This window comes from Chiloscyllium plagiosum, unplaced genomic scaffold (assembly GCF_037043375.1).
Source record: "Chiloscyllium plagiosum isolate Xiang-an unplaced genomic scaffold, Cpla_swu_hap1 HiC_scaffold_13, whole genome shotgun sequence".
Taxonomy (NCBI): Eukaryota; Metazoa; Chordata; class Chondrichthyes; order Orectolobiformes; family Hemiscylliidae; genus Chiloscyllium; species Chiloscyllium plagiosum.
In genome coordinates this window covers 12,651,235-12,795,413 of record NW_028270151.1, presented here as the reverse complement: position 1 = coordinate 12,795,413, position 144,179 = coordinate 12,651,235, and the positions used below count along the sequence as shown (strand labels likewise).

General features: G+C 44.3%; 2 protein-coding genes and 1 long non-coding RNA gene across 3 annotated transcripts; 1 reads left to right on the top strand and 2 right to left on the bottom strand.

Moving 5' to 3' along the window:
• Positions 1–30,385: 30,385 nt before the first annotated feature.
• On the bottom strand, positions 30,386–52,612 carry cpb1 (carboxypeptidase B1 (tissue)). The gene is made up of 11 exons (XM_043702692.2): positions 52,527–52,612; positions 52,339–52,414; positions 52,125–52,249; positions 51,926–52,028; positions 46,043–46,144; positions 44,248–44,352; positions 41,840–41,950; positions 37,052–37,142; positions 34,386–34,588; positions 32,181–32,265; positions 30,386–30,618 (listed from the first exon to the last, which is right to left on the bottom strand). Exons 1-11 carry the CDS (start codon positions 52,595–52,597, stop codon positions 30,431–30,433), a joined length of 1,260 nt encoding a protein of 419 aa, XP_043558627.2. The 5' UTR covers positions 52,598–52,612; the 3' UTR covers positions 30,386–30,430.
• Positions 52,613–61,773: 9,161 nt separating this feature from the next.
• On the bottom strand, positions 61,774–107,658 carry agtr1a (angiotensin II receptor, type 1a). The gene is made up of 2 exons (XM_043702693.2): positions 107,242–107,658; positions 61,774–64,989 (listed from the first exon to the last, which is right to left on the bottom strand). Exon 2 carries the CDS (start codon positions 64,978–64,980, stop codon positions 63,781–63,783), a length of 1,200 nt encoding a protein of 399 aa, XP_043558628.1. The 5' UTR covers positions 64,981–64,989; positions 107,242–107,658; the 3' UTR covers positions 61,774–63,780.
• LOC148148242 (uncharacterized) lies at positions 68,680–107,262 on the top strand. Its single transcript, XR_015759104.1, has 4 exons — positions 68,680–68,853; positions 82,278–82,381; positions 83,100–83,267; positions 107,110–107,262. It is a non-coding gene; the product is annotated as an uncharacterized LOC148148242 (long non-coding RNA).
• Positions 107,659–144,179: the final 36,521 nt, after the last annotated feature.

Here is a 144,179-nt window from a genome sequence, read left to right as displayed (position 1 = left end):
GGCCTGATAAAGGCAGGATGAAAAGTGCTCACAGTATGTCTCTTTCTTTCAGCATTCTGGTTCTCAATAATAGGGAGTTAGAATAGATGGAGGTTGATGGCAAAAGACAGAGACCATAACTCTCCTGATGCCCTTTCCTTTTCATTCATGGGGTGTGTGCATCACTGGCTGGGCCAGCATTTATTACTCATCCCTGTTCACGAAGCATCTGTGCTCTGCACGCATCAATCAACTTCCAGTCACCATCCATTTTAATTCCTCCTCCTGCTCCCCTGGCGACATGTCCACCTTTGGCCTCATCCAATGCCAGAGTGAGGCCAAACAGAAAGTGGAGGATCAACACCTTATATTTCACTTGGGGAGCTTACAGCCCCATGGCCTCAATATTGACTTCACCAGCTTCAAAGGCCCAACAATGTCTCTCCTTCCTCAGGCAGCTGAGAAAATTTGGAATGACGGCGAATACCCTTGCCAAATTTTATAGGTGTGCCATTCAGAGCATTCTGTCTGGATGTATCACTACCCGGTATGGCAACTGTACCATTCAAGATCGGAGACAGTCACAGAGAGTGGTGAACTCAGCCCTGACAATCACAAAGGCCAACCTCCATCTACCAGGCCCGCTGTCAAGGAAAGGCTGCCAGCATTCTCAAAGATCCATCCCACCCTGGCAATGTTTTTCTACAACCTCTACCATTGGGGAGAAGGTACAGAAGCCTGAACACATGCACCAGCCGGTTTTGTAACAGTTTCTACCCTACAGTTGTTAGAATACTGAATGGACTCACAAACTCTTAACATTCGCCTGCACCTGTGTTTTTGTTTTTGCTGCTATTTAACTATTATTTACTATCTATGCTACTGAACTCTGTTCTGCCTGTATTGCTCGCAAGACAAAGCTTTTCACTGTGCCTCAGTACGTGTGACAATAAATTCAATTCAATTCAATTCAAACTTCCTCCACCCCCTGCCTTATCCCATGTCCATCCCTCTCCGTCCCCCTCGCCTCCCTGACCGGACCTAACCTGACATCTTTCTACTCACCTACCACTCCATCCTTCCCATTGACCAATCACAATAACCCCATACCTGCATCCACCTATCACCATCCCATCCACCCTTTCCCCAGTCCTCTCCTCCTCCCTCTATTTACTTCTGGGCTCCCCTCCCCCTCCCCAGTCCTGATGAAGGGTTTCAGCCCAAAATGTTGACTTTCCTGCTCCTTGGATGCTCTCTGATCTGCTGTGCTTTTCCAACCTCACATCTATTCCAGCATCTGCAGTCCTTACCGTCTCCAAGTTACCCATCCCTAGTTGTTCTTGAGATGATGGCGGTGACCTGCATTATTTTGAGAATATTTTGGACCTCAATGCATTCGCTCCCAGTCAGAAAAAAACACACATTCTTTCGGGGTGAAAAATTTCCTGTGAACTGCCAGGTGAATGGGACTAGCTCAGGATGATCTAACTTGTTTTCTTCCAGTTTCAGCTGCTCTGCCAACCTATTTTTGGACGATATAATAGCAGAAGCTCCACTCCTGTGGGTCCTGTGTGTGTTGATGCATACACCTGGTGCTATACTTGACCTCGATTCATAGTTACGGTAAACACACAAATTCAGCCAGATTGCAATAATTGCTCTACTTGGTTGTTACCAGTAGAGGGTGCCAGAGGGCCAAATGCTGAACAGGACATGAGCAGGATGTTTGGATGGATTTGGAATGTTAATGCGTGAGAAACATAAATGTGATAGAAGTGGGGAAGCGGAAAAGTAAATTGTTCAATTCGCCTATTGTTACCTTCTCACACTCACTGAGATGACAGTGCGTGGATGACATAACGTATTGAGGTCTTTGTCATCATTGCCCAGTTATCACCTTCTGTTAAAGGGAGGTCTACCACAGTTTTGTTGTACTGTCAGTGCATTGTCTAGTATCTCAGGACAAGCTACATTATTGGTTCTTAGCAGTCCCAGTCAAAAGGTGTGTCACTGGAAAAGCACAGCCTGTCAGGCAGCATCCAAGGAGCAGGAGAATCAACGTTTTGACCAAAAGCTCTCGATAAACATTAGATTCTCTACAGTGTGGAAACAGGCCCCACGAGTCCACAGTGACCCTCTGAAGAGCAACCCACCCAGACTCATTGCCTTACATTCACCCCTGACTTATGCACCTAACACTACAGGCAATTTAGCATGGCAAATTCACCTGACCTGCGGGAGGAAACTGGAGCACCCGGAAGAAACCCGCACAGACACAGGGAGAACATGCAAACTCCACACAGGCAGTCGCCCAAAGCAGGAATTGAACCCGGGCCCCTGGCACTATGAGGCAGCAGTGCTAACCACTGAGCTACCATGCCACCCATTACACAGGCCTGTTCCTGTTGCTATTTCTTACTTTCTTATCAGTTTATGTTTTCTGGGCAGAAACTGTAGTCCTTACAAAGGATTTTTATGAACAAGAAACAAGAGCAAGCTTCTTAACCCCTCAAGCCCACTTAGCCTCAACTCCACATTCCTGCATATCCCCAATTAATCTTTCATCCCCTTGGCAATCAATAATTGAACACAGAATTTCTACAGTGTGGAAATAGGCCATTCGTCCCATCAAATCTACATTGACCCTCTGAAGAGCAACTCACCCATGCATTTCCCATGGCCAATCCACCGAACCTGCACATCTTCAACTGTGGGAGGGAAACGGAGCACCTGGAGGAAACCCGCACAGACAGAGGAAGTATGTGCAAACTCTACACTGGCAGATGCCCAAGGTGGGAATCGAACCTGAGTCCCTGATGCTGTGAGGCAGCAGTGCTAACCACTGAGCCATCGTGTTGCCCTTCTAGTTACCTAACTCTGCCTTGAAATTATTCAAAGATTATGCATCTTTTGCCATTTGAGGAACGGAATGACAATTTAAAAAATTCATCTTTGGGATTGTGGGCGTTGCTGGCTGGGCCATCATTTATTGCCCATCCCTCGATGCCCTCGAGAAGGTGGGGGTGAGCTGCCTTCTTGAACTGCTGCAGTCCACCTGCTGCGGGTTGACCCACAATGCCCTCAGGGAGGGAATTCCAGGATATTGACCCAGTGACAGTGAAGGAACGGCGATATATTTCCAAGTCGGGATGGTGTGTGGCTGGGAGGGGAACTTGAAGGGGTTGGTTGTATCTATTGCCCTAGATGAAAGTGATGTGGGTTTGGAAGGTGCTGTCTGAGGATCTCTGGTGAATTTCTGCAAGCGCATTGTGTAGATAGTACACACTGCTGAGCGTTGGTGGTGAAGGGAGTGGATGCTTGTGGATGTGGTGTCAATCAAATGGGCTGCTTTGTCCTGGATGGTGTCAATGTTCTTACGAACTTCTGAGAGAAAAAACATTTTCCTCATCTCTGTTTCAAATCAGTGACCTTTTATCTTTACCCCGTGACCTCTAGTTCTACATTCTCCCACAAGAGGAAACACCTTTTCCACATCCACCAGACTGAGACCCCTCAGGATTTTATATGCTTTTGTTAAGAGAGCTCCAACCTTTCTAAATGCCAGAGGCGACAGGCTTAACCTTTCCTCATAAGGCAATCTGCTCATTCCAGGCATCAGTCTAATAATTCTGGTCATCACTTTAAGGTAGTAACAGCAGGACATTTGGCAAGTCAAAATGCAATCCACCAGAGTCAGCTTTATGAAGAGTAAATCATGAGGAGAAAGTGAGGTCTGCAGATGCTGGAGTATAAGCTGAAAATGTGTTGCTGGAAAAGCGCAGCAGGTCAGGCAGCATCCAGGGAACAGGAGAATCGACGTTTCGGGCCTAAGCCCTTCTTCAGGAATGAGGAAAGTTTGTCCAGCAGGCTAAGATAAAAGGTAGGGAGGAGGACTTGGGGGAGGGGCGTCGGAAATGCGATAGGTGGAAAGAGGTCAAGGTGAGGGTGATAGGTCAGACTGAGGTGGGGGCGGAGAGGTCAGGAAGAAGATTGCAGGTTAGGAAGGCGGTGCTGAGTTCGATAGATTTGACTGAGACAAGGTGGGGGGAGGGGAAATGAGGAAACTGGTGAAATCCGAGTTCATCCCTTGTGGTTGGAGGGTTCCTAGGCGGAAGATGAGGCGTTCTTCCTCCAACCTGTGGTCTGGCGATGGAGGAGTCCAAAGACCTGCATATCCTTGGTGGAGTGGGAGGGGGAATTGAAATGTTGAGCCACAGGGTGGTTGGGTTGGTTAGTCCGGGTGTCCCAGAGGTGTTCTCTGAAACGCTCCGCAAGTAGGCGGCCTGCCTCCCCAATATAGAGGAGGCCACATCGGGTGGAGAGGATGCAATAGATGATGTGTGTGGAGGTGCAGGTGAATCTGTGGTGGATATGGAAGTTTCCTTTGGGGCCTTGGAGGGAGGTGAGGGGGGAGGTGTGGGCGCAAGTCTTGCACCTCCTGTGGTTGCAGGGGAAGGTGCTGGGAGTGAAGGTTGGGTTGTTGGGGGGTGTGGATCTGACGAGGGAGTCACGGAGGGAGTGGTCTTTACGGAATGCTGATAGGGGAGGGGAGAGAAATATATCCTTGGTGGTGGGGTCCGTTTGGAGGTAGCGGAAATGACGGTGGATGATGCGCTGTACATGGAGGTTGGTGGGGTGGTAGGTGAGGACCAGTGGGGTTCTGTCCTGGTGGCGGTTGGAGGGGCGGGGCTCAAGGGCAGGCAAGCGGGAAGTGGAAGAGATGCGGTGGAGGGCATTGTCGACCACGTCGGGGGGGAAATTGCGGTCCTTGAAGAAGGAGGCCATCTGGGTTGTACGGTTTTGGAACTGGTCCTCCTGGGAGCAGATGCGGCGGAGACTAAGGAATATGGGATGGCGTTTTTACAGGGGGCAGGGTGGGAGGAGGTGTAGTCCAGGTAGCTGTGGGAGTCGGTCGGTTTGTAGTAGATGTCCGTGTTGATTCGGTTGCCTGAGATAGAAATAGAAAGGTCGAGGAAGGGGAGGGAGGAATCTGAGACTGTCCAGGTGAATTTGAGGTCGGGGTGGAAGGTGTTGGTGAAGTGGATGAACTGTTCAACCTCCTCGTGGGAGCACGAGGCGGCGCCGATACAGTCATCGATGTAACAGAGGAAAAGGTGTGGGTTGGGGCCAGTGTAGTTGCGGAAGATGGACTGTTCCACATATCCTACGAAGCGGCAGGCATAGCTGGGGCCCATGCGGGTGCCCATGGCTACTCCTTTGGTTTGGAGGAAGTGGGAGGATTGGAAAGAGAAGTTGTTCAGGGTGAGGACCAGTTCAGTCAGTCGAAGGAGGGTGTCAGTGGAAGGGTACTGGTTGGTACGGCGGGAAAGGAAGAAGCGGAGGGTTTTGAGTCCTTCATGATGGGGGATGGAGGTGTACAGGGACTGGATGTCCATGGTGAAGATAAGGCATTTTTTGCTAGAGATCTTCAAAGATTTAACAAGCAGAGTGGATTCTGGAGATCCTGAGATAGTCATGCAGAGGAACCTCAATTATCCGAATGACACGGGGAGGGAGTATTTTTTTCAGATAGTCAAATGTTCGGATAATTGAATGTTCAGATAATCGAATGTTCGGATAATTGAATGTTCAGATAATCAAATGTTCAGATAATTGAATGCTGGACAGCACAGTTTAACCAAGCATCGGGATCTTGCGGTCTCATTCAGATAATCCAACATTTGGAGAATTGATGTTTAGATAATTGATGTTCCTCTGTATATCTGAACTTCCAGAAGGTTCTGCACAAAAGGCTAATACGCAAGGTAAGATCACATGGGGTTGGGGTAATTGCTTAGCCTGGAGAGAGGATTGGCCAACCAACAGAAAGCTAAGAATTGGGATCTTTTCCTGGTTGCTAAGATGGAACTACTGGGGTGCCACAGGATTCAGTCCTTGGGCCCCAAAAGTTTAGAATCCACATTAATGACTTGGATGCAGGGTGTACTAGAGCCAAACTTTTAGATTACATGAAAGCAAGTTGCAATGAAGGGACAAGAAATTTACAAATGGATATGGATAGGTTTAGTGAATGGGTCAAAATTTGGCAGGTGGAGTTCAATATGGATAAATATGACGTTATCCACTTAAGGAATAGAAAGACAACTTGTTATCTAAATGGAAGGAAACTTGAGAGCTTTGGTGCAAAGGGATCTGGGTGTCCTTGTGCTACTATACAACTACAGCAGGTAATAAGGAAGGCAAATTGAATTTAGATATTTATTGCTAAAGGAATGCAGTAGAAAGGTAGGGAAGTGTTGCTGCAACTGTATAAGGTATTGGTGAGATCACAGCTGGAGGAGTGCAGACAAGTTTAGTTCCCTTACACGAAAAAGGATGTAGTTACATTGGCAGAAGTTCAGAGGAGATTTACTGGACTGATTCCAGAGGAGAATGGCTTGTCCTTTGAAGAGAAATTGAGCATTTTAGGCTGATAAACCCTCAAGTTTAGAAGAACAAGAGGAGGTCTAACTGAAGTATATAAGATGCTGAAGGGGATCGACAAAGTTGACATCAAGTAGATATTTCCCCTTGTGGGGAAAACTAGAGAGGTCATCATTTTAAACTGGCCGATAAAGATATGGAGAAATTACTTCCCTCAAAAAGTTGTGTTAGCTCAGAGTACAGTGGAATAAATTTAAGGAGGAGATAGATTTTTAATTAGTTATGAGTCAGAGGTTTGTTGGTGAGTAGGCAGGAAAGTGGAGTTCTGGCTGAGATGAGATCAGCCATGATTATGTTGAATGTAGGAGAAGACTCGAGGGGCTGAATTGCCTAATTTTACTGCCAGTCCTTATGTTCTAAACTCTCTCTGAGCTGCTTCTAATGTGTTAACATCCTTCTGTAAGTACAGTGGTTAATACTTTATATGATATTCCAAACATGGCTGCACCAAAGCCCCGAATAAGTGAAACATAATCTCCATACTGTTGCATTTAACTTACCTCACATAAAACCTTTTAGAATCCCTACTGTGTGAAAACAGGCCCTTCAGCCCAACAGCCCTCTGAAGAGTATCCCACCCAGACCCATTCTCCTGCATTTCCCACGATGAACCTACATATCGCTGAACACCACGGGCAATTTAGTATGACCAATTCACCTAACCCGCACATCTTTGGTTTGCAGGAGGAAACCCACACAGACACAGGGAGAATGTGCAAACTGTACACAGACAGTTGTCCCAAGGTGGAATCAAACCCAGGTCCCTGGCACTGAGAGGCAGTAGTAACCACTGAGCCACTGTGCAACTTTCCTGATCACTCGCTGTACCTGCATTCTGACCTTCTGCCATTTTTTAGATATGTTTAGTCAATGTTCATGATGTGATCATTAGAAACAATATATATATTTAAGTTTAATTAGTATTTCATATTTTGTACAAAGTGGAAGGGACATAGTTGTAAACTTATTTTTCTTTTAGGGTTGTTTTTGTGGGCCTGGTGCCAAGGATTGTAGAGACCTGTTTGCGTGCATTTCAATGAGGTTTAGAGCAGTTGCAGTGAAAAAAATAAAGGTTAGCGCCTCAGTATATTAACAGAAGAGGTAGAGGGGAGAAAAAAGCCATGTTGTTGCTTATCAGCAGGGGTTCAGGGGCACACAGAGGGACTGAAATATTGAGAAGGCAGATGGTTACGAATTGCACACCAGAGAAAGACTCCTGTAGTCTTCAATTAGGGAATGGTATTCACTATAAAATGAAAATTAACCATAAGGTAGAGCATAGAACAAGACAGCCCACAGTGTTGTACTGAACATGACACCAAATTAAACTAATCTTTTTTGCTTGCTCTTGGCCCATATCCCTCCATTCCTTGCATATTCATGTGCTTATCTAGAAGACCCCGAAATGCCACTATCGTATTGCCTCCACCACCACCCAGGCCAATGCATTCTAGGCTCCAACACTCTGTGAGGTGCTGCATTTTGGGAAAGCAAATCTTAGCAGGACTTATACACTTAATGGTAAGGTCCTAGGGAGTGTTGCTGAACAAAGTGACCTTGGAGTGCAGGTTCATAGCTCCTTGAAAGTGGAGTCGCAGGTAGATAGGATAGTGAAGAAGGTGTTTGGTATGCTTTCTTTTATTGGTCAGAGTATTGAGTACAAGAGTTGGGAGGTCATATGGTGGCTGTACAGGACATTGGTTAGGCCACTGTTGGAATCTTGCATGCAATTCTGGTCTCCTTCCTATTGGAAAGATGTTGTGAAATATGAAAGGGTTCAGAAAAGATTTAAGGCCATAAGACCATAAGACATAGGAGCGGACGTAAGGCCATTCGGCCCATCGAGTCCACTCCGCCATTCAATCATGGCTGATGGGCATTTCAACTCCACTTACCCGCATTCTCCCCGTAGCCCTTAATTCCTTGTGACATCAAGAATTTATCAATTCCTGCCTTGAAGACATTTAGTGTTCCAGCCTCCACTGCACTCTGCGGCAATGAATTCCACAGGCTCACCACTCTCTGGCTGAAGAAATGTCTCTGCATTTCTGTTGTGAATTTACCCCCTCTAATTCTAAGGCTGTGTCCACGGGTCCCAGTCTCCTCGCCTAACGGAAACAATTTCCTAGCGTCCACCCTCTCCAAACCATGTATTATCTTGTAAGTTTCTATTAGATCTCCCCTTAATCTTCTAAACTCCAATGAGTACAATCCCAGGATTCTCAGCCGTTCCTCATATGTTAGACCTACTATTCCAGGGATCATCTGTGTGAATCTCCGCTGGACACGCTCCAGTGCCAGTATGTCCTTCCTGAGGTGTGGGGACCAAAACTGGACACAGTACTCCAAATGGGGCCTAACCAGAGCTTTATAAAGTTTCAGTAGCACAACGGTGCTTTTATATTCCAACCCTCTTGAGATAAATGACAACATTGCATTTGCTTTCTTAATCACGGACCCAACCTGCATGTTTACCTTTAGAGAATCCTCAACTAGCACTCCCAGATAACCTCTGTACTTTGGCTTTACAAATTTTCTCACCGTTTAGAAAGTAGTCCATGCTTGTATTCTTTTTTCCAAAGTGCAAGACCTCGCATTTGCTCACATTGAATTCCATCAGCCATTTCCTGGACCACTCCTCCAAACTGTCTAGATCCTTCTGCAGCCTCCCCACTTCCTTATACTACCTGCCTGTCCACCTAACTTCGTATCATCGGCAAACTTCGCTAGAATGCCCCCAGTCCCTTCATCCAGATCATTAATATATAATGTGAATAGCTGCGGCCCCAACACTGAACCCTGCGGGACACCGCTTGTCACTGGCTGCCATTCCGAAAAAGAACCTTTTATCCCAACTCTCTACTTTCTGTCAAACAGCCAATCCTCAATCCATACTAGTAGCTCACCTCGAACACCATGGCCCCTCACCTTGCTCAGCAGCCTCCCGTATGGCACCTTATCAAAGGCCTTTTGGAAGTCTAGGTAGACCACATCCACTGGGTTTCCCTGGTCTAACCTACTTGTCACCTCTTCAAAGAACTCCAACAGGTTTGTCAGGCACGACCTCCCCTTACTAAATCCAAGTTGACTTGTTCTAATCCGACCCTGCTCTTCCAAGAATTTAGAAACCTCATCCTTAATGATGGATTCTAGAATTTTACCAACAACCGAGGTTAGGCTAATTGGCCTATAATTTTCCATCTTTTGTCTTGATCCTTTCTTGAACAAGGGGGTTACAACAGCGATCTTCCAATCATCTGGGACTTTCCCTGACTCCAGTGACTTTTGAAAGATACCAACCAACGCCTCCGCTATTTCCTCAGCCACCTCTCTCAGAACTCTAGGATGTAACCCATCGGGGCCAGGAGATTTATCAATTTTAAGACCTTTTAGCTTTTCTAGCACTTTCTCTTTTGTAATGGCAACAATACTCAACTCAGCCCCCTGACTCCCTTTAATTGTTGGGATATTACTCATGTCTTCCACTGTGAAGACTGATGCAAAGTACTTAATAAGTTCTCCTGCTATTTCCTTATCTCCTATCACTAGGCTTCCAGCATCAGTTTGAAGTGGCCCAATGTCTACTTTTGCCTGTCGTTTGTTTCTTATGTATTGAAAGAAACTTTTACTATCATTTCTAATATTACTGGCTAGCCTACCTTCATATTTGATCCTCTCCTTCCTTATTTCTCTCTTTGTTATCCTCTGTTTGTTTTTGTAGCCTTCCCAATCTTCTGATTTCCCAGTGCTCTTGGCCACTTTATAGGATCTTTCTTTTTCTTTGATAGATTTCCTGACTTCCTTTGTCAGCCATGGCTGTCTAAGCCCTCCCTGGATAATCTTTCTCTTCTTGGGGATGAACCTCTGTACAGTGTCCTCAATTTTACCCACAAACCCCTGCCATTTTTGCTCTACTGTCTTCCCTGCTAGGCTCTGCTTCCAGTCTATTTTCGTCAGTTCCCCTCTCATGCCCTCATAATTACCTTTATTTAACTGTAACACCATTACATCCGATTTTGCCTTCTCTCTTTCAAACTGCAGACTGAACTCTACCATATTATGATCGCTGCTTCCTAAGTTTTCCCTTACTTTAAGATCTTTTATAAAGTCTGGTTCATTACATAGCATTAGGTCCAGAATAGCCTGCTCCCTTGTGGGCTCAATGACAAGCTGTTCCAAAAAGGATCATTTACAAGGATGTAGCCAGGGTTGGAGGATTTGACCTATAGGGAGAGGCTGAATAGGCTGGGGCTGTTTTCCCTGGAGCATCAGAGGCTGAGGGGTGACTTTATAGAGGTTTATGAAATTATGAAGGGCATGGATAGGATAAATAGACAAAGCCTTTTCCCTGGGGTCGGGGAGTCCAGAACTAGAGGGCATAGGTTCAGGGTGAGAGGGGAAAGATATAAAAGAGACCTAAGGGGCAACTTTTTTCACACAGAGGGTGATACGTGTATGGAAAGAGCTGCCAGAGGAAATGGTGGAGGCTGGTACAATTGCAACATTTAAAGGACATTTGGAAGGGTATATGATTAGGAAGGGTTTGGAGGGATATGGGCCGGATGCTGGCAGGTGGGACTAGCTTGGGTTGGGATATTTCGTTGGCATGGATGGATTGAACTGAAGGGTCTGTTTCTGTGCTCTAATTCTCAATGACTCTATGACTCTGTGTAAACATCTTGCACCTCACATCTCCTTTGAACTTTCCCCTCTCACCTTCAATGCATGCGTCCTAGCATTAGATGTTTCAACTCTGGGAAAAAGATTCTGACCATTAACCCTATCCATGCATCTGATAATTTGATGGACATTGATCAAGTCTTCCCTCAGCCTTCACCACTCCAGAGAAAACAATCCAAAATTTTCTAGCCACAGTTTGAAATTTGTTTTTGAAGTCCCAGGGAGAGATACCAGCTGAAGGAAAATATTGAGAACTTTCCCAGAAGGAAATTGCATACTCCAGACTGAGTAAAATATCTTGGTGGGGAGATGTCATTTTATTTGATGCCTGTAAGGATATTTCTGATATAAAGAGGAACTGTATGTACTTGAATCAGTCTCTGATATCTGTGATGAAATATTTCCAATATTTTTGCTTAGCGTAAGACAGCTCATATTTCTTCTTGTTTAATAAACATTCATAATAAACGTTGATAGTAAATTAGGAAACATTTTATTCTTTGTGTTAAAGTACACTGAGGACTCTTGTGAATGCGTTAACTAACTGAGCTCCCCATTTAATAAAAAGGCAAAGTTGGGATTTACCTTGGCGAAAGTGAGGACTGCAGATGCTGGAGATTAGAGTTGAGAGTGTGGTGCAGGAAAAGCAGAGCAGGTCAGGCAGCATCCGAGGAGCAGGAGAGTCAACATTTTGTGCAAAAGCCCTTCATCGGGGACTTACCATGCCAGATTTCACTTTGAGGTTGACTTGACCCATATTCAAATCAGCTCAGATCATAGATTGGAAGCAAGCAATGTGGCCCATCGAGTCCACGCTGACTCTCTGAGAAACATCCTACCCATCCTCATACCCCATCCCTGCATCCCTCATGGCTAACCTACTTAATCTGCACACCCCTGAATACTGTGGGCAATTTAGCATGGTCAATTCACCTAACCTGCACATCTTTGAACTGGGGGAGGAAACCGGAGCACCCGGAGGAAACTCATAGGGAGAAAGTGCAAAATCCATACAGGCAGTCGCTCAAGGCTGGAATCGAACCCAGGTCCCTGGCGCTGTGAGGCAGCAGTGCTAACCACTTACTTTATTTCTGTCTAGTTCAAAACTCATATGTTGTCCCATATTCTTAAATGTGGAAACTTACAGCACCGAAAATGTGTTGCTGGAAAAGCGCAGCAGGTCAGGCAGCATCCAAGGAACAGGAGAATCGACGTTTCGGGCATAAGCCCTTCTTCAGGAAATGCCCGAAACGACGATTCTCCTGTTCCTTGGATGCTGCCTGACCTGCTGCACTTCTCCAGCAACACATTTTCAGCTCTGATCTCCAGCACCTGCAGCCCTCACTTTCTCTCAAAAACTTACAGCACCATCTAGTATCGAAGTTTAGATTTGGATCAGTGCCCACTCAGTTAGAAACCAGGGTTCTGGGAATGTGTTTTCCTTCAGCATCAATCCTGCAGATGGACACGGTGGATAAAAAAAGGTGCTCTGTTTGTACAAAGCACTGTCCTGTTTTGCAAATGGACAGAATATATCCCTGTTTTGTAAAAGCAGAGTGTTGCGGGTTGTGGAATGGTGAAATATAATCAGAGAGTGCTGGAGTAACTCAGCTGGTCTGGCAGCATCAGTGAAGAGAGGATCGGAGTTAGTGTTTCGAGGTTAATATGACTCTTCCTCAAGGGTCTGAAACAAGATGCTTTTTTAAGGGAGGTTAGTAGGGTAGTGATAATGTCACTGGACAGTAATCCAGAAACTCAGCTTAAGGGTTCTGGGGACCTGAGTTTACAATCCAAACTTGGTAGGTGGTGAAATTATAATTCAATTTTAAAAAGAGTCTGGAATTAAAAATGGGAGCCCAATGATGACCATGTAGCTGCAGTCGATTATTGTGAGCACCCATCTGCCCATTAACAACTGTTAGGGAAGGAAACTTGCCATCCTGACCTGGTCTGGCCTCCAGACTCACACCAATGACTCTTAACTGCCCTACAATAGTCTAGTGAGCCACTCAGTCACCGGAGTGCCAAAGAGTTTGATTCGTAGGCCCCAGCTGTTTACAATCTCTAGTAATGGCTCGAATGCAGGGTTGAAAGGTTGGACAATAACCCCAAGGTGTAGGGGTACTGTCATTAGATTAGTAATCCTTGTAACTGTGGGGTAGTGTTCTGGGGACGTGGGCTCAACTCCCTCTATGGCAGAGTGCTGAAATTTAAATTGAATAACAATAAAAGTCACCTCATGGTGACTGTTGCAAGGACCTATCTGGTTATGAGGGAAACCTGCCTTATCCAGTCTCCAGACAATATTTGTGACTCCAGACAATATAACATTTAAGAGGTGGACAATAAGTGTTCCCAATAAGAGAAGGCCATAAGTCACTCGGCTATAGTCCATCAGGTTTGTTTGAAATCACAAGCTTTCGGAGAGCTGCTCTTTCGTCAGGTGAAGTCAGGAGCAGTGCTCTGAAGGCTTATGATTTCAAATAAACCTGTTGGCATAATGCCCGAAACGTTGACTCTCCTGCTCCTCGAATGCTGTCTGACCTGCTGTACTTTCTCCAGCGCCACACTTTATCACCTCTGACTCTCCAGCATCTGCAGTCCTCACTTTCTCTCTATAACCTGGTGTCGTGTGACCTCTGACCTTGTCCACCCCAGTCCAACACTGGCACCTCCACATCTCAGTAAGAGACACTCACATCTCATCTGCTGCTGCGGGACTCATTCCTCAGAAACTGCAGGTGCTAGTCATTCTCTGGTTGCAGGCGAAACATTTTATCCCTTTCGACAAAACTCAAATGTCAGCTTCAGCACTTGCTGGAGAAATTCCCACCTCTGTCAGTTTCGTGGCCAATTCAAAACAACAAGTTGCATTTATGTAGAACCCTTTTACCTAGTTGAATGATGCAAGGTGCTTCACAAGTAAGTAATTTCAAGACTAGGGACCCGTATCGTTAAGGTGAGAGGGGAAAGACTTCATCAAGAAGAGGGCAATTTCATCACACAGAGAGTGGGTCAGATGTGGAATGAACTTCCAGAGGATGAGGCTATAATTACAATATTCAAAATACATGTAAATAAATACATGAATAAGAAAGGTTGGGAGGGATATGGGTCAAGTGCAGGCAGGTGGGACTAGTTTAGTTTGGGATTACGGTCAGCATGGACTGGTTGGACCAAAAGGTTGGTTTCCACGCAGTATGACTCATTACGTGTATTCAGACAAAGATTAACATGGATCCAATGGAGAGTTTAAGACTGATGACTTTAGGTTTGGTTAAAAAGTTGGCTTTAAGAATATCCAAAAGGAGTAGGAAGAGATTTAAGAGTTGAAAGTTTTAAGGAGTAAATGTCAGAACTTCAGGATGAAACAGCCAAAGGCATGGTCATTAATAATGGGAGAAAACAAAATGCATAAAGAATTGGAAGAGGGCAGGCATTTTGTTGCATGGGTGAGGCTGAAGGAAGTTGCAGAAATAGGAAGGGGTACAGCAGGCTTTAAAATAAAGGACGAGAAAATTGTATAAATTCAGGGCTGTTCCTTACTCCGTGTGTTGACCAACTGTAGCTCCGACAGAAACAGCTGTAACCAAACCCAGAAATAAAAGTCCTTCTATTGCTTTCTTTGCACACCCAGTCAGGTCAGGCTAATTTACAGTCTATGCATTGTCTGCAACATGTGCAGTATAATGCGCTGGAATTTTTTTTCTTATATCTTTGGCACCATTTACTTGCTGAAAATGTGTTGCTGGAAAAGCGCAGCAGGTCAGGCAGCATCCAAGGAACAGGATGCTGCCTGAGCTGCTGCGCTTTTCCAGCAACACATTTTCAGCTCTGATCTCCAGCATCTGCAGTCCTCACTTTCTCCTCGACCATTTACTTGCTTTCAGATATGGATATTTCTGAAGAGTAACTTTCTTCTGGTGTATACCCCTGAACAGTGATGTTCTCATTAATACATAAATAAACTCAAAAAATATCTTGTGTCACAATTGTTATCTAATTTCTTATGAACTTTTTTTATGTGCAGCCTATCTTGGACTTCTTGCTGTAAGAGATCTTGCAATTCTCAGCAAGGTTTGTAAAAATAAAAATTAATTCACTGCCAGTTAAGCATGGGCTATGGGCAATGTGTACTGCAGATGTTTCCAAACTTGTAAGATAACTTGTTTCCTTGTTTAATGCTTCAAGCTGGTGCTGAATTAAAGGTAGTGGAAATCTGTTCCCATCAGCTTGGTGCATATTTTCCTATTTTCCTTTGTTCTAGTTTGCACATACTAAGTGTTGTAGCTCTTACCTCTGATTTTCTCTCTTCAGGGGAAACTTTTTTAATAACGTGTATGATTGAGGTAGCTCTGCAATTCCTTCCCGGACAGCATTGTGGGCCAACCTACAACATACAGTGTGTAGCGGTTAAAGCAGGCAGCTCACCACCTCTTTCTCAAGGGCTAGTAGGGCGGTATGGTGGCTCAGTGGTTAGCACTGCTGCCTCACAGCATCAGGACCTGGGTTCAATTCTACCCTAGGGTGACTGTCTGTGTGGGTTTCATCTGGATACTCTGCTTTCCTCCCATAGCCCAAAGAAGAGCAGCTTAGGTGGATTGATCATGATAAATTGTCCAGGGATGTGCAAGCCTGGTGGATTAGTTACAGGGATGAGGTGGGCCTGAGTCCGATACTCTTCAGAAGGTTGGTGTGGACTTGATGGACCAAATGGTCTGCTTCCACACTGTAGGGGACCCAGCCAGCGACATCCACATCCCATACGGGAATAAAAAAGGTGTGATATCACCTCTCAATCATCTTCACTGAAGGGAATTAAAAACCTGGACTGTGCAATTGGTCCTGAGAGAAATGGGTTAAACTTCAGCTAAAATTATTGTGATTTTGATCTTCTGTTTTGTAGCTGGAAAATTGGAGAAGTTTGGATTCGCCTGAGCGAGATGAAGCATTCCTTGATTTGATCTCCAAGGAGGGATATCTGCAGTGGTGCCATTTCAAGGGAAGAGTAGGGAAGGCTTACTGCAACTGTGTTTGGTCCTGGCGCATCTGCCAATGCAACAAATGATTACAGCATTCTGGCAACATGCTTTACATCAGGGGTTGAGGTTGTCAGCTATATCTTCAAATTAGGCCTTTCCTTAGAACATAAACCTTTAAATCAACGCATAAAAAGCAAAATACTGCAGCTGCTGGAAATCTGAAACAAACATAGAAAATACTGGAGAAACTCAGCAGGTCTGGCAGCACTTGTGGAGAGAGAAACAGAGTTAACATTTTGAATCTGGTATGACTCTTCTTCAGAACTGAAAGGGGTTCATTGCTTATACTAATCTGTGGTTGTCCAACACCCATACAGTAACATCACCTTGCAATATGGTCTTCATCTGGGCTGGTAGAAACTGAAAAATATGTTCAAATAGCAAATTATTTATTCCAGAATGATGGACATAGATCTAAGTTTCTAAACTACAATAATCAGCAGCAAGAAATGTTTTGTTATGAGAATTCAGTATCCAGTGATAATATGATCTTTTGTAACCCTTGTGCAAAGGAATATAGTTAGAAATGATAACTTTTAGCCTATTTTATGTGAGGACTGAGCATTTCAATTTAAAATTGTTTTATAATCTAAATGCTCATCTTCTCATCTTGTCACTCACTCTCTTTTATCTCCAAAAAAAAAATAAAAGTTTTGCATTTCCACAGGCTTTTCACAATTTCAGGACACTTCAAAGTGGTTCACAGCTAATGAAGTACATTATAGTATTGCATGATACAGTCAAATCACACACAGCAACACCCCACAAAAAGCAACCTGAAAAACTGCTGTTTGAAGAATAAATATCAGCCAGCTCACTGCGGAAAATACTCTTGCACTTCTTCCAAATAATATCTCAGGATTTTTATGTTTGTCAGCAGGACAACAAACAGAATCATAGTTTAATGTTATATTAAAAACGCGGCACATCTGACAATGCAGCACTCAGCCCTCACACCATTTGTACTAACCTCTTGATCTCTCTGCCTACACATTCTGTGCCTGTGAACATCCCTTCACTTTACCTGACAAAGGAGCAGCACGCCGAAAGCTTGTGATTTCCAACAAACCTGTTGGGCTGTTTCTTTTACTGTTAATATGCCTGTAGAAGACTTTGGGACACTCTTTTATGTTGGCTGCCAGTCTTTTCTCAAAACTCCCCTTTGCTTTATACTTTCCCCCTCTCCTCCGAAATGGGTGTATGACTATTGCTTCTCAATTGTTTTTTCTATCTGACAACTTTCATGAGCATAATTTTTCTTTGTCACCTTAATCTCTGTTTCCTTTGCCATTGAGGGAACTCTGAATTTCTTTGTCCTGCCTTTCCCTATACCTTGGATGTAAGTTTGCTCACAGAGCTGGAAGGTTTGTTTTCAGATGTTTCATCACCATACTAGGTAATATCATCAGTGAGCCTCCAGTGAAGCACTGGTGGCGTAGCCCACTTTCTATTTATGTGTTCAGATTTCCTTGGGTTGATGGTGTCATTTTCTGTGGTGATGTATTTAGATTAGATTCCCTAGAGTGTGGAAAAAGGCCCTTTGGCCCAACAATTTCATACCGACCCTCCAAAGAGTAACCCACCCAGACCCATTTCCCTCTGACTAATGCACCTAACACTATGGGCAATTTAGCATGCCCAATGCACCTGATCTGCACATCTTTGGATTATGGGAGGAAACCAGAGCACCGAGAGGAAGCCCATGTAGACATGTGGAGAATGTGCAAACTCCATACAGACGGACAGTCGCCCAAGGCTGGAATTGAACCCAGGTCCCTGGCGCTGTGCGACAGCATTGCTTACCACTAATCACCATGCCATCCCAACATTTCCTGTTTATTTTCTCAGAGGGTGGTAAATTGGGTCCAAGTCAATGTGTTTGTTGATAGAGTTCCGGTTGGAATGCTATGCTTCTACGAATTCCCATGCATGTCTATGGTTGGTTTATCGTAGGATGGATGTGTCATCCCAGTTGAAGTGGTGTCCTTCCTCATCTGTATGTAATGAGACTGTTTTAGTTAATGAACTTGAAAAACCACATACAGACAATAAGCAAAACCAATGTCATTTACAAAATACCGTGCAAGAACTGTAACAAACACCACATTGGACAAACAGGCAGAAAATCTAGCCACTGGGATACATGGCCATCAACTAGCCACAAAAAGACATGACCCTCTCTCACTGTTATCCTTACATACGGATGAGGAAGGACACCACTTTGACTGGGACAACACATCCATTCTAGGACAAGCCAAGCAGAGACATGCACGAGAATTCCTAGAAGCCTGGCATTCCAACTGAAACTCTTACCAACAAACAGATTGACTTGGATCGCATTTACCACCCTCTGAGAAAAAGAACAGGGAAATGACATCACTAACCAAAGGAAACCTAAGCACATAAATAGGAAGTGGGATACACCACTAGTACTCCACCGGAGGCTCACTGATGATGTTACCTAGTATGGTGAAGAAATTCTGAAAACGAACCTTTCAGCTCAGCAAACAAGCTTACATCCAGAACCTCAACCTGAGCTACAAATCTTCCCAAAACTCGCTAACATAATACCTCGATTGAACCTGAACTATCTTCTCTTTGAAAGTAGCTCATTGCTCAGTTATCTTTGTTGTCCTGCCGGTCTTTGTTATATCTGAAATGGTATGTAGCTGAACTTTAAATGTAGTCAAAGTCAAACTTCACGTGACACTGGGTTATAGTTCAACAGGTTTATTTAAAACCACAAGCCTTCGGAGTGCTGCTCCTGCCTCAGGCTGAGAAAGCTCGTACTTTCAAATAAACCTGTTGGGCTATAACCTGGTGTCATGTGATTTTTGACTTTGTCCACCCCAGTCCAACACCGGCACCTCCACGTCATGGCTACTATTGACATCTTTAAATGAGGTCCCAGATGCATGAATGCAAGAAGGTTGCTACAGATGTGAGTGTTTGTGCCTTTATACCATGAGGCCTCCCCAAGAAAAACACCCAAGAACCCAGTGTCGCAATTAATGAGGTGAAGCACAAGTTTGCCTGAAAAAAGTCAGTCAAACTCATGGTGGACCTGCCACCCCGATTCTTGTTGAGATTATAACGAGGTCAGCTAGATGGATCTCATAGAGTCCTTTGACTGGGGCTGTTAACCTGGCCCAGTCAGGGAACCCTGGCTGACAGATAGAAACAGGAGAGTCAGGGGTTCTGCTCACTCTAGGAGCCAGCTCGGAGCTGGCTGGGCCAGTGTAATGTACTCTGCACATGTAAATAAATGGCAACTTGGTGATGGGATACTGGCTTTTGTGGGGTTATTTCAAATCTCACGTGTTATGAAATGGAAGGCGTGTGCTGTACCTTTAAGAGAAAGTGAATGCTGTTCTGAACTGAGAGATTACAAGCATTTGTGTGTATGACTAGGTGGCAGTCACAGAGTGTATGGGAAAATTGAAAATATGTAACATTTGGCTGTGAAATGGATATCTGAGTTTTGGTTGTTGCATTGACAACAATTTGAATTTAACCAATCAGTTTAAATTATGCATCGAAGAGTGTGTTGCTGGAAAGGCACAGCCAGTCGGGCAGTATTCGAGGAGAGTCTCCTGCTCCTCTGACACTGCCTGACCTGCTGCGCTTTTCCAGCACCACACTCTTCGACTCTGATCTCCAGCATCTGGAGTCCTCACTTCCTCATTGATTAAATTGTGTCCCAGGATACAAAAACCCAACTGAGTTTGAATTTATTGATTTACTAACATTGAACTAATGAGATGATCCGATGGCGTGGGTGGGGGTGGGGAAGCGGGTATAAGATGCCGACCTTTTTAAATTGGACAGAGAGCGACTGTCCTTGAGGCAGAAATGCCTGGAGATCTAACATCTTGCTGCCCAAGAAATTCGGAAGAAGTCTACCAAATGTACCTTTTGATACGAAACATACTCACAGTAAAAAGAAAGAAGACTACCTAGGGAGATCCTTAGCTGGAGGAAGAAAGACATGGAAGATGACAGTGGCTATACGGTTTTGAAATTAAGTTGATGTAATTTTAATAAGTATCTTATTGGAACAGCATATTGTTATAGAGTTGAAGGCAGATAATAGGCAGTTAAGAGAAAGGGGGCTCAGAGTTGTGAATAGTTGTTTAATATTCACTTTTAGAGTTTAATAATAAATTGATCTTATTTTCTTTAAATAGTGGAATTTGGGAGTTCTGTATCACTCATACTTTAACAGATTACGAGATGAGGTGAGCTTTTCTGGGTGTTGGGTTTAATTAACAGAGGGGTTTACCTCACTGTAGTAAACTTGACAAAACAGTATAAATAAAAATGTGAATACTCTGTCCAACACTTCCTTTCGTCATCAGAAGTGATGACATTGCAAATGCAGTTGTGGAATTTCTTTGTTAGTTCAGTATTTCTAATGAAAGAATGAAACTTTCTGAAAAGATTAGAGTTATAAAACACTAGAATTCAGAAATAGATCAATCGTGTTTATATATGAATGTACAAGGTAGAATTAGAATGAGTTTTATTGTCACATGTGCTCACATGAGTACATTGAAAAGTTTACAAGACACCACTTACAATACCATCTTAGGTAGAGAGGTACCCAGGTGCAGATCCTTAAGGACAAATTCTTAGGGAAAGCAAAAATTAGAAAAATAAAGAGATTAAGAAGTCCAGCATTACAGATCATAGGAATAAATTTGAAAAATAAAGCAATGAAAAGTTCAGAATAACAATCCTTCCAACACAGTTTGCACTAACTAAACCTTGAGTCTGCACTGGGCATTGACTCCAGACTGCACCAAGAGTCAGGAAGAGTAGGTCCCTCCTACTTTACTATAGGACCATGGGTGATCTGTTTACTCCACATTCTTGTTTACTCCTGTTAATCTTTTAATCTTTCATGACCTTGCCATGGAGGTGGAAATGTGTTGCTGGAGAAGCGCAGCAGGTCAGGCAGCATCTAGGGACCAGGAGAATCGACGTTTCGGGCATTAGCCTTTCTTCAGGATTCCTGAAGAAGGGCTAATGCCCGAAACGTCGATTCTCCTGTTCCCTAGATGCTGCCTGACCTGCTGCGCTTCTCCAGCAACACATTTCCATCTCTGATCTCCAGCATCTGCAGACCTCATTTGTTCTTGCCATGGAGGTATGTAGCACACTGGCTGGACATCCCAATCTCATCTAGTCTCATTTGCCAGCCTTCCATTTCTGACTAAGGAATGTTCAAAGACTCTATTTCCAGTACATTGTGTGGAGAAGAATTCCAAATACTCAGGGTCCTTTGTGGAAAAAAAACCTTGTCTGCTCATTCCTGGTTGACCTCTTATTTTTGAATGTGATCCCATTCTCAGTTCTCCCAACACCTTTTCCACACTGAGCCTTGAAGATCCCTGAGGATGTTATGTTTCAATCAAGTTGTCTCTTCCTCCTCTAAATTCTACTGGATACAAGCCTAGACTGTCAGACCTTTTCGCATAATGCAAACTTCCCGTTCCACCATCTCACTGAAGAGCCTGTACCACTCTCTCACTGCCTTGTATTATGGTATAGATTCCAGACAAGACAGCTCTGTACCTTTAAGACCTTATGATGTGTGGCAAATGGAGGAAAGATACTTGTCTAGCTGTCTGTGTAATGGAGTTAGTAAAGACAGCCAGTTATTTATGTGTGATATATAGTAACAGATCACTGTTCATTCATGGGCACAGGGTCAAAATTCTGGAGCTCCCTCCATAATAGCTCTGTGAGTGTCCCTATGTAACTGCTGCAGTTCAATTTGGCAGCTCCCTGTGACCATCCCGAGGGACGTTAATAATTGCTGGCCTGCCAGAGATGCCCATATCTGGTGAACGAATTAAAAAGGAGTTTTTCTCATCTATTCTGTTGCCCAAAAGAAGTAGTCAACCTTTTCCCCAGTGTGACTGGGAACTGACATAGACTTTAATTAAACAAGCCCTTTTTTATTTTAACTCTTTAAGTACTGATATTCCACATGAAACATAAATCTGTTGCAACACTTACTTCTTGCTTCATCTAACATAGCTCCAACTTTGACTCACTTCATTTAACATCACTTCACCCGACTTTAACCCTAACTCTAACTTTGACTGGCAAGGTTTTGAGCTAGCACCACTTCGGCTGGGACAACACATCCAATCTAGGACAAGCCAAACAGAGACATGCACAAGAATTTCTAGAAGAATGGCATTCCAACCAGAGCTCTTTCAAGAAACACATCGACCTGGATCGCATTTACCACCCCCTGAGAAAAACAACAGGAAATGACATCACCACAGGAAACGAGGTCACCACGGGAAATGACATCACCAACCCAAGGAAACCCGAACAGATAAATAGAAAGTGAGCTACACCACTAGTGCTTCATTCGGAGGCTCACTGAAAATGTTACCTTCTGTGATGACGAGATGTCTGAAAATGATCCTTCCAGCTCAGCAAGCAAACCTACATTGAGAACATTTAACTTTAACTCTATTTGTTTGGCTTGAAATAAATACTACGGGTATTTGAGTAAAGTGGCCAACTTTGCTCTCTGTGTAGATCTTGCCTCATGGTTCTTTGTCTTCTCTGAAGGCAACTTCAGGGTTTGTGCTTCTCAAATGTTGGTCTTGAAGACTCCTACTGACGATCTTTCATTCTGCAAACTTTTGGCACAAGTGTGTTGCTTTCCAGAAACCTCTCTGGCACTCAACCAATGAATTAACCAAAATCTCAAAACTCCCAGATGCCCACACTGGTTTGTAAACAGCCACATACAATAGTCCATATAAGGGGTAATATGGTGCCCATATGTCCAGCAGACAACCACAACACCTCCCTTATTTGGTCAACACAGGACTCTGTAGGTCACAGTGTAGTGATTATAATGAGGTCAGCCAGGTGGAACTTATACAATACGAGTTCTCTGATTGGGGCTGTTAATCTAGTCCAATCTCGGAGCCCTGGCTGACAGATATAAACAGGCGTGTCAGAGGTTCTGCTCACTCTGAGAGCTGGCTCTGAGGGAGCTGGACCAGTGTCAAGGACTATCCACGTGTAAATAAAGAGTGACTTGGTGACTGGGTACCAGCCTCTGTGGAGGTACGTCAACAGTTTACAGAGACAGGTCACAACATGTAGCTGCAGCTTAGCTGAAGTCAGAGTTTAAACTAGCTTGGCCAAAATTGCTTGATTGTAGCGCTTAACCAGTCTCGTTGCCATTTCTTCTCCTGGCCACCTGACCACAATTCACACAAATGGATTATTTAATCTCTGAGTTGTGGTTTCACGGGAGTACTGACCAGCCCAGAGTAATGATTAGATTAGATTACTTACAGTGAGGAAACAGGCCCTTTGGACCAACAAGTCCACACTGACCCGCCGAAGCGCAACCACCCATACCCCTACATTTACCCCTTACCTAACACTACGGGCAATTTAGCATGGTCAATTCACCTGACCTGCACATCTTTGTGACCATGGGAGGAAACTGCAGCACCCGGAGGAAACCCACGCAGACACGGGGAGAATGTGCAAACTCCACACAGACAGTTGCCCGAGGCAGGAATTGAACCCGGGTCCCTGGCGCTATGAGGCAGCAGTGCTAACCACTGTGCCACCGTGCCGCCCCAATGGTTCACGTTTCTCCTCTTCACAGGCTGTGGGGCAGCCTTCAGCTAACAATCTCACTGGGAAGATGGGAGTGCGCTGGCAATTTTACTGGGCTAGTAGTTCAGGACCTTGGGCCGTGGGCCTGGCATGATTTCAAATCCCGCCATGGCAGATGGTGAAACTTGAATTCAATTAATGAATTAAAAGAAATAAATAACTGAGTCTAATGGTGACCATTGAACCACTCTCATAGGAGCACACCCTTCAGCCCACCATGCCTGTGCTGACCATGAGGCCATTCTAAATCAATCCAATCTGCCTGTACATGATCTGTATCTCTCTATTCCCTGCCTGTTCACCTGCCTGTCTAAATGCCGCTTCAATGTTTCTATTGTATCTGCTTCTGCCCACCTCCCCAGACGCTACCACCCTCTGTGCAAAAAAACCTGCCTCGTACATCTCCTTTAAACTTTCACCCTCTCACCTTAAACATATGTCCCCTAATATTTAACATTTGCACCCTGGGAGAAAGATTCTGAGCATCCACCCTATTCTTGTCCCTCATAATTTCATTTATTTCCATCATGTCACCCTCTTAGCCTCCGATGCTTTAGTAAAAACAATCCAAGTTTATAAGCCTCTCCCTATGGTTAATTTGTCTAATTCATGAATGCATTAGAGAAAGGTTTTGCACTGGAACTTTATTGTCTCACCTTCAAAATCTATTAGCTCCTTTAAATCTTCAAATATTGCCTCCAGTCTTCCTTCCTCGATCATCTCCTTTGTGAAAGACCTGAGGACATTTGCTGCATTAAAGATGCAGTAGTGTGAATATTGTGAGACCTCTCACCTCCACCCATCTTGCATGCCATTGGAGAATTACAGCATGGGGTCGATGATGCATTGCATGTGATTTTCTGTGCTTTGATTTTGTGATCTCTGATACCTGACAATGATGTCACATTAGTAGCATAGAGTTCTGTAAATATTACCAGCTCGGTGGATAGACCAACAATTCCTGCTCCTCGGATGCTGCCTGACCGGCTGTGTTTCCCAGCACCACACTGTTTGACTCTGACCACCAGCATCTGCAGTGCTCACTTTCTCCCAACAATGAATCCAACCAGCTCCTGAGCTATAGATCTTCAAAAAATACTTTAAATTACAATTATGTCAATGTAAACTGCTGTTGATTCCAAAAGCAATTTGCAATTATACAGCAGCTTTAATGTCACGAAGAACAAAATTTGATACCGAACCACACAAGAACATCACAACACAAAAACATGGAGCAGGAGTAGGCCATTCAGCCCCTCGGCATTGCTCCATTGTTTAATACAATCATGGCTGATCTCATCTCAGCCTCAACTTGACTTTCACATCTGCTCTCCATAACCTTTCCACTCATAACTAATTAAAATTCTATCTCCTCTTTAAATTTATTCAGCATCCCAGCATCCACTGAGCTCTGGGGTCATGAATTCCACAGATTCACAACATTTAGAGTCATAGACTCATAGAGATGTACAGCACAGAAATAGACCCTTCTGCCCAACCCGTCCGTGCCGACCAGATATTCCAAACAAATCTAGTCCCACCTGCCAGCAACCGGCCCATTTCCCTCCAAACCCTTCCTATTCATATACCCATCTCCAGATGTATTTTAAATGTTGCAATTGTACCAGCCTCCACCACTTCCTCTGGCAGCTCATTCCATACACGTACCACCCTCTGAGTGAAAATGTTGCCCCTTAGGTCTCTTTTATATCTGTCTCCTCTCAACCTATGCCCTCTAGTTCTGGACTCCCCTACCCCAGGGAAGAGATTTTGTCAATTTATCCTATCCATGCTCCTCATGATTTTATAAACCTCTATAAGGTCACCCTTCATCCTCCGACACTCCAGGGAAAACAGCCCCAGCCTGTTCAACCTCTCCCTGTAGCTCAAGTTCTCCAACCCTGGCAACATTCTTGTAAATCCTTTCTGAATTCTTCAAAGTTTCACAATATCTTTCTGATAGGAAGGAGACCAGAATTGCAGCCAATATTCCAAAAATAGCCTAACCAATGTCCTATACAGCCGCAACATGACCTCCCAACTCCTGTACTCAAAACTCTGACCAATAAAGGAAAGCATACCAAACGCCTTCTTCACTATCCTATCTACCTGCGACTCCACTTTCAAGGAACAATGAACCTGCACTCCAAGGTCTCTTTGTTCAGCAACACTCCCTAGGTCCTTGAGAGAAACAATTTCTCTTCATCTCTGTGATAAATCTATCCTAAAAGTATAACCTCTCAATCTAAACTGCCCCACAGGCGGAAACATCTGCTGTATATCTCCTTTGTCAATCCCCTATAGCATTGTACATATCTCAATTAGATCTCCTCACGCATGGTTCAAGATATTAACAGAAAGGATAGGTAGATAAACTATATCCATTGGTTAGAGATTCCAGAATCAAGGGAGACATTCTGAGAATTAGGGCCAGAACATTCAGAAGAGATGTTAGGAAGCATTTATGCACACAAAGGGCGGTAGATGTTTGGAACTCTGTTCCACAAATGGCAGTGGATGTGGGATTAGTTGTCAATTTTAAATCTGTGATGGATAAATGTTTGTTTAACAAAGACATAAGTGGAAATGGTCCAAAGGAGCCAGGCCACAGGTCAGCCATGATCTCACTGAATGATGGAATAGGATGGTGAGGCTGAATGGCCTACTCCTGTTCCTGTGTCCTAAACTCCAATGAATATAGGCCTGAACTGCACAATCTGTTCTGATAAGAGATACAAAGGGGGAGAAATCTGTAAAATGTAAGTAATACTTGGTAACGAACATGCTGGTTGCAATGGAGCACCAACTTGGAGTAGCAACATGAGCAGGAAGCTGTCTCATTCACAGGTTTAGCATGTTTTTAGTTCTGGAAAGGACCAGTTACCTAATAACTATGTCAATCAGATGGATTTTGAGGAGCAACATTATGGAAAAGTGATGGGTGGAGGGTGGGGAAGATTCATAAACAAATTCCCAAGGCTGGGGCCTAGGCAGATGAAGACACAACCAGCAACTGTGGGCCAAGACGTTAGGAAGTGCCCAAGATGCCATTGATGGAGGGGAGTAGAGATCATTTCAGGGTTAAGGAAGGAGGAGATTTCTGAGATGAGAGTGGGATGTGAATATGGATGAGGCACAATGTACATTTTAACATGCAGGTATGACTCTGGGCCAATGGGTGTCAGGGAACACATGGCGAATCTGATACGTAATGCAGAGAACTTTTAAACACTCAATGTGACGACCATGTACTTTCTTCATTTGTTGTAATTAGGCCTGATTGGAACGTCAGATCATTAACACTGAGATTTCTCAGCAGAGAGAGAAATAGAGTCATAGAGTCACGTAGATGTACAGCACACAGACCCTTCAGGCCAACTCATCCATGCTGACCAGACATCCCAATCTAATCTAGTTCCACTTGCCAGCACCCGGCCCATATCCCTCCAAACATTTCCTATTCATATACCCATGCTGGGCCCTCTACTTTTTGTCATTTACATAAATGATTTGGATGCGAGCATAAGAGGTACACTTAGTACGTTTGCAGATGACACCAAAATTGGAGATGTAGTGGACAGCGAAGAGAGTTACCTCAGATTACAACAGGATCTGGACCAGATGGTCCAATGGGCTGAGAAGTGGCAGATGGAGTTTAATTCAGATAAATGCGAGGTGCTGCATTTTGGGAAAGCAAATCTCAACAGGACTTATACACTTAATGGTAAGGTCCTAGGGAGTGTTGCTGAACAAATAGACCTTGGAGTGAAGGTTCATAGCTCCTTGAAAGTGGAGTCACAGGTCGATAGGATAGTGAAGAAGGCGTTTGGTATGCTTTCCTTTATTGGTCAGAGTATTGAGTACAGGAGTTGGGAGGTCATGTTGCGGCTGTACAGGACATTGATTAGGCCACTGTTGGAATATTGCGTGCAATTCTGGTCTCCTTCCTATCGGAAAGATGTTGTGAAACTTGAAAGGGTTCAGAAAATATTTACAAGGATGTTGCCAGGGTTGGAGGATTTGAGCGATAGGGAGAAGCTGAATAGGCTAGGGCTGTTTTCCCTGGAGCGTCAGAGGCTGAGGGGTGACCTTATAGAGGTTTGCAAAATTATGAGGGATATGGATAGGATAAATGGACAAAGCCTGGGGAGGGCATAGGTTTAGGCTGAGAGGGGAAAGATATAAAAGAGACCTAAGGGGCAACTTTTTCACACAGAGGGTGGTACGTGTATGGAATGAGCTGCCAGAAGATATGGTGGAGGCTGGTACAATTGCAACAATTAAGAGGCATTCGGATGGGTATATGAATAGGAAGAGTTTGGAGGGATATGGGCCGGGTGCTGGCAGGTGGGTTGGGATATCTGGTCGGCATGGACGGGTTGGACCGAAGGGTCTGTTTCCATGCTGTACATCTCTATGACTCTGTGACTCTAAGTATTGCAATTGTACTGGCCTCGACCACCTCCTTTGGCAGCTCATTCCAAACATATACCAACCTCTGTGTGAAAAAGTTGCTCCTTAGGTCTCTTCTATATCTTTCTCCTCTCACCCTAAACCTATGCCCTCTAGTTCTGGACTCCCCCACTCCAGGAAAAAGACTTTGTCTATTGATTCTATCCATGCCCCTCATGATTTTATAAGCTTCTATAAGGTCACCCCTCAGCCTCAGACACTCAAGGGAAAACAGCCCCAGCTTGTTCAACCTCGCCCTATAGCTCAAATCCTCCAATCCTGGCCACATCCTTATAAATATTTTCTGATCCCTTTCAGGTTTCACAACATCTTTCCGATAGGAAGGAGACCAGAATTACAAAGTTGAAGGAAATTAGTTGAGAAGGAGCTACTAATAATTTTTGTTTTGATTAGATTCCCTACAGTATGGAAACAGGCCCTTCGGCCCAACCAGTCCACACTGACCCTCCGAAGAGTAACCCACCCAGACCCATTTCCCTCTGACTAATGCACCTAACACTATGGGCAATTTAGCACGACCAATTCACCTGACCTGCACATCTTTGGACTGTGGGAGGAAACCGATGCAGGCATGGGGAGAATGTGCAAACTCCACACAGATAGTGGCCCGAGGCTGGAATCGAACCTGGGGCTGTGAGGTAACAGTGTTAACCATTGTGCCACCATGCCGCTAGTAGTAAATATTTAACATGTTCATGGGATGGCCATATGGCTGCTAAATTAACTAAAATGACTTTGCTTGTTTGCTTTGTCAAATACACACCAACATGCATACACTGATCGAGGGAGCTTGGGGTCAGTGTTGTATCGGTAATGCCGTGAATGGGGCTGAATGTGAAGAGAATAGAAGGAGCACTCATCTCTTTATCCCCTCTGCATTTGTCAAATTCTTTTTCATCTGTTACTCAGGACAATGGAAGCAGAGTATTGGTTCCTGCTTCCACTTGGAATGCTTCTCTCACCTGATCACCTTAAAAGATGAAAACTCGACAAATATTTAACATCTAACTTTCACGAGCTTCATTTAGTTTGAAAAGAAAATTCAAAAACTAGGAGGCAAGGGATAATTACCGAGAACGTTCATAAAAGTGACAAGGAAAATTTACTTATGTACATTGAGGGGTTATGATCTGGAATGCATTTCCTATGAGAATGGCGATTGCAGATTCATAGAATCCTTACAGTTTTGAAGCAGGCCATTCAGCCCATCAAGTCCACAGAGTATCCCACCCAGATCCACCTCATCCCCATAACCCTCCATTTTCCCATGGCTAATCCATCAAACCTACACATCCGTTTGCACAATGGGCAATTTTTCATGGCCAACTCACCTAACGTGCACATCTTTAGACAGTGTGAGGAAACCCATGCAGACACAGGGAGAATGTGCAAACCCCACACAGACAGTCATCCAAGGCTGGGGTCGAACCTGGGTCCCTAGCATTGTTGAGCACTGAGCCACTCTTGTCTGACTCAACTCTAGCTATCCAAAGGGAATTAGGCAGGTATTTGAAAGGAAAGGTTTATATCTTAGGATCATTCATTACAGAGGAGGCCATTTCGCCCACAAAGTCTGTACCACCAAAAAATACACTAGACCCACCTTCCCACACTAGACCTATAGTCTTGAATGTTATGACACTTCAAGTATTTATCCAAGTACTTTTTAAAGGTTGTGCGGTTTCCTGTTATAGGAAGTATTATCACTGGACTACCTTCCCAGGCAGTGCATTCCAGACCCCCACCATCCCTGGGTGAAAACATTTTTCCTCAACTCCTCTCCATACCTCCTGCCTTTCACAGACTGCCCCCTTGTACCTGACCCATCAACGAAGGTTGTGGGGAAAAGGTGGAAGATTTGGACAGATTGGATACCTCTTTAAAAAAAAACTGGGTCAGACATGGTGGACTCTGAGTTCTGTTTGAATATGTGATTGTATAATAACATTAGCATACTGTTAATATAATACCTAAGGCATTAAATGTTCCTAGTAAGGCAATATTCCTAAATGTGTTTAAGTTTCTGTAGAGTGTTCTAGGGCAGCCATAGTGAAATGCTGCTATAGCCCAACAAAGATCTCCTCAAAGTAAGAATACTGAACTGTCCAATTTCTTTATTTTAATGCATTCTTCAGGCCCATATTTCAATACAGATTGTTGATGACATAATCGGCCACGTATTTAATGGCCAACATGGTTTCTTCACACGTTGGTTGGATTTGAGATTCAGGTAACAGGAAGCCATATCGGCCAGTGTCACGGAGTTCAAAGGTGAAGGAGTATTTAATACCCAGATCGTAGGCCCAATCATCTGAACCTCCAGCTGCAAGATCTGTGCAAAGACAACATGCAAAATATTAGCAATGATAAAGCTTCAACTCAACAATTCCCACATCCTCTATGCAGATAAGAACCTCAAACTGTAAACAGTATACGTTCGAAATATAGGAGTATAGGCATTGGGAGGTCATTGGTCACAGGACATTGGTCAGGCCACTATTGGTCAGGCACGCAATTCTGGTATCCCTGCTATAGGAAGTATTATAACTGGACTACCTAATCCAGAAAAATCGACGTTTCAGGCAAAAGCCCTTCATCAGGAATCATTCCTGATGAAGGACTGTTGCCCGAAACGTCGATTTTCCTGCTCCTCGGATGCTGCCTGACCTGCTGTGCTTTTCCAGCACCACTCTAATCTTGGCTCTCATCTCCAGCATCTGCAGTCCTCACTTTCGCCTATCTAATCCAGAAACCCAGGTAATGTTCAGGAGCTGGGTTCAAATCCTGCCTTGGCAATTAGTGGAATTTGAATTCAATAAAAATCTGGAATTAAGTGCTTAATGATGACTTTGAATCAATTTGAGGAAAAGCCCATATGGTTCACTAATGTTTTTAAGGAAGGAAACTGCCACCTTTACCTGGTCTGACTTATATGCAACTCCAGACGCACAACAATTTGGTTAACTCTTAACTGCCCTCTGGGCAATTAGAGATGGGCAATAAACGTTGGACCAACCAGTGATGCCCTCATCCCATGAATTAATTTTTAAAAAATTTCATACTCTCTGCATCATTGACACCTTTACCTGATATGTTAGTTTTGAAGATATCAGCTTCCACCTCCTTGACATGAATTCTAGTAAAGAATTGCCCTTTAAAAGTTAATGTAGCTTTTCTATCTCAGAACACTGCATTTCCAATATCAGCAGGTAACAATGACTTGTGCTAATGAAACACCTTGAAAGTACATATCTGACTATGGTGTTTCATGGGGACAGAATTGGACAAAATATATTGCAAGACAAAGAAGGCTTTATCAGATGTTAGCAGTGTGTTCTATGAAGTATTTGAAATCAGGATAATTTGCATTAAGATTACTGACTCAATGAGCTGTGCTGTTTTCATGGATTCAGTCCTATGTCATTCTGTCTTTGTGGATCCTACCTCTGAAGAAATGTGGGCATTGAATGAAGACACTGGAGACTGAAGCCTGCTTGACTTAGCTAGCTTGTGCTACTCAGAGCCTGCTGCATCACTGCCTCCATGTTATCCAAGAGTAACTCTTCCCTGATGTTCAGAAGTTCATGTAATCCCTTTATTTGCATTCTAATGGGCAGAATACTGATGACAGCTCTCTAGTATGGTTCTTCCATTCCTCTCTCCTCAGTCTCAACAGCAATTGATGTCAAAGTTAAACGTACATCATCATCATTATCAACATATTCCTTTTCATTATACGCTCATATGAGAAGGGGCTTGGGGTAGAATTTTCAGCATTCATTTTATAATTTCATTTTACATTTTCTTCCCGCTATGCATTTTACAACGTTAAAATAATATTTCGTCTGCTTGTTTGTAATGGTGAACAAATCTAGAAAGAAACTAAAAGCTTACAAATGGTGGTAGCTGCTGGGCCGTAGGTATATTGTGTCCCATAGAGGCTGGCCAGCTTACGAATCGCTCCTTTAGCAATGTTATTCTGGAATGGCAAGAAACAATTATTTATGTTTGTTGTTTCAGAAAGTGATTAAGCACTTAACAAAGATGCTGTGTCTGTTTTATAAGGACCTCAATAAAAGCTAAGTTACAAATGGGGAACACCAGCACCAAGATTTCCTTATATAAATAAGAGACCTTTTTCTGCATTTCCAGATAATCTAAGCCAATTCAAGAGCACATGATTGTCAAACCATCTTGTGTGGGAGCACTTATAATCAGCTGAAGAGAAAAATGGGCCCTTGTGAGTTAATGAGCCTTCTGAAAGATGGTACCCTTGAGAGTGCAACACTTTATTGAAATCTCAGCCTGAATGATGTGCTCAAGTTCCTTCAGCATCTCTGAGTGAAAATCATGAAACTGCCCTCCTGATGGCACTACATCCAAAGAACTGCAGTGATTCAAGAAAGCAGCTCAATATGATTGTTCTCAATGGCAATTAGAGAAGGGGCAGTAAACTCTGACCTATTCAGCAACGTGCACTTCCCACAAATAAAGCAAATAAACAATCCCGGGATAGGGCAGTTATAGCTGATAGTTACCGCTGGTACTGGAACCTGTACTGAAAACTCTGAGCAAGTTCTGATTAAGAGTCTTCTTGACTTAGCCTTGCTCTCTATCCATAGCTGCTGCCTGACTCGCTGTGTTTTCCAGCGTTTTTTGTTTTCAATCATAGCTGACGGTCAGTGTCGATCTCAAAATGCATTTTCTAAAGATTTGCCTACTGCATCAGCTTCCCCTCATGCTTCCCCAGCCCTGTATTCCTCCCAAGTTCTGAAGGATTGTGACCCCAACCCTCATTTTGCTGCGTTGACCATATTGTGCAGCAAGAAAGCAAACTTCATGTTGGCTGTGATTGTAAGGGGATTGAAGTATCACCCCCTAAGAAAGGGCTTACTTAGATTTGAAATAGTTTGAAGAAGGTGGATTGATTTTTTGTGTGGCAGAGGTTGTAATATGATGGAAGTTTGAGCAGATTGCAGTTACACTCATTGGAATTTGGAAGACTAAGAACTGATTAAAATATTCACTGTCAGGTTGGCCACCTCCTTCTCCACCCGCAAACAGTTCCCTATATTTCAGGGAAGGTGGATAAAGTGTCTACTCAAGCATTCACCCTTACCTCACTGTGGGTGGCACGGTGACTCAGTGGTCAGCACCGCTGCCTCACAGCACCAGGGACCTGGGCTCAATCCCAGATTGGGTGACTTTCTGTGTGAAGTTTGCATATTTGCCCCATGTCTGTGTAGTTGTGCTCTGGTTTACTCCCACAGTCCAAAGATTAGGTGAATTAGCCATGCTAAATTACCTTTAGTGTTCAGGGATGTGTAGGCTTGGTGCATTAGTTAGGGGTGAATATAGGGTAGAGGGATGGGTCTGGCTGGGTCACTCTTTGGAGGGCTGGTGTGGACTGGTTGGGCTGAAGTGCCTGTTTCCACACTGTAGGGATTCTATACTAGTCAGTTCAAAATTGATTGAAGGCCTCAAGTGGCCAATTACTGCCTCTTTAAGGCCCTCATTTGCATTCTTTTCCTTGAAATACTGGGCAGTAGCAAACGCGTCAGAGAAGAAATGTAGACGGATGGGTGGCTTATCATTTGGCATTTGCCTAACGAAGGTGTGCATTGGGTTACCATTCACAAGATGATATTCTGCTTTGTCCTTCCTTGGCTATCCATACATTCCACACTCCCACTGTAGGGTGCCTGATTCTTTCCTATTTGGGGTTTTGGAGGGGGGCATTGTCGTTTGGGGAAGTTCATTCCCCTCTAATAACATCCCAACCCACGTAATTCATCATTTGACCAAGTACTTGCTCCTAGATAGTGCATAAACTAGCCCTAGATGGGTCAGCACTTAGTCTATCCTCCTTCCTTTTGGGGTCATGAGATGCCGGAACAGAGGTAGGCCATTCAGACCATCAGGGAATGAAGCATCTTTGCTCTTCTTGATGACCCAGCAGAAATACATCCTGAAAACCTGCACCCAGACTGACAGCAGAGCACACCACCATCTACTGGAGTCAGATACCTCTTAGAGACTATAAAGCTACGTGTCAAATTCTGCCACACATGGAACTGTCTGATGTGTTGAGATACATACCAGCTCATCGTGGTTTGCCGCTAAATCATAAGTGTAGGAATAAGGGAAAAGACACATCTGAGAGTACGAATGCATAGTGAGGTAAGCCTTAATGCTTTCTTTATGGAGACGGATGAAGTTTGCAACAGCCTGAACTTCCTTCTCGGATTCGACTTGCGGACCACAGTACGTCTCATCACAGGGATTTCTGGAAGCCCCGACAGCTGCAGGACACAATGGGACAATTAGCAGGACATCTGATGGTCTCACATTATCCCCACTCTGTTTCAACAGCTTGAAAACAACCAGAACAACACAGGTTGCTGAAGCAAGACAGATAGGCCAGCCTGTCGAACAGACTTTTCCCGATGATCAGGCTACATTTGAAACAATAAAATAAAACAAAGACCAGCGGATGTTGGAAATCTGAAACAGGCACATGTTGTTTGAGAGACTCAGCAGGTCTAACAGTGGAGAGAGAAATGGAAATGGTTTTTCCAAGTCTGGTAGCGCTCATGATGTCTGCTGAGTTTCTTTATGTTGTGGAGGTGCTGGTGTTGGACTGAGGTGGACAAAATTAAAAATCACACAACACGGGCTATACTCAAATAGACCTGTTGGACTATAATCTAGTGTTGTGTGAGTTTCTCCAGCAACTTCTGTTATTTGAAACAATAATCTTCCAGTTTCAAAACACGGCAGAGTGTAAAAGGCCTGTGGAAGGAGAATTACTGTCTGATATAATGCATGCATTAAGGTTTAGATTTTTTCACTGCACATTCCTTTCCGGTGTCTACATAACTCAAACGATTCTTTAAATCCCACAGTTATCAAGGAATGTATTGATACCTGCAGAGATCTCCGGTGTCTTCACATTGTTATTTGAGTGCTGGGATCACTATATTTACTTAATATATGGAATGACAGGGAGCTTTTTTTTAAAAAAAATCAGTCTTTCTTTATTTTTTCAAGAAAAAAAAGGATGCATTTCTGTAAGGAGACCTCTGTCTGGTGCCTGCTGTAATATTGGAAGAAGAGGGTCATAAACCTTAGAGAATCGTTCTTTCAACTATACGTGTGCATGTATTTAGAGCTGAACAATGTTAGGATGCAGGATGACCTTAATGACCAGGAAGTCCAGAATCAGGAGTCATTCATCCTTCCTAACTACAGATGAACAAATTTTAGCCATGTGTATCCTGGAAAAAAACAATTGTAGGGATAGGGATTGGTGATGATGTAGGTGGTGGGGAAGGAATGCTTGGTTTTGGTATTAGAGGAAGCTGCCCCTTGATTTGTTAAAAGAAGACTTCTGTGTAATTGTTTTACATCTGACAATTCTTAAAGTTTGTCCGTGGTGCAGTACGACACTCAAAATGTAATAATTTTTAAAAAATATGCAAAGGCATGCATAATAATTATGGCTCAGTGGTTAGCACTGCTGCCTCCCAGCACCAGGGAACCAGGTTCGTTCAGCCTCGGTCTGTGTGGAGTTTGCACATTCTCCCTGTGTATGATTTGGAGATGCCGGTGTTGGACTGAGGTGTAGGTTTCCTCCGGGTGCTCCGGTTTCCTCCCACAGTCCAAAGATGTGCAGGTTAGGTGAATCGGTTATGCCAAATTGCCCATAGTGTTCAGGGATGTGTAGGTTAGGTGCACTAGTCCAGGATAATTAAAGGGTAGGGGGAATGAGTCTGGGTGCGTTTCTCCTTGAAAGATCGGTGTGGACGTGTTGGGCCAAAGAGCGTGTCTCCACCCAGTAGAGATTCTATGGTGTGGGGTAGGCCATTTTGGGCTGAGATGAGGAGAGTTTTCTTTAGGCAAAGAGTGGTGAGCCCGTGGAGTTCTTTGCTACAGAATGTGATTGATACCAAAATATTGAATGTTTTCAAGAAGGTGTGAGATGCATAGCAAGCTTTTTACTAACCAGTATCTATAGGACTGGAGTCTGCCAGTTGATGGAATATTCTGGATATTCAAGAGATTGCGCTAACTGCAGTAAATCCTGACCAAATGAGGCTTTGAGACTTTTACATCCCTTAAAAGAATCTATGTAAAAATATCAATACACCTCCTAAAATCAATGTCAAATCACGCCTTAAGTCATAGAAATGTAACGCAGGGGAATACACATCACCATGATATTTTATTTACACTGTAGACTCTCGGACATCCCCAAAGATTGCAGGCATTTGAGGCATATAATTTTTGCCGGTTTCTCATGATTACCAGTTGATAAGATGATAGTTAAAATAAAGTTTGCTGTAGTTCTTGGGGTGGAGGGATCAATGGGTATGGGAGGCGAAGCAGGAACAAGCAGCCATGATCATATTGAATGGCAGTGGAGGGTCAAAGGGCTGAATGGCTTACTTCTGTTCTTATTTTCTATGTTTCTATCTACAAAGGGATAGAATATCCGTCTAGGTTGTGCAACCATATATGCATGATATTATCGAACACCAAGTTTAAGCTCCCTATCCCCTAGTTTCAGTTTCATGAATGAAATGAAGTGGGCTAAAGCAGATGGCCAAGATGACATTAAGGTTCGGCTTTAGATGAATATTGGTCGGATTATTCTTACTTCAATTTGTTATGAGAATGGAGGGGGACCAGGCCCCTGAATCTGTTTGAGAATAAATTCTCTCAGAAGCCTCCCCTGTAGCGAAAACATTGAGGAGGATACTCACTGCACCATCCAGCATCCCAGTTCCTGTTCGGGTCAACTCCTCTGCAATAACTTCCAGATGTTCTGGAGCGAGTTTTTCTCCACATGCGATTCTTCCGGTAAATAAACAACAAGTGAGGTTATGGTATAGACACGGCGGCCAACACTGCAAATGGAATCTCTAAAGTGGCACACAGAGCATACGTGGGTGAAGAGGGACACAATCTCACCCAGGCGCAGCAGAAAGCTGGGGGACAGTGTGAAGCTACAACTATATCAGTTATTTTGTGTTTTTCTGATTGGAAAGGTGAGCCAAGGTTTCACACGGTCAAGGGAAATGGGAGTGGGGTGTGAGTGGTGGGCATTGGGGGATGAGGGCGGAGGTGTTTGAGGGATGGGGAGATGCGACAGGTGGGTGTGTGAGGACAGTGTGAGGTGGAGAGTGTGAGGTGTGGTGGGTGCAAGAGGTGGAGGGGTGTGAGGGGTTGGAGGATGTGAGTTGTGGGGGGGTGTAAGGGATTGGAGGGTGTGAGGGGTTGGAGGGAGTGAGGTTTGGGGGCTGTGAGGAGGTATGAGGTGGGGGATGTGAGAGGTTGGAATTGAACCCAAGTCCCTGGTGCTGTGAGGTAGCAGTGCTAGCCACTGAGCCACCCTTGGTTAGAATAATACATTACAAATAACACAAGCCAAACTGAATGATTATTTGATGGTTTACATCAGACTCATAGAGTCAAATAGCACAGAAACAGACCCTTCAGTCCGACTTGTCTATACTGACAAAGTTTCCCAAACTAAACTAGCCCCATTTGCCTGCATTTGGTTCCTTTATCCCTAAACCTTTTCTATTCACCAGTCCAAATGTCTTTTAAATGTTGTAACTATACCTGCCTCTACCACTGCCTCTGGCATACGAACCACCTGCTGTGTGAAAAAATTGCTTCTCAGGTCCCTTTTAAATCATTCCCTTCTCACCTTAAACCTATGCCCTTTTGTTTTGAACTTCCCTCCCGTGGGGACGAGACCTTGACCATTAACCTTATCAGCCATCATGATTTTATAAACATCTGTAAGGTCTCCCTCATCTCCTTGGCTCCAGTGAAGAAGGGCCCAGCCTATCCAGACTCTCCTCAATACTCAAACCGTCTAGTCTCAGTAATGTCCTTGTCAACCTTTTCTGTAACCTTTACAATTTTATAATATCCTTCTTTAGAAAGGCAACCAGACATGTATGCAGTATTCCAAAAGTGGCCTCACCAATGTCCTGTATAGACACAACATGACATCCCAATTCCTCTACTCAATGTTCTGATCAATGAAGGCAAGCATGTCAAATACCTTCTTCACCACCCCAATATTTTTATCAGCTGACATTAATATAGTGAGAGATAGCAATCATTCATTGTACAGGTTGTAGAGAGAGAGAATTTGGATCTTTAATACACTTACTGCATATTCGCAGTGAGTGGGCACAGAAGGTAACAAGAGCTTATAAGAAGTACTGGTCATATGTCTGTGTGCCTGTGTGTGCATGTCTGCATGTTTGTCTGCATGTCTGTGTATATCTGTGTGCGTGTCTGTGTGTGTGTCTACGTGTGTGCCCATAAGTGAGTGTGTGTGTGTATATCTGTGTGCATGTGAAAGTGTTACTGTGTGTGGCTGTGTGTGTGTGTCTATGTGTATGTGTATGTGTGAGAGGGTTTGTGTGTCTCTGTGTGTGTTTGCCTATGTGTGTGTATTTGTGTGTTTCTGTCTTTCTGTGCGTGTACCAGTATGTGTGTGTCTATGTGTGTGTTTGTCTATGCATGTGTATCCATGTGTGTCATGTGTGTGTGTCGATATATGTGTGTGTCTGCGTGTGTCTCTGTTGATGTGTGTGTGTGTGTTGATGTATGTGTCTGTGTGTTGTTAATGTGTGTGTCTGTGTGTGTGTTTATTAATGTGTGTGTTTGTTAATGTATGTTTGTGTGTTTGTTAATGTGTGTGTGCCTGTGTATGTGTATTTGTTAATGTATGTGTGCGTCTGTGTGTGTTTTTGTTAATGTGTATGTGTCGATGTGAGTGTGTTTGTTAATATATGTGCGTGCATGTGTATGTTTGTTAGTGTGTGTGTGCATGACCTTTGAGAGTGGGGCCAGAACTCCCCGCTGTCTGAAACTAGATGACAGTTACAGAAATCCCAGGCGAATATACAAGTTTAGGCACTTGGGGCAACTGATCTCTGCCCTTCTTCCTAACCTTTGCTCTTGGGGAAATGAGAATGCATGAGAGATCATAGGTCAGGATCTACCCTGAGATTTCAAACTAAACCTGTTAAAGCATTTCGAATTTCAAAATTCTTTCGCTCCTCCCCACGTCTTCCCTTGGCTTGTGTGCTCAGGGAATCAATCAAAACAAGGGAAATGATTGGTGTTTTAGGGGAAAAGTTAATGGAATTATATAACAAATCTCCCCAAAGTTTAGTATGAATTCTGGAAAACCCTGGAATCAGAAGAAATGTGCATTGAATTGTTCAGTCATTACAAAACAATATAAGCAATTATGAATGGCCACAACACTGATAAAACCTTTATTCCCATGAATTGAGTAGAATTTGATTTATGCAATCCTTAAATTTCGAGGTTCTTCACGAAAATAATCAGCAAATTCATCTGTGATTGGATCCTAGTGATGCTAGGTCTTGCTGTAGTGATCCCCCATGATTATATTGAATGGGGGAGCAGGCTTGAAGAGCCAAATGGCTTACTCTTGCTTCTGCTTTGTACGTTTCTACAATCAATACACTGGAGGGAAAGTGGTGGAGGCTGGTACAAAAATGGTGGAGGCTGGTACAAAGTGGTGGAGGCTGGTACAAAAGTGATGGAGGCTGGCTCAATTACGACATTTAAAAGGCATCTGGGTGGATATATGAATGGGAAGGGTTTAGAGGGATATGGGCCACGTGCAGGCAAGTGGGAGTAGATTAATTTAGGGTATCTGGCCGGCATGAACAAGTTGGACCGAAGGGTCTGTTTCCATGCTGTACAATTCTATGACTGATCTGCTTCATAACTTTGTACTCTTTATCAGTACATCACAGTGGGCACAGTAAGTAATGCAGCTCCAGCCAAATTTAACAACCTCTCATTGTTAAATAATCTCTCATAACAAATTTACATGATGCGGAGATGCCGGTGTTGGACTGGGGTGGACAAAGTTAAAAATCACACAACCCCAGGTTATAGTCCAACAGGTTTAATTGGAAGCACACTAGCTTTCGGAACGACGCTCCTTCATCAGGTGATTGTGGAGGGCTCGATCGTAACACAGAATTTATAGCAAAAATTTGCAGTGTGATTAGATTAGATTACATTACAGTGTGGAAACAGGCCCTTCGGCCCAACAAGTCCACACCGACCCACCGAAGCGAAACCCACCCATACCCCTACATTTACCCTGGCCCTGCACATCTTTTGGACTGTGGGAGGAAACCGGAGCACCCGGAGGAAACCCACGCAGACACGGGGAGAATGTGCAAACTCCACACAGTCAGTCGCCTGAGGCGGGAATTGAACCCGGGTCTCAGGCGCTGTGAGGCAGCAGTGCTAACCACTGTGCCACCGTGCCGCCCACTGTGCCGCCGTGATGTAACTGAAATTATACATTGAAGAATTGATTGTCTGTTAAGCCTTTCATCTGTTAGAATACAGTGATAGTTTCACTTCTTTCATGTGTAAATCACATCCACCTTGGAGGATGGTCACCCGAAGGTCCGAGGCTGATTGTTCTGGACCACTGAAGTGTTCCCCAACTGGGAGGGAACCCTCCTGTCTGTTGATTGTTGTGCGTTGCCCATTCATCCGTTGTCGTAGCTACGGGTGACCATCCTTCAAGGTGGACTTCGGGACAGGCAGCAGAGGAAAGTGGCCAAGCAGAGGCTGATAGCTAAGTTCTGTACCCATAGGGAGGGCTTCAACCGGGACCTTGGGTTCATGTCACATTACAGGTGATCACCATTGCACTACACACACACACACAGATATTCCTACACACACACACTCTCACATATACACGGACACAGGTACACACAGACATGCACACAGACACTCACACACACCCTTATAGACACACACACTCCCTCACAAACTTAAGACACTCTGCACTCAGTAAACACACACACACGCACGCACACACACACACTTTCTCACACTCATAACCCCCACCCCAGACAGACACACGCACAGACAGACAAAGACCCACATGCACACATATATTTTGTGTGGTGAATTTTTTTGTACTTGCAGAGTTACATTGCCCTTTGCTCAAAAACTGCATACATTCATGTAGAACTTGGAGCTCAAAAACTGCATGAATTTATGTAAAACTCTGTGATCTCACTTTTTAGATTAGAATCAATCTGAACATCAGGTCATAGAACAGAGAAAACGGGGCTAACACCTTCAACATATTGTCTAGCTATCACCATTGTTAACAGCTAACCCGAGAATGCAACTTTAAAAAAAAAGGGTTTTGTGATTTACACATGAAAGAAGTGAAACTATCACTGTATTCTAACAGATGAAAGGCTTAACAGACAATCAATTCTTCAATGTATAATTTCAGTTACATCACACTGCAAATTTTTGCTATAAATTCTGTGTTACGATCGAGCCCTCCACAATCACCTGATGAAGGAGCTTCGCTCCGAAAGCTAGTGTGCTTCCAATTAAACCTGTTGGACTATAACCTGGTGTTGTGTGATTTTTAACAAATTTACACACACTCTCTCACACATACACATATACATAGATACTGTGAATATATTACCGCTTACATTAGACCAGGTGAAGGCATAACCATCAACATTAATGACGGGCACAACAAAGAAGTCCATGGTATCCAGAACTTTGGTCATGATGGGATCAGATCCATAGGTACTGGTAGCCTAGAGCAAAGAGAGCAGTTATCAAAAGGCAGCCCTCACGATAACTCTACTTCAGGAAAACAGAATCTGCAAACTTAGTTGTTTTTACATCAATAGAACCTTTGACTTTTCCCCTCATATATTATGATTTCATTGCAGCAACTAATTATCCCTATATAGTCGAGGAAAATATGAACAGTTGCATAGCTTAAGATGAAACATACTTTTGAATTAATAATATATGCATATTTGATAATGCTCTTCCACATTGTGCTTTCGGAGCCATTAATGGTAGGATTGACAGTATTGCGTTCAGACCCATGCATGGTAATCGATTAGTTTTAGTTGACCCATGCATGGTGATCAATTCATTTTAACAGACCAATGCGCAGTGATTAATTAGTTCTGACAGATCCATGCATGGTGATAATTTTAGCAGACCTATGCATCATGATCAATTCATTCCAGCAGACCTGTGGATGGTGATCGATTAGTTTTAGCAATCCATAAATAGTAAGATGAATGAGTCTGTCAGTAGAACTATGCGATAGTGACAGAAATAGCTTTTGTCAAATCCATGCATGGCAGTTTTGAACAGGCTGCATCTAGACTTGTGCTTGCATAATCTGAGAACTCATTCACTTAAACACAAAATTAAAAAAGATCTAACCGGAAGTGTTCAGCCTTTTGCAACTGGTGTGGTTGAAAGTTTATAACCATTTAATTTTTTTCAGAATGGAGTTATTTATCACTTAACATTTCGAAGTTGGCAGCATAGGTATGATCGCTTTTATATAGGATCACAGTCCAATATTGCATTGAAATAAGCCCTTTGATAAATAAGGAGAAAGTGAAATCTACAGATGCTGGAGCTCAGAGTCGAGAGCGTTGTGCTGGAAAAGCACAGCAGGTCAGGCAGTATTCGAGGAGCAGAGAATTGAAGGGCATAAGCCCTTCATCAGGAAACTGTTCCCTACATTCCTGATGAAAGGCTTATGTCCGAAACATCGATCCTCCTGCTCCTCAGATGCTGCCTGACCTGCTGTGCTTTTCCAGCACTACACTCTCGCCTATGATAAATATACCACATTACAAAGTAGCGATCACAGATTATGTTATATTAATCTGAGTATGGATTTGGTAGAGTGCCTAGTTAACAGCAATATCAAACAACATTGTGCCTAGTGAGGTTTGAGAAGATATGTAGCTCAGGTTGAGGTTCTGGATGTAAGTTTGCTCGCTGAGCTGGAAGGTTTGTTTTCAAACGTTTCGTCACTGTACTAGGTAACATCATCAGTGGGCCTCCGATGAAGCACTGGTGGTATGGCCCACTTTTTATTTATGTGTTTAGGTTTCCTTGGGTTTGGTGATGTCATTTCCTGTGGTGATGTTATTTCCTGTTCTTTTTCTCAGGGAGTGGTAAATGGGATATAAGTCAACAAAACATGACCCACTCTCACTTATCTTTATATGCAGATGAGGAAAGACACCACTTCGACAGGGACAACACATACATCCTAGGACAAGCCAAATAGAAACATATGCAAGCATTCCTAGAAGAGTAACATTCCAACCGGAACTCTGTCAACAAACACATTGACTTGGATCCCATTTACTACCCCCTAAGAAAAAGAACAGGAAATGACATCACCACAAAAAAATGACATCAGCAACCCAAGGAAACCTAAACACATAAATAAAAAGTGGGCCATACCACCAGTGCTTCACCAGAGGCTCACTGATAATGCTACCTAGTATGATGACGAAATGTCTGAAAATGAACCTTCCACTCAGCAAGCAAACCTGCATCCACAACATTGTGCCTTTTAATCTAATTTGATGATATAGTGAAATGGTTGAGGAGAAAGTGAGGTCTGCAGATGCTGGAGATCAGAGCTGGAAATGTGTTGCCGCAGCAGGTCAGGCAGCATCCAGGGAACAGGAGAATCGACGTTTCGGGCATAAGCCCTTCTTCAGGAAGGCTGCGCTTTTCCAGCAACACATTTCCAGATATAATGAAATGGCAAATTTATCAAAAACAAATCAGCGAGTCGTGAGTTCATGGAATGCCCTGCCAGTAGCAGTGGTGGACTCTCCCTCATTATGGGCATTTAAGCGGGCATTGGATAGGCATATGGAGGATAGTGGGCTAGTGTAGGTTAGGTGGGCTTGGATCGGCGCAACATCGAGGGCCGAAGGGCCTGTACTGCGCTGTATTCTTCTATGTTCTATGTTCTATGTTCTATATAGGAGTGGAAATTGTAACACTTTCTAAACAGCCTGTAATAAAAAGTGAGCACCTAATATTTTGCACTTACCTCTTTCACAAACCACTGGCAAAACGCTGGAGAAATCCACTCCCGAGCATGTATACCGCAGTCCATGAAGATTGCAGGTTTAGGTTGGTTTGTTTTCTTGCCAATCTTTAGCAACACAATAAAATAAAAAACTAGAAATCATTTACTTTCACACTACAGAAATGTAGCTAACTAAATAGCTATGTGTGAAAAACGGCCATTACCCAACCCACATCCCCTTCGCCTTACCAATTAGATTCACGTAACCGACCTGTTAAGATCAGTTTAACCTTCCTCTTCCTGAGCTTGTCAACTTCCAGTTACTCTATTTGTTTTTCTTAATCAATGCTTCTGTCAAAGTCACATTCACTATTCCCTAACTTGGCCACTGAAATTCTTCAAATCGCATGTAGTTCAAGATACCGTTTAATTCAATCAGGAATCCTAACTCCCCTTTTCTTGGTCAAGTGTACCGTGAGTGGATTAATTTTCTTCAAGACTTTCAATCGTTTTGATTACATCTTTTTCCATCTATGAGAGCAGATTCATAGAATCATAAAAGTCACGGAATCGTTGAGCTGTAGAAGGAAAACAGCCAGCCCATCATGTCTGTACTAGCTCTCCAACTGAGCATCATGATTTACTGCCATTTTCCTGCCCTTACCTGTAACTCTGCCATTTATTTCTATTTTATAATCACGTAATGCTCTCTAGAATGCTTCGACTGAACCTAAACCCACTGTAGTGTGTTTCAGTCTCAGGCATAAATGCATATACAGTAGACCACCCATACCTAGGGTGGGGGGTGTGGAATACGTTCCACGATCTACTGCGGAAACCCAAAACCGTGGATAGGAGCGAACCCATTCATTTCAATGGGAAATTTACCTTCCCAGCAGCTTCCTGCTCCATGATTCCAGAAGGTTCCCTGTAATATGTTCAGCATGCGGTAAAGTGCGGGTAATTGAAACTGCGGAAAATGATTCTGCGAATGGTGGGGGGGGGGGGGGGGGGGGGGTGGCCCTGTACGTTTTTCCTCACATTACCTTTACTTCTGTTGCAAACTAATCTACATCTGCGCCTTCTCCTTCTTGATTAATGAGAACCATTTTTCCCTGTCTCCCCTATACAGAGCACTCTCTGGGGTGGCACGCTGGCTCGGTGGTTAGCACTGTTACCTCACAGCAGCATGGTCTCAGGTTCAATTCCAGCCTTGGGCGACCATCTGTGTGGAGTTTGCACATTCTCCCTGTGTCTGCGTGGGTTTCCTTCAGGTGCTCCAGTTTCCTCCCACAGTCCAAAGATGTGCAGGTCAGGTGCATTGGCTATGCTAAATTACCCATAGTGTGAGCTGCACTAGTCAGAAGGAAATGGGTCTGGGTGGGTTACTCTTCAGAGGGTCAGCGTGGACTGGTTGGGCCGAAGGGCTTGTTTCCACACAGTAGGGAATCTAATCTCTCGATTTTGAAACCGTCAATCAAATCTTCACTTAGCTTTTCCTTTTCCATGGAAAACTGTTTTAAATTTTCCAAACTACCTTCATGACTGAAATTTCTCATTCCTGGAAACATTCTTGTAAAGTTCTGCTGCACTTTCTCCCATATGTTCACACCCCTCCTATAGTGTGGTACCCAGAACTCCACAGTGTATTCCAGCTGAGGTTAACATAGTGTCTTATGTAGGTTGAGCAGTACTTTATTCTTCTTGTTCTCTATGTCCCTATTAGTAGAATTGAGGATACTACAGGATTGAGCTCCCTTAACCTCTCGCATAAATTTTCATCTATGAAAATCCCTATTGATGTGATTCCAATTACCTTGATGACATAGATCGACCTTCCTTCATAGCTGGTTCCAATTTCCGTAAGCGACATTAGGTTTGAGTGCCTAGATACGGTACTTGTCATCCAAGCATTGATCTACTCAAGGTAAAAAAAAATCGTAAAATGTGAAGATACTGACGGTTTGGTAAGACAATCCTGACATCTCCTCTATCTAACGCTCCAAACATTCTTCAAAAATTAAGTTCCTCTGGAATTTTATTTTTAAAAAAACTAGCATCAGAAATGGTGGCCATGAAATTACCACAGGAGATGTGCCACATTACCGGATCAGACCTCCATGTGAATCCTGACCAAAGCAATATGGTTGACCCTTGATTGCCCTCTGAAATGTTTTGTTCAAGAAGAGAGTCCACACTGAACATTTTAAAGGGAAATCAGGAATGGGCAGAAAATGCTGGATTGTTGAAGTCTGTACTCTATGAATGAATGAAAAGAAATGTGTCCGGGTTGGTGAAGGTTGGTGCTCTTGCCTTGCAGCTGGGAGTTTAAGAGTTTCAGAGCCAATCAATAAATCCAGGTATTCTAGTCAGGAACACCAGTGCAGTCCTGCGAGAGTGCTACTGGTGGAGGGGATATCTTTCGAATGAGATATGAAACTGTGTTTCCTCACCTTTATAATGGCTAACGCTACTTCGAACACTGAGGTCTTCTCACACACTCTAGGGTATTAGGATAGCTGTGAGCTGCATGAAAGTATCGATGGATATGTCAGGTGGACAGAGCAAATGGAATTCATGGAAAAATGTATGTACAGAGACACCTCGATTATCCGAAGGTCATAGGTGGGGAGTATTTCATTCAGTTAATCAAATACCCGAGAATCAAATGCCAATAACATAGTTTAGCCAAGCATTGGGACCTTGAGATTTTGCCGGATAATCTGATATTCAGATAATCGAATGCCGGATAATTGAGGTTCCTCTGTATATGACTTTCTCAGGGGTATCAACAGCTTTTCTGTAAAAGGTTCAATCCACTGCTTGAAGAGCAGAGAGTGACATTTTGAACAAACTCTTGAAAGTTTTTCCTTTATAATTTCAGCTTTAGAAATTTAAGTGTCACTGGATCCAAAGCATTGACTTTGCTTTCTCTCTGCAAAGGTGCTGCCAGACCTGTTGAGTTTCTCCAGCAGGTTCTCTTTTCATTTCAGATATTTCCAGCATCTTCAGTTCTTGGTTTTATTTCAGTGTGTAGATTTAAGATTGTATGTAATTAACGCTTGCAGAAGTCTACCGGTCAGGTAAAGGAATCCTGTATTTTAAACAGTGACTTTATATATTACCTCTCATGTACAGAAGCTTCTCAATGCACTTCAGGGAACATAGTCAGCAATAAATGAACAAACACTTACTTAAAGGAGAGAATGCTGGGAAGATTTACCAGGAAATTGAGGAAAGTAAGTGGAAAAGGCATGGTGTGGAATTGCCTGCACTTGCTCAGTCAAAGATCCATGCAGGGGAGATTATGTCCTTGTGGTAATATTGCTGGGCTGTTCATCCAGAGAACAAGGTAATGTTTGGGGGACCTGGGTTCAAATCCTGCCATGGCAGATGGTGGAATTCAAATTTCATAAAAATCTGAAATGTGGGGTCGAATGAGGATCGTATGAAGATCGTATGAGGAAAGACTGAGACACTTGGGGCTGTTTTCATTAGAGAAAAGAAGGTTTAGGGGTGACTTGATTGAGGTGTACAAGATGATTAGGGGGTTAGATAGGGTTGACAGTGTGAACCTTTTCCCGCGTATGGAGTCGGGTATTACAAGGGGGCATAGCTTTAAATTAAGGGGGGGTAGATATAGGACTGAAGTTAGGGGTAGGTTCTTTACTCAGCGAGTCGTAAGTTCATGGAATGCCCTGCCAGTAGCAGTGGTGGACTCTCCCTCTTTATGGGCATTTAAGCGGGCATTGGATAGGTATATGGAGGATAGTGGGTTAGTATAGGTTAGGTGGGCTTGGATCGGCGCAACATCGAGGGCCAAAGGGCCTGTACTGCGCTGTATTCTTCTATGTTCTATGTTCTATGAATGATGACAATGAGTTGATTGTCAGGAAAAACCCATTTGGTTCACTAATGCCCTTGAAGGAATGAAGCTACTATCCTTACCTGGTCTAGTTCACATGTGCCTCCAGACCCACAGCAACATGGGTAGTTCTCAACTGCCCTTTGGACAATTAGGGATGGGCAATAAATGTTGGTCTATCCCATCAATGAATTTTAAAAGTATGATCCTTCCTGTGCAGATTCTCCCAAACAGGGGTGGCTGGATCTTACTCCGTTCAGGCAGTTTTGACAATCAAGGGGACGGGTCAGTGCTGCATGGGATGAGGTGAGACTTTTCTGGGAGTGTAGTGATGGGGGTGAGGAGGCGGGGTTTCTGTGGGTTTCAGCAGCCGATCGCTACCCAATGTCCATCGCCTTCATCGTACAAGATTTGGTAGGGATCAAGGGAGACCCTCACGCAGCAGTCAGCCTGCACTGAGGTGACCTACTCCATCTGCAGCTGTTATTGTAGCCCAGCCAGAAATAAGCCCTTCATTTGGGTCTCAAGCGGCCATTAATTGATCTTTAAAGGGTTCAGTTGATGGAGGAGGGAAAAAAAACATACATACTTGTTAGACTCATGTCCTTTCACCTCAAAATGGAAGCCTGGTATGAGTAATATGCTCATTTCCACTGACTTATATTAAGTCCTCACAACCACAACCCAATATGGGTCAAGATGGGAAGATAGTGGCCACCTTATCTGGTTAAGTTGTCTTTCTGCCTCCAGATCATTCCCATTTGAGCTGAAAGGCTCCACCCGTAGGTTGCAAATTTCAGAAATAGGTTTGAGTCAGTGGAAGGTGGGCTCCATGTTTTTTGAGGTGGGGGCAGGGTGGAGGTGGTGAGAATGTTGCACGGCAAACTGATTTTAAAGAACAAAGAGTTGAGAAAAGAGGTTCTGGGATTGTGAGGGCTATAGAGATGAAGCTGCAAAGAGCTTCAATACAAGGGGTGAACTGGTGATGCTGGGGAAAGGCAGCACATTGAGGTTAGTGAGAACAGGAGTGATCATATGGGTGCAACTTGGTGCAGAATAGATTCCATACAGCAGTGGGAACTAACTCATTTCCAATATCCGCCCTGATCCTCCTGGCTGAAAAGGAAACCATAAAATACACAAAAGAACCTACCCACATGTCTCCTCCTCTGGATTTGATTTCTCGGATAGGTCTGGCACTATCACACAATTATATCCTTCCTATAATTCGCCAACTAGGACTGAATGCAATATTCCAGTTGTGGCCTAACCAGTGTTTTATACACTTCCAGCAATTACTTCCCTGCTCTTGTATTCTATGTTTCGGCTAATAAAAGCAAATATTCCCAATGCCTTTCTTCACCACCTTCTCTACATGTGCTGTGACCTTTAGGGATCTGTGGATTATACACATCAAGGTGTCTGTGATCTTTCAGGGTCTTACCATTCACAGAGTGATCCCTTGACATGTTTGTCCTCCCCTCTCACATTTTCCCAGGTTTAATTCCGTTTTCCACTGCTCTGTCTGCCTGACCAGTTCTTTGATACCCTCCTGCAGTGTGCAGCTAACCTTCGTGCTGTTTACCACCTTGCTAGTGTTTGTGTTATCTGCAAACTTCTTGATCATAGCTCTCCAAATCACTAACGTAAACCGCAATGATCCCCAGCACTAAATTCTGCAGAATCCCATTGGAGACAGACGTCTGGTCACAGAAACATCTCCCTAATTTAATCACTGTACTTCGTCTGCTTCCTGCCTCTCAGCCGATTGCGAATCCAATCTATCACTTTGTCTTACATCACCATGAGCTCTTCCTTCACTGACCAGTCTGCATGTGTGGCATGAACAACAGTCTGGCCAAGGTTCATACAGGCCATATTAAATGAATTATCCTTATCCACACTACCCAAAGAATTTTAGAATTTCATGATTTCTGTTTTGTGTGGATATTTAGGAAAATACAGTTGCATTTAGTGCACTGGCTGGTTTGCTTGTAACTATGTGACCTCTACCTCTGCTGTGAGTGCCTTTGGGTAGTATCTGGCAGTCATTAAACAACACACCTCCCAAAACCCACGAGTGAAATGAATGTGCAGGGATGCCATTTAAAGGAATAATTAAGGATGCTCTCTATTTTTAAAACCTTCCTCCATATGTTCTTTTCTCATTTAATACTTATAAATAAAATTCAGGTTTTGCAAGTAAAAACCACTTTCTCATTCCCTTCTAATTTGATCCAATAGATATCACATGTGAATATTGTCATGAAAGTGTAGTCTGGCAAATTGCAAAGGGATATTTAACACAACAGTTCTATGCTGTAGTAATCCAACGCGCTGTAATCTCCAATAAATCTCCAGTGTTTTTGATCTTCCCAAATGTCCTGCACGTTCCTACAAGCACAACAACTCAGGAAATTCAGCATGTTCATAAGGGCCCTCACCAACTGTTACAGGTACGCCAAAGTAAGCATACTGCCTGGGTGTTGTGATTCTGTTCGCCGAGCTGGGAATTTGTGTTGCATACGTTTCGTCCCCTGTCTAGGTGACATCCTCAGTGCTTGGGAGCCTCCTGTGAAGCGCTTCTGTGAGGTTTCCTCCGCCATTTATAGTGATTTGTATCTGCCGCTTCCGGTTGTCAGTTCCAGCTGTCCGCTGCAGTGGCCGGTATATTGGGTCCAGGTCGATGTGCTAATTGATTGAATCTGTGGATGAGTGCCATGTCTCTAGGAATTCCCTGGCTGTTCTCTGTTTGGCTTGTCCTATAATAGGAGAAAATGAGGTCTGCAGATGCTGGAGATCAGAGCTGAAAATGTGTTGCTGGAAAAGCGCAGCAGGTCAGGCAGCATCCAGGGAACAGGAGAATCGACGTTTCTGGCATAAGCCCTTCCTGAAAAAGGGCTTATGGCCGAAACGTCGATTCTCCTGTTCCCTGGATGCTGCCTGACCTGCTGCGCTTGTCCTATAATAGTAATGTTGTCCTAGTCGAACTCATGTTGCTTGTCATCTGAGTGTGTGGCTACTAAGGATAGCTGGTCATGAGGAAACATCACAGAAGTGCTTCACAGGAGGTTCCCAAGCACTGAGGATGTCACCTAGACAGGGGACGAAACGTCTGCAACACAAATTCCCAGCTCGGCGAACAGAACCACAACAACGAGCACCCGAGCTACAAATCTTCTCCCAAACTTTGAATACTGCCTGGGTGTATAATGGTCTGGTCCGGCAACTGGTCTGCCCAGGACCGTGAGAAACTACGGACGGTGGTGTGCACAGCCCAGACCATCACGGAAGCCAACATTCCATCCCTGGACTCCATTTCCACGGCTCGCTGTTGTGGGAAGGCTGCCAACATCATCAAAGTCCCTTCAAACCCAAGCAATGAACTCCTCCAACCTCTTCTGTCAGGCAGTAGATACAGAAGCTTGAATGCACATGCCACAGGCACAGTAACAGCTTCTTCCTGGCTGTTATTAGACTGATGAATGGACTCTCCAGCCTCAAATAATGCTGACCTTGCTAATGCTGATCTCGCCTAGCGCATGCCCCATGCAATGTAACCTGTATGCCTCTGTCTAAGTCATTTTAACCTTTGTATCTTTGTTTACTATAATCTGCTCGTACTGCCTGTAAACAAAACTTTTTAATGTACCCGGTACACGTGACAATAAAACAAGTGACTATCAAATCAACTTCCCCTCCCTCTAACCTAACTGCGTAAGTCTTGTCTTAAGTGCCTACAGCGGCAACAGTTCAACTTCAGCAAGTCAAGTAAGAACATGATTGTAGATCTGAGGGGACAATGTCTCATTGGAAGTTAAGATTAAGGCTTACCGTATCCAAATCGTTGTATTTTACGTAACTGTGCAAAGAAGCTGATCGTTCCTTATTATCAAGTTGTTGTTCAATCGTTTCCTGAAGGTCTTCAATTAAAACTCTAGACGGAAAGAAGGTTCAGGAAATTAACCATATGTTAGACTTGAAGTGAGTACCTGGATTCTGACTGAAACATTGGGCAATCATTATAGCATACTCATATTCCAGTCCACTTTGCTCCAGCAGTTTCTGAACCTTCACTACGTCCTGAGCACCCACTCGGAAATCCACGTCCACGCCTACAGTCACTTGGTCAATGGAGTCAGGTTGCCAGAAGTCAACCTGGACAGAAAGGGAGAGAGAGCTGTTTGAATCACTTCATTTCAGAAGAGTTTTGGAAGATGTTTAGAGCTCATGGATGGACCTCGAACCTTTGCAAAATCGGCCAGACCTTTCACGAACCACAGAGCTTGGTCATTTGTTGGCTTCAGGCGGAATACTTTCTCCCTTTGTGAGGACCAAAAAACAGAGTATGAGTAATGAGATGGAACAAAGACAGTGGGTTGTGTTACACTTTGAGATCTTTAATATAATATGATGCACAGGAAATCTTTCTTACCCATCAAATCGCTGGACAGCAGGATCAGCCAGTACGGCTGTAACCAACCCGAGGAGACAAAATATCTTCATTGTTCTGATCCTAGAGATGATTCCAGTGCTGCTTTTTTATACCCTCTCAGAACATTATCGTTTTCCGTAATAAAGTTGTTTATCATTTTGTGATAGGGTGGGATTTATAACTTTCATGACCTTGAGGGTTCCTCCGTTGCAAGAGTTAACATTCCTAATCTTTACATTTGGATTAAAGCTGGCACCTCTAGAATTTCATCAGCTGCAGCCTGGCTGTGTTCGGGATGGGAATTAGATGTCTTTTGTAGGCTGTTCAGTTTGTATTTGAGCCAGTCCTGTGACAAGGCTGCTCCACCCATGAGTTCAGTCGAGGGTTCAAGGCTGCAAAACTGGCATCCCAATGTCACCTATCACAGAAAATATCCCGGATTCCAAGTTCAGCTTCTGTTTGTCTGCCAGAAAAGATTTACAAGGATGTTACCAGGGTTGGAGGATTTGAGCTGCAGGGAGAGGCTGAACAGGCTGGGGCTGTTTTCCCTGGAGTGTCGGAGACTGAGGGGTGACCTTATAGAGGTTTACAAAATTATGAGGGGCATGGATAGGGTAAATAGACAAAGTCTTTTTCCTGGGGTTGGGGAGTCCAGAACTAGAGGGCATAGGTTTAGGGTGAGAGGGGAAAGATATAAAAGAGACCTAAAGGGCAACTTTTTCATGCAGAATGTCTGGAATGGACTGCCAGACTGTCGTTGAGGCTGGTACAATTGTAACATTGAAAAGGCATCTGGATGTGTAAATGAATAGGAAGGTTTTGGAGGGATATGGGCTGGGAGCTGGCAGGTGGGACTAGATTGGGTTGGGATATCTGGTCGGCATGGACGGGTTGGACCGAAGGGTCTGTTCCCATGCTGTACATCTCTATGACTCTATATGTTGATCAGAAGTCACACAGCACCAAGTTATAATCCAACAGGTTTATTTGAAATCACAAGCTTTCGGAGTGCTGCTCCTTCATCAGGTGAAGTGAGAGAGAAGCGCACAGGCACTGAATTTATAGGCAGAGAGATCCAGGGCAGAGAGATCAAAAGATCATACAAATGGTGTCAGTGGAGTGTTGGTAGGCCGAATAATAACACTCTGCAGATGATCAAGAGTGTCAGTCGGTGTGAGCAAAGTGCCAACGGTTAAATAACAAGTGAAGGGATGATTAAATCCGACTAAATGAGGCAGAGAGATAACTACAAAGAATTAACAATAAGCTCGTGCTGGAGACAAACCAAATGACCGGAGTAACATAGTAGGTATAGGAGCCGTGTGTCTGTGCACTTCTCTCTCACTTCACCTGATGAAGGGGTAACGCTCCGAAAGCCTGTGGTTTCTAATAAACCTGTTGGCCTGCAACCTGGAATCGTCTGACTTCTGACCTGGTCCACCCCAGTCCAACACTGGCACCTCCATGCTATGCCATATGTTGAGGACACAGGATAGAATCTCGCAGCACTCAGGCGATTTGATGCTTTGAAAAGCTATCCAAATCATCTCAAACTCCTACACTTCATTCACAACCTTTGTCCGTTATGTCCACTCTCCTTTTGAAATGTATTTCCTCCACTCTCAAAATAGTACATTCCAGACCAGAACAACATGCAGCGTAACAGGCATCTTGTCAACTCTTCTTCCTTTGCCAATCAGCTTGACAGCTGTGTCATTTGATAACCAACCATCCAACTAGTTGGGGAAAAATTCCCTTAGGGTTTCCCATTTGTTCAGAATGCAAATCTGTCAAGAATAACACATATTGCCAATAGCTAATTCTGATTCTTCTTTTCCAAGCAGGATACGTCCTAATCAGGTGTCACTGCCAAAGGAAGAGGATTGTCTCTCGGGCCTAATATTGTGTATGGTCCAAATCCCTTGGTGGGATGTGGGCATCGCTGGCTGAGCCAACATTTATTGCCCATCCCCACTTGCCCCTTGAGAAGGTAATGGCGAGCTGCCTTCTTGAACCATTGGAGTCCACCAGCTGTGGGTTGACCCACATTGCCCTCAGAGATGGAATTCCAGGATTTTTACCCAGCGACAGTGAAGGAACAGTGATGTATTTCCAAGTCAGGATGGTGAGTGGTTGGAGATGGTGGTGTTTCCAGATAGCTGCAGCCTTTATCCTTCTAGATAGAAGGGTTTGGAAGGTGCTGTCTAAGGATCTTTGTTGAATTTCTGAATTTCTGCATTTTGTAGATGTTTCACACTGCTATTATTGAGCATCGGTATAGAGACAGTGGATGTTTGTGGATCTAGTGCCAATCAAGTGGGCTGCTTTACCGTGGATGGTGTTAAGCTTCTTGAGTGTTATTGGAGCTGCACTCTCCCAGGCAAGTGGGGAGTATTCCATCGCTGGATGACAATTGACAATGTTACATGGTCATCATTTGTGCTAACTTTTATTCCAGATTTTTACTAAATTTAAATTTTACAGTGCGATTTGAACCCATGCACCCAGCACATTAGATTACCGAATGGCCTGGACAGAGTGGATGTTGGGAAGATGTTTCCCTTGGAAGGAAAGATGAGGACCCCAGGATACAACCTTAGAGTAAAGGGAATACCTTTTCGAACAGAGATAAGGAGAAACCTCTTAAGCCAGACAGTGGTGAATCTGTGGGATTCATTGCCACAGAGAGCTGTGGACGCCAGGTCATGGAGTGTATTTAATATAGAGACAGATAATTTCTTGATTACCAAGGGGATCAAAAGTTATGGGAGAAAACAGCAAAATATGGTTGAAAACCTATTCTCCATGATTGAATGGCAGAGCAGACTCAATGGGCTGAATGGCTGAATTTCTGCTACTATGTTTATGGTTTTATTAAGCTGGTTTTGGGGACTACCAGCTCACTGACTGTGGTGGCACGGTGTCTCAGTGGTTAGCACTGCTGCCTCATAGCACCAGGGACCTTGGGTCCAATTCCAGCCAACTGTGTGTGGAGTTTGCACGTTGCCCCCGTGTCTGCGTGGGTTTTCTCTGGGTACTCAAATTTCCTCCCACAGTCCAAAGCTGTGCAGATTAAGTGGCCATGCTCAATTGTGCAGGCTAGGTAGATTAATTATGGGTAATGCAGCGTTACAGGAGGAGGGTAGTGTATTGGGTGTGAGTGGGATGCTCTTTGGAGGGGTTGCTGTGGACTTGAAGGGCTGAATGGCCTGCTTCCACACTTGTAGGACATCACCAGTCCCTCAGGAGGGAGGGCAATGCTTTCTGTCAAATGTGACTTCATTTCCTCAAAATATTTCATTGGTTCTGAAGCATTTTGGGACACAGAACGGTTAAATAAGAATGCTGAAAATCTACTTTGGTTGGACGAAAAGAAAGGCAAGGTAAAATTTAAATGGAGAGAATTATATAATGATTAGGAGAGAAAGTGAAATACTGGCATTTATTGTAGGGGAAATGGAATCTAAAAATAAGAAGTCCATCCATAACTGTCCAGTTTGTTAATGAGACCTTACCTACAGTTCTATATACAGTTTTGGTTGCGTTATTTGAGGTGGATCTGTACTGAAGGACATTCACCAGGTTGAGTGCTGGGATGAAGGGATTATCTTTTGAAGAAATGTTGAACAGGTTGGTCCAATTCTCATTGGAGCTTACATACTGAGAGGTTACCTGACAGAAACATCTATGAATCTGAATGTGAATAAGCAAGGAATGGAGGCATATGGAGGGCAGGAAGAAGGGAATCGTTTCATTTGGCATCATGTTCGGCATTTGCATCATCAATAATTTGAATCATCGATTGTCACAAATGAGGTGCTGGAAGACTAGAGGTTGGCTAACGTGGTGCCATTATTTAAGAAAGGTTGCAAGTAATCTATAGCGTTCCTTGCCCAGGGAAGCGGTTGTCGGTACTTCAGTAAACACTTTTAAAGATAAGGTAGACATGTTTTTGAAAAAAAAAGAGGAATTAAGGAACATGATGCGAGCATGGGTAAATGGAGTTGAGTCCATGAAAATATTGGCCACGATCTTATTGAATGGCGGAGCAGGCTCGAGGGGCCAGATGGCCTACTCCTGCTCCTCATTCTGATGTTCTTATGTAAGGATAAGCCAGGGACCTACAGATCGGTGAGCCTGACATCAGTGGTGGACAAGTTGTTGGAGGAAATCCTGCAGGACTGGATTCACATGTATTTAGAAAGGCAAGGACTGATTAGGAATAGTCAGATTGCCTTTGTGTGTGGGAAATCATGTCTCGTGAACTTGATAGAGTTTTTTGAAGAAATAACGAAGAGGATTGATGAGGGCAGAGTCGTGGATGTGATCTATATGGACTTCAGTAAGGCATTTGAAAAGATTCCTCATAGTAGGTTGATTAGCAAGGTTAGATCTCATGGGATAACCCCCCCCAGATAAGAAAATAGAACATAGAACGTAACAGCACAGGAACAGGCCCTTCGGTCTACAATATTGTTATTGAGTCATGGAGATGTACAGCGCGGAAACAAACCCTGCAGTCCAACTCATTCATGTTGACCGGATATCCTAAATTAATCTAGTCCCATTTGCCAGCACTTGGCCCATATCCCTCTAAAGGGAGAACTAGCCATTTGGATACAGAACTGGCTCCAAGATAGAAGGCAAAGGGTTGTGGTGGAGGGTTGTTTTTCAGACTGGAGGCCTGTGACCAGTGGAGTGCCGCAAGGATCGATGCTGGGTGCATTGTTTTTCATCATTTATATAAATGGTTTGGATTTGAACATAGGAGGTATAGTTAGTAAGTTTGGAGATGACACCAAATTTGGAGGTGTAGTGGACAGCGAAGAAGGTTACCTCAGAGAGTGGCAGATGGAGATAAAGGCGAGGTGCTGCATTTTCAGAAGGCAAATCAGAGCAGGACTTATACACTTAATGGTAAGGTTCTGGGGAATGCTGCTGAACAAAGAGACCTTGGAATGCAGGTTCATAGCCCCTTGAAAGTAGAGTTGCAGGTAGCTGGGATAGTGAAGAAGGCGTTTGGTGTGCTTTCCTTTATTTGTCAGAGCACTGAGTACAGGAGTCGGAGGTTATGTTTCTGCTGATGAGGCCACTGTTGGAATGTTGTGTGCAATTTTTGTCTCCCTCTTGTCAGAAGTATGTTGTGAAACTTGAATGGGTTCAGAAAATGTTTACAAGGATGTTGCCAGGATTGGAGGATTGAGCTATCAGGAGAGGCTGAATAGGCTGGGGCTGTTTTCCCTGGAGTGTTAGAGGCTGAGGGGTGACCTTATAGAGGTTTATAAAATCATGAGGAGCATGGATAGGATAAATGGACAAGGTCTTTTTTCCTGCAGTGGGGGAGTCCAGAACTAGAGGGCATAGGTTTTGGGTGAGAGAAAAAAAATTTAAAAGGGACCTGAGGGGCAACGTTTTCACACAGAGGGTGGTGCGTGTATGGAATGAGCTGAGGGAATGCTGGAAGCCTGTACAATTATAACATTTAAAATATATCTGGATGCATATATGAATAGGAAGGGTTTAGAGGGATATGGGCCAAGTGCTGGCAAATGGGACTAGATTAATTTAGGATATCTGGTCAACATGGATGAGTTGGACTGCAGGGTCTGTTTCCACGCTGTACATCTCCATGACTCAATAACAATATTGTAGACCGAAGGGCCTGTTCCTGTGCTGTTACGTTCTATGTTCTATTTTCTAATCTGGGGGCGTTGATGGGGTTGCTGCTGAGAGGGCATTCCTCCTTGAGGGAGTTATCTAGAACTGAGAGCATAGTTTCAGTCTCAGGGGTCTCCCCCATTTAAGTTGGAGATAATGACACATTTCTTCTCTCAATGAGTTGTGGACCTTTGGAATGCTTAACCTTTTGTGAAGAGTAGAGTCTGAGACATTGAATATATTCCAGGCTGAGAGAGATTCTTGAACTCAAAGGGATTCAAGACTTATGGGGAACAGGGAGGGGAGTGGTATTAAGTCCACAATCAGATCAACTGTGATTCTATTGAATGGTGGTGCAGGTTTGAAGGGTTGAATGGCCTCCTGCTTCTCATATTTCCTACATTTTAAAATTCTCTCTTTAGTGTATATTATATGTGGATCCCGTATGGTGACAGTTCACTCCTGTCCATTGTAGAATACATAATGAGTAAAATGGTTTTATTCAAGATAAATGGTGGTAATAGAGTTAACACTTTATTTAAAAGTTGTGAGTTTTTAAAAATGCAGCCTTAAATAAGACAGACACAATAAATTATTGCGTGCACTAAGAATCTACACAAGTTGAAAGGTTCTACATTTGATTTGCTGAAAGATGCATAGCGTTGAGGAATCTTCCATACGTTGAATTCTTTGATCGAAGAGTAATTGCAGTCCACTGCAACAACAAAGTCATTGAATTTATGCAAATCCCAGTCCCTCCTTCACTTTTAGGGTAAATGTGATGATCCGTGGTTTTCAGGTATAAACCTTTTCCAAAACAATGCAAGCCTGAGAATTAACCTTTGCACACAATGGTCATCCATTTCCATTGACAAGATAGGCTAAGGATAAAGTTTATTGTTGACAGTACTGTGGGTAGAGAAAGATTAACACCAAGCTCATTTGCATGTTACCCACACTTTACTTTTGAATAAAGGCAAAATACTGTAGATGTTGGAAATCTGAAATACAAACAGAGAGGCCTAAAGAAACTCAGCAGGTCTAGCAGCCACTGTGTGGAGAGAAATGGAATAAATCTTTGAGTCTGCTATGACTCTCCAGAGCTACCTTGTTCAGAACTCCAATTCTGAAGAGGCATCACGTTGGACTCGAAACATTAACTCGGTTTCTCTCTGCACAGATGCTGCCAGATCTGCTGAGTTTCTCCAGCTTACTCTGTCTTAATTTCATCTGTTTTCTCTTGATGGAAGCAACACAGAAAAACTTTAAATGTGATTACAGAATTTCAAACCACATGCTTGAAAACACTATAGCCTGAACTTTTTTGTCAAACGCTTCTTCTGAATTTCTCATTCAAACCAATAATTCAGCAACACAGGGTTAATTTTCTAACTTTTTGTACTTGTTTTGGAAGGGTGTCATGTCACATGTGCCCTTCTCAAAGGCATGTCCTTGGTGTTGTTTCTTCCAGAGCACTTGACTTGGCTCTTTCTATTAATGAGGTTTCTCATTGCTTTCCAGTGACCAAGGAAAGGTTACGTTTACAGCTCCCAGGTCTATAACAGTTGTAGTGGGGATGAAGCATGTATACTGGGCATTATTCTGAACCACAAACTAGCCAAGTGAGTAGCATTTATTATTTTAACAATCTAAGATGCAAGATGGACCACACTGAAACATACAAAATTCTTAGAGGACTTGATAGCATAGATTTGGAAATGGCCTTGTGGTAGAGTCTGGGACCAGAGGGTTTAATCTCAGAGTAAAGGGTCATACATTTAAAAAAAGAGATTGGAGGAATTTCTTCTCTCAGACGGTAGCGAATCTGTGGAATTGTTTACAGCAGAAAGCTGTTAAAGCTCTGTCAATAAATAGATGCAAGGCTGAGATAGCTAGATTGGTAAGCCATGAGGGAATTAAGGGTTAATGGGAAAAGGCAGGAAAGTGAACTTGAGAATTACCAGATCCATCATGATCTTTTTGAATCTCAGAGCAGACATGATGGGCTGAATGGTCTACTTTTGCTCCTCCATCTATGGTCTTACATTCCACTGATTTGGTTGAAGTCTGTAAGATCCTGAATGGTCTCGACAAGGAGAACGTGGCAATGTGATTCCTCCTGTGGATGAGTCCAGAAATAGAGGGCACCGCTTTAAAATTTGGGGTCACCCTTTTTAGTTCAGAGGTGAGGGTATTTTTCACTCAGAGGGTTGTGCAACTTTGGAATTCCCTGTCTTGGAAAGAGGAGTCTTTGAATATTTTTCTGCTGGAGGGAGACGGATTCTTGTGAGGGAAGAGAATTGAAACATCATTGGAGGGCAGATGGGAATATGAAAACTGAAACATGAATCGAGGAACCATGATCTTATTGAATAATGGTGTGGATGTACCAGTGTTGGATTGGTGTGGACAAGGTCAGAAGTCACATGACACCAGGTTATAGTCTGAAAGGTTTACTTGAAATTACAAGCTTTCAGAGCGCTGCTCTTTCATTGGCTAATGCTTACTTTACCTGACTGAGGAACAGCGCTCCGAAAGCTTGTGATTTCAAATAAACCTGTTGGACTATAACCCGGTGTTGTGTGACTTCTGACCTCATTGAATGATGAAGCAGTCTTAAAGAGTCTGCTCTTGTTCCTAATTTGCATGTTCGACAATTTGGACACTGGCGAGTTTTGAGAAGATTTGTAGCTCAGGTTGAGGTTCTCGATGTAAGTTTGCTCGCTGAACTGGAAGTTTTGTTTTCAGACGTTTCGTCACCATGCTAGGTAACATCATCAATGAGTCTCTGGTCAAGCACTGGTGGTATGGCCTGCCACATGTTCACCAGAGGCCCTCTGATGATGTTACCTAGTTGCCCATCTGAAAATGAACCTTCCAGCTCAGTGAGCAAACTTACATCCAGATTTGGACAATGAATTGAATACAATACTGAGGAGATGGGAAGGTACAGAGCAACAGCTGAATTTGCACTTCGTAGACTGTCTTATAAAATGATTTCTTCAAGAAGCAAAAATAAAAAAAGGGACAATGCCATGGTAATTAACTTTGATTCGGAGATGCCGGTGTTGGACTGGGGTGTACAAAGTTAAAAATCACACAACACCAGGTTATAGTCCAACAGGTTTAATTGGAAGCACACTAGCTTTCGGAGCGTTGCTCCGAAAGCTAGTGTGCTTCCAATTAAACCTGTTGGACTATAACCTGGTGTTGTGTGATTTTTAACATGGTAATTAACTTATGTCATCTTCTTCTCTGGGGCCTCCTGCCATGCGTTTGGCTAGCTGAGTTGAGTCAGTGTGTGGAACCATTACACGTATATATTGGGGGCCCACAGAAATGCATTGTCAATTCTTCGACATTACTGGAGGGAGGAGGGTGGATAAGTTGGCTGCGTAAATGCAGCCACAAATAGGTTGGGTTGTCTTTATCAATTTCTTCAAGACTAGCCTGGACTTTTACCACTACAGCTCCTCTACCTCCACAAAGGTTGGATCCCAACTCAACTGTACCCACCCCCCCCCAACTTCATCCCAATGCATCAGCCCCCCCCACCCCCAGTAGAAAGCCACGCCACTGACCTGGCTACCCACCTGTGTGTAGGATGTCCAATGCATTTTATTGATTCAATTGTAATCTCTTGAGCATCCCCAATTTTGGTCACTCTGTTTTTGACAGTCGTCTCTTCAGCTATAGAAATACTAACAACTCGCATTCTCTTCCTAACCCACACCATTTTTCTTTGGCACACCTGTTAGAACCCATGCCTTTGACTATATTTTTTTGACCATCTGCCCTGACATATCTCCCATATTTTAAGCCTCAGAGAGATGCAGAAACGAAACACATCAGGTTATGTTTACATCAGATTTTGTTCACATGCTTTAAGATGTTTCCTCTCACAATTTTCGCTGCACGTCCACAGTTTAATGATGAGTATGGCTTTTTTTTTGTCTCCTAATCAACCTGTTCAGGCATGTTATATATGGAGCAGTGGGAACTTGAACCCAGAGCGCCTGAGCCAGAGGTAGGGACATGACCAATGCACTACAAGGGCTCGATAACTGCACTTTGATTTGTCTTTTTCAAGTTACTCCACCTGACCTTGAGTAATTACCCACAGAGAACATTGAAGAGAAACACAGAAACATCAAACAACTGAATGCTACAATCTCCTTATCTGTCAATACTTTTATGATACAATTCCTGAGTCCTTAGGGCATATTACTCTGCTAATGTTGCCATATAAATACTGGTAGTTGTTAATGGCTTTTAATAAAGTTTTGTAACTGCAAAGGAAACCACACTTCTCAAGTCGTGTTCTCACCTCTCCCTGTTTCCTTGCATGAATCCAGTCTCTGCCTGCTTCAGATTTGGGAAATGGTCAAAAAAATCGAAACACTTCTTCCTTTCAAGTTTTAGGTGAAAACACTTTGGCAATTTGCCAGGTGTCCAGGATTCTGGAACTCTGCGCCAGTACCAGATCAGTCGGGCTCAAACCGATCGTGTCTAAAATCCTGAAGATGGTCACTTGAACAAAAGGAATTGTGGGTCTGCATCATATCTAGGTGCTTCCTAATGAACATCCCACGGTCCAATTCCATCAAGAGGCCAGGCCCGTTCTGAAGAATGGACAAATCATTGTTTCTGGTTTTTGGTAGCTACCTTCCAATAGTTTTGACACTGGAAAGCCCATAGTGAGTCCCATCACCATATACTGGTGAAGCCCTTTATACAGAAGATCTTCCATTGGTTTGATTAAAGGCAAAAACAGTGGGGTCTTTTACCTGAGGAAATGTCAGTATGCACTTTGAGTTGGCAGGAAAGAGATAGCAGCAATGTGTAACTTCCCCTTTCTGTCACAAGTTCTGAAAAAGGGACAGCCACAGTTGCAGTGAAGTTGAAAGTTTCTTCTGTCCACACAAGGTCAGGAATATCTCACCCTCCTGTTTTTGCAGCCTGGATTCTTTTCTTTCTGCTTTGCTTTAGTTGAATTCGGAAGAATTAAACCAGATGGGCCATTCTGCTGATTTTGAACCTCACTTGAGGTTTCACGTGTAATATTTGATGCAAGTTCAAATCTGACTCAAGCAGAATACTGAAAGCTGTTGAGCAGTGCTTTGAGTCTGTGGCAAAGTGTAGCGTAAAGCATTTATGAAATTAGACAGTGAGGTTTAATTGGGATTCCTTTCCATCACCTTAATTTACAAGTGTGTGTGATGAGACAGAACCAGGAAGGGAGCTGAGTTAATTGGAGGTTAGATGCTACGATGGACCCCAGCACACTCCTCCGAATGGTTTACATTCTAAATCCCGTTACACAATCCAGTGAATCCTGTACTTGTGTGGACATTGTGCTGGGCTTTGCCATGATGTTGCATTCAGCTTGGCTCCTTGATCAAAGGACCAGTATTGGAAGCTAGTGCCTCAGCAGGTTGGAGCCCCTCGAGGCAAGGATTTCCTTGGAACTGAGAAATTAATTGTGTGAAATTTCATTTCTGGTGGCAGGGCTTTTGGTTTCTCTGAACCTGGTTAGTCCATTCCAACTCGCCGCCGAGACATCGTGCGGGTTCATGATTATGTCCGCAGGACATTTCTAAGCCCGAACATCCAGGGGACACCCCTCTGAGGTAGGGCACCTTAGCTCACTGGAGGAGACTGGATTCTTGGCTATCGCACTCAGCGATTCGATGGTGCGGTAAGATAAGGAGCTCATTTTGGTTGATAGACTCGGGTGGGATCTGATCTTGGGCGGCACACACCTCAGAAGGAGGAAGAACTTTTCTCTGAAGCTGCGCCCCACCAGGCCGTACAGGATGGGGTTCAGGCAGCTGTTGAAGTAGGCCACGCAGATGGTGAAGGGGATGGAAGTGTCAATAACTTCGGTGATGTGGCAATGTTTGATAACATTCAGCCGCGAAAGAACATCCAAGAAAGTGAAAATCTGGAACGGAAGCCAGCACAAAATGAACGACACCACGACGGCCACAATCAGTTTGAATACCTCGTTGCTCACTGGCTTGTTTCGCTCAATCCGGTAGGCCTGCACAAGGCTCTTGATAATTAGGGAGTAACAGATCAAAATAATGAGCAGGGGAATTAGAAACCCCAGAAGGGTCTTCAGCAAAGCCATGCCGAATACCCACTGGGTCTTGTGCTTCTCTGGGTAGTTGAAAGCACAGATGGTTTTATTCCACTCCTTGTAGTGAAAGACTTTGCGGAGGAACATCGGGGGCAGGCTGACTAGAATGGCCAAGATCCACACCACGATGCAAACCCCCCAGGCGTGGACCAGTGTGCGTCTCGTCCGCGATTTCATGGGGTGCACGATGGCGAGGTAACGGTCGATACTGAGGCAAGTGACCAGGAAGACGCTGGCGTTCATGTTCAGCTGTATGATGGTGGCGCCCACTTTGCACAGGAAGATCCCAAAAGGCCAGTGGTACTCCAGGGCCAGGTAGGCCACCCAGAGCGGCAAGGTGATGACGAAGATCAGGTCGGCCAGGGCCAGGTTTAGCAGAAAGATGTTCGCCACGGTTGTCAGCTTCAGGTAGCGATAAATGACCAGGACCACCATACTGTTCCCCAAAACCCCCACCACAAAGATGATGCTGTATATGATAGGGATCATAAGGAAGATGTAATTGTGCCTCCCGCCAATCGTGCAGGTCAGGTTAGCCTTCCCAACACCATTCCCTGTGGAATTGCTCAGCAAGGTTTCTTCAGTGCTCAGTGCAAGGCCAGATGTTATATTGTGGAATACACTGAACTTTGAAGCCATCTGTGTCCAGTTCATGTCTGGGATCTACAAGCAGAAAGAGGGGAGTACGTTAGCATGCTTTAAAAGACAGATAGATCACTTTACCTGTTTTCCTACCTGGCATCTTCAGGATAATACAATAGTTCCCTTCTACAAGACAAAATGCTTCAGTCACTTCAACATTACATCGGACAGCTGTCCTCACAGATAATGCCTCCATCCCCTTTGTTCACATCTGGGAATAAAGCCATAAGATACAGGAGCAGACGTAAGCCATTCAGCCCATTGAGTCTGCTCTGCCATTCGATGTGATCATGGTTGATTTGATTATCTTCAACTCCACTTTCCTGCGTATTCCCCACAAATCTTGATTCCCTCACTGATTAAAAATCTGTCTGTCTCAGCCTTAAATATAATCACCTAGTCTTGACAGTCCTATGCAGTAAAGAATTCCACAGATTCACAGCCCTTTGAGAGATGTGTGTGTGTGTGTCCTTGCCTGCGTGTGTCTGTGTAAGTGCACATGTGTGTTTATGTACATCTGCATGTCTGTGTCCGTGCACATATATGTGTCTGTGCAAGTGCATGTATGTTTATAAACATCTGCATGTCTATGTGTGCATGTGTCTGTGCAAGTGCACTTGTGTTTATGAACATCTATATGTCTGTGTGCGTGTCTGTGTGTTTATATGTGTGTCTGTGTGCATGTGTGTGTCTGTAAATGTGTGTGTGTGTCTGCGTGTCTGTGTGTCTGTGTGTGTCCATGGCTGTGTGTCCCCATGGCTGTCTGTGTATTTGTTGATTCACACCATACCAGAAATTGACTAAGTGTCAGTTTTGTTGGATTTCTGGGTCTCTCACTGCGAGGCTAATGAGTTTTCCTTGTATGATCCTCCCAAACGTACCTCTCTGATTAAGTACCATGCCCCTGTGGTGCCCACCTTGTCCAATGCTAGGCTGATTCTCCCCTTCTCTGTAGGCAGAAGTACTTACCACTGCCAGGATAACCCAGGATCCATAGTGCCACCACCATCTTTAAAAGACTGTTGTGTATCCAGTCAAGAGCTGGCAGTCTGGTGCTGCTGGGCACATTTGGGGACAATTGCCTGGAAACAGCACACAAGAGGAATTTGGTGTCGAGCTTTATGGACAGGGACCTGGAGGTCCTGGTGAAAGTTGGGGAGGGGTGCGGAGGTGGGGGGAGCGGTATACAAGAGGGATACACTCTCTCCCCCAAGATAGGCAGAGGTGGCCATGGCACCAGATTGTGCCAGACTGGAATGAGGTTGATACATGGGTCACTGAGATCTCCACAGTCCACAGAGGAGCATGCATCTATACCACAAGAAACTCAATAACTTTCTCTACTCCAGCAGGATAAATGCCACCCTCTTCTCTCTGCTACCTCACACTTCTTCCAGCTCTGCAAACACCTCCCACCAAGGTTCATGTTCCACCGTTCTCCTTGTTATGTGCAACATCCTCCCTTGCTTGTTCTCATCCGGCCCAACCCACCCACCCAACTAAACCTGCATGGCCTCAGCCCTGTCTCCATACACATTGTGGTCACCTCACCACCTTCCCTCCCTCACACCAGTCCTAACAGATATTAGTACAACTGCCGCCTGCCTTCATCTCACTCGCTACTTCTCTTTCTCACACTGCAGGAGAAAAACACTTACAACGGGGCCGAGAGAGTCAAGACGGGTGTTGGGGTCCTCAAAGTTTGGCTCCTCACCTCTCCCCTCCCACGGCCCAGGTTGGTGAGAATAGGGAGATGCTGAAACTTTCTCATCTGGTCAGACAATAAGCACTTTCCATTGCTGTGCTGCTCCCCCATATCCCTCCACTAGCATTGCTTCATTAACACTGCCACTAGTTCATCACTGTCCTGTAGGTATTGATGGATGCCCACAGCCTCCAGGGTCAGGAGGACAACACCACAACATACCCTCTCCTCCACCTCCGATGGTGAGACTCCAGAACACTTCATGGATCTATTAGCAAGGCTGCCTCCTGCGCTCTCTATTAGCTCAGAGACTGAGACCTCTGTGGCTATTTGGTCTCCACTGGAGTCTGTGGCATTTACTTGTGAGGATTTCACTGCCACATCTCCACTTAGAGTCATAGTGCATGGAAACAGACCCTTCAGTCCAACCTGTCCATGCCGACCAGATATCCCAACCTAATCTAGTTCCACCTACCAGAATCTGGCCCATATCCCTCCAAACCCTTCCTATTCATATACCCAACCAGATGTCTTTTAAATGTTGCAATTGTACCAGCCTCCACCACATCCTCTGGCAGCTCATTCCATACACGTACCACCCTCTGTATGAAAAGGTTGCACCTTAGGTCTCTTTTATATCTTTCCCCTCTCACCCTAAACCTATGCCCCTCTAGTTCTGGACTCAAGAAGAGACAGCCAGGTCACTGGCACTCAGAGGGCAGCAGGGACCAGGCACCTCCTCAGGTCCAGGTGGGCCTGGAGCCCCTGGGTCTCATCAGATCTTGATCTGCACCAACCCAGAGCCAGGAGCCAGGTTTGGTTTGGGAGTCACTGGCTTACCCTGTCGTTGGCACCCTGCTACTTCAGGCGGGCGATAGTCTGGCTGCCTCCTTGGGCAGCTTGGAGATTGCCATGGAGAGCCAGGTCTAGTGCCCTCAGAGTCTGCTGGATATACACAGACCTGCACTCACCATTGGTGCTCAGTACCACCGGCAAGGCGATGGGGCACAAGAGAGCTTGACGACGTTCCAGGTAGCCCTTGCTCACCGGGAGATAGATGTTTTGAACAGTGAAGAGGGTTACCTCAGAGTACAATGGGACCTTAATCAGATGGGCCGATGGGCTAAGGAGTGGGAGGTGGAGTTTAATTTAGATAAATGTAAGGTGTTGCATTTTGGTAAAGCAAATCAGCACAGGAGTCACAGGTAGACAGGGGAATCAAGAAGGTGTTTGATACACTTGTTTTTATTGGTCAGTGCATTGAGTATAAGCATTGGTTATACAGGACATTGGTTAGGCAACTTTTGGAGTACTGCGTTCTCTCTGCAGTAGGAAAGATGTTGTTAAATTTGAAAGGATTCAGGAAAGATTTATAAGGATGTTGCTGGGTTTGGAGGGTTTGAGCTATAGAGAGAGGCTGAATAGGCTGGGGTTATTTTCCCTGGAGCGTCGGAAACTGTGGGGTGACCTTGTGGGGTTTATAAAATCACGAGGGGCGTGAATAGGGTGAATAGTTAAGGACTTTTCCCCAGGGTGGGGGTGTCCAAAACTGGAGGGCATAGGTTTAAGGTGAGAGGGGAGAGATTTAAAAGAGACCTAAGGGGTAACTTTTTCACACAGAGGGTGGTGCGTGTATGGAATGAGTTGCCAGAGGAGTTGGTGGAGTCTGGTAGAATTACAGTATTTAAAAGACGTTTGGATGGGTATATGAATAGGAAGAGTTTAGAGGAAAATGGACCAAATGCTGGCAAATGGGATTAGCTCAATTTAGGATATCTGGTCAGTATGGACATGTTGGACCAATGGGTCTGTTTCCAAGCCATATGACTGTATAAGTGCCCAATGAGCACTCTGCCATTCATATGCGGTAACTTTGGGAGGAATGCCAGGACCTTGGAGAAGCTGCAAGGAGTATTTGTCAGAATGAAAGCTGGGCTAAAATTCTTTGTTGTGTGGAGACATTAGAGAGCTGGATTCGGTCTCCTGAAAGCAGAGGGAAGATTTAATAGGAGCATTCAAAATTACAACTAATGAAGTAATCTGAAATTGTTCTCACTGACAGAAGCATTTGTAACCAGAGGACACAGGAATAAGCTAACTGGAAAAGAACCAGAGGGGTATTGAGGAAAATTTGGTCTTGGGTGATGAGTTGATATGATCTGGAATCTCAAGCTTGGAAGGTTAGTGAAAGCAAATTCTAACTCAACTTTGAAAAGAGTATAAGCCGGAAATAGAAAAGAAAAAGTCAAGGTTCTGTGGAGAGAACAGGGAAGTGGAATCAATTAGATAGTTATTTCAAAAACTGAGCCGCTGCATGATTAGCATAATGGAGAATATGATGACATTCCTGATGAAGGGCTTATGCCTGAAAGGCTTCCTGCTCCTTTTATGCTGCCTGACCTGCTGTGCTTTTTCAGCACCACACTCTCGACTCTGATCGCCAGCATCTGCAGTCCGCACATTCTCCCATGATCAAATGTTCTTCAATTTTATCCCAGAGTTTGCTTTCTTTATTCCGAGTGTGCATTTGTGTGTGTGTGTGAGAGAGAGAGAGTGGTTTTGCGTGTGTGTGTTTCTGTGAGTATGTAAGTGTTTGTGTCTGTGAGTATGTGTGAATGTGCATGTGTGTGTGAGTGAGTGTGTGTCTGTGAGTGTGTGACTGAGTGAGGCTGTGTGAGTATGTGCGTGTGAGTATGAGGAGGTGTGGATGTGTGTGAGGTGTGAGTGAGTATGGGTCTGTGTGAATGTGTGTGTGTATACGAGTATGTAGGGGTGTGTGAGTGTGGGTGGGTATATGTGTGTGTATGTAAGAGTTGGTGTGTGATGGTGTGTGTGTGAGTGTGTGTATGCGTGAGAGAGTGTGTGTGAGTGAGTGTGTATGTATGTGAATGTGTGTGTGAGGGAGTGCGTTTGTGTACGAGAGAGTGAGTTTGGGAGTGTGTGTGTATGTGAAATGGAGTGTGCAGGTGTGAGTGTGTCTGTGAGTGTATGACTGAGTGAGGCTGTGTGAGTATGTTTGTGTGAGTATGAAGAAGTGTGAGTGAGTGTGTGTGAATGAGTGTGTGTGAGTGAGTGTGGGTGTGTATGTCAATGTGTGCATGTGAGTATGTGAGTGTGTGCATGAGGGAATGTGTGTGTGTGTGAGTGTGGGTGTGAATGTGGGGGTGTGTGTGTATGTGTGTGAGAGTGTGTATGTGTGAGGGAGTGCGTGTGTGTGCGTGGGGAGGGGGTGTGCAGGGTGTGCGTGCGTGTGGGGAGGGGATGTGCGGGGTGTGTGTGTGTGCATGGGGAGGGGGTGTGCAGGGTGTGTGTGCGTGTGGGGAGGAGGTGTGCGGGGTGTGTGTGTGAGTGTGTGTGTGTGTGAGGGTGCGCGTGTGTGCCTTGGGAAAGGGTGTGCATGGTGTGCGTGCGCGTGGGGAGGGGGTGTGTGGGGTGTGTGTGCGCGTGGGGAGGAGGTGTGCAGGGTGTGTGTGTGAGTGTGTGTGTGTGAGAGAGTGCGTGTGTGTGTGCATGGGGAGGGGGTGTGCAGGGTGTGTGTGTGTGCATGGGGAGGGGGTGTGCGGGGTGTGTGTGTGTGTGAGGGAGCGCGTGTGTGTGTGTGCATGAGGAGGGGGTGTGCAGGGTGTGCGTGCGTGTGGGGAGGGGGTGTGCGGGGTGTGCGTGCGTGTGGGGAGGGGGTGTGCGGGGTATGTGTGTGTGTGGGGAGGGGGTGTGCGGCGTGTGTGTGGGGAGGAGGTGTGCGGGGTATGTGTGTGTGTGTGTGTGTGTGTATCTGCAGCCCCCCCACCCCCGCCATGTTTTGAATGTGCTGTTGAACTGGTCACTCTATTTCTTCATTGTTCTACTTTTTGATAAGAAGGGATGTAATGTTTAACTTGCTCCTTTATTTTCCTGCTTTGTACCTAAGATGGTGCTGTAAGTGGCAACTTGTAAACTTTTCACTGTCCTCATGTGAGTCGATGTGACAATGATTCTAATGTTCAATGTGTTTTTATTTTTGTTAAATTTAACCTTCTAATGAAGTGAAAAGAGGCTTTGCCATTCAAATGTACCAATATCTTATGTAAGACATCAATGTTTCTCCATTTCTGTGCCCTGCATTAAAGGGCTGTTTACGTGGAATGCAGAGTTGTATCATAATAAGCACTTTTTTTGAGTACAGCCAGCTTTTGGGTTAGTGAAGGCCTACGATTAATGATGTCTCAGGAGTATCACAGGAATTTTTGTATTAAACTGCTGTCAAAATGCCACGATAATTTATAGGTGTCAAATGCGGAGGGTAAATTCCTTCCCACACGCGACCCATAAAGCCAGGCTGAAATTATACTTCAGGGTGCAATATGTCTATAATTCAAACAAATGCTGCACTGATGTGAAAATAAATCGGTGCTTTTCCTTTACCTACAGGGGCCTGTTAATCTGCAATACAGTCAGGTTCAGCATTCATTTGATTTCTTATGTCATGAAGTTAAGAAAACAACACTACATATGAACAGCACAAGCACTGTGCAAGAGCTGGGCAACACACAGTCTGAAACATCATCCATCTTACTGATTCTGTCCTGTTTGTTAAACACTATAATGCTTTGTAACTGTCTGCAATGAATGTGTATCTATTATATTAATGGATTAGGTAAATCAAATGGTCTTGGATTGTAAGACCCTACAACAGACAGTGAGGAAAACTGAGAGAATCATCAGGGTCTCTCTTGCTTCCATTACAGATATTTACTCCACACACACTGCATCCGAAAGGCTAAGAGCATTGTGGAAGACCCCACACACCACTCACTCAAACTCTTCTCTCTCCTGCCACCTGGCAGAAGATACAAGAGCTTTCAGTCTCTGATGGCCAAACTGTGCAACAGTTTTTTCCCCCAAGCCATTAGGCTCCTGAACACTGTAAGGTTTGGACTCTTTTCCATCTGAAACTCTTTGCACAACTTTGAATTGCTGCTAGAAATACATCTTATTAATTATCATTCTTTTATGATACTGTAATTTGCGGGTTTTGCACTTCCATGCTCTGTATGCTGCCCTGTGTATCATCGTGTAGTTTGTGCTGTCCATGTAGCACCCTTGGTCCTGGAGGAACATTGTCTCGCTTTTATTGCAACGGTTGTATATGGTAGAAATGACAAATAAAAGCTGCCCTACTCTTGACATCTTTAATCATAGATTTGAAACATAGAGGTTAACAGTAAACAACACCCCAAAGTTTCTGACACAAAGATTGCCTTTTCATTCATATCGATGGGAATGGTTCAGCACAATGTCCAAGAATGTGATTAGTCTTGTTCAACTTTGAAACTGTTACAAATCCTACGAATGAGTCGTGAACATCAAAAGTCTCACAGCCATGTTGTTTAAGGCAGTGACTGGTCCTGGAAGGTTTCAAGGATATCAGAGCTGCACTTTTGTTCGAAGGCTGGGAAAGTTAGACCTAATTGATGTCATTTTCCTCCTGGTGATTGCAATGCTGGGGGGATAATCCCTGGGCAATCAATCCAGCAGTAAACTCAGGCTAATGCCTTCGGTTCAAATCCTGCGATGGTGGCATTTGAATTCAAGTTTTAAAAATAAAATCTGGAGTTAACGATCTGATGATGACCAGGAAGTCACTGCTGACTGTTTGGGGGAAAATGCCATCTGGTTCATTAATACCTTTTAAGAAGGGAAATCTGCCTTCCTTACCTGGTCTGGCCTACACATGAGTTGAGAGTGTAGTGCTGAAAAACCACAACAGGTCAGGTAGCATCCGACAAGCAGGAGAATCGAAGTTTCAGGCCTAAGCCCTTCATCAGGCTGCTCCTCGGATGCTGCCTGACCTGTTGTGCTTTTCCAGCACCACACACTTGACTCTGATCCCCAGCATCAGCAGTCCTCACTGTCTTTTGGCTCACAAGTGACCCACAGCAATGCGATTTATTCTAAACTCCCTCTGGCCTATTAGAGATGGGTAAAACTTCAAGCCTCCCCCCCTCCACTCTGGCAACACCCACAACCCATGAACAAAGTTTTTAAAAAGCCACCATCATGGAACTGACATGAAGCACTGTTGAATAAATTTGCCGACTTCATGTAGGAAAATTGTGTACAATTCTGGTTTCTTTCCGATCGGAAGGATGTTGTGAAACCTGAAAGGGTTCAGAAAAGATTTGCAAGGATGTTGCCAGGGTTGGAGGATTTGAGCTATAGGGAGAGGCTGAACAGGCTGGGGCTATTTTCCCTGGAGCATTGGAGGCTGAGGGGTGACCTTATAGAGGTTTATAAAATCATGAGGAGCATGGATAGGGTAAATAGACAAGGTTCTTTTCCTTGGAGTGGGGGAGTCCAGAGCGAGAGGGCATAGGTTTGAGGTAAGAGAATATAGATATAAAAGAGATCTAAGAGGCAACCTTTTCACACAGAGGGTGGTGCAATTCTGGAATGTGCTGCCAAAGGAAGTGGTGGAGGCTGGTACAATTGCTATTTTTAAAAAGCATTTGAATGGGTATATGAATAGGAAGGGTTGGGAGGGATATGGGCTGGGTGCTGGCAGATGGGACTAGATTGGGTTGGGATATCTGGTCAGCATGGATGGGGTTGGACCGAAGGGTCTGTTTCAATGCTGTACATCTCTATGACTCTATGCGCATTCCCTTTGACCTAGGAAAGAACGGTATGCCTTTAACGATCTCAGTATATTTGAACTCACATTAGGTTTTGATGTATTATATGGAATACGGTTGCAAAGAACACAGTAGCCAGTTGGTGCAGGGCCACACGTTGATAATGAGCAGGTAGCCTGTGCCGATGATGTTCAATGATCAGTACTGGCCAGGAATCCAGGCATCATTTCCAGTTCAGCTTAAAAATAGAGCCAAGGGATTTCTTTTTACATCCAACCTGGAAGACCTCAGTTTTACATTTCAAACAAAACAAAAAGTGCTTTTAAAAAGGCAGAACTACTCAGGTGATTTTTATGTTGAAGTTAGTCTTGAACTCCTGACTCAGAGCTGTGAATCATACCAGTTTTATTGTGTGATTTGATACCACAATGTGTTCAGATGCAAGACAGACTGTTTGGTAAGAACTCAAAAACAAAAACTGTCTTCAGACTTAGACTTCAGGTAACAACATTTGTTATACATTACTACTGAATATTGCTGTACATGGTAATCGTAGATATACCAGGACCTGCTCTTATCTAAGTAGGCAAAGATCTTGCCTAGATAGGGGAGGAGCAAACGTGTCTTCTTCATATGTTCATGTTCCATGTGTGCATGTGACTCTTCCAAACAGGAGAAAGTGAGGACGACAGATGCTGGAGATCAGAGTCGAGAGTGTAGTGTTGGAAAAGCACAGCAGATCAGGCAGCATCCGAGGAGCAGGAGAGTCGACGTTTCGGGCATAAGCCTTTCATCAGCCCTGTGTAGGGCTTATACCTGAAACATCGATTCTCCTGCTGACTAACTCTTCCAAATGGTCTTGTATAAAAGTATTCGGTGCAGAGTGTTTTAACTGCACTGACACTGTGCTAGTTACACTCAGTAATATGTACCGTCATGATATCACATTGCAAAAGGATTTTGTATTAATTAGACCCCTCCCCAAAATTATTTCCCTGTTATAACAATGGATTAATATTCTCAAGTGAGTTACTTTGAGCTTGGTTCACAATTCAGTATGATCATGGCTGATCATCCAACTCAGTCCCCGATCCCATTTTTCTCCCTATAAGCTTTAACTAAGTATACCTCATTTATGAAAATGTTCAATGTTTTAGCCTCAATCCATTTCTGTGATAGAGGCTCCCCATTCACTGGGTGAAGAAATTTCTCCTCATCTCAGTTATTAATAGATCAAACCATACCTTTAAACTGTGATCTCTTGTTCTGGTGTCCCCTATCTTTGAGAACATCCACCTTACACTAACCATTGGTTAGGCCACTGTTGGAATATTGCATGCAATTCTGGTCTCCTTCCTATCGGGAAGATGTTGTGAAACTTGAAAGGGTTCGGGTAAGATTTACAAGGATGTTGCCAGGATTGGAGGATGTGAGCTGTGGGAGAGGCTGAACAGGCTGGGGCTGTTTTCCTTGGAGCGTCGGAGGCTGAGGGGTGACCTTATAGAGGTTTACAAAATTATTACGGGCATGGATAGAATAAATATACAAAGTCTTTTACCTGGGGTGGGGGAGTCCAGAATTAGAGGGCATAGGTTTAGGATGAGAGAGGAAAGATATGAAAGAGACCTAAGGGGCAACGTTTTCACGCAGAGAGTGGTACATGTATGGAATGAGCTGCCAGAGGATGTGGTGGAGGCTGGTACAATTGCAACATTTAAGAGGCATTTGGATGGGTAAATGAATAGGAAGGGTTTGGAGGGATATGGGCCGGGTGCTGGCAGGTGGGACTAGATTGGGTTGGGATATCTGGTCGGCATGGATGGGGTTGGACCGAAGGGTCTGTTTCCATGCTGTACATTTCTATGACTCTATGACTGTATGTAAGACCATAAGACCATAAGACATAGGAGTGGAAGTAAGGCCATTTGGCCCATCGAGTCCATTCCGCCATTCAATCATGGCTGATGGGCATTTCAATGCCACTTGCCCACACTGTCCTCGAAGCCCTTAATTCCTTGCGAGATCAAGAATTTAGCAATCTCTGCCTTGAAGATATTTAATGTCCCGGCCTCCACCGCACTCCATGTATAGACCTGACAGACTCCTCATTTGACCCTTGGATCACAATAATCATCAAAAGTGCAATGTAACTGGAGGTCTTTCTTTCTTTCAAACTTATTCAACATAGCTGTGTAACTATCCATACAACAATATTGAACAAAACCATTTCCAGGCTGTCTTCTTTTAATGTGAAAATAGGCTTCCTGTAACGTCATACATGGGCCATCACCACCATCCTATATACACCCTCCGAGTAGATTAGATTGGATTACTTACAGTGTGGAAACAGGCCCTTCGGCCCAACAAGTCCACACTGACCCGCCGAAGTGCAGCCCACCCATTCCCCTACATTTACCCCTTTACCTAACACTATGGGCAATTTAGCATGGCCAATTCACCTGACCTGCACATCTTTGGACTGTGGGAGGGAACTGGAGCACCCGGAGATAACCCGTGCAGACACAGGGAGAACGTGCCAACTCCACACAGTCAGTCGCCTGAGGAGGGAATTGAACCCGGGTACTCTTTGACTTCTTGTGAAAGTGAGATTGTTACCTATTTTGCCACACAGAACTTTGAATCTGTTTTAGTCCTGCCTGAAACAGGTCCCCTTGGAGATCTTGTGCTGTCTACCTCTCTGGAAAGTTCTTTACGTCAACAATGCAAAGGGCTTCATCGAAATGTGGCAAACCATCAGCAATAAATGCAGGCAGGTTCCTTGAGCAATGTTTAAAGGTCAAGTTATCTCAAGGGCTTTTATCATATTATTCATGTGGACGTGTGAAAAACCGTAATGGAAAACAGCTGAATAAATGCCACACTTGGAACAATTTGTGCTTGTTTGGGTCAAAGCTACAGAATACAGAGTGGAAAATGGCTCATCTTAATAGTTCACTTATAAGTATGCCGAGACGCTCTGAGAAACTGATTAACGGTTGATTCTTATCATGGTTGTAAGCAAAAGTCGATTCTTATTCTAACCGAATATGATCTGGAAGCTATGCAAAAGAAACATTTGAAGTTATGTAATTCTGACTTTGGCTTTCTATGTTTCGGAGCTATTTTTGATGCGATGCTGTGACAGAAATATTTTTAACCTGCAACAGTTTTCAGCTCCAGCTTAACAAGAGCAGTCAGCTTTCTGTTCAGTTTCCTGTAATTACTCAGTCCTGTGTGCCTGATGAGCTATTTCTGATCCTCTAACTTATACAAAGCTGAAAATGTGTTGCTGGAAAAGTGCAGCAGGTCAGGCAGCATCCAAGGAACAGGAGAATCGACGTTTCGGGCATAAGCCCTTCTTCAGGATCTGCATCTGCAGTCCTCACTTTCTCCTCTAACTTATACAAAGAAAAAGTTTTAAAAATAAAGATAGAGAGTTGGACATTCTCTGGAGCAGCAAACTTGAAACGTATTTGTTCTTGTGGTGTTAAACAAAAATGACAGAAAAGTAGGGCGGCACGGTGGCACAGTGGTACAGTGGTCAGCACTGCTGCCTCACAGCGCCAGAGACCCGGGTTCAATTCCCGCCTCAGGCGACTGACTGTGTGGAGTTTGCACTTTCTTCCCGTGTCTGCGTGGGTTTCCTCCGGGTGCTCCGGTTTCCTCCCACAGTCCAAATATGTGCAGGTCAGGTGAATTGGCCATGCTAAATTGCCCGTAGTGTTAAATAAGGGGTATATGTAGTGGTATGGGTGGGTTGCGCTTCGGCGGGTCGGTCTGGACATGTTGGGCCGGACTGTAATGTAATCTAATCTAATCTAAGTGCAGTTACCAACACTGCGCCTGGCTCTTAGACCTTGCTCTGGTACCTTAGGAACAAACACTATAGAATAGATTTCTATGCTGTTTATTGCACACTTAGGGGGAGGTGATGGTTCAATGGTATTAACACTGTTAATCTAGAGACCCAGGTAATACTCTCGGGACAAAAACAGAAGTTGCTGGAAAAGCTCAGTAGGTCTGGAAGCACCTGTGCAGAGAAATCAGAGTTAACATTTCAGGTCAGGTGATCCTTCATCAGAATGTTATGGGGACCCAGGTTCAACTCCTGCCATGGCAAGTGATGAATTTAACAAAAATTTGGATTTGACAGTCTAATGATGACCACGATTGATGGTTTGTTGGGGGGTAAAATTCATCTGGTTCATGAATGCCCTCTAGTGTAGGAAGCTGCCATCCTTACCTGGTGTGGCCTACATGTGACTCCAGACCCACAGCAATGTGGTTGACTCTGGACAATGAAGGATGAGCAATAAACGCTGGCCAAGCCAGTGATGCCCACACCCTGTGAACGAACAAAAAATGAATGCAGGAGTTGTCGCTGGTACATAAATGAACTGCGGGCACCTTTTAGATGCAGAGTTTAGATCAGAGTGGTGCTGGAAAAGCACAGCAGGTCAGGCAGCATCCGAGGGGCAAGAGAATCGACGTTTCGGCCAAAAGCCCTTGATCAGGAATAGATGCATTCTTGCATTTTTAATGGACAACCATAACCATTCCAATTGGAGGAATGGTAATCGAAAACTTGGAAACTTAAAAATGGCTTTATGTCATAACCTCTACTAGTCTGCAACTCTCTGAGAACAAAAATAAAAGCAAATTACTGCGGATGCTGCATTCTGAAACCAAAAGAGAAAATGTTGGAAAATATCAGCAGGTCTGGCAGCATCTGTAAGGAGAGAAAAGAGCTGACGTTTCGAGTCTAACTGACCCTTTGTCAGAGCTCTGACAAAGGGTCAGTTAGACTCGAAACGTCAGCTCTTTTCTCTCCTTACAGATGCTGCCAGACTCTCTGAGAACAACCCTTGCAAGGATGTTGCCAGAGTTGGAAGATTTGTGCTATGGGGAGAGGCTGAACAGGCTGGGGCTGTTTATCCCAGAGCATCATAGGCTGAGGGGTGACCTTATAGAAGTTTACAAAATTATGAGGGGCATGGATAGGATAAAGAGACAAAGTCTTTTTCCAGGGGTGGGGGAGTGCAGAACTAGAGGGCATAGGGTTAGGGTGAGAGGGAAAAGATATAAAAGAGACCTAAGAGGCAACTTTTTCACACAGAGGGTGGTACGAGTATGGAATGAGCTGCCAGAGGATATGGTGGAGGCTGGTACAATTGCAACATTTAAGAGGCATTTGGATGGATAAATGAATAGGAAGGGTTTGGAGGAATATAGGCCGGGTGCTGGCAGGTGGGACTAGATTAGGTTGGGATATCTGGTTGGCATGGACGGGTTGGACCGAAGGGTCTGTTTCCATGCTGCACATCTCTATGACTCTATGACTCTACTTCTGTTGTTGTGATCCCAACACTGGCAGCAGATCTTCTGCTATCTCAGCTCTTCAACTTTGCCGCTGGACCCTGCCATCTCCTTTACAGTGCTTCCTACTACATCTTTTCAAGATGGCGGCGGTGGAGTAGGCAGAGTCTAGACTCATGTTCCTGGACATGTCCTTTTCGTCCACTTTGTCTTTTCCTTTCTTTCCCCTCTCTTTCTCTTCTTCTTTTCTCAGTTTTGTTTTAGTTTTCACTTACACTTACCTTCCTAAGAGAGCTGTTTCGGTAAGAAGCATCAATGGAGTCTGGAGCGGTGGTGGCCTCAGAGACAGGGTGGCTACGGAGTCGGCTAGCCTGTGAGGCTTGGAGAGGCACTGTAGTCAGTGAGATGCCATGGGATGAGGTGGCCTGGAACAGGACTGTAGCAGTGAAGAAGGGAAAGTTGGACTGTCTTAAAGTTATTTTTCTTTATCTTTTTATTTTATTTTAAAGAAATGAGAATGGCGTTAATGCATGGTGACACTATAAACTTTTCACGGCATTTGATATTGAATACACGTGACAATAAATGATTCAATTCAATAACATGCTTCACGTTGACCATGCTTTTGACTCCTGTCCTGCATGAACTTTCCATGTGTTGGTCCCATTTCGTTTCTGCCTTTGCACATTTTACTGGTGTGACAGACACGTTTATAAATTAGTGATGCAGCTGGGAAAACATATCCGGTACAATTTAGCAGGTTACCTTTCCAAAACCCAGAGTGTGTTGCTGGAAAAGCACAGCAGGTCAGGCAGCATCCGAGGAGCAGGAGAATCGACAATTCGGTTATTCCTGATTAAGAGCTTATGCCTGAAATGGTGATTCTCCTGCTCCTCGGATGCTGCCTGACCTGCTGTGCTTTTCCAGCAACACACTCTTGATTCTGATCTCCAGCATCTGCAGTCCTCACTCTCCCCTACCTTCCCAAAATGTCTTTTTCTCTTCAGAGGTGCTGAGCATTTCTAGCATCTATTTTCAATTAACAATTTCCAGCTTTTGGTAGGTTTACAAAAATATGTTTTAACTATTAGTGGCCGGCCATTAAAAGATTCTGGAAGAAACTAACTGATTGGTTTTCTGCTGAGAATTCTGCTGGCTGTTAATGGGAAGCCACATTGAAATCCTGATCAAGGGTCTCAGTTTGAAGAGACCAGGGCTGCCCATTGCAATCATGACTCCTAAACCACTGTGCAACAACCCCACCCTCCCTGCCCCTGACCAACACAGATCACAGATACCACGCTGCCCAAGGGTTGACCAGGCTTATGGTGAAGCAGAGCAGAGGGCTCTTGAGGATGTGGTTCTGTTCCATAGGCAGGATTTGGTTGGGTTGTGTCCTCTAGTATGGTCTGACAGCGTGAGTGCATCATCCTGGTCTGCTATGTCCTACAACCTGGAGCAGACAACAGGGTAGTCTGGTAGTTAGAGTTATAGAGATGTACAGCATGGAAACAGACCCTTCAGTCCAACCCGTCCATGCCGACCAAATATCCTAAATTAATCTAGCTCCAATTGCCAGCACGTAGCCCATATCCCTCTAAACCCTTCCTATTCATATACCCATCCAGATGCCTTTTAAATGTTGTAACTGTACCAGCCTCCACCACTTCCTCTGGCAGCTTATTCCATACACAGACCACTCTATGTGTAAAAACGTTGCCCCTTAGGTCCCTTTTAAATTTTCCCCCCCTCACCCTAAACCTACGCCCTCTAATTCTGGATTCTCCCACCCCAGGGAAAATACCTTATCTATTTGCCCTATCCATGCCCCTTATGATTTTATAAGGTTACATCTCAGCCTCTGTTGCTCCCGGACCAACCAACCCAACCACCCTGTAGCTCAACATTTCAATTCCCCCTCCCACTCCACCAAGGATATGCAGGTCTTTGGACTCCTCCATCGTCAGACCACAGCGAAACCACGGTTGGAGGAAGAACGCCTCATCTTCCGGCTAGGAACCCTCCAACCACAAGGGATGAACTCGGATTTCACTAGTTTCCTCATTTCCCCTCCCCCCAGCCTGTCTCAGTCAAATCCATCAAATTCAGCACCGCCTTCCTAACCTGAGATCTTCTTCCCGACCTCTCCGCCCCCACCCCAGTCTGACCTATCACCCTCACCTTGACCTCTTTCCACCTATCACATTTCCGACGCCCCTCCCCCAAGTCCCTCCTCCCTATCTTTTATCTTTGCCTGCTGGACCAACTTTCCTCATTCCTGAAGAAGGGCTAATGCCCGAAACGTCGATTCTCCTGTTCCCTAGATGCTGCCTGACCTGCTGCGCTTTTCCAGCAACACATTTCCATCTCTGATCTCCAGCATCTGCAGACCTCACTTTCTCCTCATGGTAAATGTGGGGATAGGGTAGGGGTCTTTGCCTAGATGGGATACTTTTCAGAGGATTGGTACAGACTCAATGGGCTGAATGGTCTCTTTCTGCACTGTAGGAATGCTGTGACAAACTCACACTCTCTACGACTGAAGCCACACTCAGTGCAGACAAAAGAGAGCATTGTAGGATTTATACTTCCTGAAAACAACTCACTGAAGCTTCAGAAAGCGGGGTTAAACCAACTACTAATTAACTCGCTCCAGTTTCTCTCAGAGCTTGTAAACCTCTGAATTAAGGCTGCAATAAAACTTAACTTCCCTTGAATTGTAGTGCCGTGTTTAATTAATTGCAAAATTAAAGAAAATTCTGATTTTGAAAATTATCCCTTCAGACTATCACACTCAACAGCTCCGAGTGCAAACTGTTATAAAACTAACAAAATCTTACATAAGCATTTCTTATTCCTGCAAAACCCTTGAGATAAGGTGATGCGGCAAAATGCTCTGTAAATGCAAAGGGTATCGCAGTTTTTATTTTCGGGTGCCTTCCTAAAATGCAACTAGTTTCTGTGGATCAGATGGCAGGAGAGAACATCAAAGTCTGAGGCGCTCAATTGAGCTGACATACTAAGTATCCAGACCATAATGAGACCGTCACAACGGAGGTGAGCTAGCATTGTAGACAAAAGTGCCTGACCCTCCCTTGTCAAAGTGGATCTTCAGTGGTGACTGAGTCAAAGCTGTGCTTTCTTGACAATCAAAGGAGACATCACAGAGATATATCAAAGGACACTTAGGAGCTCAGATGTCAACTTGGAGTCCTGGGAGAATTTCAGCCAGAAACACAGTGTTTGCCACAAATAAAGAATGCTGCAGTCTCTTTTGAAAGTAAGAGCATATCAGAGACACAGGGAAAGCACAAGGAGAGGAAATCCCAAACCAGTAACTTGTCCAAAACTCAATTGTCTCTGCTCTCCTAGCGTACTGGCTGCCGAACCTTTCAGGCACCTACCAATCTTAACAATCACCTACGTTCCCACCAGAACACAAGCAAATACCCCAGAAGATTAACATGGTCGTTGTTGCCTGGAAGGACGAGCAAGAGAATTAAGCATTTATGCATTCATGGTAGAGCTAGCTCCCTATTCACAGGAATTTTGGCGTAGACCAATCTCACCTCCTCCATTTTTCAGACAGTGATGATAGACAACATTTATAACCCCACATTCCCAGGCACTGTTGTGATGAGTTCTGAATTTGTTTGTAAACACTTTTTGTACTGCAGAAGTCAACGTTCTGTGAGAATGTCATATTCGGAGAACACTCAGTTCCACGGGCTTGTTACATTTGCTATAACACGTTAACGCAAATTGGCTGTAACACGATTGGGTGAGTAGGGAACACTTTTTCCAAAATGCAAACTTGTAAACTGTGTGTTGGCTATAACGCGATTACATCAACACTTTAGGTGTATTTGTACTGTGCAAATTTTGTAAAGCGCGGGTCACACGAGAACGTAACAATCATGTAATAGCAAAACTAGCTGCTTAGAAAAATTTGGGGCTCGGAGCAGGGTTTCCAATAGGAGAGCTCAAGTTCACTGCAGAGGAGTCAAAGGTGACAGACAGTGTCACTGAAAGTTATTGTGTATGTGCAGTTAAAACAGAGAGAGAGAGACAGAGCGAGAGAAGTAGACTTCATATAAGGCAGTACGGCTTTTAGCTGCATTGCTGGGAAGATGAACGGATTTGTGTATGACAGTGAGAAGTCTCATGCACAGTTAGATGTCTCTGTGCTGTTGGAAGTCAGGCAGCATTTTGTTATAGACCAAACCAACCCCCCAGAAAAGATGTTAAGAAGGTAGTCAAGACCCTAACATTTTCTTATTTTAAAGGTAAATGCAAAATGTTGCAATCCAGATGCAATTTGATTGGTCAAACGTTAAGTAAAACACAATTTATTCACACAATAGTTAAAATACAACAACAGAAAGAATAAGGAAAAGAATTGGAAAACTTAACAGAATAATAAATTCAGTAACTTAACTAATCAACTGTTCCAAAATGATATCATCCCATAAACACCACTGGCTGAAAAACAAATTCAGAAACAGATTGGCTGGCATGCAACTCCAACAGCCTGGGAGGAGAAACATCAAGAGAAAATTCCGAGTGAGTGTAGCAGGGAGAGCTGTACAGCAGCAACAACAAGTGCTACTGAAAAACTACGAAATGAAAAATCCTGGTTCTGTGGGAGCTTGACCACACCCATTCAGGTAATTTTCCATTGTTTCAACTTTAACAGAATAGCCCAAGTCCTCACAAGTTGTTTACTTTATTGGCTTTCCTCTGTCTTAAAACCTCTCCTTCAAACAAAAAGGACAAAGTAACCTCTTAAGGCCATAGTATTGTCACAATTTCTAAGAGATGAGGTTAGTAAGTTGCTAAACATTGAAGTCAAGACTCTGGAGGAATGCTAGGAGTTGTGACAGCTCAGAAGAAGGCCATTTGTCACTCTTAGTTAAATACACCTGTGAGTGGGGCTTTGAAAAGTTCACAAACAATATTTATCCGATGCAACTGAACACGAATAGAGCTCAGGGAAAAGGCCCAGAGGCAGTTCTAGCTTGGTGAGGCTGGCTGTTGGTGAAATGCTGGAGGTGTGCGTATGAGTGAGTACTGGAGTGCAGTTTTCACAGTCCAGGAAACCTGGGAAAGGGGAGTGACCACCTCAAACAGGAGCAGTCACTGAGGTAGTCTGAGATTGAACTGTTTGTGAGACGTAAGACAAGGACAGATAAGAGAGGATGAAAAATCATACTCCCTTGGAAAACTTGTTAGGATCATCTGCTGTGTTATTAACATAGAGTCATGGAGTTGTAGACACAGACCCTTCAGTCCAGCACTTCCCTGCCGGCCAGATATCCTAAACTGGTCTAGTCTCATTTGGCAGCATTTGGCTCCACCTGATGAAGGAACAGTGCTCCAAAAGCTAGTGCTTCTAAATAAACCTGTTGGACTATAACCTAGTGTTGTGTGATTTTTAACTTTCTTATTTATGTACCCATCAGCATTAGCTGTATAAGTCCTGCCCTGCTTTGCCTTTCTGGGAGAATTGGTAAGAAATCTGTTCATTTGCCTGCTTTCTGATGTATTATGTAGGCTATTTGAATCCAGTCTATTATCCGTATGTGCAACAAGATAATTCTGGGTGTTAGAACATAGAACATAGAACGTTACAGCGCAGTACAGGCCCTTTGACCTTCGATGTTGTGCTGACCTGTGAAATTAAATTGATGCCCATCTAACCTACACCGTTCCATTATTATCCAAATGCCAATCCAATTCCCATTTAAATGCCCTTAATGTCGGTGAATCCACTGCTGTTGCGGGTAGCCCATTCCACACCCCTACTACTCTCTGAGTAAAGAAACTACCCCTGATATCTGTCCTATATCTATCATCCCTCAATTTAAAGCTATGTCCCCTCGTGTTAGCTTTCACCATCAGAGGGAAAAGGCTCTCACTGTCCACCCGATCTAACCCTCTGAATATCTTATATGTCTCGATTAAAGTCACCTCTCAACCTTCTTCTCTCCAATGAAAACAGCCTCGGTTCCCACAGCTTTTCCTCGTAAGATCTTCCTTCCATACCAGGCAACATTCTAGTAAATCTCCTCTGAACCCTTTTCAAAACTTCCACATCCTTCCTATAATACGGTGAGCAGAACTGCACAAATGAAATAAATGTATTGTAGGTTGTATCACTGTTCTAAAATTGTGTTAGCAAAGTTTGTTCAACTTTATTCTCTTAGTAAGTTTCCAGGATCGAACACATTGTCTACGGTGAATAAAAAGTGACGAGTTTCCAACCAAATTGTAATTTACGTGTGGCAGAACTGTCTGTGATTATCCCACCATCCCTAATCTCACCCTCCGGCACTTGCTGACTTTGGCCTGCTATATTTAGTATAAACCACAAGATGGCAGGCTATTTCCAGTCCACCACCGATTTCATTGAACACAGTTGCAAGACGCAGTTGGAAAGAATAATGTTGACGGACTGAATACAAAGGATTGCTTCACTTCAATGAGCTGGAAAATGTAGAAGAACTACCCACCGTATGAAGTAGCTTCCATTGGTATACAGAGAAACTTCCATTATTTAAATTGGACAGTTTACCTTGTAATTAGGAAACCCCCAACAATCTGTGAGACCTCAAGAAATGTCTTGTTTTCCAAAAGTCATTTTCCTAAATAATAGAGAAGGTACCTGAGGTATAATCTGAACTCAGCAGCTTAAGAATTTGACGTCCTAAATAGTTACTATGGGAGGATCTCTACATTTAATTGCTATTTCTGTGGTAAAGTGTTACCCCTCGTGGGAGAGACAAGGACCAGTAGGCATTGACTCAGAATAAAGAGTTGCCAATTGAAGACTGAGTTAAGGAGGCATTTCCTCTCTCAGAGGGTTGTGAGTCTTTGGAACTCCTTGCCACAGAGCGCTGCGGGGGTGGACTCCTTGTGTATATTTAAGGTCGAGATGGAGAGATTCTTGATTAGTTGGGGAATTAGGGAAAGTGCAGGAAGATGGACGCGAGGAATGTCGGATCAACCATGATCCTATTGAAGGGTGGAGAAGGCTCAAGCTGCCGAATGACCTGCCCCTGTTCCTGTTTCTTATAGTCTTATGGTCTAAGCAGACTTTAAATTGTTCTCCTCCTCACTATCACTAATCAATTTTTTTTGTTGATAACAGTTTACATGATCCAGATACCAGTTTGAATTTTCTTTTTGAAACTACTTGCAAAATGGGGAATGGCTATGGAAGTCTGAAGCACAAAGAAATTTAGAGATCCTGGTTCAGGATTCTCCTCAGGTTAGCATGCAGGTTCAGTTGATGATTAGGAAGGCCAATGCAATGTTAACATTCATTTTGCTCAGGCCATAATACAAGAGCAGGAATGTTCTGCTGAGGCTGTATAACGTTCTGGTCATTTGGAATATTGTGAGCAGTTTCAGGCCCCATATCCAAAGAAGGATGTGTGGGCCCAGAGGATGTCCAGAAGAGGTTTACAAGAATGATCCCAGGTATGAAGGACTTGTCATATGAGGTCTCTGGGTCAGTGCTCGATGGAGTTTAGAAGGATGAGGGGGTACCTTATTGAAACTTAGAGAAACTACTCAGACCCCTTGGCATCATGGTAGCCCACAAACCCACCAGCACACTAAACAGCAACTAATGTACTTGAAAGACCCTACACAGACAACAAGAAATTACAAAATACTGTGTAACAAACACTACATTGGACAAACAAGCAGAAACCAGCCACCAGGATACATGAACATCAACTAGCCACAAAATGACATGACCCTCTCTCACTAGTATCCTTACATACAGATGAGGAAGGACACCACTTCGACTGGGACAACATATCCATCCTAGGACGAGCCAAACAGAGACACGCACAAGAATTCCGAGAAGCATGGTATTCCAACTGGAACTCTACCAACAAACACATTGACTTGGATCTCATTTACCACCCCCTGAGAAAAAGAATAGGAAATGACACCACCATAGAAAATGACGTCACAACAGGAAATGACATCACCAACCCAAAGCAACCCAAACATATAAATAGAAATCAGGAAACACCAGCAGCACTTCGTTTGTAGGCCCATTGAAAATGTTACCTAGTATGGTGATGAAACATCTGAAAATGAACCTTCCAACGCAGCGAGCAAGTTCACATCCAGAAAGAGATAGGTTATTGATTGGTCAGAGGATCAAAGGTTACAGTAAGAAGTCTGGAGAATAGGGTGGAGGAACATACCAGCCATGACTTGATGGGCTGAATGGCCTTATCTGTTCCTACATGTTATGTTTCTCCCCCAAGGTGTGCCCTGTGTATCCTGGGTATAATTTGACAGGGATGGATAGAAAGAGAATTCTTCTAGTGGGGGAATCCAGTACATAACCTTAAAATGAAAACTATTTCATTTAGGGGTGACGTATGAAATACTAAGTGAAAATATCGAGTTCCCACTCCTGCATAAAGTTTTCAAACATATTGATGGATTTTTCTTAGACAAGAGAGATAAAAGGTGTGGTACAGAGGTAGGTTGCCAGTATTTAAATAGAGATCAGTCGCATTCTGACTAGACACTGGAAAAAGCCTTAGAGGAGGATTGGCTGCACCCTTATACTCTGCTGCTATGTTGCTCCTATTGTTTTGATGAGACTATCCCTCTTTGAACCAAGACTAGAAAGCATCCTGCAGCGTTCCAACTCTACAGTGGGTGGTCAGCTTTACAATTTGATATTGGACTGAATCCACAGCCTAGCCATCTTCTATTTCGCAGTTTGTTATCTGTTTTATTGTTTCAGGAGGGAATAAGCACTCTCAAAGGGTACTTGAGGCTCAGTCAGAAAGCTTACCCCTGAAATATTGGGCCAAATCTTCAAATATTTGGATCATTGGAGGTTGGATGTTTGACTCGCGATGTGTCGGAACCACAAGGAAGTCTGTTTAACCAATTTATTGAAGTTCTTTGTGACTTTCCTCCACGTGGACACATTTTCTCCCACAGTCCATGGATTAGGTGCAGGTTGGGTGAATTGGCTGTGGGAAATGCAGGCTTATGAGGACAGCGTGGGATGCTCTTCAGAGGGTCGGTGTGGACTCAGTGGGCCGAATGGCCCGCTTCCACACTGTACGGATTCTGCGATTCTTTGAGGAATTAGCATAGGCAGTGAATAAAAGGGCACAAATGGATGTATTGAATATATGGATTTCCAGTTAAGCTGCCACATCCAAGATTATTGCAGGAAATAAACTCCCAATGTGGATAGTATACTGGCATGGACACTAACAGGAAACAGAAAGCACACACATTGTGACAGTTTTCTGCTTGTGAAACTGTACTGAGTGGTATCCTGCAGGAAACAAGTGCTGGAGCCTCAATCTTCTTCAATTTGACCTGGATGACAGGACTGGAAGTCTAATTGCAAAATCTGCTGATGGCTCCAAGCTAGGTCAGGGAATGTACTGTAAAAAGGACATAAGGAAACTACAAAAAGAAACAGATAGATCATCTCCTTTTAACCCCAGAGTACATGTAAATGTAGTACATCAACACGTGCAGGTTGACGGAAGGTATGTTGAGTCGAGAGTGTGGTGCTGGGAAAGCACCTCAGGTCAGGCAGCATCCAAGGAACAGGAGAATAGGCATTTCAGGCAAAAGCCCTTTGCCTGAAACGTAGATTTTCCTGCTCCTGGGATGCTGCCTGACCTGCTGTGCTTTTCCAGCAGCACAGTCTCGACTCTAATCTCCAGCATCTGCAGTCCTCACTTTCGCCTGGTAGGTATGTTGGGACTGGTGGTGTAAGGGCTGAGGTGTGGGCTTTGGGGGCAGTAACAGGTAGTTGGATTTAGTGGGGTTTGCCACAAAGTTCATTGTTAAGTGGATAGATTGCAAGCCTGGCTGACACCACCTTGAAAGAGAATGTGTTTGGGTGTTGAGATGGGGAGCTTGTCAGACAGTAGCACTGATGTTCTGCATAATTCTCATTGAATCCCTACAGCACAGAAAGAGGCTTTTCGGTCTATTGAGCCTACACCGAACCTCCCAGGAGCATCCCACCCAAACCCAACCCCCGACTGTCCTGGTAAACCTGCACATTTACTATTCCCCATGGCTAATCCACCCAATCCACACATCCCTGGACACCAGAGGGCAATTTAGCATGGCCAGTCCACCTAACCTACACATCTTTGGACTGTGGGAGGAAACCGGAGCACCTGGAGGAAACGCAGGGAGAATGTGCAAGCTCCACACAGTCACCTGAAGGTGGAATCAAACCCGGGTCCCTGGCACTGTGAGGCAGCAGTGCTAACCACTGAGCCACAGTCCAGTCCCGAACACATTTTGCCTACAACATGTTCCCTCACTCACACCAACACCCAAAACCACGAACCCTGCTTGCCCTCTGAGCTGCCCACTCTTAACTGTGGCAACTTTACCAAATGTAATAGCTGTGATACCCATGTTAATGTCGCAGAATATGTGCTCCTCTCTCATTCCGGGAGGAACACAGCCCCTAATAGAGCAGAAAGCGTCAAGATGGATGATTGGCTGTCCAACTGATGTAGAGAGCATCGTAATATGACATCTAGCCTTCTGAAGTTTGAAAATCATTCAACACCAGGTTATAGTCCAACAGGTTTATTTGTGAGCACGAGCTTTCAGAGCACTGCTCCTTCATCAGGTAGCTGTGGGACAGGATCTTAAGACACAGAATTTATAGCAAAAGATCACATGGTCATTCATGCAACTAATACGATATATCAAACACCAGCACCTCCACATAATTTCTGAAGCTTGAGTGAGATTTTTTCAGGAAGTATAAATCCTACAATGCTGCATTTTGTCTGCGATGAATGTGGCTTCAATCGTAGAAAAGCTTCAACACACGCAGCAGCAGGTTCAAGAACAGCTTCTTCCCAGCAGTTATTAGACTGATGAACAAACGCAGTAAAAACAATGACTGCAGATGCTGGGAACCAGATTCTGGATTAGTGGTGCTGGAAGAGCACAGCAGTTCAGGCAGCACCCAAGGAGCTTCGAAATCGACGTTTCGGGCAAAAGCCCTTCATCAGGAATAAAGGCAGAGAGCCTGGAGCGTGGAGAGATAAGCTAGAGGAGGGTGGGGGTGGGGAGAAAGTAGCATAGAGTACAATGGGTGAGTGGGGGAGGGGATGAAGGTGATAGGTCAGGGAGGAGAGGGTGGAGTGGATAGGTGGAAAAGGAGATAGGCAGGTAGGACAAGTCCGTACAAGTCATGGGGACAGTGCTGAGCTGGAAGTTTGAAACTACGGTGAGGTGGGGGAAGGGGAAATGAGGAAACTGTTGAAGTCCACATTGATGCCCTGGGGTTGACGTGTTCCGAGGCGGAAGATGAGGCGTTCTTCCTCCAGGCATCTGGTGGTGAGGGAGCGGTGGTGAAGGAGGCCCAGGACCTCCATGTCCTCGGCAGAGTGGGAGGGGGAGTTGAAATGTTGGGCCACGGGGCGGTGTGGTTGATTGGTGCGGGTGTCCCGGAGATGTTCCCTAAAGCGCTCTGCTAGGAGGCACCCAGTCTCCCCAATGTAGAGGAGACCGCATCGGGAGCAACAGATACAATAAATGATATTAGTGGATGTGCAAGTAAAACTTTGATGGATGTGGAAGGCTCCTTTTGGGCCTTGGATAGAGATGAGGGAAGAGGTGTGGGCACAGGTTTTACAGTTCCTGCGTTGGCAGGGGAAAGTGCCAGGATGGGAGGGTGGGTTGTAGGGGGGCGTGGACCTGACCAGGTAGTCACAGAGGGAACGGTCTTTGCGGAAGGCGGAAAGGGGTGGAGAGGGAAATATATTTCTGGTGGTGGGGTCTGTTTGGAGGTGGCGGAAATGTCGGCAGATGATTTGGTTTATGCGAAGGTTGGTAGGGTGGAAGGTGAGCACCAGGGGCGTTCTGTCCTTGTTACGGTTTGAGGGGTGGGGTCTGAGGGTGGAGTTACGGGATGTGGACGAGATGCGTTGGAGGGCATCTTTAACCACGTGAGAAGGGAAATTGTGGTCGCTAAAGAAGGAGGCCATCTGGTATGTTCTGTGGTGGAACTGGTCCTCCTGGGAGCAGATCCGGCGGAGGCGGAGGAATTGGGAATACGGGATGGCATTTTTGCAAGAGGTAGGGTGGGAAGAGGTGTAATCCAGGTAGCTGTGGGAGTCGGGTTTGTAAAAAATGTCAGTGTCAAGTCGGTCGTCATTAATGGAGATGGAGAGGTCCAGGAAGGGGAGGGTGGTGTCAGAGATGGTCCAGGTAAATTTAAGGTCAGGGTGGAATGTGTTGGTGAAGTTGATGAATTGCTCAAAACCCTCGCGGGAGCACGAGGTGACGCCAATGCAGTCATCAATGTAGCGGAGGAAGAGGTGGGGAGTGGTGCCGGTGTAATTACGGAAGATCAACTGCTCTACGTAGCCAACATAGAGACAGACATAGCTGGGGCTCATACGTGTGCCCATGGCTACCCCTTTGGTTTGGAGAAAGTGGGAGGATTCAAAGGAGAAATTGTTAAGGGTGAGGACCAGTTCGGCCAAACGAATGAGAGTGTCGGTGGAAGGGTACTGATGGGGACGTCGGGAGAGGAAAAAACGGAGGGCTTGGAGGCCCTGGTCATGGCAGATGGAGGTGTAGAGGGATTGGATATCCATGGTGAAGATGAGGCATTGGGGGCCGGGGAAACGGAAGTCTTGGAGGAGGTGGAGGGCGTGGGTGGTGTCTCGAACGTATGTGGGGAGTTCCTGGACTGGGGGGGGTAGGACAGTGTCGAAGTCGGTAGAGATGAGTTCAGTGGGGCAGGAGCATGCTGAGACAATGGGTCAGCCAGGGTGGTCAGGCTTGTGGATCTTGGGAAGGAGGTAGAACCGGGCAGTGCGGGGTTCCCGGACTATGAGGTTGGAAGCTGTGGGTGGGAGATCTCCTGAGGTGATGAGGTTCTGTATAGTCTGGGAGATGATGGTTTGGTGATGGGGGGTGGGGTCATGGTCAAGGGGGCGGTAGGAAGAGGTATTCTCGAGTTGGCGTTTGACTTCAGCGGTGTAGAGGTCAGTGCGCCACACTACCACTGCGCCCCCTTTATCCGCTGGCTTGATGGTGAGGTTGGGATTGGAGCAGAGGGATTGGAGGGCTGCGCGTTGTGAGGGTGAGAGGTTGGATTGGGGGAGGGGGGTAGACAGGTTGAGGCAGTTAATGTCCCGGCGCAATTGGAAATGAAGAGGTCAAGGGCAGGTAATAGGCCAGCGCGGGGTGTCCAGGTGGATGCAGTGTGTTGGAGGTGGGCGAAGGGGTCCTCGGAAGGTGGGCGGGAATCCTGATTGTGAAAGTAAGCTCGGAGGCGGAGGCGACGGAAGAATTGTTCGACGTCACGGCGTGTATTAAATTCATTGATGGATGGACGGAGGGGGATGAAGGTGAGTCCTTTGCTGAGAACTGATAGTTCGTCCTCAGTGAGCGGGAGGTCTGGGGGGATGGTGAAAACTCGGCAGGGCTGGGAGCTGGGATCTGGTGTGGGTGTGGAGCTGGGAGTGGGGGCGGAACCTGTAACTGGAGTGGGTGTGGTCGTGGGGGGAATGGGGGTGGAGTCATGAGCAGGGGTAGTGTTCCCCTCGGGGTTCTGGGGGGTGGGGATAGTGACAGTGCGGTCTGTGGGGGGCATGTCAGCAGAATGCAGGTGAGTGGCGCTGGTGGGGGCGGAAGTGGTGGCAAACACGGCAGTAGGGGTGGAGGAAGTCACTGAGCGTTTGACATCAGCGATGATGTGAGGGGCGTAAGTGATGTCACATGTGATGCATGAGGAATTGTGAGGGGTGGAAGTGGTTGTGGGAGTGGCCATGATGGGGGCGGAAGTGACATCATCAATCAACGTGGGGGTGGCAGCAAACTCTCCAACTTCAAAAAATGTTGATCGTGTTTGTGGTGATCTTACATTGTGCACGTCCTGTGCAGTGTAACCTGTTTACCTCACTCTGTCCAAGTTTCATTTTTGCCCTATGCCCTTGCTTACTACGATCTGCCTGTACTGCTTGCAAACAAAGCTTTTAATTGTACTTAGGTACAGGCAACGATACATCAAATCGATCAATCAATCAGTAGTCTCGGGACTGATGTTGGAGACTGCATGATTTGCTGTGCTGGGGCCCATGAGAGAAGGCTATCTCCCTTGACTCGACTGAGGCTTGCTAGCCACCGTCACAAACTTCCCAGTGTTGACAAATGGCATGGCAAGACAACAGAAATATTGTCCTGGTATATCATGAAGCTTGACCTGGACGCCATCCAGGTCAAAGCTGCCCAATTGAGTGGCACCACACCCACAAACAAACCACTCCGTCCACACTGAAGCTCAGTCGTAGCAATGTCTACCAACTATCCAGATACAATGCAGAAAGGATCCTTAGACAGCAACTTCCAAATCCTCAACCCTTTCCATCTTGAAGGGCAGGGATGGTAGATTCATGGGAATACCACCACCTGCAAGTTCCCCTCCAAGGCACTCCCCATCCTAACTTGGAAATAGACCGCTGTTCCTTCACAGTTGCTGGGTCAAAGTATTGGAATTCCCTCCCTAAGGGCATTATGGTCAACCCACAGCAGGTGGACTGAAGCTGTTCAAGAAGGTAGCTGAACGCTCCTTCTCAGGGCACTTAGGTATGGGTAATAAATGCTGGCCATCCAGTGATGCCCACGTCCTATGAATAGATTTTTATAAATGTATCACCCCCACTCCGATTATTCACCATCTACAATTGGAAACTAAATGGTTTGAATGTGAATATAGGAGGCATAGTTAGTAAATTTGTGGATGACACTAAAATTGATGATACAGTGGACAGTGAAGAGGGTTATCGCAGAGTACAATGGAATCATGATCAATTGGGCCAGGGGGCTGAGGAGTTTAATTCAGATCAATGTGAGTGTTGCATTTTGGTAGGACAAACCAGGGCAGGACTTACACAGTTAATGGTAGGGCCCTGGGGACTGTTGGTGAACAGAGAGACCTAGGGGTGCAGGTACATAGTCCCTTGAAAGTGGTGAAGAAGGCATTTGGAAGACTTGCCTTCATTGCTTAGAGCATTGAGTATAGGACTTGGGACGTCATGTTATAGTTGTACAAGACATTGGTAAGGCCACATTTGGAGCGTTGTGTACAGTTCTGGTCACCCTACTATCAGAAGGATGTTATTAAACTGGAAATGGATGTACAAGGATATTATCAAGACTGGAAGTTTGAGTTATAGGAGAGGTTGTATAGGCTGAGACTTTTATCCCTGGAGTGTAAGAGGCTGAGGGGTGACCTTATAGAGGTTTATAAAATCAAGAAGGGCATGGATTAATTGAGTAACCACTGTCCTCTCCCCAGGGTAGATGAATCTAAAACTGGAGGACAAGGGTTTAAGGTGAGAAGTGATCAGAGATTAGATTAGATTCCCTTCGGCCCAACAAGTCCACACCGACCCTCCAAAGAGTAACTCACCCAGGCCCACTCCCCTATGCCTAATACTACAGGCAATTTAGCATGGCCAATTCAGCTAACCTGCACATTTTTGAACTATGAGAGGAAACTGGAGCAAACCCACACAGACATGGGGAGACTGTGCAAACTCCGCACAGAAACTACCTGAGGCAGGAATTGAACGCAGGTCTCTGGCGCTGTGAGGCAGCAGTGCTAACCACTGTGCCACCGGGCTGCCCAGATCTCTGAGATGATGATAGATCTGGGTGTTCTAGTGCATGAATAACAAAAGGTTGGTCTGCAGGAACAGCCAATAACGAAGAAAGACCTTAAAATATTATTGATTATTGCAGGAAAAATTGAATATAAAACCAGAGAGGTAATGCCTGAATGATGCTGGTCCTTAGTGAAACCCCATTGGGAATACTGGTACTGTTTGCCATACTTACTAAAGGATATTAATGCATTTAAAGCATTTCAGAAAGGTTTGCTTAAACTGATAACTGGAATGGGTGAATTATCTTATGAGGAAAGGTTGGACAAGATAACCAGTGGAATTCAAAAGCATAAGAGATGACTTGATTAGATTGAAAACTGATTAGCTGATGGGAAATGAACATTGCTTGGACCCAGCGAATTGCAATAAAAAATTAATGATTTAGAGGAGGCGACGAAATGCAATAGTTTCAAGTCTGCAGATGACACAAAGTGGGGTGGGAGGATGAACTGTGAGGAAAATGTGGAGAAACTTCAGTTCGGTATCAGTTTGGTAACAAAAACGGGAGGATTGATGATTTTGGTGATAAATTGGGATACGGTAAGGTGCAAAGAGAGCAAAGTGTCCTTGTACACCAGTCACTGCAGGTGCAGCAGGTGGTGAAGTAGGCAAAAGGTATGTTGGTCTCCATGACAAGAGGATTTGAGTACAGGAATGGGGGTGTCTTCCTGGAGTTGTACAAGGCCTTAGTGAGACCACACCTGGAGTATTATGTGCAATTTTGGTCTCTTACCTGAGGAAGGATGATCTGCCCATAGACAGAGTGCGACAAAGGTTTAGCAGATTGAATCCTGGGAAGGCAGGATTACTGCACAACGAAGCAATGCATCAGTTAGGACAACATGTACTGCAGTTTAGAAGAATGAGGGTTGATCTAATAAAAACCTGTAAAATTCTAACATGACTGGATGCGGTAAATGCAGGAAGCATATTCCCAATGACCAGGGAAGTCCAGAAGCGTGGGGTCATAGTCTAAGGGTACATGGTGGGCCATTTAGGACAGAGATGAGGAGAAATATCTTGACCCAGAGAGGGGTGAGCCTGTGGGATTGTCTGCCACAGAAGGTGGTTGAGATTAAAACTATGTTCTGCTCTACAGAGTTCCAAAAGAGATGTTGCATTTTGCTGAATAATGACAGCCATGATTGGACAGACCTGAGGGGAAAGGTGGTACGATGTCGAATTGGCTGAATCTTAGAGCACACTGGAGAACTATCATTCTCATTGCTCAAAGATCTAAGCCAAGGATTTCCTGTGAAGGGAATGTGTTAGAAAGGGTAAAGTTAAAGGGTATTTTTAAATCCCAATGATCAGTTCATATAAAATGAATGGAATTTGAGTTGTTGAAGCATTTTACCAGCTAACAACTCAAGGGCTGAATTGTGGTATTACAAAGTTCAATGTTAGGTCATGATGGTTGAATCATTGAATCCCTGGAGTACAGATGGATGCCATTTGGCCCATCAAGTCTGCACTGACCCTCAATGGGGTACTTTTGATGTGTAAAAGGAAAAGCACAGCCAATTTGTACTCAGCAAACCCTCACAAACAATAGCATGGGTGATGAATAGGCCATCTGTCTTTTATATTGAAGTTGTTAAAGGGAATGTACATTTTTTAAAAAAAAATCATAAGATGAGTACAGGAGTTGGGAGGTCATGTTGCAGCTGTACAGGACATTAGTTAGGCCACTGTGGGAATATTGCGTGCAATTTTGATCTCTTTCCTATTGGAAGAGTGTTGTGAAACTTGAAAGGGTTCAGAAAAGATTTACAAGGATGTTGTCAGGGTTGGAGGATTTGAGCTACAGGGAGAGGCTGAACAGGCTGGGGCTGTTTTCCCTGGAGCGTCGGAGGCTGAGGGGTGACTTTGTAGAGGTTTGCAAAATCATGAGGGGCATGGATAGGATAAATAGACAAAGTCTCTTCCCCCTGCCAGTGCAGTTAACTCAGCCACATTAGGGAAATTTAAACAATCCTTGGATAAGCACATAGATGATTTTGGGATAGTGTAGGGGACGAGCTGAGAATAGTTCACAGGATGGCGCAACATCGAGGGCCGAAGGTCCTGTTCTGCGCTGTATTGTTCTATGTTTTATTTGGGTTGGGGAGTCCAGAACTAGAGTGCATAGGTTTAGGGTGAGAGGGGAAAGATATAAAAGAGAGAAATGGGCAACATTTTCACGCAGAGGGTGGTACGTGTATGGAATGACCTGCCAGAGGATGTGGTGGAGGCTAGTACGATCGCAACATTTAAAAGGCATCTGAATAGGAAGGATTTGGAGGGTTATGGGCCGGACGCTGGCAGGTGGGACTAGATTGGGTTGGGATATCTGGTCGGCATGGACGGGTTGGACCGAAGGGTCTGTTTCATGTTGTACATCTCTATGACTCTATGAGGATGTTGTTGGCTAGGCCAGCATTTATTACCCACCCCTAATTGCACAGAGGGCAGTTAAGAGTCAACAACATTACTGTGGGTCTGGAGTCACACGTAGTTTAAATCAGAGTGGTGCTGGAAAAGCACAGCAGGTCAGGCAGCATCCGAGGAGCAGGAAAATCGACAGTTCGGGCAAAAGCCCTTAATCAGGAATTGAGGCAGGAAGCCTCCAGAGTGGAGAGATAAATGTGTGGGGTGGGGCTGAGGAGAAGGTAACAAAGAGTACAATAGGTGAATGGGGGTGGGGATGGAGGTGATAGGTCGGAGGGGAGGGTGGATTGGATAGTGGGAAGGGAGATTGGCCAGTAGGACAGGTCCTGAGGACAATGCTGAGCGAGAAGGTTGGAACTGGGGTGAGGTGGGGGAGGGGAAATGAGGAAACTGGTGAAATCCACATTGATGCCCTGGGGTTGAAGTGTTCCGAGGCGGAGGATGAGGTGTTCTTCCTCCAGGTGTCGGGTGGTGAGGGAGTTGCGGTGGGGAGACTGGACGCCTCCTAGCAGAGCGCTTCAAGGAACATCTCCGGGACATCTGCTCCCATCGACCACACCGCCCTGTGGCCCAACATTTCAACTCCCCCTCCCACTCTGCCGAGGACATGCAGGTCCTGGGCCTCCTCCACCGCCGCTCCCTCACCACCCGACGCCTGGAGGAAGAACGCCTCATCCGAGGAGCAGGAAAATCGATGTTTCCTGCTTTTCCAGCACCACTCATTACAATCACTACACTTTTCCTGCTTTCTCCCCTTTGATTCCTTTAGCAATAAACACTGGAATGCATTCCTTTTTGAAAATATTCAATGTGTCAGGCTCAAATGCTCTCTGTGGCAAAGACTTTCACAAGCTCACTACTCTCGGGCTGAGAGCTGAATGTTGTTGGTTACTTCCAAGTGAGTGGAATATGAAAGCAGGAATATCTTGCTTTAGGGCATTGGAGAAACCACATCGACAGCCCTGAGTACAAATTTGGTTGCCTTCTCCAGGAAATCACATCATTGACATTCAGAAATGATTAGGAGACAAGGAGGGCTGATGAAGGTCTTATGCCCAAATCGTTGAATCTCCTGCTTCTCAGATGCTGCCTGACCTGCTGAGCTTTTCCAGCATCACACTCTCGACTCTGATCTCTTGGTTGAAAGACAGTGAGGAACACAGATGCTGGAAGCCAGAGTAGATAAACGTGGAGCTGGAAAAGCACAGCAGGTCAAGCAGCACCCGAGGAGCAGGAAAGTCAACGTTTCGGCCCGAAACCCTTCGTCAGAACTGACCTGCAGTGCTTTTCCAATCCACATCTATTGACTTGGACAGATTAGGCCTAGGTTCATTGGAGTTGAGAAAAATGAGAAGTGGTCTTATTGAAAGATCCCAAGGAAGCTTGACAGGGTGGATGCTGAGGAGAAAGTGAGGACTGCAGATGCTGGAGATCAGTGGAAGAGTGTGGTGCTGGAAAAACACAGCAGGTCAGGCATCATCAGAGGAGCAGGAGAGGGTGGATGCTGAACAATGTACGCTGAGTGGGAGAGACTACAACAAGAGGGTGCAGATTAAAAATAAAGAGACCTCCCACTTAAGACGAAGATAGGGACAGTAGTTTTCTCCCAGTGAGTTGTCTTTTGCAAAGAGAGGTGCAGGCAGGTATTGAGTATTTTTAAAGCTGGGATGGTTTGATTAACGAGGGAGGCAAAGTGTACAGGAGATCCATTGAAGCCACAATAAAATCAGTTGTGATTTTAGCACATGGCTGAGCAATCTCAAGAGGGAGGCCAAATGGCCCACTCCCAACTGGTGTGCTCATATCTACTTCCCCTGTGCCTGCCTCGTCAGCCCTGGAGTACTGAAGGAACCTTATGTCGCTTTGTCAGGGGGCTGTGTATTCCAGTTTACCTTATAATTTAGGGTCCAGGGCAGTTTCAGTCAAAATGTATATTTGTAAAAATGCTGAAAGTTTTTTGGTTTTCCTACAGGCAGCTGATTTCTTTTCTTTCTGTCTCGGATTGTTGATGGGAAAGTTAACCTTTTAGTCCCTCCTCCATCCAGTGCTTTGGTGACCACAGACTTCCGTTGCATTGTTGTGTGATTATCTTGGCCAAGTCTTGCAGTGGTTTTCTGCAGAATGGCCAACAAGGAAACTGTTCTGCTTTTACCACCTTTCTAGGAAGGGTTTGGTTCGCTGGATGGCTGGCTTACAATGCAGAGTAATGCCAACAGTGTGGGTTCAATTCGCACGTTGGCAGGAGGTTACCATGAAGGATTCTACTGCGCAACCTCTCCCCTCACCTGTGGTGCTGTGATCTTCACGTTAAACCACCACCAGTTGTCTCTCTCAAACCGGAGAAAAGCCTTATGTTCTGGTGCGAACCTTATGTGCACAGGAAGGATTAGCAGACTGATAATTATTAATATTAACAGATGTGAAGCTGGGAGAGCACAGGAGGTCAGACAACATCAATGGGGTAGAAAAAAAGCAATGTTTAGGGCCGAAACCCATTTGTCCTGATGAAGGGTCCTGACCTGAAATGTTGACCTTCCTGCTCCTCAGATGCCGTCTGATCTGCTGTGCTGTTCCAGCTTCACATCTATCGACTCTGACTTCCAGCATCTGCAGTCCTTACTGTCTCCTAGATTATTATTAATGCACCGTTTCAATGTAATGTCTGTGAAACTGCTTAGCAATAATTTCTTGCATGGAGAAAGTTAACTATGGATAGTAACTATGCTTAATAAGAACAAAGGAAAGTCTGAGATAGAGTCATAGAGATGTGCAGCATGGAAACAGACCCTTCAGTCCAACTCGACCATGCTGACCAGATATCCTAATCTAATCTAGTGCCAGCACTTGGTCCATATCCCTCTCAAACCTTCCTATTCATATACCCATCCAGATGTCTTTAAAATGTTGCAATTGTACTAGCCTCCACCACTTCCTGTGGAAACTCATTCCATACACGTTCCACCCTCTGCTTGAAAAAGTTGACCCTTAGGTCCCTTTTATATCTTTCCCCTCTCACCCTAAACCTATGCCCTCTAGTTCTCAAATCCTCCTCCCCAGGGAAAAGACCTCGGATATTTACCCTATCCATGCCCCTCATGATTTTATAAACCTTTACAAGGTGACAAATGGTTGTTTTGACCAAACAGCCTGTTTCCTTCATTATCTTTAAGAGGTTGTTTTTGACATTGTATGAAAGATGAGATTAAGTGAGACATACTGAAATAAATGTGAAAGTGGACTGCTGATTCACTTCCACCCATATTGTGCTAGTTTCAGCTAAACTCTGCCCAATACAGTCTATAATAGGATTGCTTAAAAATCTTACAGCCAACAGTGTGGGTTCAGTGTGGAGGAGGAGGTCAGAGGTTAATCTTTGCTTTGTTTGAGATTTATCCTCAAAATGAAACATTTACAAATGTAAGAGTCCGAACTCTACAACCCACAACCAGTATCAGAAAATGTCTCTTTGTAAATTTGATTCAGTGTAAGCAAGGATATGTGGAAAAAGTGGAATTTGGCATTGGGTATTAGAACTAATTCAGGAAAGATGGGCTGAATGGCCTCCTCCTGCACCATAATAGTTCTGTTATCTTAGTCTCCCACCTGACAATCATGGTTTGCTCTTACAGTTCACTTTCTACCTACATGGTGTAGTGTGGAGCTGGTATAGTAGAGGCTTCAACTTTCTGTCTGAGACAGCAATCTCTTGCCACAGTCTGATACTCAATGAACTTTGCCACATTATGGATCACACCTTCCTTGGCTACCAACTCCTGGAATTGGACTTGAACCCAGAAGCAGGGACACTGCTCATTGTGCCACAATATCTCATTACATATGCAGAGGTTATTATGCAACCAGACACCCCTCATCCTTCTATAGACATACGTTGTTCTGTCGCCATAGTCTTAGTAGGCCGTAGGGGGCTGCTCTCTTGTTAGAGACAAGCGACTGGTGGTGATTTAACCTGAGGACCACCAGACCCCAGGCAATGGAAGGGGTTGAGAATGAGAGTCCTTCATGGTAACCTCTGACCAGTGATGGGAATTGAACCATACAGTTGGCATCACACTACTCTTGAAACCAATGATCCAGCCAACTGAGCTAAGCCAATTCCCCTCTAGGTACTAGCCTTAATCTTAACACTATTGACTCTACCCACTTCAACAGCTGAAAGAAACTTTTGCATAATAACTCTTTGATTTATAAATAGAATTGGCGATGCATAATTTCAATCTACCTCGATGCCTCTATTATTCAAATTGTGTCACTTGCAAAACACAATGCCTTTGATGGTGTTGGGGATGATGTTAAATTGTTACTTGTTAGACTACAGCTGGAGTACTGGGTACAGTTGGAGATGCCACATTGAAGGAAAGCTGTAAATGCACTGGAGAGAGCGCAGTTGTGATGATGCCAGGAATGAGAAACGTCACCAGAACAGACTGAAGAAGTTGGGGATGTTAGAACATAGAGCAGTACTCCACAAGAACAGGCTCTTCGGCCCACAATGTTGTGCTGAAAATATTGTCAAATTAAACTAATCCGTCTGCCTGCCATCGGTCCACATCCCTCCATTCCTTGCATATTCAAGTGCTTATCTAAAAGTCTCTTAAATACCTTATCGTATCAGCCTCCACCACCTGCAATAGGGTTAATGTTAGGATTAGGCAGTGCATTGCAAACTCCTACCACTGTCTGTGTAAAAGGTCTTGCCCACACATCCCCTTTCAGCTTTCCCCCTCTTATCTGACATGCATGCCCCCTACTATTAGACCTTTCACCTCATAGAGTCATAGAGATGTACGGCATGGAAACAGAGCCTTTGGTCCAACTTTTCCATGCTGACCCAGATATCCTAAATTAATCCAGTCCCATTTGCCAGCACCTGGCCCATATCCCTCTAAACCCTTCCTATTCATATACCCATCCAGATGCCTTTTAAATGTTGTAATTGTACCAGCCTCCACCATTCCCTCTGGCAGCTCATTCCATATTCCATGTTCTCCTTGGACAGAAGATGGACTGAGGTTTTTAAAGTCACACATGAGCTAAGTAGAGTAGATAGAGTGAAGGTGTTCCTGCTTGCAAAAGGAACAGAAATGAAAGGGCATAGATTTAAAGTGATGTGCAGAAGAAACAAGGGTGATACATGAAAAAGCTTTCTCACCCAGCAAGTATTTCGGGTCTGAAACACACTGCCTCGAAATGTGGTGGAGGCAGGTTCAATTGAGACATTCCAGGTAGCCTTTGGGTGATTATCCAGATAGAAATCATCTGCAAATGTTTGGAGGAAAAAGGCAGGAGATAATGATGCTCCTTTCAACAGCCAGTGCAGGCACGATGGGCCAAATGGCCTCCTCCTGTGCTGTAACAATTCTGTCATTCTGTAAAGGGTCAATTGACATTATTTCTGAGAAATACAAGGGAAGGTTAGCAACATGAATATAAAAGAACAGCTCCATATTGCAACAGTTGCACACTCCAGCACAATATTGCTCCTAACTGTTTGATCATTTGGATATTTAATTTTATAAAGACCCATCCTATTTCCTAATCCAATTCTTACCAAGTTTATTTCTGAAACTGGCTCCAATTAGACTTTTTGGAAATCTTGTCCATGAACTCACCATTCTGTGAAGAAATTAACTTCCTCTAATCCTTGCTTAAGGTTCGTTCAGTTTAAACATGTGCCAAGTACTTCTGCGTTAGTGGTTCAAGGCTCTCTATAGCTTAAAGACCAGCGACACAACATTGTCTTCAATTTACTTTTGTTCACCGATCCCAGAACTCTGGAAATCTTATGTCAAAACTACATCCCAGAATAATCCAATCAGTAATAATTTGTTACTTTTAGTTAACCCCTTCTCAACTCAAAAATGTTCCTTTGAGAGTCAAATGCGGAACTCTGTACACAATGTTGTACAAGTATCCTCATCAGTTATTTCTTCAAAATGTAATAGAGTGTTTGTTTAGCTTTGGAGTAGTGGAATTTAGTGTGTAGCTAATTATTTAGAATGAGGATCTAATCTGCACTGAAATTTATGGGGGGGTCTTTAAATAGCCTGAGATTTTTTTTCTCATGAACAGTGAATTAGTAATAAGGGGGAATATATTCGGGCTTGACACGGGAGGGATTGACATGGGTATTGAAGGGACGTGTTCACTCAAAGGCTTATCGGATGGTGAAATATTGAACTATTAAAGAGAACTGAAAGGGAAATGGGATTTCTGACAGGGGCTTGATAGCAGCACAGGTATAAAACGGCTAAGCCTGCTCTGCTGATATTTCTATGATTTTCTACTTGTTTTGCCTTGACTGGGTACAACCAGCATCTCTCAACTTCCGGATTAGGGGTGCTGGAAGAGCACAGCAGTTCAGGCAGCATCCGAGGAGCAGTAACCTTACAACCACACGGTATCCACATTGACTTCACCGGTTTCCAAATTTCCTCTCCCTCCACGTCAACCCTCCAATTTGGCACTGCTGTCTTGACCTGTCCCACCTTGCCATCTTCCTCCCCACGTATCCGCTCCACCCTCCCCACCAACCTTCCACCTGCATCCACCTATAACCATCCCAACAACCTTCCCCAGCTCCACCCCTACACTCCCATTTATCTCTCGGCCCCCTTCCTCCTCTGCATTCCCGATGAAGGGCTTATGCCCGATATGCCAAATCTTCTGCTCCTCGGATGCTGCCTGACCTGCAGTGCTTTTTTCAGCACTACACTTTTTAACTCTGGGTTAACTCAAGAAATGTTCAATAATCCCATCCAAATACTTCCTTTATCCACCTCAGTGAATATTTGTCTATATTGGTGGCACGGTGGCTCAGTGCTCAGTGCACTCTGCACAGTGGCAGGATGGCACTGCTGCCTCACAGCGGCAGGGACCCAGGTTCAATTCCAGCCTCAGGTGACTGTCTGTCTGAGTGGAGTTTGCACATTCTCCCTGCGAATGTGTGTGTGTGCTCTGGTTTCCTCCCAGAGTCCAAAGATGTGCAGGTCAGGTGAATTGGCCGTGCTAAATTGTCCAATAATGTTAGTTGCATTAGTCAGAATGAAATGGGTCTGGGTGGGTTGGTCTTCGGAGGGTCAGTGTGGACTTATTGGGCCTAATGGCCTGTTTCCACATTAGAGAGAATCTAACTAAAAAAAAAGCCTTACTCCCTGTGTGGTTTGTTGCTAATGGTATGCAGATTAATAGATTTAAGCTTATCACACTGATGATTGATACTGGAGCCTCAGAAAATTACCACCAAAATCGGGATTCACCAACTCAATATAAACATGATTAATCTTCACTTCTGTGAATTCATATTCTTCAGTAACAATCTAGGATTCAAATGTTATTTGTGGTTCAGTGATAACACTCTTATCTATGAAGGTTTTAGGTTCTGGTTCTTCTCCAGATATTTGTGTACAAGTTCCAGAATGACACTTGGTCTGGTACCGAAGGAGTGCTGCGCTGTCACAGATGTATTCTTTAAGATAACACATCAGACTGAGGCCTGGCTGTCATCTCCAGTGGGTAGTAAAGGATCCAATGGTACTATTTTAAAGTGCAGAGGAATTCACAAATAATCAGGGCTTATACTTATTCCTCAACTCATGTCACTAAAATACCCAGAGTATCTGTTTATCGAGGTGAAAGATATAAAAGAGACCTAAGGGGCAACGTTTTCACGCAGAGGGTGGTATGTGTATGGGATGAGCTGCCAGCAAGTGGTAGAGGCTGGTACATTTGCAACATTTAAAAGACATCTGGATGGGTATATGAATAGGAAGGGTTTGGAGGGATATGTGCCGGGTGCTGGCAAATGGGACTAGATTGGGTTGGGATATCTGGTCGGCATGGTTGGACCGAAGGGTCTGTTTCTGTGCTGTACATCTCTATGACTCTATGACTCTAAAACAAAAATCTGTGGATGCGGAAACAAAAACATAAATTGCTGAAGAAACTCAGCAACCCCATGCAGAGAAAACAGATTTAATATTTCAAGTCAAATGAACCTTCTTCAGAACTAAGAATAACTTGGGAAATGCTGGTGACAGGGGAATCGGAGGATGGGGGTGGAAGGAGTGAGAAAGAGAGACAAAATTAGAGAGATAAAGGGATAACTGATAGTGTGTCAGGGAAGAAGTAAAGCTGATAGTGCGGACAATGAGTTGGTGAAAATGGATTGACTGTGCTTCAAGGGGTCTATTTTATGAAAGGGCCTGGGGTGTAGGGGTGGGTAAAGGACATTGAAGAAGATGCTCAGGTTCTGAAATCATTGAACTCGATATTGAATTCTAAAGGCTGCAGGGTTCCCAAGTGGAAAATGAGATGCTGTTCTTCCAGCCTGTGCTGACCTTAGATAAGCACGTGGATGATTTTGGGATAGTGTAGGGGGACGAGCTGAGAATAGTTCACAGGTTGGTGCAACATCGAGGGCCGAAGGGCCTGTTCTGCAGGCAACTGGAAGCTCAGGGCCATTTTTTCCGTACAGAAATAGGTGCTCTGCAAAGAGGTTGCCCAGTTTGCATTTTGTCTCTCCAATGTACAATACACCACACTGTGAGCTGCTTCTTGTTTCTGTATTTGTTTATTTGATTTGATTTGATTTGATTTATTGTGATCACATGTGCCCGAAGTAAAAAGCTTTGTTTTGTGAGCAGAGTAGGAGCTTGTCTCCTGTGTTTCCTAGGTTACAGCATTGACCATGTTGAGAAATACACAGGGTTTTACGATAGCAGGAGATTGTGAACGGCGCTATATGAATGCAAGTTTACTCCATAATGTATCAAGTGCCTTTAAGATGTTAGTTAATTTATGATCATGGATAATATTGTGAGATTATAATGTTGTTCAACAAAAGCAGTACCCCAGCCAGACTTACTGGCTACTAACATAGTTTAAAAGAACAACTATGTTTATTAGATATGTTTGGCAAATATTTTCTTGCTGGGCTTCACATTTCTCATGCACAAGTGACGCATTACAAAATTATTTCTATTTACAAACAAAACACAATTATAGTATGCAGTTCCCGTCAAGGGTACCAACCCTTTAAAGATTTGAGGTTTGGTTTCTCTTCACATTTTTTGGTATAAAGTTTGCCTGAAGGGCATAAAAGTGGCATGTTGTACTAATAATCAACCAACACCATTAGACTGGGGGAAAAAACTGAGTAAGTGGAATTATCAGCTCCTTACAGTTAACGTTTTCCACAACCATTTAAAATAGAAGTCTGAGTTCTCACTTTTATGATGTTTATTGATCCTTGTGGCTTAGACATTATCCTCTGGCCCATGTTCCTGTCACCGCATTATGGCAAGGATATGGAAGCTTTGGAAAGGGTTCAGAGGAGATTTATTAGGATGTTGCCTGATATGGAGGGGAGGTCTTACGAGGAAAGGCTGAGAGACTTGAGGCTGTTTTCATTAGAGAGAAGAAGGTGGAGAGGTGAATTAATTGAGACGTGTAAGATAATCAGAGGGTTAGATAGGGTGGACAGTGAGAATCTTTTTCCTTGGATGGTGAAGGCTAGCATGAGGGGACATAGCTTTAAATTGGGGGTGATAGATATAGGACATATATCAGAGGCAATTTCTTTACTCAGAGAGTAGTAGGGACGCAACAGTAGTAGACTCACTGATTTTAAGGATATTTAAGGTCATTGGATAGGCATATGGGTGATAATGGAATAGTGTAGGTTAGATGGGCTTCAGATTGGTTCCACAGGTCGGTGCAACGAGGGCCGAAAGGCCTATACTGCGCCGTTATGTTCTATATTCTAGGTGATAGTGCCTGCTTGTGGATGGAGGTAACAGTGATTAGGTAGATTGCCCGTGCTAAATTGCTCCGTAGTGTTCAGGGATGTGCAGGCTAGGTGGGTTAGCTAGGGGAAATATACAGGGTTACAGGGATAGGGTCAGGGGTGGGTGGGATGCACTTCAGAGGTTTGGTATGGACTCGATGGACCGAATGGCCTGCTTCTACACTGTAGGGATTGTATGAAGTCTCACCTTTCCCACCTAACTGAAGACCCAGTTTATGCTCACAGTAAGACCAGTAAGAAATAGGCACAGCCCTTTACACAAACATTTGGTTGTAAACTTAGGCGAAAAATTTCTTTTTCATCTCGAGAATGATTGAACCCGTCACCGAGGAGACACCTGTAGTCAAACCGAAATGTGCTCAGACAACAATGAGGTTAATTCCTTTATTTTGTGCCAGTCTATAAAACTTACCATGGAAGGGAAACACATTAAATAAAAAGCTCCCAATGATAATAAGAAAAGAGCACTGTATCGCTATGGGATTATAATGGCGAGAGCACACCTTTGTAACAAAATCAAATTTATTGCAGGAATAAATATTTCCCTGGTCAAGGCAAGTGCTGAAAATGCTGGAGACAATCTGGCTACCATTCTATAAGTGCAGTGGGCAAGAAGGAGACAAGGTCAGAGATTTGAAGAGAGGAAAAAGATTTTTTTTTTACCTGGAGATTGACCTGTGAGCTTTCGGTCTCAGTCGGTTTGCGATCTACAGATGTCCACTGAGCAGGATGAACACATGCCGCAACTGAATCACAGAAGAAGTGACAGCAGATATTCTTTTATATACTCAGCCTGACACCCACGGGGAGCTGGGGCCAGTACCAAGCGCAGATGGTGATGAGCCTCCTCTTTTCCGTTCTGCAAGAGTTGATTGACTTTGTCACTCAGAAACACTGAGCCATTTACAGTCCTATTTCCTGAGAGCTGTTGATTATAGGCTGCTGCTCTTCAGTGACTGTGCAGCACTGGTCTCCAGTGAGCTGTACTATGAATCTTATTGCTAGCTTCATTGTAATCATCCTTTGCGTCATTAATTAAATTCTGAGAGTAACGGAAATGATAATAAAGTGGGGTTTCAGGCATTCTAGAACTGTCCTGCTTTAACCCTGCAGTCACCAATTCACCCAACTACGACATTTATATCACTTAATAGTTTTGTGCATGTTATCATATATAAATACTGTCATCTATATGATGCTCTTGCAATGTCTTTTTATTTACCGTTTAGTTTTTGACTTCACCTTTTGTTTCTGTATATTTATTTTGAGTGTTGCTGGCAATTTCAGCATTTGTTGCCTACCTCTAATTGTCCTTGAGGTGTTGTCAGTGCTGAGTTGCCTTGGTGCTGATACATTTCATATTGCCACATGCTAGCAGACAAGGGATAGCCTGCTGGAGCTGCTCCAAACAATACAAGGGTTTCATGGGGTGGGGGTGGAGGGGGGTGGGGGGGGGGGGGAGTGGCGTGGAGGTCGTGAGGAAAGCATGTGCCTCTCAGATCATTATCAAACAAAAAGGCCGTGATGTGGAGGTGCCAGTGTTGGACTGGGGTGGACAAAGTCAGAAGTCACATGACACCAGGTTATAGTTCATCAGGTTTATTTAAAGTCACAAACTTTCAGAGCTCTGCCCCTTTGTCAGGTGAACAAAAAGGGGCAAGAATCAAAAAGAGATTTCCCCGCAATTTCATCAACAGATGCCTAAGAGAAAGACAACAGAACGAGGACATGCCACAACCCAAAGGATTAGCCACACTACCATACATCAAGAACATCTCTGAAATGACAGCCAGACTACTGCGACCACTAGGACTTATAACAGCACACAAACCAACAGCCACCCTCAGACAACAACTCACCAAAACGAAGGACCCGATACCCAGCATGAGCAAAACTAATGTAGTGTACAAAATCCCATGCAAGGACTGCACAAAACACTACATAGGACAAACAGGAAGACAGCTAATGATCCGCATCCACGAACATCAACTAGCCACGAAACGACACGACCAGCTATCCCTAGTAGCCACACACGCAGACGACAAGCAATGTGAATTTGACTGGGACAACACTACCATTATAGGGCAAGCGAAACAAAGAACAGCCAGGGAATTCCTAGAAGCTTGGCACTCATCCACAAACTCCATCAACAAACACATCGAACTGGACCCAATATACCAACCACTACAGCGGACAGCTGAAACTGACAACCGGAAGCGGCAGGGACAGGCCACTATAAATGCCGGAGGAAACACCACAGAAGCGCTTCACAGGAGGCTCCCAAGCACTGAGGATGTCACCTAGACAGGGGACGAAACGTTTGCAACAAAAACTTCCAGCTCAGCGAACAGAACCACAACAGCAGAGATTTCCCTGCTCCATTCATTTGCTTTCACTAATAAAATCGACAGAAATAAAAGTTCTATTCCAATCATCCACATGGGTGGCAAGATTAAAATGAGAAATGGAGAGAACTGGCAGATGCTGGAAATCAGTTAAAAATGTGCCCCTTTCTTGTGTGGCACGGTGGCTCAGTGGTTAGCACAGGCTGCCTCACAGTGCCAGTGAACTGGATTCAATTCCACTCTCAGGCGCCTGTCTGTGTGTGGAGTTTGAACATTCTCCCAGTGTCTACATGGGGTTTCCTCCCACAGTCTAAAGATGTACAGGTTAGGTGGACTGGCTGTGTTGAATTTCCCTGTAGAGATGTATGGGTTAGTAATAGTAAATGCAGAGCTCCAGGGGATAGGGACTTGGTCTGGGTGGGATGTTTTTTTAAAGGGTTGGTGCTCACTCAAAGGGCTGAACAGCCTCTTTTTGCTCTTGGGATTCTGTAAATATGCCTGACTTCAGGGAACCTCCAGTTTTTGGAATTGTCCCTCCTCTCTGTAGATTGAAAGTTGCCAAACATCTCTTCCATCTTGACAAAATTTTCACCACCACCTACTCCCTCATCCCACTTTTCATTTCCACCCCACTGTCCCAGTCCACTCATTTGCTTAGCTTCTGGCCACTGCTCAGAGGTGTCTTGCTAGAAGGAATCAAGTTGCAGATGCTATTTTAAAAAATAAATCTTCCAGCTGCCAAAAGACATCTGTGCTGTTTGCTCTGGTCAATCTCCTGAGAAATTCAGCCAACTGATGCAGAAAACATTACTGGAACTTTATCATTTGTGATACTTTTCATTATCGGTGTGCATCTGCATTATTACTGTCGCAAAAGTGGAATCAATGGATATCAGGGGCAAACTCTGCGCTGGTTGGAGTCATACCAAGGAAGATGGTTGTGGTTGTTGGAGGACAGTCATTCCAGAACACCTCTGCAGGAGTTCCTCAGAGTAATGTCCAAGGCCCAACCACCTTCAGCTGCTTCATCAAAGACCTTCCCTCCATCATAAGGTGGGGATGTTTGTCGATGATTGCACAAAGCTGAAAATGTGTTGCTGGAAAAGCGCAGCAGGTCAGGCAGCATCCAAGGAGCAGGAGAATCGACGTTTCGGGCATGAGCCCTTCTTCAGGAATCTTCTTCAGGATGATTGCACAAAGTACAGTACCAGCATAGATTTAATGTGAGAGGGGAAAGATTTAAAAGGTTCCTAAGGGAAAGATTTAAAAGGTTCCATGCAGAGGGCGGTGCGTGTATGGAGTGAGCTGCCAGAGGAAGTGGTGGAGGCTGGTACAATTACAACATTTGGAAGGCATCTGGATGAGTATATGAATAGGAAGGGTTTGGAGGGATATGGGCCAGGTGCTGGCAGGTGGTCCTAGATTGGGTTGGGATATCTGGTCGGCATGGACGGGTTGGACCAAAGGGTCTGTTTCCGTGCTGTACATCTCTATGACTCTATGACTAAGGAAAGGGCTTCCCACTTCAATGATGGAGCCACTGCTCAGACAGGCGAATGCCAGAAAAGAGGAATTCTTCACAAATGGGCCTCAGAAGGGATTAGATAAAGGTGCCAAGGACAATTAACATGAAAATCATTCTATCCAGGACTTGGCAGCACCACAAAGAATGAATGTACCTTTTCTTTATTTCAAAAGTATATTTATGCATTTAAAAAAAATCTACATATATGGCCAGTGAAGCAGTCGGTTTTGTACAATAGCACGTAGAGAAACAGACAAACACTACATGAATTGGAAGGGTTTGGAGGGATATCGGCCAAATACTGGCAAATGGGACTAGATTAATTTAGGATATCTGGTCGGCATAGATGAGTTGGACCGAAGGGTCTGTTTCCGTGCTGTACAGTTCGATGACTCATTCACAGTCCCTCAGATACCAACAGGAATCTGAAGGACCTGGTGTAAGGGATGATGCAGAGGAGGGCAATCCCTTTCCCAGAGGGCCAGCAGAAGAGGCCATGACACTAGGCCCTGGTACTTGTGTGTGAGGTCACCGTCTCAGTGATGATAGTATCTGCGGTGTGGAGGGGTGGCCGGCCGTGTCCCAGGAAGGTCGATGACCATCTCCACTCAGCCAGTGTACCTGCCACTCTCTTTGCTCTGCCACCTCACACTCACTGCCACTGCCCTCACCTCCCACCATGCTCCGACACTCTTGTGATCACATGCAAGATCTGCCCTCACCCATTCTCACACGCTGAGCCCAAAACACACAGGGCTATTGGAAATTGGAGTCCTCAGTGTTGAGTCCTCCGGGCTGTTGGCGGCCCAGGCGGAAGGTGAGGTGCTGTTCCTCCAGTTTGCGGTTTGGTTCATTGTGACAGTGGAGGAGGCCAAGGATGATCATGTCGGAGCAGGGGTGGGAAGGGAAATTTAAATGGGTGGTGACAGGGAGGTCCAGTCACCTCCTCGCTTGTTTTGTATACATGTGATTGGGTGTGTTCAGCTGGTGCCCCTGGATTTGTGCCCTGAGGGGCTGTTTGGTGCTGAGCGCCATGGAGACCCCTCACATCCAGCAGTGAACTAAAATCCCCAGGTACCCACTCGTACTTCCGAGAAACCTCGATGTTCTGTGAATTTGATAAGCTGGGAAGCTGAATATTGGTGAGGGAAGTTTTGCTCTTAATGTACTGCTTAACAAGCTAAACAATCCAAATACGTGCAGGTTAGGTGAATTGGCCGTGCTAAATTGCCCATAGTGTTAGGTACATTAGTCAGAGGGGAATGGGTCGGGGTGGGTTACTCTTCGGAGGGTCGGTGTGGACTGGTTGGGCCGAAGGGCCTGTTGCCACACTGTAGCGAATCTAATCTGGAGGAAATCTAATCTAAACCCTCCCTTAACTGTAAACTCGCAGCTGACAGGTGAGAAAATCACCTCCCCATTCGGCAATAGTGTAAAAGATGCAGCCATTTGTTCCTGACTCTGAGATTGGCCTCTCCAGATTCTTCCGGAAATCTCACCAGAGTTCATATTATTCCAGCCCCTGTGAGATTCCATCCTCATTTCTTCATACTTTCCCTTACTCTCTTTCTTTCCCTTTCACTTCATCCAACCTCGCTATTCTTTTAAAGCTACTTTCCTTTCATCTTGATTCGGACAATAGTCACCCAGTTCTCTTCTCTGTGACCATGAGGGCCATTGCGGAAGCCATTCAGCCCATTGAGTTGATGACGCTGATTCTTTGCAGCACTCCATCCTACTTTCTTTCTTGGGTCCCCATAAGCGGTGAGTGTCTTTTATCTCATTCGATCACTTTGAAACCATTCATATTTCGGGAAGGATGTGGAAGCATTGGAAAAGGTGCAGAGGAGATTTACCAGGATGCTGCCTGGTCTGGAGGGAAGGTCTTATGAGGAAAGGCTGAGAGACTTGAACCTGTTCTCATTGGCAAGAAGAAGACGAAGAGGGGATTTGATAGAGACATACAAGATGTTCAGAGGATTAGATAGACTAGACAGTGAAAGCCTTTTTCCTGACGTCAGCGTGTGTGAGGGGGCATAACTACAAATTGAGGGGTGACATATTTAAGACACTGTCAGAGGCAGGTTCTTTACGCAGAGAGTTGTATGGGCATGGAATGCCTACCTGCTAATGTAGTCAACTCAGCCACATTAGGGAGATTTGAACAATCCTTAGATAAGTCCATGGATGATTTTGGGATAGTGTAGGGGGACGAGCTGAGAATAGTTCACAGGTTGGCGCAACACTGAGGGCCGAAGGGACTGTTCTGCGCTGCATTGCTCTATGTTCTATGTTCTGTGGTCTTAATTTGAACACAGGGAGTGGGAGTAGCCAGAAACAGTGTTGGATCTGGTGATCTAGCTAGGATTGGCAGTAGGATGCCACATACGGCATGAGCCGCTGTCATATAGAGACAAATCTAGCTGATGCTGTCTCCTTTTGGCTGGGATCCACCATCAGAAGCGGATCTCTCACTCACAACCTGCTCTGCCATTCTCTATCCACATGTTGCTCTGGCGTCAAAGGCCAGTAAGCCCTCTGATTGGATCAGCTGCTTTGTGAGCCCATCCGCCATTGAACAAAGACGTGGTCAGTTATGAGAAAAACAGTAGATGCTGGAATCCAAGGTAGACAAGCAGGAGGCTGGAAGAACACAGCAAGCCAGGCTGCATCAGGAGGTGGGGAAGTCAGCATTCTGGGTGTAACCCTTCCTCAGGACTGGGTGCAATGGGAGCTGGGTGGGGGGAGGGTTTTGGGTGGGGAGGGGGCAGAGTGGTGAGGTAGGGAATATGTGAAAACAGGTAGAGGGTACCAGCTGGCTGGTCGATGGGAGGAATGAATCTGGTTGGTGGCTGCAAGGAAGGGTCGGTGAGAGGAATGGTAGGGAGGAGTAGGGGCCAGTAAAGGGAGTTGGGGGATGGGAAGGGAGGTTATTGGAAATTGGAGACCTCAGTGTTGTGTCCTCCGGGCTGTAGACGGCCCAGGTGGAAGGTGAGGTGCCGTTCCTCCAATTTGCGGTTTGGTTCATTGCGACAGTGGAGGAGGCCAAGGATGGTCATGTCGGAGCAGGAGTGGGAAGGGAAATTTAAATGGGTGGTGACAGGGCGGTCCAGTTGCCTCCTGTGGGCCTGGTTGAGATGCTCGGTGAGCCACTCCCTAACTTTATGTTTGGTCTCCTCGACATAGAGACCACATTGGGAGCACCTGATGCAGTGACCAAAGTTGGAAGAGAGCTGAAAATGTGTTGCTGGAAAAGCGCAGCAGGTCAGGCAGCATCCAAGGAGCAGGAGAATCGACGTTTCGGGCATGAGCCCTTCCTGAAGAAGGTCTGCTGCGCTTTTCCCAGCAACACATTTTCAGCTCTGATCTCCAGCATCTGCAGTCCTCACTTTCTCCTAGAAAGTTGGAAGAGAGGCAGGTGAACCTCTGTCTCACCCGGAAGGACTGTTTGGGTCCCTGGATGGAGATGAGGAGTGGTCGTGTACCGGCAGGTTTTGCATCTTTTACAGTTGCAGGGGATAGTACCAGGAGGTTACCCTGGTCAGCATATTGGGGCTTTGGCAGGTGGAGAGGTGGGAGCGCACATGACTCCGGACCCCGATATAGGGCCAAGAATCAGCTCTCCATGCCCACTTCAAGAGCCAGCTCATTGTTTCTGAGCATGTAGTCAGCGCAGGAGAAAGAAAACTGAGCTTCTGCAGCCGGTTTTAATGCACTAATCAAGAGAGGGAGATTATTTAGCCGAATCTCCCTTGACTGTACTGCAATGTGCTGGTACCTCCCTTTCAATAAACACTAGTTTGCGCTGGGATAATGGCAATTCCCTTTCCATTCTCTTGTCAAAATGATTTATTAATTCACAATATAATTACAGTTTCTGAGACAGGCGCCCTGCCTATGATAATGATGCTCACAAATTGTAAACAGACAACTGTTATCACTTCCATCCATTTACAACCATGACAAACCACTTAAGCAACAAGCCAAAAGGTCCAGAACAAATAACCTAATTATCCAGGTCATGCAATCTTGCTTGTCCCTACACTCAACCTTTTCACATAACCAGTCATAAAACAGGATTCAATAATTACACCTCTGCTAATCCTTCAATAAGCTGTTCATTTTGTCCACATTGAAATGTCAAAACAGTCTTCACACTGGAGAACCTGGCACATCCTGGGTGCTATCTAGGTCATAAAAATGTTGCCTTTTGCAACTCATAAATTTACTGACCTCACCTTCACAGGATATGAATGGGATACATTGTCCTACTGATCTCATTCACTCTATCATTCAATCACTACAAAGATTTGGGCTTTTATCTGGGAAATGCTTTATGTGCATGCATAAAACTGTATCTGTGGTAACAGCTTGCTTGAAGTACCAGGAATACATTAGAATCCTTCCCTGGAAAATTCTGGTCTCTTGCGCATCCTTTATTTTTGTTGGGATGAAGGGTGTGTAAATTATACAATAACGTCACTTTTGGCCTTTACATTTCAAAGTTAAGGCAGAATACTTATTGAAAGGTTCCTTTAAAAACAAAATAATGCCAGGGAGTCAGTACAGAACAGTAGCTCAATCCAACATTCATCAGAGAGCTGGTGACTGCAGACTTTGTGGTATGAATGGGGAAAAAAATGTTTTTACTGTTGGGTTTACAAGAGGTGGGGTAAACCTGTCAGGCCATTAGCTTTGTTTACAGTTCAGAAGAATCTAGGATTGAGCACATTTTCCATCCAGTGGAGGCTGCTGGGTATGGAAGTTTTGAGTTATGAAGAAAGGCTGGGACTTTTTTCACTGGAGTGTAGGAGGTTGAGAGGTGACTTAACAGAGGTTTATAAAATAATGAGGAGTATGGATAAGGTTAATGGCAGTTGTCTTTTCCCTAGGGTGGGGGATTTCAAGACATGTTTTTACGGTGAGAGGAGAGAGATTTTAAAAAAGACATGGGGGTAAATATTTTACACAGAGGGCGGTTTGTGTGTGGAATGAACTTCCTGAGGAAGTGGTGGACGTGGGTACAATTATAATGTTTAAAAGACATTTGGATAAGTACATGAATAGGAAGGGTTTGTGGAGGGACATGGACCAGGAGCAAGTAGGCAGGACTAGTTTGAGATGATGTTTGGCACGGACAGGTTGGGCTGAAGGGTCGGTTTCCATGCTGTATGACTCTGTGACACTAAGGCACCAAGGTTGCGTTTGGAGGTTAGGGCAGTATCTCTCCGACGAGAAGCTCTGGGCACTTTAAGGAACATATAACCTCAGGAGAAGTGTTTAGTTTGTGCAATTTCCCTACCGGGAAAGTTTGATTAGAAATCCAGTTCAGATTCAAAATGTTAACTCTGTGTCTCTCCATTGATGCTGAATTTCTCTCGGTCTATATTTGGTTTGAAGTCTGAAGGTCATTGGAATTGAGAAAGTTTAGGCCCTCAAATTTGTGAAAAAGATCATGTCCGCAGGCATGAAAAATAATCATCGAATTGTTTCCACACTCACTGTGCACTGCAACGGTTTGAAAAGGCAGTTCACCACCACTTTCTCAAGGAATGGACAATAAATGCTGACGTCCATATCTTATAACTGAGCAAAAGGTAATTAGATTAGATTACAGTGTGGAAACAGGCCCTTCGGCCCAACAAGTCCACACCGACCTGCCGAAGCGAAACCCACCCATACCCCTACATTTACCCCTTATCTAACACTACGGGCAATTTAGTATGGCCAATTCACCTGACCCTGCACATCTTTGGACTGTGGGAGGAAACCGGAGCACCCGGAGGAAACCCACGCAGACACGGGGAGAACGTGCAAACTCCACACAGTCAGTCGCCTGAGGCGGGAATTGAACCCGGGTCTCTGGCGCTGTGAGGCAGCAGTGCTAACCACTGTGCCACCGTGCCGCCCACAAATCAGCTGAATAGAAACACGAGGGCTGAGGTAATGATGCAATTTCCCTGGAGTTGAGTCAATGTAATAGATAATGTCAGAGAACAGGGTAAAAACTTGCTCTGCTGTGTAGTTTAGATATTGTAGTTTATATTTACATAGCTTGTTTTTTATTACATTTCTTTCTCTGTGTAATAAACTTATGTTCTGCTATTAAATAAAAATCTATAGCCTTATGTGAATATATTTCGAGGACTGACCACTACCTTAACTAACTAATTCACCTAAACAAATGAATCAGCTGGTTTAACCAAGCTAGTTTCTTCACCCAGAGAATGGTGAGCCTGTGGAATTCTCTGCCACCGGAAGCGTTTGAGGCCAAAACATTGAACGTTTTCAAGAAGGTGTTAGATGCATTTCTCAGAGCTAAAGGGAACAGGAGACTGAGTTGGATGATCAGCCATGATCGCATTGAATGGTGCAGCAGCCTCAAAGTGCTCCCTGACCTACTCCTGCTCCTGTTTTTTACGTTTCTGTTAGTTTGGGTTCCAGGCTGGCTGATCAAGAAACGTAGGACATAAGAACATTGGAACAGCCTTCAAGCCTGTCCATTATTCAATTAGATCATGGCGGGTCTGTGGCCCAACTCCATACACCTGCCTAAGGAGAGGCAAGGCTAAGAGGCAATCTTAGGCTTTGCTTCTTAATGTTGCCATTTACTGCATCTGAGTATTAAATGCTATGCTACACAGCAATCGGAGATATACCAAGCTCTAATCTTCCTTTTAAATTACAGATAGACATATTCCAACAGCTATAATGTTTAATACTAAGCATTCTGCAACAAATGCTTCTTTGCACATATTTCTCTACCACTCTCATGCATGCTCTAACTATCTCTGTATCCAATCATGCGCTAACTAACTCTACCCAGACTGTGCAACGTATGCCCTGTGAGGAGTAGCTTCCCTGACATCATTCCCAGATTGCTCCATGGTCCAAACACCAGTTACTTCATTTTCTTTTCAACTGCATGATTTTGGAAGTCAAGTCTGTCATCGCTTGTTCATTATTTCTTAATTTGCCTTATTCTCTTGATTGCGGGGTTCTTGAGCAGTGGTAGTGTCTCTACCTCTGACCTGCGAGCCCAGATTCGACTCCCACCTGCTGTAGTGGTGTGTAATGTCTCTGAGCAGATAGATTGGAAAATATCATATTACTTGAATGGGGATTTTGACTTGCAGAAGCAGTGTCCCAGTGTCTGAACAAAGAGTCATGTGTTCAAGTCTCACCTGCTCCAGAAGCGTGTCTATAACCCAACTGAAAAGGTTGATTTGAAAATCTCTGCTCTTTTGAACATTTTTGCAGCGTATTCTTTGGCACTGCAGCCAATCCATCAGCATAAATTTGACAGGGCTGTATTAGAAAGCTTGAGGAGAGTTTCTGTTACACTTCTTGTGAAATAATGCTGACATTTTTTGAATTAATCTCAATCATTGTGACATTCTCAACATTGGCGCTAAAAGTTGATGTGTGTCACATAAATGCTGACTGGGATAAATGGCTCAAAATCACAGAATTGTGTCCATTCAGCCGATCACATCTGTGCCAGCTCACCAAGAGAGAATTATGCTATTGATAATGTTATCTATATTATTATTAATTAATCATACTAGTGCAACTCTCCTGCCATAGTCCTGTAAAATGTAAAATGTTAAAAATGTAAAACCTCACGTGTTGACTTTTTGTGATGTTAAATTGACAAATCGACATACATTTCTCAAGTTACATTGATGAAAGTCAAACTGGGGATATATAAATTATGTGGCTGACTCAAACGTTCCTCATTTTACACTGTCACACAAAGTCAAAATCTCCCGTTTTGAACATTAATTATATAGTCTCTCTATATGTCCAATTTTATTCCTATCTGTTCTGTACTGTTTTTTTTCTCAAATATCTTCTCAATCTTTTGGGTCCTTGGGCTTTGAACATCTGCATCTATACTTCTACATATTTATCTAATCTAAATCTTTGTTCTGTACCATTTATTCTTGAACAGCCAGCCTCAAGAGGACTTCATTTAATAAATTATATACTTTCCGCCTGGCTGTGAGAGTCAGGGCCTGGGAGTAAAGATAAGAGTTGTCGTTGTTGGTGAACAAATGAAGTGAATTTGATCATTTTAATGTCAGTTTCTGTAATGTTCCTGTCATTCAGTAATCACTTTTACAAAGTTAGTAAAAGCATCACTTTTTCAATGGGTCAGAAATAAATACAAAACGCTTTTTAATTTTATTTTCTATTGTGAAACATCATCCAGACAAAGATCTCGATTAGATAAATAGGCAGAAATAAAGATGCAGAGCTTCAAAGTCCACGTACCTCAAAGATTGAGAAGCCATTTGAGAAAAACAGAATAGAGCAGATCTGAATAGAATTCTGCATGTCGAGTGACTGAACAATTAATATTTAATATGGTTGATTTTGACTTTGTGCAATAGTAGGAAACTCTGAGTCAGCCGTAAATTTATACTTCTCCATTTTGACTTCCATCAAAGTGATTATATTTCCATTGATTTTTGACAGTGAGAAAAATCAGGAGAGGTGCATCTCAGTCTGTCAACTTAACATCACAAAAAGTCAACATCTTTACCATTTGACGTTTTACATTTGACATTGTAAAATCGTTAGTGCTTTTGATATATAGTTCATTGCAAAGTCTCTCACATCAGCTCCTCTTAGTCCAGCTCAGCATATCCTTGAAAACTAGCTTTGAGATTTCTGAGATAATACTGGCATTCTGAGGTACTTCCCGGAAACGTGAATAAAATATGTACTAAAGGAGACAGAAAGATGAGATATAAAGGATCATTTCACTTGGTCATCTTTCAAAGTGAAGATGACTAGATTCATCACCTGGGGGGTTTTGGTGGGTACATGCTGATTAACGTCCAAAATATTTTGCTGCATACAGAGCAGGATACTGCAGTCAGTTGACCTTTGGATAAGTTGCTGGCTGGACATTCGCACTCCTTGTGATTACGTCTGTTCCTGAGAAGCCCTTGCTTTACAGAAGGCAGTACATTTTGTTTTTTTTACTTTGGTCATGTCAGATGCTGGGCCAGTTTCTCCCAACATTTAAGTTTGATATCAAACTACTAAGTGAACCATTCAGAGTGGCAGGGTAGAGATTCCTTTGATCATTGTGAATGCACAGGCTAGACTCAACTTCTCTCTGGAATATTCACTATAGAAGGCAAAGGTCAGGAATTCTGGCTGCATGACCAGCCTAACTCAGTGACTGGCTCACTCTTGTGTGGATGCTTGGTGTGATGATACTATGGTTTTATTTTGTTATGGTGTATTTTGTCCTTTTTTTAATGAAGAAAGATTGAGACAGAGGTGAAAAACGATCTACTGAAAACCAACAGAGTGGTTGTGAGGCCTTGGGGTGTTGTAAGAAGTTGGAACAATAGAAGCAGCCTTAAAGGATGGGGTGAAGTTCCCACAGAAGCAGGACTTTTAATTTTAGCTTTCAACACTTTGCTGGGGTCTTGAAGCTGGATGTGGAAGGTTTTATTCCTCTCTCAGTCACAGCTAAAAGCTGGGGTTCTCTTCCTGCTGCTAGAATTACATGTGAGACAATCTATTTTACTGAGTTTGTCTTTGCCAAGGGTGTGTTTATGGGATTGCAACAGTTAATTAGTAGTAGTTAAAATATATATTTGAATTTGTTAAGCATTTTGATAGAGTTACAGTTAAGCCAATTATTTTCTTTTATTTTTATTTTGTCTGTATTTTAACTATTGTGTAAAAACAAAGTGCGTTTTGCTTTACACCAAGTAGTCTGACCAATCAAATTGCATCTGGAACGCAACACCTTATACTTAAAAATAAGAGAAAGTTAGGGTCTAGTCTATTTTCTTAATATGTTTTGGGAGGGTTTGATCTGGTCCACAATGTTGGCATGTCAACTCAAGTGAGTGTTCCTAAGAACAAAGAACAAAGAAAATTTACAGCCCAGGAACAGGCCCTTCGGCCCTCCAAGCCTGAGCTGATCCAAATATATTGTCTAAACCCTGTTGGTCAATTCCTAAGCATCTGTATCCCTCTGTTCCCCACCTCCTCATGCATCTGTCCAGACGCATCTTCAATGAATCTACTGTGCCTGCCTCTACCACCTCTGCTGGCAACACATTCCAAACGCCCACCACCCTCTGTGTGAAGTACTTGCCGCGTGTATCCCCCTTAAACTTCCCACCTCTCACCTTGAAAGCATGACCTCTCGTTATTGAATCCTTCACCCTGGGAAAAAGCTTGTTTCTATCCACCCTGTCTATACCCTTCATGATTTTGTAAACCTTAATCAAGTCCCCCCTCAATCTTCTTTTTTCTAATGAAAATAAACCTAACCTACTCTACCATTCTTCATAGCTAGCACCTTCCACACCAGGGAACATCCTTGTAAACCTTCTCTGCACCTTCTCCAAAGTGTCCACATCCTTTTGGTAATGTGGCGACAGTATTCTAAATGCGGCTGAACCAATGTCTTGTACAATTTTAACATGACTTGCCAGCTTTTACATTCAATACCCCATCCAATGAAGGCAAGCATACTATATGCCTCCTTGACCATCTATCCACCTGTGCAGCAACCTTCAGGGTACAATGGACCTGCACTTCCAGATCTCTCTGCCCATCAACTTTCCCCAAGGCTCTTCTGTTTACTGTATAATTCGCTCTAGAATTAAACTTCCCAAAATGCATCACCTCACATTTGTCTGGATTGAAAACTATCTGCCACTTTTCCACCCAACTCTCCAGTCTATCTATATCCTCCTGTGTTCTCTGACAGTCCCTTATGCTTTCTGCCACTCCACCAATCTTTGTGTCATCTGCAAACTTGCTGATCATACCAACAGTGCCGTCTTCCAGATCATTTATGTACATTACAAACAGCAGTGGCCCCAACACTGACCCCTGTGGAACACCACTGGTCACCTTTCTCCATTTCGAGAAACTCCTTCAACTATTACTCTCTGTCTCCTGTTGCTCAACCAGTTCTTTATCCACGTAGCTAGAACACCCTGCACACCATGTGACTTCACTTTCTCCATTAGTCTACCATGGTCCCTGGTATTTTGCCCAGCCATCTGGTCCTCAGTAAATTCAATAAACAGCTGAAGAAGGTAGCTCAACTAAACTCCAGTGGTCAAAGTGCTGTGTATTGCAGGTGGTCTTTGAGAGATTCGGATGGGAGGGGTAGAGGTGAAGAATTCCTTAATACCGAAAGCTGGAATAAAATTAGAGGCTGAAGGGAGGGAGATGCACATCAGGAAAAGAGGGCATAGGGAGGGGTGTCGGATTGGAAAGTATTAAGGGCCACATCACAAGAAAGTTAGAATAATATCTTCACCCTAGACAGACAAAGAGTACTTCTATAATAAAATATAATGCCAGTTCAAGGAGTTTAATTTTGGTTATGTACTATGATTAGGACACCGTTTGATGCAACTATGGTCAATCCAATTTATGCTGATGGATTGCTGTTGAAATAAATGAATAAATATAGGGATTCAAAAAAAACTCTGGAATTTTTAACTTGCATGTATTAATTATTGCACAGAAAATAGTGCAGATAGACATTACTCCCAACATGGATGTATTTTGAAGGACCAGAGATTTTTTTTTAGATTACATTACAGCGTGGAAACAGGCCCTTCGGCCCAACAAGTCCTCACCGACCCACCGAAGCGCAACCCACCCATGCCCCTACATTTACCCCTTACCTAACACTACGGGCAATTTAGCATGGCCAATTCACCTGACCTGCACATCTTTGGACTGTGGGAGGAAACTGGAGCACCCGGAGGAAACCCACGCAGACACAGGGAGAACGTGCAAACTCCACACAGTCAGTCGCCTGAGGCGGCAATTGAACCCAGGTCTCAGGCGCTGTGAGGCAGCAGTGCTAACCACTGTGCCACCGTGCCGCCCACTGATCTCCAGTATCCTTTCCAATAGCCAGGCCAATGTATGAGGATGCTTTTTCACTCACCGAATAGTTAGGATCTGGATTGCAATGCCTGAAATCTGGTCAAAGTTGAAAATCACATAACGCCAGTTTATAATCCAACAGGTTTATGTGGAAACACTAGCTTTCAGAACGTCAGGCTCCTGACAAATGAGCAGTGTTCTGAAAGCTTGTACTTCCAAATAAACCCGTTGGACTATAACCTGGTGTCGTTGAGTTTTAGCTTTGTCCACCCCAGTCCAACACTGGCACCTCCACATCATGGAAATATGGTGGGGGCAAATGCAAAATTTGAAACATTTAAGAGGGGCACTGGATGATTATTTGGATAGAAATGGTGTGCAAGAGTATGGGGGAAATGGCAGGAAATTGCCATGAGGTAATGATGCACGTTTGAAGAGCCAGTAAAGACATGATATGCCAATTGGCCTCCTTCTGTGCCTCATCACTTCTATGATTCTGATTTATCCCTCAATCAACCTCAGCAACACTGGTCATTGGCACATTGCTGCTTATGGGAACACTTGTGCACAAATTACCTGCAATGTTCCCTACATTGAAACAGTGACTATACTTTAAATCAGTATTTTATTGTCCACAGTGCACTTTGAGGTATTTGGTGGTCATGACAAGCACTATATAAATGCAACTCCTTCTTCTTAAATATTTCACAGGGGAGAATTGTGACTGCTGTCCAGGAAATGTTAATTTTCTCGATAGCGTAAACACAGGAATTACGAACTTTGGATGCCGTTCTGCTACATTACCATGGCACATCCGGAGCTTTGTCCCAAGGGAAAGCTGACTGCAAGAGGTGCACGCACAAGGGAATCATCGAAGTGAGGCTAGGACAGGGTTACCGTCATGGTATTACTGGCCCTCTCTCTGCTCCTTGTCACTTTGTCGGACAGATCCTTGGAAATCAGAAGGAACAGGCCTGGGGCTTCACACCCAGCTCTGTCCAAGGTGGAAAATGGAGATGGGATGGAACCAGCTTTATGGTCTTCATTCATGGGATGTGGGCATCACTTGCTAAGCCCCAACATTTATTGCCCCTGCCAACTTGCCCTTGAGAAGGTGGTGGTGAGCTACCTTCTTAACCGCTGCAGTCCACCTGCTGTGGGTTGATCCACAATGGAAATAGGGAGGAGTTCCAGGATTTTGACCCAGCAACAGTATAGGAACAGTGATGTATTTCCAAGTTAGGGTGGTGATTGGATTGGCTTGGAGGGGAATTTGCAGGTGATGATATTCCCATGTATTTGCTGGCCTTGACCTTCTAGATGGAAGTAAATGCGGCTTCCAAGGTGTTAAGGTAGAGACTGAGGTAAGGGCAGTGCATCTTGTAGATAGTGCACACTGCTGCAACCGATTGTTGGTAGTGGAGGGAATGGATGCTTGTGGATATGCTGCCAATCAAGTGGGTTGTTTTATCCTGGATGGTGTCAAGCATTCTGAGTGTTGTTGGAGCTGCACGCATTCAGGCAAGTGAGGAGTATTCCATCACACTCCTGACTTTGTGTTTTGTTGGTGATGGAAAGGTTTTGGGTAGTCAAGAGGAGCTGCAAGATTCTGAGTCTCAGATCTGCTCTTGTAGCCACAGTACCTAAATGATGGGTCCATATCAGTTTCTGGGAAATGATAACACACAAGACAATTGCTACCTTCAATTTCTCAGCCCGAACCGGAATATTGTCTAAGTTTACTTTGCCTTCAGCAGTTGCTGTAAGCCGTGACTTTTAATTAATTAGTCAGGGAACTTTCCTTAATGTGAACCAGCCATCCTACCTCCTTCAAACCAGAGGAAGAAGACTGAGAAGCAATGTTCTGACCAGCACGAGACCCATTAGGAAGTCTATCCCTCTGTCCGTAACATCCATGCTTATTTTTCCAGCCGCGTGTGTGCACATGTGTGTATGAGTGTGTTTTTTATTCATTAAGGGGTAAGGGCATTGCTGGCTAAGCCATGATTTGTTGCCCATCCCTAGAGGGCTGTTCAGAGTCAATCACATTGTATGTGTGTGTTTGTGTGCATGGATGTTTTTGTGTAATCAGGAATTCATTAGGGGGTTTGAGTTTTAATTAGTAGAATAATATGCCAATGGTTCATAACTATCTATCTCTTAGAAGCCCTACATTCAGCCCAACAAGTTCACACTGACTGTCTGAAGACCACCCCACGCAGACTCACCTGTCTTAACGCTATCCCTGCATATCCCATGGCTAATCCCCCAACCCCAATTACCTACTCTATAGGTAATTTAGCATGGCCAATCCACCTATCCTGCACATCTTTGGACTGTGACAAGAAACTGGAGCACGCGAAGGAAATCCATGCAGAAATAGGGAGAACGTGCAAACTCCACACAGTTATCTGAAGCTGGAATTGAATCCTGGCCCTTGACGCTGTGAGGCAGTGTGCCTGTAATTAAGAATTTATTTGTAATGAATAATAATTCTTGTTATGAATAGAAGACTAGTCTGTGTTTTCTGTCAACCTATATCCAAAAGTCAGATAATTTTGATAATTCTGCATACTTTTAAAAATATTTAATGTTTGCAGTTACTCTGGGGATAGTGGGGTTTGATTTCCCACCTCCATAACATCTACGCTGAGCTCACTCCAGTCTGCACTGGGACCCCTCACTGTCACCGATGATGGTAAAGGAAAGCAAATATAAAGTAAAGAGAAAAGAAAGCAAGCACACGAGCCCTATTCCACTGTCCACCATCATTCACAACTGCAAATGGCAGGACTTCAGAGCTTCAATCTGACCTGTTGGTTGTGGAATCATCTAGCTCTGTCTATCACTTGCTGCTTTGTGCAGTATCCCTGTGTTGCAGCTTCACCAGGTTGACACCTTATTTTCAGATATGCCTAGTGCTGCTCCTGACATGCACTCCTGCACTCTCCTTGAACCAGGGTTGATCCCCTGGCTTGATGGTAATGGTTGAGTGGGGGTTATGCCAGGCCATGAGGAGTACAATTCTGTTGCTGCTGATGGCCCACAGTGCCTCATAGATGTCGAATTTCTAGATTTTTTCAGGACTCATTTACCATGGGCAATAGTGCCATACAACACAATGGGGTTATTCTTAAAGTGAAGGAGAGACTTTGTCCCCACATGGAATGTGCAGTGGTCACTCTTGCTGATACTGTCATGGACTTCAACTGGCAGATCAGTGAGGATGGGGTCAAGTATATTTTCCCCTCTTGTTGGTTCCCTCAGCACCTGCGAAGACCCAGTCCTTTAGGACTCAACCCGCTCGAACAGTGGTGCTGCTGGCGAGCCACTCTTGATGGTGGACATTGAAATCCCTCACCCAGAGTACATTCTGTGCCCTTGCCATCCTCAGTCCTTCCTTGAAATATTGTTCAACATGGAGGAGTACCGATTCATCAGCCGAGAGTAGTGGTGGGGAACAGAAGGTGTTGGTATTGGAGGTAGGCAGTGGGTGAGAATCAGCAGAAGGTTTACTTGCTCATGTTTGACCTGATGTCATGTGACTTCATGGGGTCCGGAGTTGAATTTGAGGACTCATGGGGCAGCTCCCTTTGACTGTGGGTCACCTCCTTTGCTGGATCTGTCCTGCTGATGGGACAGGACATATCCAGGGATGGTGATGGTGGCGTTTGGAATCTTGTCTGACGGGTACGATTCCCAATAACAACCCGATTGTTGCTTGACTCATCTGTGAGACAGCTCTCTCAATGTTGGCACTGTCCCCAGAGATTAACAAGGAGAGTTGAGAGGGCTGTGTATGCAACTCTCCAACTTGGCACCATCTTATTGAACCGTCCTACCTGTCCAGCTTCCATCACACCTCTCTGCTCCATCGCCCATACTGAACTATCACAGTCACCCCCCACCTACATCCACCTATCATCTTCCCAGCTACCTTCCCCCCAGCCCCGTCCCACCCTCCTATTTATCTCTCAGCCCCCTTCTCCCCTCATATTCCTGATGAAGGGCTTATGCCTGAAACGTTGACTCTCTGCTCCTCGGATGCTGCCTGACCTGCTGTGCTTTTCCAGTGCCACAGTTTTTGTCTCTGCATTTACCATTATCATGCCATAGTCAATGCCTGGTGGTCTGTCCAATCTGATTCTTTATTTTTTTTCCAGCTGTTGATACAACTGGGTCAGACTAGTTAAGGATAGCAGACTTGCTTCCATAAAGGCAGTAGTGAACCAGATGGGATTTCACAACAACCAACAATGTTTTCATCATTTTAATTCCAGAATTTAAAAAAAATTTGCATTTAAATTCCCACCATTTGCTGTGGTCAAATACAGATCCTCAAAACTTTATGTTGGTCACAGGAATTCTGGGAAAGGGTTACTCGACCTGAAATGTTAACTCTAAAACGTTTCTCTCCACAGATGCCGCCAGGTCTTCTAAGATTTTCCAGAATTTTCTGTTCTTGTTTTTGATTTCCAGCGCCCACAGTTCCGTTGGGCTTTATTTTGTAAAGACTGGGATACCGAGAAGGGATATCAGCTTCTTGGATTGTGCCTTGAATTTCTAATTTGTGTTTAAAAAAATTATGAAATCAGAAGGGATTAAACTGTTCTGTCGCAATGCGCTGATTTGTTGTAATTTTAACAGACGACATTACTCAAAAAGGCATCTCTCCCTCTTCATATTTTTCCCAAGGTCATAAAGTACCGATAAGATTAGAGTGTTTGATGAACTGTTGTTTGACATTGGTAATAAACTCCAGGTCTGACATCTTCAGTTTTTCCCTTTCTGTTTACCCTTTACTGGCTGGAATTACAGAGTACACAACTGGTACAGTAAGTTGTTTGAGAAGTGAGGAATTTTCTGCTCGCTCATGTGCTAAATTACATACACGCTAGAAAACACATAGGGTATGATTTTCTGTTTGTTTAAATAAATGTGAAATGAGCAACTAATATGCTATCCCCTATCACTGAGAAAGCTTGACAAAAGAAAACCCCACAAAGGACTGCTGGAAATCAGAAACAAAGACAGAAATTGCAGGAGAAACTCAGCAGGTTTGGCAGCATCCGTGGAGAGAAAGCAGAGTTAAAGTTTTGGGTCTAGTGACCCTTCTTCAGAACTCTAGGAAACGAAAGATTAATTCTGCTTTCTCTCCACAGATGCTGCTGAGCTATTCCTGCAATTTTGTTTTGCTTCTGTACTGAGAAAGCTTGACCTGTTTCATATCTCATATTGGTCAGAGAACCGCAGTCCAGATATCCTTAGTCTTTTTGGTTACTTCCTCCTGGGAAAGAATGTTCAAACAGTTGGGTGTCTGCTGCTTCCCATTTGCTAAAGCATCTCTACCTTCCCAGAGCCTGTTATTAGAAGAAATGTTGATGACTGTATACCCAGCCTAAGGGAGATCTTAACTGAGGCAGCTATAGGCTGTAGGCATCTCTTATCACACTCGGCCCTCACTATTTTTACTACTTCTGGATATGGACAGGTGCGAGGACTTACCTGGAAAATAATTGAAGTATATCATAAAAAGTGGTATATGGTGGTTCATTTTAGAACACTTGGTTTCATAGAACATTAACTTTTAATTTGGGAATGGACTCTTTACAGTCAATGTACACAATATTAAGGGAGGCGATGGCCTAGTTGTATGATCACAAGGGCTCAGGTTTGAATCCCACTGTGGTGCATGGTAGAATTTTGGATGTGATAAAAATCTGGAATTAAGATTACCGTGAATCAGTTGCCAGGAAAAACCCATCTGGTTCACTAATGCCCATTAGGGAAGCAAACTGCCGTCCTTACCTGGTCTGGCCTACATGTGACTCCAGACCCACTGCAATGTGGTCAACTGCCCCCTGGGAAATTAGGGCTGGACAATAAATGCTGGTCTAGCCAACTATGCCCTCATCCTGTGGGTGAATAAAAATAATGGTAGTGAGATATTCAGAGCTGAAAAGGCACATGGCATCAATTATGTAATCAATAGATAGTTCCAATTATTTCTGCCAAGCAGTTCCATCACTGAGGAATCGCAAATAGTTTGGAGGCAATTTGTGAGCAGTTGCAGCAAAATGTTCTAAAGAAAAATAACTGTGTGCTTGACATAGAACTTTTTCACAATCCTCCCAAATGCTTTACTTTGAAATACAGTCACTGTCATAATGTAGGCAACATATCTGCCAGTCAAAACTGAGGACTGCAGATGCTGGAAATCAGAGTCTAGATTAGAGCAGTGCTGGAAAAGCACAGTAGGTCAGGCAGCATCCGAGGAGCAGGAAAATCAACGTTTCGGGTAAAAACTCTTCAACGTATTGCCAGCAAAGTCCCACAAGCAATTGTTGTGAAAAGACTTAATTTCCGGATTCACCTGTTTTGGAAGTATAGCTTTTAATTCTATTTTCTCTAATCAACTTGTTCAAGAATGATATTACACACCTCTAGAGTAGGTGGGACATGAACCTAGGCCTCCCGGTCCCACGGTACGGACACTACCACTGCTCCACAATAGGGCCCCCAAAGCCTTTGCAGATGTTTTCTAATGAACCTGTTCAGAGATGTTATAACACAAGTCTGGAACAGGTGGGACATGAACCAAGGCCTCTTGGTCCAGAGCTAGTAAGTTTTTCAACATGAGACAGTGGGAAACACTTGGTTTGGTGAGAAGTTAGGCAAACGCCAGAGAAGCGGCAATTTGAAGGGTAGCCTGTGTTTTCTTTTAATCATACCGGAGATCGGAGTGAGAAAGCATTAAACACTGGATTGCCCCTTTCATGATCCTATTAACCTAATGTAACAAATTCCTTATATTCCCTGAGGTGTTGTCCTGCATTATAAATGAATTGCTTACAAATTACGAGCAGGAGTAGACCAATTAACTCCCGGTCAGTAAGACAGGGTTGATTTGATTGTTGCTGCACTCCGCTTTCCCGTCCACCCACAATACCTTGTGACTCTCTTGCTGGTCAATGGGCGACACGGTGGCACAAGTGGGCGGCACGGTGGCACAGTGGTTAGCACTGCTGCCTCACAGCACCAGAGACCTGGGTTCAATTCCCGCCTCAGGCGTGGAGTTTGCACATTCTCCCCGTGTCTGCGTGGGTTTCTTCCGGGTGCTCCGGTTTCCTCCCACAGTCCAAAAATGTGCAGGTCAGGTGAATTGGCCATGCTAAATTACCCGTAGTGTTAGGTGAAGGGGTAAATGTGGGGGAGTGGGTCTGGGTGGGTTGCGGTTTGGCGGGTCGGTGTGGACTTGCTGGGCCGAACGGCCTGTTTCCACACTGTAAGTAATCTAATCTAATCTAATCTAATCTGTCCACCTCCTTTAAAAATCTTCAATGATTCTTCATGTAACAGTATGTCTGTATGTCCATGTGGAACAGTGTGTAGATGATAATGCAGGTGGGAAGCTCTGTGAATGCATCCAATACTCAAGTTGTAAAAGTAAATTCACTGCAGTCCCACGCTCCCAGGAGAGAGAAGGGTAACTGGTGGTGATCAAGGCAAGGAGAGAGGTTAAGAAGGTGTGACCATCATGGGAATCTCAGCCAGTGCAGGAATTGACCCTGCCCTGTTGGTATCATAAACCAGCCTTCCAACCAACTCCCACCTCAGTTATACTGTGTTAACAAAATAGTGCAGGAGTTCAATTTTGTTGTGTTGTGTTGCCATAGTCTTGCCAGACTGTAAGGGCTGCTCTCTCATTAGAGACAAGTGACTGGTGGTGATTTAACCTGAGGGCCACCAGATCTCAGGCAAGGGACGAGGTTAAAAAGGAGAATTCTACATGGTAACCTCAAATCAGTGATGGGAATTCAACCCATGCTGTTGGCATCACACTGCTCTGCAAACCAACAATCCAGGCAATTGAGCTAAATCGATGCCAATGGTGTTTAATTAGACTGCACCTGGAGTATTATGTGTGGATTTGGCCCAGAGGGAGTGCAGAAAATGTTCACCAAACCTCTTCCCCCAATGACCCGACTGTCCAATTGTGAGAGAACTGGGCCTGTATTCTTGAGAACAAAAGTACATAGAACACAGCACAGGAACAGGCCCTTCAGCCCACCCTGTCTGTGCCAACACATGATATCATCGTAAACTAATCCTGTCTGCCTGTACACACTCAGCATCCTTCTATTTAGACAATAGATAGACAATAGACAATAGGTGCAGGAGTAGGCCTTTCAGCCCTTCGAGCCTGCACCGCCATTCAATATGATCATGGCTGATCATTCCTAATCAGTATCCTGTTCCTGCCTTATCTCCATAACCCTTGATTCCACTATCTTTGAGAGCTCTATCCAACTCTTTCTTAAATGAATCCAGAGACTGGGCCTCCACTGCCCTCTGGGCAGCGCATTCCACACAGCCACCACTCTCTGGGTGAAGAAGTTTCTCCTCATCTCTGTCCTAAATGGTCTACCCCGTATTTTTAAGCTGTGTCCTCTGGTTCGGCACTCACCCATCAGCGGAAACATGTTTCCTGCTGCCAGAGTGTCCAATCCTTTAATAATCTTATACGTCTCAATCAGATCCCCTCTCAGTCTTCTAAACTCAAGGGTATACAAGCCTAGTCGCTTCAGTCTTTCAGTGTAAAGTAATCCCGCCATTCCAGGAATTAACCTTGTGAACCTACGCTGCACTCCCTCAATAGCCAGAATGTCTTTCCTCAAATTTGGAGACCAGAACTGCACATAGTACTCCAGGTGTGGTCTCACCAGGGCCCTGTACAGCTGCAGAAGCACCTCTTTGCTTCTATACTGAATTCCTCTTGTTATGAAGGCCAGCATGCTAATAGCCTTCTTCACTACCTGCTGTACCTGCATGCTTGCCTTCATTGACTGGTGTACAAGAACACCCAGATCTCTCTGTACTGCCCCTTTACCTAAATTGATTCCATTGAGGTAGTAGTCTGCCTTCCTGTTCTTGCCACCAAAGTGGATAACCATACATTTATCCACATTAAACTGCATCTGCCATGTATCTGCCCACTCACCTAACTTGTCCAGGTCACCCTGTAATCTCCTAACATCCTCATCACATTTCACCCTGCCACCCAGCTTTGTATCATCAGCAAATTTGCTAATGTTATTGCTGATACCATCTTCTATATCATTAACATATATTGTAAAAAGTTGCGGTCCCAGCACGGATCCCTGCGGTACCCCACTGGTCACTGCCTGCCATTCCGAAATGGAGCCGTTTATCACTACCCTTTGTTTCCTATCAGCCAACCAATTTTCAATCCAATCTAGTACTTTGCCCCCAATACCATGCACCCTAATTTCCTGCCTGTTCATGCCTCTGTTCAAATGCCTGCTAAATATTGCTATTGTATCTACTTCTACCACCTCGCCTGGCATGTTCCAGGCATCTACCATCCTCTGCATAAAAGAAACTTACCCCACACATCTTCTTTAAACTTTCCCTCCTCACCTTAAACCTATGCCTTCTAGAATTTGACATTTCCCTCCTGGGAAAAAGACTCTGACTATCCACAATATCCACCTTCACATAATTTTATAAACTTCTATCAAGTTACCCCTTAGCCTCCAATGCTGTAGCAAAAACAGTCCAAGTTTATCCAACCTCCCCTTATAGCTAATACGCTCCAGTCCAGGCAACATCCTGGTAGCCTCTTTGGTACCTTCTCCAAAGCTTCTATATCCTTCCTATCGTGTGGCATCCAGAACTGTACACAATATTCTAAACGTAGCCTAATTAGTGTTTTATACAGTTGCAATGGACTTCCCAACTTCTATATTCAATGCCCCTACCAATGAAGGCAGAAATACCATTTGCCTTCTTTACCACCTTATCCACTTTTGTTGCTACTTTCGGGGAGCTATGGACTTGCACTGTAAGATCCCTCTGTTTACAAATGCTGCTAAGGGTACTGCCCTCCCAAAATGCATCACTTCACACTTGCCTGGATTAAACTCTATCTGCTATTTCTTTGCCCAACTGTCCAACTGATTTATATCCTGCTGTATCCTATGACCACGTTCCTCACTTTACACAACTCCACCAATTTTTGTGTTTTGAAGAATGAGGGGTGATCTCATTGAAATATATTAAATGCTTATGCAGATTGCCAGAGTAGATAGAAGTGAGATATTTCCTTTGTTTGGGGAGTCTAGAACCCAGAGGTATGATTTCAAAATAAGGAGAATGTCATTTAGATCTGAGATGTGGAGAATTGGTTTTACTCAGAAGGTTGTGACTCTGTGGAATTCTTTACCACAGAGCACTGTGGAAGCTCTGCTAACATATATGTATAAGGTAGAAATTGATACATTTCTGATTATTAATGGTGTACAGGGTTATGGGGATGGGGTGAGTCAAAGGCATTGATATGTTCAATCAGTCCTGACCATACTGAATGGTGGGCCAGTCTGGATGGACTGAAAGGCAGCAAATGAGGTTGATCTAAATAACTCTTAGAATCCAGGGCCATGATTCTTGGATCATAAAACAAAAAAAAACGAAGAACTGCAGATGCTGGAAATCAGAAAGAAAAACAGAACTTGCTGGAAAAACTTAACAGGTCTGGTAGTATCTGTGGCAAAAATGAGAACTGCAGATGCTGATGAAGGGCTTTTGCCCGGAACATTGATTTTCCTGCCCCTCGGATGCTGCCTGACCTGCTGTGCTTTTCCAGCACCACTCTAATCTAGACTCTGGTAGCATCTGTGGAGAGAAAGCAGAATTAATGCTTTGCTTTCTAGGATCACTATCTGTTTTGCAGATAGTCATGATAGTCAAGAGAAAAGACAAGGCATCAAATTTAATTTTGAAAACTGCAGTTAATAAAAGTTGTATTGTCTTTGGCACTTGTTGGTGAATACTGTTAATTAACATATGTTTTCCCAGCTTTATAGGCTATCTTATGGGTTGGCTTTTCCAGAAACTGTACTTAGCTTTACATAACAAAATGGTAATGGGGACAGGAAGAGCGTAGATTGAAGAAAAAAAACAATATTGATGTGCTTATTCATCCAACTCTCACAGTGATTGAGCAAGGAAGCTTTTATTGTGCAATCATTTAAGCTAGGTACAGCAAATTCAGTTTGTTTCCTTAATAATGACATGCTATTACCAAGATGTCTTTAACGCTTGCCAATTCATCATAGAATCATTCAATACAGAAGAGGCCATTGAGCCCATCGAATCTGCACTGGCAAAAACTATTCTAAACCTACACTGGTCCCACTTTCCCACGCTAAGCCCAAAATCTTGAATTTATGAATTAGAAATAGCCTTTATTGTCACACATACTGAACATGTATGGTGAAAAATTCATTTATGACACTATGAGTGGCCATCCCAGTACATTTTTAAAGGCTGTGAGGTTTCCCAGCTCAACAGTCCGCCCACACAGTGCATTCCAGATTCCTACCACTCTCTGGATGAAAATTAAAAATTCCTCAAATTCCCTCCAACCTTTCACCTGAACATTATGCTTCCTGGTTATTCACTCTTCAACTCAGGGGAACAGCTACTTTCTATTCACCGTGTCCATGCCCCTCATAATCTCACACATCTCAATTTGGTCCCCCCTGAACCTTCTCTGCTCCGAAAAAGAAAATTTGAACATTACCACACATGAGTTTGAAAAGGTTAAACATTTTTCTATTCCATCCTCATTACCATAGTCTGATATTGTCCATGCTTTGAGCTCTTTGTCCAGTTTATGTAAGAAAACATATTTTACCCAAATGCCATTGTTAATAAAACGGGCAAAGGAATACAGAATTCAACTCAATTTTATTAACAGAATGTTCCTTATTCAAAACACAATGTGAACATTTGCCAAGCTCCCACTTTAGTTCCTCTCTCTCTAGTTCTATCCATCTGAGACAGGATATTAATGATCAATGTGTTAGAGCTGGGCTGTTGAATCTCGTTTCATAGAACATAGAACATAGAACATAGAAAAGTACAGCACAGAACAGGCCCTTTGGCCCACGATGTTGTGCTGAGATTTAATCCTAATGTAAAATATAGTAACTTAACCTACGCACCCCTCAACTCACTGCTATCCATGTGCATGTCCAGCAGTCACTTAAATGTCTCCAATGACTCTGCTTCCACCACCACAGCTGGCAACACATTCCATGCATTCACAACTCTCTGCATAAAGAACCTACCTCTGACGTCTCCTTTATACCTTCCTCCTAATATCTTCAAACTATGACTCCTCGTACCAGTCAGTCCTGCTCTGGGGAAACGTCTCTGGCTAATGACTCTATCTATTCCACTCATTATTTTGTATACCTTGATCAGGTCACCTCTCTTCCTCCTTCTCTCCAGAGAGAAAAGTCTGAGCTTATTCAACATCTCTTCATAAGGCAAGCCCTCCAGTCCAGGCAGCATCCTGGTAAACCTTCTTTGCACCCTCGCCAAAGCCTCTGTGTCTTTCCGATAGTAGGGTGACCAGAACTGGACACAACATTCCAAGTGTGGTCTCACCAGGGACTTGTAGAGCTGCAGCAAAACCTCACAGCTCTTAAACTCAATCCCCCTGTTAATGAAAGCCAAAACACCATATGCTTTCTTAACATCCCTATCCACTTGGGTGGCAACTTTGAGGGATCTGGGTACTTATATACCCAGATCCCTCTGTTCCTCCACACTGCCAAGAATCCTGTCTTTAATCCTATATTCAGCAGTCGAGTTTGACCTTCCAAAATGCATCACTTTGCCTTTATCCAGGTTGAACTCCATCTGCCATTTCTCAGCCCAGCTCTGCATCCTGTCTATGTCACGCTGCAGCCTGCAGTAGCCCTCGATACTATCAACAACACCTCCAATCTTTGAGTCATCTGCAAATTTACTAACCCACACCTCAACCTCCTCATCCAAGTTATTTATAAAAACTACAAAGAGCAGAGGCCCAAGAACAGAGCCCTACGGGACCCCACTCAACACTGACCTCCAGGCAGAATACTTTCCATCTACAACCACTCTCTGCCTTCTGTCAGCCAGCCAATTCTGAATCCAGATAGCTAAATCTCCCTGTATCCCATACTTCCTGACTTTATGAATGAGTCTACCATGGGGAACCTTATCAAATGCCTTGCTGAAGCCCATATATACCACATCCACTGCTCGACCGTCTTCGACCTGTCTTGACACCTCCTCAAAGAACTCAATAAGATTTGTGAGGCCTCACAAAGCCATGCTGACTGCCTTTAATCATGCTATGCTTTGCCAAACAGTCATAAATCCTATCCCTCAGAATTCTTTCCAAAACTTTGCTGACCACAGATGTAAGACTGACTGGTCTGTAATTGCCAGGGATTTCCCTATTCCCCTTCTTGAAAAGAGGAACAACATTCACCTCCTTCCAATCCTCCGGTAGGAGTCGCATGGAGAGTGAGGAGGCAAATATCCTCGCCAGCAGCTTAGCAACCTCCTTTCACACTTCCCAGAGCAGTCTAGAATAAATCTGGTCTGGGCCTGGGGACTTATCAATCTTAATGTTTTCCAAAATTTCAAGCACATCAACTTCATTGGTTTTGATCTGGTGAAGACTATATCCCAGCTCCTCTAAGTTTTCATTTACAATAAGTTCCCTTTCCTAGGTGAAAACTGAAGCAAAAAATGCATTTAGGGCTTCCCCTATCTGCTCAGACTCCACATACAAGTTTCCTCCGCAATCCCTGATCGGCCCTACCTTCTCCCTGATCATTCTCTTATTCCTCACTTATGAATAAAATGCCTTTGGGTTCTCCCTAATCCTTCTTGCCAAGCCTTTTTCATGCCCCCTCCTGTCTCTCTTTAGTTCAGCTCTGTTCTCTTTCTAGCAAGCCTGTAATCCTCTAAAGCTGTGCTAGATCCTTGCTTCCCCCACTTTACGTAAGCTGCTTTCTTCCTTTTGACGAGAAGTTCCTCTGTTCTTGTCATCCAAGGTTCCTTAATCCTACCCCGTCTTACCTGTCTCAGAGGAACAAATTCGTGCATCATTCGCAACAACTGCTCGTTAAACAGTCTCCACATGTCTGCTGTGCCCTTTCTGTGGAACAATTGCTTCCAGTCTGTACTTCCCAACTCCTGTCTGATAGCTTCATAATTTCCTTTTCCCCAATTAAATATCTTCCCTCAGTAACTGCTCCTTTCACTCTCCAAGGCTATGCTAAATGTGAGGCAGTTGTGATCACTTTCACCAAAGTGCTCTCCCCCCGCGAGATCTGACACCTGTCCTGGCTCATTGCCGAGCATCAAATCCAAAATGGCCTCTCCCCTCGTCGGCCTGTCTACATACTGAGTAAGGAAACCCTCCTGAACACACCTGACAAAAACGGCTCCATCCAAACCATCTGCACTTAGGAGGTTTCAGTCGATATTGTGAAAGTTGAAATCACCCATAACAACAACCCTGCTACTTTTGCACTTTCCAGAATCTGCCCGCCTATAAGATCTTCAATCTCTCTACTGCCATTAGATGGTCTGTAGAAAACCCCCAATGTTCCCTTGCTGTTCCTAACTTCCACCCATACTGACTCAGTAGACAAACCTTCCTCAACAACCTTCGTTTCTGGAGCTGTGATGCTCTCTCTGATCAGCGATGCTACACCCCCCTCCTCTTTTTCCACCCTCCCTGTTCTAAACCCTGGAACATCAAGCAACCATTCCTGCCCCTGTGGAACCCGTGTCTCCATTATAGCCACAACATCGTAGATCTCACCTACTTAAAACCTTCCCAGAAGTCCTTTGCTCCTCCCTCACACGTCTCTGATGCAGGACTGTCTCTCTTCCCTGAAGGTGAGTGTCACAAGTGCTATAGACCAAACCAAACATCCCCCAAAACATTTCAAGAAAGTAGCCCAGACCCGAACATATCTAGTTGTTTTAAGGAGGTGCAGAGTGGATATTCCAGGAGGGATACAGCTGGTCAAACCACTTAGTTTTAAACGAAACAGAATTTATTTGCAAGATTAACGAAGGAAACACGAACAAAAGAGAACAGAATATAGAATAACGTAGCTATTTAAAAACCCAATCAACTCTATCGCAACTTAATTATGTTGTTTGAAGTACTTGCAACATCCCCAAAAACACTACTTGGCAAAGAAGGTAAAATCAAACACAGGGTCTTACAGGAGAGAGATGGCAGAGAGATTCAGCATGGAACACCTTCTTCTGTGCAACTGTTTCTTTGACCAGTAACCTCAAAAACTGACTGCTTGCTAAAATCAAACCAAGGAGAAAGTGAGGTCTGCAGATGCTGGAGATCAGAGCTGAAAATGTGTTGCTGGAACAGCGCAGCAGGTCAGGCAGCATCCAGGGGAACGGAGAATCGACGTTTCGGGCATAAGCCCTTCTTCAGGATCAAACCAAACCACACTATAGAAAAGCTGAGCTGAGAGAACTGGCTACTCCCCTTTCACTGTACAAGTCGGCGAGGTGTAAAGTGGACATCTTCAGGAACTGGCTGTAAGTCAAGGTGCCAGAAATACTGATCAAAACATCCCTAATGCACAACCCTTGGGCTGGTTGTAACTGGTTCCCTTGAACCTTTGTGACCTCTTTGACCTTGGCTTTTATTGTTCTCTGTCACTAATGGCTGCTGTTAAATTTAATTTGACTAATTTTCTATCAGGCCCATTTCTCTGGCTGTGGATCAATTTAGAATGTCTAATTTTGAGCCCATGGTCACTTGACCACACTGGTCTCACATCAAAGTTAGATTTTGAATTACTTCCCTATTATCTCATTTCATGGATGCTTCATCTTCTGGGTTTTCCCCATTAATTTAGGGTTCTCACATTTAGTTTTTTTGTCACATCAATGGCACTTCCTGTCATTAACCAAACATTGTTGATGAATCAAAGAATCCTGATAATGAGGAAAGAGGCCAATTGGCCCATTGATTCCACATCAACCCTCTGAAGAGCATCCCACCCAGACCCACTCCATCCCTATAACCTTGCACTTCCCATGGTCAATCCACTTAACCTACATGCCTTTGGACTGTGGGAGGTAACTGGAGCACCCAGAGGAAACCCACGCAGACACAGGGAGAATGTGCAAACTCCACACAGACAGTTGCCCGAGGCTGGAATTTAACCAAGGCCCCTGGTGCTGTGAACCACCGTGCCAATCTTACGATTTAGCTAGAGATTCATCAGTCACATGATACCAGTGCACAAAACATTCAGCCAATCGGCAATCACTGCTGCTGGATCCCCACCATGTTTTCATTCAACGTTACAAGCCATAAAGATCGGTTTGTATTTTTGATGCAGGTTAGTGAGCATAATGATCCTTTTGTCCACTTGAAGCACCCAGCGAGAGGTTTGAACCACTTTGATGATCTGGATGAATTGGGTGGAGTGTAAATCCCAGGCTGTTGTTGCTTAGGGGATTTTATCTGCCTTTGGAAAGCAGGCAAGAGACCTGTGTAGCTTTTTGTTTTGTGAAGGATACTTAAACATATTCCATTGAGGCCACTTGTGAGCTTTTCCTTGAAATCTGGAGGGGTTGAGTTCTGGCCTAGTGAGAAGTTCCAGTCCACTAGAGGCCAGTGGCTCTTGCACTTAACAGCATGACTGAGGAGCCCAGAGAGAGGGAACTGTGAGAAGACCTCCCCCTTGATCTCCCCCTGGAAAGGGAAGGGTGTGTCGGTTGCAGGTGGGGTTAGGAGGAGTGAGGTGGGCACAGGGTGTGTCAGAATCAAAGGGTTGGTGGGGTTGGGGGGGGAAGAGCTTTTATTTGGCCTCTCCCTTATTGATTCCAATCCCTTGATAAAAGTGCCTTTGATTGAGGGGCACGCCCACCTGATGACAAAAAACCCAACACAGTTCCCACTTGGGTACATACTGCTTGGGGACAGCCTTGCATTCAGCTGGGGTCCAATGAGTGCTGTTTGGATGATGTCCTTAAGTAATCAGTATTTGGTCACTTAAAAGGGCCTCCATTGGTCATGTGGTGTGAAAAGGTTTTTCCATCATAACTTAAATCTGGTGGAACCTGAGAGGGGGCAGAGGTCAGGTTCCACCCAAGAAAGTGTCTGCCCCACCTCCAGCTCTTCACCGATGAAGTCTGCCAAAGGGAGACCCAGTTCAATGGGCTTTCTGTCTAGTGCATTAGGTCAAGCCACTGAATGCCATTATCCGAACTCATTCCTATCCACACTGTAAAACCTATTGGTTTCGTTAGTATTTCTATCCTAATGCAAACTTCAGACTCTTGAAACTTGAACCATCAGAAAAACCATTATTCATGATTTACTTTATACTTTATCAAGTACAACATGCTTTGCCAGTTGTCTTTCATTTAACTTCTCCATGAATGCAGTTCCAAAACAATAGTTTTGAAATATCACGTAAATATCATGATAACATGATATCTGCAAACATCATGGCACAGCCATGTTATTATAATAGGTAATACAAAACTGATAAAACATATCTCAACACTATCTAATTAAGGTGGCCAACAAGACAAATAAATAGGTAATAATCTAATGTTAATTTGTTCACCTGTTCCATGTTCCTTTGCTTGAAGCATTAATGAAAGAACTTTCATAGACTTAGTTTAACTCATTCCAGAAATAAAACTCACAGAGTTTGATTTGACAATAAAACATTTCTTTATAAAGTCAATGTAACACTCATGCAGAAGAAATTAATGACTCAAGTAAATTTAGATTTGTTAACCATTCTCTGAAGATATTCAATCATTAGGATGACATAAGGGTGGCACCGTGGCTCAGTGTTAGCACTGCTACCTCACAGTGTGAGGAACGTGGGTTCAATTCCACCTCAGGTAACTGTCTGTGTGGAGCTGCACATTCTCTCCATGTTTATGTGAGTCCCCTCTGGGTATTCTGGTTTCCTCCCACAGTCCAAAGTTGTGCAAGTTAAGTGGATTGACCATGCCAAATTGCCCATTGTGTGCAGGAATGTATAGATTAGATGGATAAGCCATGGGAAATGTAAGTTTACAGGGAAAGGGTAGAGGGATGCTCTTTGGAGGGCTGGTGTGGACTTGTTGGGCCGAATGACCTGTTGCCATACCATGGGGATCCTATGGAACCTCACTCACTCCAAATTATTAATATCATCAGAGTCTAGCCTCAGTTGTTATTTCCCTCCTTTCCAAGTTGCACTTAACTTCCCTAAGCTGATGTTTTAGTGAATCTTTAGAAGGTGCTACAAAATGGGAAACAAACCATCATTCCTGAAAGTGCATGTGACATTGGCTCTGCCTCCTTATCCTGATTCTGCAATAATTAGGTGTTTGAGAGATATTCTGAAGGGATCCATTGATCTGCGAGGCCTTAATTACTCTGATAGTTTGTCCACCTTGGTGACAGGGGTTCCTAATTCCTTTGACAACTCACTTCGAGCAAAACCAAAAGGAGATAAATTTGGAGGCATTCCCTCTATTTGGAGTGATTTTGGAACATGACTTTTTTTTCAAATGGAATGAGGCTGAGAATTAGATCTTTACGGAAATATTAAACTTGAAGAAAGTAAACTGTGATTGTTGGAAAACTGCAATACATTGAGAAAATGCTAGAACCGTTCAATAGGCTGGGCCCCATCTGTGTAAGAGAAATATATATTTCTGGTTGATGTCCTTGCACCAATTACATTGAGCAGTTTTTGGTCAGTTGCCCTAATACCTCCTTATGTGGCTTGATGTCACATTTTGTTTTGCAATACTTGCGTGAGATGCCTTGGCATATTTTATTAAATTTCATAAAAAGCACTACACAAAGTTCTAGTTATTGTGTAGAATGCAACAGATTTAAGAGTCATGTCATTTATTTATCTAGCTTTGTTCAGTACTCAACCCGAAGCAATGTTAACTCTTATCGATTTATTTTACTCTTCCGCATAATACCATCTCCCTATCTGATCGATACAATATTTTATTAATTTATGAGCACATCTTTGTTTATGACAAAGTAGAATGGTTGTGTTAAATGCTTGCAACATCCCATTTCTGATCTTATTATACATAGTGCACTAAGGAAATGTCTCCATATTCCTGGGAAGCAGCGAACAAAATATTAAAAATCTGTATTCACTTCAGCAAAGTAAGTTTTACTGTTCTGAAGAATGGTCACTGGATCTGCAACATTATCACTGCTTTCCCTTTCCACAAATCCAGCCAGATCTGCTGAGTTTTCCCAGCAATTACTGTTTTTGTAAGTTTTACTGGAGGTATATCTGAAAATTTCAAATCATGAAAAGTCTTAAAAGATGTTTGGGGGGCTGCAGTGTGGGTGTGTGGCTTTGAATTGCCTTCAAGATCTTACACCATTGATATTGATACAGGCTGTCAGTTACAATATATGTTTGTACCTCACATTAGTATTTTGTCAGAAGTCACACGACACCAGATTATAGTCACAGAGTCATAGAGATATGCAGCATGGAAACAGACCATTCGGTCCAACTCATTCATGCCGATCAGCTATCCGAACTAATCTAGTCCCGTTTGCCAGCATTTGGCCCACATCCCTCTAAACCCTTTGTATTCATATACACTTCCAGATGCCTTTTAAATATTGCAATTGTACCAGCCTCCACCACTTCTTCTGGCAGCTCATTCCATAGACATGCTCTGTGTGAGAAAGCAACACTCCATAGGATCTTACCTTTAACTGTATAAGTCCTGCTAAGATTTGCTTTTCCAAAATGCAGCACCTCACATTTATCTAAATTAAACTCCATCTGGCACTCCTCAGCACATTGACCCATTTGATCAAGAACCATATGTACTCTAAGGTAACCTGGTGTCATGTGACTTCTGACTTTGTCCTCCCCAGTACAACACCGGCACCTCCACATCATTTGTATTTTGTATTTTGGAAAGATCCTTATTTCTTCAGGTAGCTTGTATCCTGTAATGTTTTTTGTTATTATTCATTTGCAGGTTGAGGGCATCACTGGCTAGGCTCGTATTTATTGCCCAGAGGGCAGTTAACAGTTAACCACATATGTGGAGCAGACCAGGTAAGAGTGGCAGATTTTCTTCTTTAAAGGACATTAGTGAACCAGATGGATTTTTCCCTGACAATTGGCAATAGACTCATGATCATCATGAGACTCTGGATTCCAGATTTTTTGTTTTGAATTCAAGTTCCAACACTTGCTATGATAGGATTTGAACCTTGGTTCCCAGAACATTATGTGGGTCTCTGGTTAACAGTCCAGTGATAATACCACTCAGCCATCATCTTCCCCACTCATTAGATACTCTTTTACTTACACTGTTGTACGTAGTATTATTCTGTGTATACCTCTCTCAACAGTACAGGCTAGATTAGATTCCCTACTGATAAGACCATAAGACCATAAGACATAGGAGCGGAAGTAAGGCCATTCGGCCCATCGAGTCCACTCCGCCATTCAATCATGGCTGATGGGCATTTCAACTCCACTTACCCGCATTCTCCCCGTAACCCTTAATTCCTTGTGACATCAAGAATTTATCAATTTCTACCTTGAAGACATTTAGCATCCCAGCCTCCACTGCACTCTGCGGCAATGAATTCCACAGGCCCACCACTCTCTAGCTGAAGAATCTAAACTGATGTTCAGATTCACTACAGTGTGAAACAGGCCATTTGACTCACAAGATGAAAGTGAGGACTGCAGGTCAGAGTCTAGATTAGAGTGGTGCTGGAAACATGCAGCAGGTCAGGCAGCATCCAAGGAGCAGGAAAATCAATGTTTTGGGCAAAAGCCCTTCATCAAGAATGAGGCAGGAAGCCTCCAGGTGGAGAGATAAATGGGAGGGGGGTGGGGCTAGGGAGAAGATTTTCCTGCTCCTTGGATGCTGCCTGACTTGCTGTGCTTTTCCAGCACCACTCTAATCGAAACAAGTCCACACCAACCCTCTGAAGTGTAACCCATACCCCTACATTTACCCATGACCAATACATCTAACACTATGGGCAATTTACCTGACCTGCACACCTTTGGACTGTGGGAGGAAGTTGGAGCACCTGGAGGAAACCCACGCAGTCACGGGGAGAATGTGCAAACTCCACACAGACTGGTCGCCTGAGGCAGGAATTAAACCCAGGACCCTGGTGCTGTGAGGCAGCAGTGCTAACCACTGAGCCACAATATCCTAGCCATCAATGAGCTACTTTATCCTTTCTTCATAGTCTCTCACACCTAACCGCTGCTGTCACTGTTCCACCACACGAGGTATCCCCATCTCATGATCATATTCATCCTCATCAGAATACGTATGGTCTCTCAGTTTCCTCATTATTTTATTTTTACTCAGTCAGGGGATGAGATTGTCCTTGGCTGCGCCAGCATTTATTGCCCATTCCTAGTTATCCTGGTGAAGGTGCCTGTTGAGCTGCTGCAATCCTTGGGGTGTTGGGATGGCTACAATGCTAACACTTCAGCAAAGAGTGTTCCAGGATTTTGACCCAGTGGAATTAAAGGAATGGCAGTAATAAATCCAAGTCTGGATGGTGTCTGACTTGTAAGGAACTTGCATTTGGTCGTGCTCCCATGTATCCACTGTCCTTATCCCTCTAGATGGTAAATGCTGCCGGTTTGGAAGATGCCATTGAAGGAATCTTGATGTTGCAGTACATGTTGCAGATGGTACACTCTGCTACCATGATGCTTCAGTGGTAAAGGAAGTGAGTGTTGATGTGATGCATGTAGTGCCAATTCAGCAGGCTGCTTTGTCTCAGATGGTACAAAGCGTTTTGAGTATTGTTGAAGCTTCACTCATCCAGGCAAGAGGGGAGTATTCGATCAGACTCCTGTCTTGTACCTTGATGGTGGGCTGGCACTGGGGAGACAGGAAGTGAGTTCTTTATTACAGATTCCGAGCCTCAGGCC

Coding starts and splice junctions, on each gene's coding strand:
- cpb1 (XM_043702692.2), bottom strand. CDS start 52,597: ATGAAGATATTTTGTCTCCTCGGGTTGGTTACAGCCGTACTGGCTGAT. Junction 32,266..34,385: donor CGGCAAACCACGATGAGCTG/GTATGTATCTCA, acceptor TTGCCATTCCAG/AATAACATTGCTAAAGGAGC. Junction 30,619..32,180: donor CCCAGCAGCTACCACCATTT/GTAAGCTTTTAG, acceptor GTCTTTGCACAG/ATCTTGCAGCTGGAGGTTCA.
- agtr1a (XM_043702693.2), bottom strand. CDS start 64,980: ATGAACTGGACACAGATGGCTTCAAAGTTCAGTGTATTCCACAATATA.